Source organism: Bubalus kerabau, chromosome 21 (assembly GCF_029407905.1).
Source record: "Bubalus kerabau isolate K-KA32 ecotype Philippines breed swamp buffalo chromosome 21, PCC_UOA_SB_1v2, whole genome shotgun sequence".
Lineage (NCBI taxonomy): Eukaryota > Metazoa > Chordata > Mammalia > Artiodactyla > Bovidae > Bubalus > Bubalus kerabau.
The window spans coordinates 49657778-49779673 of record NC_073644.1 but is presented as its reverse complement, the minus strand read 5'-3'; the positions used below and the strand labels follow the sequence as shown (position 1 = coordinate 49779673).

The window sequence follows — 121896 nt, the reverse complement described above, 5'->3', positions numbered from 1 at the left end:
TAGATGGCCGCCCACCAGGTTCCCCCGTGGGTTTAAAAACATTTTAAAGGAAAAAAAGGTAAACAATAATTATTTATATAATAATTACACAGAGACCTACACAATTACCATGTAAAAACATCAGGAGGGAAAGGTTCCGGTCCTATGAGCGGTCAGAGAGGGATCTGAAAGAAAATGGCGCCGGCAGCTCAGGTGGTAAAGAACCCGCCCACATTGCTCGAGACCAGAGTTCGATCCCTGAGTTGGGAAGATTCCTTGGCGGAGCCATGACAACCCACTCCAGTATTCTGGCCTGGAGCATCCCTATGGATAGAGGAGCCTGCGGGGCTACCGTCCATAGGGGTCGCAGAGTCGGACATGACTGAACGACTAAGAACAGCACAAGCGCCATGTGGGTTTAAGAGGTCTTTCTGAAAGAATGATACTTAAACTGAGATCTGAACGATGAGGAATTAGGTGAAAAGTCAGACTGGAAAACTATTTTTGGTCCAGGGGTCAACATTAGGTGTCTGAAATGGGCTTCATCCACCTCTTCAAGGAAATCTGAATCCCAGATTTGGTCCAGCGAATTTCTGACCAGCTTGACTCAGCACCTTGTCTCATCCTTGGTCAGCACTTCAAGGGTGAGGTGAAACTTCCTTCATCTCTGCCTCTGGCATTTCATCTTTCCCACCTATCTGATTTCCCTGACCCCTCTCTATCAGGGCCCTTCTGGGCGCGCTCCTATTTCACTTCTCCAACTACCCTCCCCCAACTCGCTCAATTCTGCAATCCTTGACATTCAGTCGCCCTTCAAAGTCAGAAAGAACTAGCCATGTTAGCACTTTGAGGCAATTGGCAACCCAAAGAGGTCTTACCAACCCTGCACCATGAGATGGGAACAATAGTTTATCCAACATCCACGTTTAGGTTGTTCCGCCGCAACTAACCCAGGGGATGCCTTTATTTTGGGTGGACCTCTCTGTCCACAGCCACCGTGTAGAAGGGCCCCGTAAAAATTTTCCCGAAATGTTCCAGTCACGAGTCCCAGGCCACCTCCTCTTCTCCGTCACTCCCTTCGCCCAGGCCCTCCGGTAACGCTGCAGTCTCCACAGCGCTTCAGGAACTGGCGCCTGGCATCCACGCCGGGGACCGAGGGCAGAGAGCTGGACGGCGACCGGCCCGGCTTGGCCGGAAGGCGTGCGGGAAGGCGGGCAGGCCGCGGGAGAGGGCGGGGACCAGCGGGCGAGGACAGCGCGGCGCGGGGAGGGCCGGCGCGCGGGCGGAAGACGCGGGCGGAAGGCTGTGGGCTGGGTGGGCGGGGCCGCGCTCGCCGGGGGGCGGGGCTCCAGCGCTCATCACGTGACGGGCCCGGCGGCGGCAGCGGCGGCGGCGGCCGCGGCGTCTTTAGCGGCCCCCAGTGCAGGATGGTGCTGGAGGCGGCGGCGGCGGCCGTGGTGGCGGCGGCGTTGTTGGCGGCAGCGGGCGGGGGTGCTGTGGCGGCAGAGGCGGCGGCGCCCGCGGGTGGTATAAAATGGCGGATTTCGAGGAGTTGAGGGTAAGCGGGGGCGCGGGAGTGGAGAGCGGAGGCCGCGGGGGAGGGGAGGGGAGGGGAGGGGAGGGGAGGCGGGGAAACCGCAACGTCGCCGGCTGCCACCTTCTTGTTTCGCGGGGAGCGGTTGGCGGAGCCCGGAGCCCCGAGCCTGGCCGGCGTCCGAGCAGACGCCCGCGCGGCCGTGGGGGGAGCGCTCGGCAGCGGAGGACGCCCGGGCCGCGCAGGGGTGGCGGGCCCTGGGGCCCAGGGTGAGCCGACCCGTGGGGTCCGTCGGGGGTACGCACACCTGGCGCGAGGGGTCGCGGCCGCTCCCGCCAGGGGCTCGTGGGGACCCAACTTCCCTCATTTATTTTAAGGGATGAAGGCGGGAGTAGGGTTTGCTTTTCCACCTTCGCGAGGGGTGTACGTGTCTGGCGATTCCTTAGTCTCCGGGCCACTCACTTGAGTGGGAGGCTGTTTTCGGAAACGTGAAGTTGCTTTTAGAATTCTCTCTCTCCTTGGGGTGATGCTGCTGTTCAGGACGATCTGTCACGAGAAAGGCCCCTTCCTCCCACCAGTGCTCCTTGCACGTCTTGGAGAGGAGCGTCGTCTTTTGGGAATCCTGCCTTTCGTCATCGGCCTTAAACGTTGGTGTTTTTCTTAGTACTATGGGTAAGAACTCCGCAAACTCTGTGTTGTCATGAGAACAAGGTCATAACTTTATTGTTGATACGCTTGTATTGTAGAGTAGAGGTTTGAAATGGGCTGTGTTGCGGTTAGAATGGAAAATATATATATATATATATATTTTTTTTTTCCCGAAGCTGATAACCTTCAAAGCCCTGAGACAGAATTGTGATAAACGAGCCAGAATTTTTTTTTTTTGTTATGGACTGTTGAGTTACTGACGGCATAAATAAGATTCTTAAGGAGGGAAATCTGATTAAAAAATAAATAGTCTTCAAAGAAGTGATGAATAGAAACTTTAAACTGCGATCAGTTTGCACAACATAGACATGTGTTGTTAGCGTTACTTTTTCAGAATAAGAAAGTGGAATCTGGCAAAAGATTCAGTGTGTGTGTTTATTACGGAATTTGGGAGTGGGGTGTATTGGGGGAAGGGATGTTGGCGGGTTACCTGGCTGGTTTGGTGAACATCGGCAAAAGAACGTATTCATGGCTCTGATCTAAAGGTAAATTGTTTTGGTTTGAATAGTGCCTGGCATTTTCTCTCCAGCTGTTTCAAAAATTACTTAATTCCCAGTGAAAAGTATGTTAATACGTTTTATGCACTATGCTAGTTTATACAGAGAACCTGATACTAGGTAAAGGGTGTTCATATGGTTAAGTGTAAGGGTGAGTCTCAGCTGTAGAGCTAATAACACCTGTAGAGCTTTTGAAACAACAAGGCCTGAGCCTCATCTGTAAATTAATGCATTAGATGTAGAGTGGATTGAGGATACTGAAGTTTGTGGTTATTTGTATCTGCAATATTGTCTTAGTTTTTGTGTACTAATGGGTATATGTAACTTGTCCTCTTCTAAGCTTTTTTTGTTGTTGTTGATGAAAACTTTCCCAAGACTTGTGTTAGACTTTTACAAATGTTGGTCACAGCTTAATAAAAAGTGGAGAATTTATTGGTGAAAGGCAAAAAGGGCTTCCCTGGTGGCTCAGTGGTAAAGAACCCATCTGCAGTGCAGGAGATGCGGGTTCTATCCTTGGGTCAGGAAGATCCCTTGGAGAAGGAAATGGCAGCCCACTCCAGTATTCTTGCCTGGGAAATCCCATGGACACAGGAGCCTGGCAGACTCCAGTCCACGGGATTGCAAAAGAGTAGGACATGGCTTATCAACTGAACAACAGTGGAGGGCAGAAAAGGCAGTCAGTGCTTATAGGTTGCAGTTGAACCAGAAACTGGAAAGTGGTTGAAAACCAAGATTTTTCTCTTTCTGTCTTTATCTCCCCTTACCTCCCTCCACTCTCGTCTCCAGCCCTCAGCCCTCTCTTCTCTCCCATTTTATTTTGTGGGTCATCTTCATCATTTTTTTTTTCTGTAAATTAGTTGTCTTTGCTTCCTACACTTGCTAGAAGATGGCCCCTTCCCGACAGGTTGCCTTAGGAAACAGGAAAATTTTCAGAAGTGAGGAGGGTATGAGCTATGCAAACGCTGAGTTATCACCCCAGATTTTGCCATACTGCTTAATAGCATCGTTTGCACTTAAAGATGTGCTGTAGCTCTCCCGACTCCTCGTTGCAAACCTTGATGATGGTGGCAGATATCCATTATAATAAAGTGCTTATTATGTGCCTGGTTTTAGTTTCAGAACTTTACATACATACTTATTTAAATAGTTCTCACAAAAAGTGAGGCCCAGAGTGGTTGAATAACCAGACGGAAGTCGCACAGCTTGATACTGGGAAGACCTGGGATTTTTAACTTAGGTCTAACTTCAGAGTCAGCGCTCCTCAGAGTCTAAGCTGTACTGCTCTGTCCAGTTTCCTTCAGGTCCATGGGGTGTCCCCTACCTGTCCTCCTGCACTCTGTGAACTAAATTGAATGCTAAACAATGATACCCTGCTTATATGACATAATATTGAGGGGAAAACCAGACAACTGGCTAAAAATCGAATTAGAAAGGAGGAAAAGAGGAAGACACATTAAGTGTTTTCTAAATGGTTTCTGAATCAGAGTGTATTCTGAATCAGAGTATATTCTGATGATCAGAGGGATAGTGAAGTAAATTCACGGATGGGGAAAAATCACAGGCATTGGTTTGTTGCCTAAATTCTTGGCTATAGAGGAAATGGCCAGCAGACCTGAATGTTGCATGTTTGGCTCATAATGCCGCTCAGAAGATTTCCTTTATCTTTGTCCATTATGACTCAGGGCCACTTCCTAGAAGCCCATGTCACAAGAGCAGGTCACTGCTGGCTAATGCTGGTGTCTCCTGTACAGAAGGTCCAGAATTTGGGGAAGGAATTTTGGGAATTTAGACCTCACTGTGCTTCAGTGACTCCTGTACCTTTGCTTTTCTTGGGGGAGGGGCGTCATTTGATGGGGCCACTCCTGTAGACCCTTAAGAGGCTGCCTGACAATTTCAGTTTTTGAGACTGCCTTGTGGGCCAGTACTAGAACTCTTGTCCAGTCATGGCAGAGTGTGACATCCCTACATTTTGCCTCTTGCAGTTCAGAGGACCAGCAGAATACCAGCACACTCCCTTCAGTTCTTAGGGGAGAGAGGATCTGATTGGCTGAGCACTTAAGCCAGGAGATGAGGGTCACAGTGGGCTTCCCAGATGACTCAGTGGTAAAGAAGCCTGCCAATGCATGAGATGCCAGGTCAGTCCCTGGGTTGGAAGATCCCCTGGAGCAGGAAATGGCTACCCATTTCCAGTATTCTTGCCTGGCGAATCCCATGGACAGAGGTGCTTGGAGGGCTACGGTCTCTGTTCACAAGGAGTGAGACAGGACTGAGCAACTAAACAACAGCAACAAACAAAGATGATTACAATAATGCATCATGTGTTAGAAGCTTTCAAGGTGCTGTTGTTCAGTCGCTCAGTCGTGTCCGACTCTTTCAACCCCATGGACTGCAGCACGCCAGGCTTCCCTGTCCTTCACCATCTCCCAGAATTTGCTCAAATTCATGTCGGTGATGAATCGGTGATGCCATCTAGCCAGCCACTCCTCTGTTGTCCCCATCTCCTGCCTTCAGTCTTTCCCAGCAGCAAGGTCTTTTCCAGTGAGTTGGCTCTTTGCGTCACGTGGCCAAAATATTGGAGCTTCAGCTTCAGCATCAATCCTTCTAATGAATATTTAGGATTGATTTTCTTCAGAAATGACTAGTTTGATCTCCTTGCAGTCCAAGGGACTCTCGAGTCTTTTTCAACATCACAGTTCGAAAGCATCGGCACTCAGCCTTCTTTCTGGTCCAACTCTCACATCCATACGTGACTGTTGGAACAACTAGCTTTGACTGTATGGGCCTTGGTCAGCAAGGTAATAATGCCTCTGCGTTTTAATACACTATCTGGGTTTGTCACAGCTTTTCTTCCAAGGAGCAAGAGTCTTTTAATTTCATGGCTGCAGTCACCTTCTGCAGTGATTTTGGAGCCCAGGAAAATAAAGTCTGTCACTGTTTACATTATTTTCCCATCTATTTGCCATGATGTGATGGGACCGGATGCCATGATCTTCATTTTTTGAATGTTGAGTTTTAAGCCAGCTTTTTCACTCCTCTTTCACCTTCATGAAGAGGCACTTTGGTTCCTCTTTGTTTTCTGTCATAAGGGTGGTGTCATCTGCCTAGCTGAGGTTATTGATATTTCTTAATTCCAGCTTGTGCTTCATCCAGCCAGCATTTCGCATGATATACTCTGTATGTAAGTTAAATAAGCAGGGTGACAGTATACAGCCTTGATGTACTCCTTTCCCAATTTGGAACCAGTCTGTTCCATGTCTGGTTCTCACTGTTGCTTCTTGACCTGCATACTGGTTTCGCAGGAGGCAGTTAGGTGGTCTGGTATTACTATCTTTTAAGAATTTTCCACAATTTGCTGTGATCCACACAGTCAAAGACTTTAATATAGTCAATGAAGCAGACATAGATGTTCTTCTGGAATTCCCTTGCATTTCCCATGATCGATGGACGTTGTCAGTTTGATCTCTGGTTCCCCTGCTTTTTCTTAATCCAGCGTGAACATCTGGAAGTTCTCGGTTCACGTACTGTTGAAGCCTAGCTTGGAGAATTTTGAGCATTACTTTGCTAGCATGTGAAATGAGTGAAATTGTGTGGTAGTTGGAACATTCTTTGATATCGCCGTTCTTTGGGATTGGAATGAACACTGACCTTTTCCAGTCCTGTGGCCACTGCTGAGTTTTCCTAATTTGCTGGCATAATGAGTGCAGCGCTTTCACAGCATCATCTTCTAGAATTTGAAATAGCTCAACTGGAATTCTGTCACCTCCACTAGCTTTGTTTGTAGTGATGCTTCGTAAGGCCCACTTGACTTCACACTCCAGGATGTCTGGCTGTAGATGAGTGATCATACCATTGTGGTTATCTGGGTCATTAAGGTCAGTTCTGTGTATTTTTGCCATCTCTTCTTAATCTCTTCTGCTTCTGTTAGGTCCATACCATTTCTGTCCTTTATTGTACCCATCTTTGCATGAAATGTTCCCTTGGTATCTCTGATTTTCTTGAAGAGAGCTCTAGTCTTTCCCATTTTATTTTTTTCCTCTATTTCTATGCATTGATTGCTGAGGAAGGCTTACTTATCTTTCCTTGTTATTCTTTGGAACTCTGCATTTAGATGGGTACATTTTTCCTTTTTCCCTTTGCTTTTCTTTTCTCAGCTATTTGTAAGGCCTCCTCAGACAAGCATTTTGCCTTTTTGCATTTCTTTTTTCTTGGGGATGGTTTTGATCACTGCCTCCTCTACAATATCACCAACTTCCGTCCATAGTTCTTCAGGCACTCTATCAGATCTGATCCCTTGAATCTATTTGTCACTTCCACTGTATAATCGTAAGGGATTTGATTTAGGTCATACCTGAATGGACTAGTGGTTTTCCCTACTTTCTTCAATTTAAGTCTGAATTTGGCAATAAGGAGTTCATGATCTGAGCCACAGTCTGCTCCTGATCTTGTTTTTGTTGACTGTATAGAGCTTCTCCATTTTTGGCTGCAAAGAATATAATCAGTCTGATTTCAGTGTTGACCACCTGGTGATGTCCATGTGTAGAGTCTTCTCTTGTGTTGTTGGAAGACGGTGTTTGCTATGACCAGTGTGTTCTCTTGGCAAAACTCTGTTAACCTTTGCCCTTCATTTTGTACTCCAAGGCCAAACTTGCCTGTTAGACCAGGTATCTCCTGACTTCCTACTTTTGCATTCCATTCTCCTGTGATGAAAAGGATATCTTTTTTGAGTGTTAGTTCTAGGTCTTACAGGTCTGCATAGAACCATTCAAATTCAGCTTCTTTGGCAGTAGTGGTTGGGACATAGACTTGGATTACTGTGATGTTGAATGGTTAGGTCTTCATGCTATGCTATGCTGCTGCTAAGTCACCTCAGTCATGTCCGACTCTGTGCGACCCCATAGACGGCAGCCCACCAGGCTCCCCCGTCCCTGGGACTCTCCAGGCAAGAACACTGGAGTGGGTTGCCATTTCCTTCTCCAATGCATGAAGTGAAAAGTGAAAGTGAAGTCGCTCAGTCGTGTCCGACTCTCAGCGGCCCCATGGACCGCAGCCTAGCAGGCTCCTCCGTCCATGGGATTTTCCAGGCAAGAGTACTGGAGTGGGGTGCCATCGCCTTCTCCATTAGGTCTTCATAGAACCTTTCAACTTCAGCTTCTTCGGCATTAGCGGTTGGGGCGTGGTCTTGGATTACTGTGATGTTGAATGGTTTGCTTTGGAAACGAACAGAGATCATTCTGTTGTTTTTGAGGTAGCACCCAAGTACTGCATCGTACTCTTTTGTTGACTAGGAGGGCTACTTCATTTTTTCTAAGGGATTTTTGACAACAGTAGTAGATACGGTCATCTGAATTAAAATTGCTGATTACAGTCCATTTTAGTTCACTGATTACTATAATATTATGTTCACTCTTGCCATCTCCTGTTGGACCACTTCCAGTTTGCCTTGCCAACAAAGGTCCATCTAGTCAAAGCTGTGGGTTTTCCCGTAGTCATGTACGAATTTGAGAGTTGGACTGTAAAGAAAGCTGAGTGCTGAAGATTGATGCTTTTGAACTGTGGTGTTGGAGAAGGCTCTTGAGAGTCTCTTGGACAGCAGGGAGATCCAATCAGTCCATCCTAAAGGAGATCATTCTTGAATATTCATTGGAAGGACTGATGGTGCAGCTGAAACTCCAATACTTTGGCCACCTGATGCAAAGAACTGACTCACTGGAAAAGACCCTGATTTTGGGAACGATTGAAGGCGGGAGGAGAAGGGGACGACCGAGGATGAGGTGGTTGGATGGCATCACCGACTCGATGGACATGAGTTTGAGTAAGCTCCTGGAGTTGGTGATGGACAGGGAAGACTGGCCTGCTGCAGTCCGTGGTGTTGCAAAGAGTCGTACGCTACTGAGCGACTGAACTGAACTGAACTGAGTTTACCTTGATCATTGACCTAGCATTCCAGGTTCCTATGCAATGTTGTTCTTTACAGCGCTGGACTTTCTTTTCACCACCAGACACAGCCACAACTGGGCGTTGTTTCCACTTTGGCTCAGCCTCTTCATTCCTTCTGGAGCTGTTTCTTTGCTCTTCTCCAGTTTACTGGGCACCTACTGATCTGGGGAGTTCATCTTTCAGTGTCCTACTATCTTTATGCCTTTTCATACTGTTCATGGGCTTCTCAAGGCAAGAATGCTGACGTAGTTTACCGTTCCCTTCTCCAGTGGACCGTGTATTGTCAGTACTCTTCATCGTGACCTTTCCACCTTGGGTGGCCCTGCGTGGCATGGCTCATAGTTTGATTGAGTTAGACAAGGCTGTGGTCCATGTGATCAGTTTGGTTAGTTTCCTGTGATTGTGGTTTTCATTCTGCCCTCTGATGGATGAGAATAAAAGGCTTGTGCAGGCTTCTGATGAAAGGGACTGGCTGTGGGGGGAAATTGGGTCTTGCTCTGGTGGGTAAGGCCATGCTCAGTAAACCTTTAATCCAATTTTCTGTTAATGGGTGGGGCTGTGTTCCCTCCCTGTAGTTTGGCCTGAGGCCAAACTATGGTAGGGATAATGGTGATAATGACCATCTCCTTCAAAAAGACCTATGCCAGCACACTGCGGCTCCCAGGACTGTTGTAGTCCGTGCCCCTGACCCCGCGGCAGGCCACTGTCGACCCACGACTCCTCCGGGAATCGACCCATGACTCCCGGACACCTGTGGGGAAGTCTGGCTCAGTCTTTTGTGGGGTCACTGCTCCTTTCTCCTGGGTCCTGGTGGGCATGAGGTTTTTTTGTATCCTCCAGGAGTCTGTTTCCCAAGTCCTGTGGAAATTCTGTAATCAAATCCCACTGGCCTTCAAATTCAAATTCCCTGGGGGTTCTCAGTCCTTTTGCCCGAACCCCAGGCTAGGAAATCTGTTGTGGGCCCTAGAACTTTTGCAACAGCACGAGAAACTTCTTTGTTACGATTGTTCTCCAGTTTGTGGGTTGTCTGCTTGGCTTATCTGTGGCTGGTCTCATGGTGACCTCCTCCAGGAGGACTTCTGCCACTTGCCGCACCTCCCAGGTCTGCAGTCAGAGCCCCTGTCCCTGCGGTGGGTAGCTGCTGACCTGGGCTTCCACAGGAGACCCTCACACACTCAGAGGCAGGTCTGGCTCAGTCTCCTGTGTGTGTGTGGGGGGTCACTGCTCCTTTCCCTCCATTCTCCTGCGCACAGGGTTTTGTTTGCACCCTCCCAGCGTCTCTGGCGGGTCTGAGATTTGATTGTAAATGTGTCAGAGAAGGATTTATTCAGTTCAACTGTTGCTTGTTGAAAGTGTTTATGTTGTTAGGAGGTTGTGATTTATTAGGTTGGTGCAAAAGTAATTGTGGTTTTTCTTTGTTGAACTTTGACGTTTGATACTGGAATATGTTCTTGAATGTTGTGCTATACATCATTTTAATATGTATTTCTTGCTGTATTTTTTTTGCTAATGACTATTACTTGCTGTTTATTTTATATTTATTTAGACTATAGAAATAATGTTAGACAAAAAGCAAATTCGAACAGTTTTTGTTATTTGAATTCAAAATTGGTCATAAAGCATCAGAGGCAACTTGCAACATCAACAGCACACTGGGTCAGGCAACTCCCAGCAAGCGTACAGTGCGGTGCTTGTTCAGGAAGTTTGGCAAAGGAGAAGGGAGCCTTGAAAACGAGGAGGGCAGTGGCCGGTCGGCAGAAGTAGACAACGACCAACTGAGAGCAGTCCTTGAAGCTGATCCTCCTACAAGTATGCAAGAAGTTGCTGAAGAACTCAGCATCGACCGCTCTATGGTCGTTCAGCATTTGAAGCAAATTGGAGAGGTGATGAAGCTCCGTTAGTGGGTGCTGCACGAGCTGACCGCAAATCAAAAAAAATCATCGTTTTGAAAAATGTTGTCATCTGTTATTCTACTAAAGAGTAATGAAAGGTTTCTCAGTTGGATTGTGACGTGCAATGACGAGTGAATTTTATACAACAACTGGCAGCCAACTTAGTGGATGAACCGAGAAGCTCCATAGCACTTCCTAAAGCCAAACTTACATCAAAAGAAGGTCAGGGTCACTGTCTGGGGGTCTGCTGCCTGTCTGATCCATTGCAGCTTTCTCAATCCCTGCAGAACCATTACATCTGAGAAGTATGCTCAGCAAATCAGTGAGACACACTGAAAACTGCAGCGCCTGCAGCCGGCGTTGGGCAACAGAACCAGCCCAGTTTCCACGACAGCGCCCAACTGCGCGTCGTAAAACCAACGTTTAAGAGTTGAACGGATTGGGCTATGAAGATTTGCCTTATCTGCCATATTCACCTGACTACCTCTTGCCAACCGACTACCCTTTTGTACGCTTGTTGTCTTCAAGCATCTCGACAACTTTTTGCAGGGGAAAAGGCTTCTGCAACCAGCAGGAGGCAGAAAATGCTTTCCAAGAGTTCGTTGAATCCTGGAGCATGGATATTTATGCTGCAGAAATAAACAAACTTATTTCTCATTGGCAAACATTGATTGTTGGTTGTGATGATTCCTATTTTGATTAATAAAGATGTATTTGAGCCTAATGACTTAAAATTCATGGTCCAAAACCGGAGCTACTTTTGTGCCACCCTAATAGTTTGTGAATTAACTACCTAGTTGTGAATTAATCTGGAACATGCTCAGGCAGTCTGGTGGCCTGGACCGCTGCTGTCCTGCTTTCTTCCTCCAGAATAGCCTCCAGGAGGCAAGCGCAGTGGTGGAGGAGAGGCAGGATAGTTGTCGTCTGAAGTCCTTCACCTCTTCAGCCAGAGCACCTTTTCTCCCCTTGTCTTCTCCAGTTGTGTAATTTCAGTACGCTACTGGTGCGCTCCCTAAAAAGGTCCCTGCTACGATTTAACCTGGTCAGCGTACTCTTCGCACTTCTCCCAAGGTTGCGGGTGGAGTGGGATCTACTGTAGTAACTTTTTTTTTAAGGTTGTCTTATGTATTCCTCATCCCCTTCCTTTTGTGCACTGAGAGTTATCTTTTGTGTGTCAGAGAATGAGAGTGAACGTGTTTGCAAGAATCTAGTGAAAGAGCCAGTGATTATAACTTAATAGATATTAGTATACCAGACACAGAAGGTCTACTCAGAGGCTTAACTTAAGGCTTAAGTAATTCTATAACAGAAGATGTTCTGCCTAAAAGACTTGAGTGTTTGGTTCCTTACTTGCCATCCTGGTACCTTTGGGTGCTGTTGGATACAGAGGGAGAATGGAAAGGGGAAGGAGGGTGTTGAGGTTAGAGGTCCTCATCCCTCCAAGTTCCCATCTATTGGGCCAAGAAGTAGACTAATACATACAATAGATGTAACAGAATCCACCATGTAACTCAAAGAGGTTACTAGTGGACACAACTCAATTTCCAGGAGGGCTTCCATTTGAGATCATGTTGATGAAAGCAGATTCAAAACCAGATATTTAATTTAAAGTGAAATAGATAATTTTTCATAGTAAACCAAGGTATTCTTAGCTGTAGTAGACCTTTTTGTGTGTGTTTGCTCCTTAGGTCAGCACCATCTCTCTGGTATACATGAATATTTAATCTGATGAAGGTGACATTTTTCTAACCATTAGATCCTCCAGATGTTTGTCTTTTGTCAACGTTTGTGCCTTTGTTTTCCTGAAATGGATCTTAGCTATTAAAGCATTTTTTTCTTGCACTGTAATTGTCCTACCGTAAAACCCAGCCGTTAGTGCTTGTGGTCAGTTTGCAAAGTTGTGCACCCATCACCACTATTGCGTTTCAGGACATTTTCGTCACCCCAAAGAAACCCATGTCACTGTCAGTCCCTTCCTGCGTTCTCCTTCTCCCAGCCCTCAGCATCTACTGGTCCACTTTGGCTCTATGGATTGGCCTATTCTGGACATTTCCTAGTAACACAGTGTCACATGTGGCCTTTCTTGGAAAGAATCATGTGATTTCTTTGACTTAACATATAATCTTTCCAGGTTTGTTATTGTAGCATGTATCAGTACTTCTTTCTTTTTTATGGTTGAATAATATTCTGTTGTATGAAATATACCACATTTTGTTTGTTCTTTCATGAGTTTATGTACATTTGGGTGATTTCCACATTTTGATTAGTGTGAGCATTCATCTCTAAGTGTATAAGTCCTGTGTGGACATAATGTTTTTGATTTTCTTGGATAGACACCTAAGAACATAGTTGCTGGGTCATGTGGTAACTCTTAAGTTCTTAAGAAACTGTCCAACTCTTTTTCCAACTGCTACACCATTTTTCATTCCTACCAGAAATGTATATGTTATGATTTCTCCACATACTTGACCTCATGGATGTGAAGTGGTATCTTGTGGTTTTGGTTCACATTTTCCTGGTGACTCGATGTTGAGCATGTTTTCATGTGCTTATTGGCTACCTGTATATCTTCTTTGGAAAAAAATCTATCCAAGCCTTCTGCCCGTTTTTTAAATTGGGTTATTTGATTTTTTTATTGTTGTTTATGTTCTTTATATATTTGAGGTATAAGTTCTTTGTCAGATAATATGATTTTCAAGTATCTTTTTCCTTTTTGTGGACTATACTTCATTTTCTTTGTTACATACTTTGAAGCACAGATGTTTTGAATTTTATCTGTTTGTTCTTTGTTGCTTGTGCTTTTGATGTCAAATCTAAGAAGGCATTGCCTTATGGAGTGTCAAAGATTTATTCCTGTTTTCATCTAGAGTTTATAGTTTTAATTTTTACATGTAGATGGTTTATCCATTTTGAGGTAATTTTTGTTTATGGTGTGAGGTGGAGATAAAATTTCCTTTGCATGTGGATATCCAGTTTTCCCAGGACGATTTGTTAAAAATTCTTTCCCTTTTGAGTTGTCCTGATAGCTAGACTTTTTATTCAGGAATCTGAATTTAAGAAATTCACAATTGGAGTAAATGTGATATGAAATCAATTGGTGTCATAGTCTAAACTATCCTATATGAATGTTCATTTTGCATCCTCTAGTGGCATGCCAATTTCCCTAAATTTTTTTGAAACAAAGGTTTTTTTTTTAATGTGTGACTTCAGAGAATAATATTAACTTAACAGACATTTAGAGCTCTCCATATGATTATTCATATAAGTCAGTAAAAATCAGATCTAGATGAAGAGCTTTTTTTTTTTTTTTTGATTGGGGATGCATAGATTTCAACTGTATGACCTTAGACATTATTTGACTTTTTTCCTCCAGTTGGAAATGGTTTAATATTTTAAAATTTCTTATTTCTTTTTTTCATCTTTTTCTTTGATTCTTTTTTTAAATGAAAGGGCAGAAAATGTTTTTAAAAAAATTTCTTTCTTAAATCCTGATATTACTGCCTTTAATGAGGGTTCTCTTTAGGTTTTTTTTTAGGTTAATTCCAAAATCAAAAAAAAAAGCATATCTTTCTATGTCTTGACTTTTCTTTCAATTCTAAACAGTATCTGTTGCTTGACTCCCTAGTAGATAAGAAATTCAGGTCATTGTATTTTCTACCGGCCCCAGCACTTTGATTTCTAGGAGGTACAGTTTTGTTCCCTAATGCAGTTGATTATATTTTAAACTTTCTGTAATAGTTACATTTCTGTTTCTTTTGTTCTTTGCTTTTTAAAAAACTAATTGTAATCATGCTAATGAACTTTGCATTTCTTTTAATTGCATTATTTTATTATTTTTACTGTTTTTGGCTAAGCTGGGTCCTCATTGCTGTGCACGAGCTTTCTCTCATTGCAGGGAGTGGGGCTACTCTTCTCATTGCAGTGCGGTGCCTGCTCTTCGCATTGCAGTGGCTTCTCGTGGATCACAGGCTCTTGAGCGTGGGCTTCAGTAGTAACAACATGTGGGTTCAGGACTTGGGGCATTCGGGCTTAGTTGTATGGAAACTTCCTGGACCAGGGATTGAACTGGTGTCCCCTGCATTGGTTGGAGGGTTCTTAACGACTGGACCACCAGGGAAGTCCCAGATTTCTGTTTTTTGACCCATCAGTTTAGACACTCTTTCATTTCCAGTCGTAGAGAGGATTTAACACCCACCGTTTTCCTTTTGTTCTCCCTGCTTCCACCCTTGTCATGTATGGATGTGAGAGTTGGACCATAAAGACAGCTGAGCACTGAAGAATTGGTGCTTTTGAACTGTGATGTTGGAGAAGACTGTTGAGAGTCCCTTGGACTGCAAGGAGATCCAACCAGTCCATCCTGGGGGAGATCAGTCCTGAGTGTTCATTGGAAGGACTGATGTTGAAGCTGAAACTCCAATACTTCGGCCACCTGATGCGAAGAACCAACTCATTAGAAAAGACCCTGATGCTGGGAAAGATTGAAGGTGGGAGGAGAAGGGGACCATAGAGGATAAGGTGGTTGGATGGCATCACTGACTCAATAGACACGAGTTTGAGCGAGCTCCGGGAGATGGTGAAGGACAGGGAAGCCTGGTGTGCTGCAGTCTATGGGGTCACAAAGAGTTGGGCATGACTGTGTGACTGTACAACAGCTACCCTTCTTTCCCATTCTAGCCTTCATTTTCTATTACGTTGTCAAGATTTGTAACTTTTATATTATGGCTTATAACTTTTCTAAACTTCTCTGTGCTTCTACAGAAAGATTCTACAAATTGAATACTAATAACCAGCCTTGTGATTTGTGTGCAGATATAAGTAAGTAGTTATTGTAGAACCGAGTAGTGTGGAGCTTCTGTGTTGTTAAACCCGGGCTCCTTAAATTAGTAATATTACAACACCTGGCTTGATTGTGGATCGCTCCTGGAAATCACTGTTAAAACTTTTATATTGCAACCTGTTTTCATCCTGTAACCATTCAACTTTTCTTGAAGATGGGTTTTCTGGAGCTCTCAGCCTTTTATAATTTGGGCAGTTTGCTTTCTAGAGCTGCTTTCTAGATCTAGATCTTGCTTTCTGCATCTGTTATCCTGAGATTACATTGCACTCCTGGGTTTGGTTTGTTGTTTGCATCTCATGTCTTTCTCTTTTTTAAACTCCTTTTTTATTTTACTGGAATATAATCTTGAATAGTTGTTTTATTTTTTTAATTTTGTTGAAGTATAGTTGGTTTGTAATGTGTTAGCTTCTGCTCTACAGCAAGTGACTCGGTCACCTGTTTATATTTTCATGTTCTTTTCCATTCGGGTTTGTCAGAGGATGTTGAACATAGTTCCTGTGCTGTTTGTCCATGCTGTATATGCTGCCGAGCCCAGTATCCCAATCCCTGTCCCCGACTCAAGTAGTTGTTTTAGAAACGATACGCAGGTGATAAACTTTCTGATTTTTTGAACATTTAAAAAATGACTTGCTTTCGTTCCTAGTGGAAAATTTAGATACAGAATTGTAAGTTGGTAATACAGTTTTTCCTTCTGATCTTTGAAAGCTTTGCTTTTGGAATTTAAAACACCCAGTATTGCTGATGAGATCTGTTGCAAATCTGATGGTTATCCTTTTGTGGAAGCCTTGTTTACAGTCTTTATGGTTATCTCCTTATCTTTGGCTTGTGAACTGTGTTTAGTTGTGGGCCTTTTTCATTCCTTCTGGTGGAACCTTTTCCACCAGATATATTGTTTATACCAGGGAATGAACCTGGTGGTAAGGCTTTTCAGGTCTGGGGAATTATTTTTTGTTTTTTTTTTTATAATTTCTTTCCTCTTTTCTCTGAGACTCTTGACAGGTAAATGCTAGATTTCCTAAGTTGACGTTTTATTTGTTTACATTCTGGAAGATTTCCTTGACTTGTCTTAGAACTTGTCCATAAAATTTATTTTAGTGATTATATTTTTGATTTAGAAGAGCTTTATCCTATTTTTCTTTCTGCTCCCTCTTTATTTTTTAAAATAGCAACCTGTCCTTGATTTATGGGGGAAAAATATCTTGAACTCTCTTAGGATTCTAATTCCTTTAAAAAAGTCCTCTTGATTGTTTTCTGAATTGATAATGGGGAATATTCCCTGGTGGCTCAGATGGTAAAGCATCTGCCTACAATGTGGGAGACCCAGGTTCAGTCCCTGGGTTGGGAAGACCCTCTAGAGAAGGAAATTGCAACCCACTCCAGTACTCCTGCCTGGAAAATCCCATGGATGGAGGAGCCTGGTAAGCTGTAGTCCATGGGGCCACAAAGAGTCGGACACGACTGAGTGACTTCACTTTCATCAGTGATGTATGTATTGGTGTGTATCATGCTAATTAATAAGCTTAAATATTTAAATTATTTAATAGATTCAAAAGATTGTTTATACCAGGGAATGAATGAATGAATGAATGAAGTTGCTCAGTCGTGTCTGACACTTTGTGACCCCATGGACTGTAGCCAGCCAGGCTCCTCTGTCCATGGGATTTACCAGGCAAGAGTACTGGAGTAGGTTGCCATTTCCTTCTCCGGGGGATCTTCCCAACCCAGGGATCGAACCCAGGTCTCCTGCATTGCAGGCAGGCGCTTTACTGTCTGAGCAACCAGGGAAGGTCTTATACCAGGTAAGGTATAGGTAAATAAACATTCATGTGCACACCATCCTAGTTAAGAAATAGTTCATTAGACCAGCAGGGTGCCCTTCTCTGATTACATCCACATTATATAGATATAAAATTATATATATAAAAATCACAAATTTTATATATGCATATTTTTTATAATTTGTGTGTTTTAAAATTTAATACAAATTGAATAATGCTGTATGTATTTGGGATGTTTTGGTTTATCATTGTTTTTGAGTTTCCATTGTGTAAATGTAAATACTAGTTTATTGTTTCTTGTTGGAAAAATTTCCTTTTTCCCCCTCCTATAGCAGGCGCCTAAATCTCTCTTCTATATGTCTGAAATCCAAAAAGCTCTGAAAATGTGTGCGTGCACACACACACACACAAGTAACTTACTTTGTGAACAAAGTTAACTTGCATTGATACGATGCTATTTGTAATCTTTGTCGATCTCATTTAATGTGAATATTTAATACTATATGTTTTACTGTAGGAATTCTAGGAGTAGCATTGCATTGCTGGGAATTAAAGATACTTGCATCTTCAACAATACTGGATAATACTAGGTTATTTTATAAAGAGGATTGTATCAGTATTTACTTCCTCCAGTAATGTAGAGGTTTTCATTACTTAGCACTTTTATCAAACTTCAGAAGTTTTTGCTGGGGAGTATAAAATACCACCTTTTAGTTTTCAATTTTTTGATTTTTGCTAATGAGTTTGAGCATCTCTTACTGTGCTGATTAACATGTTCTTCCCTCATCTGAGATTCTATTCATGTCTTTTGCCCATGTTTGTACTAGGTTTTTTTAATATATATATTTTTATTGGGGTATAGTTGCTTTACAGTGTTGTGTTAGTTTCTGCTGTACAGCGATATGAATCGGCTCTGGGTACACATAGATTCCTCCCTCTTCAGCCTCCCTCCCTCTCCCCCATCCCACCCCTCTAAGTTGTCACAGACACAGGATTGAGTTCCTTGTTTTAAGCAACTTCCTACAAGTTATGTGTTTTACACATGGCAGTGTATATGCTTCAGCGCCGCTCTCTCAGTCTGTCCCGCCCTCTCCTTCCTCTGCTGTGTCCACAAGTCCGTTGTCTACATCGGTAACGTGTATTTTTCAACGCTCTCAGTCCATCAGACTCTCTCCTTTCCAGACTGTGTCCACAAGTCTGTTCTATACGTCTGTGTCTCTGTTTCTGCCCTGCAAATAGGTTCATCAGTACTGTTTTTTCTAGGTCCCTTATATATGCATTGATACACAGTATTTGTTTTTCTCCTTCTGACTTTCTTCATTCTGTATAATAGGCTCAAGGTTCATCCACATCAGTTCAGCTGACTCAAATTCGTTCCCTTTTATGGCTCAGTTTTTTAAAAAAATTTCCTCCTGATTTGTAGTAGTTCCACGATTGAATCTATCTATACTTTCTAGACTAGTTTCTTAGTCTGACAGCACCATCACATAGTTTTAATTACTGTAACTTTTTAACAGCTCCCATAAAAACAGACTTCTGCTATAGGGCATATGTAAGGAAGCAGAGCACAGCAAGAAATAGAACATGATTGGCGTCCATTCCCGTGAATCGTTTCCCAGTGACTAACCTCCTCTTCCTCAGAAGATACCTACTGGCCAGACTTGAACATCTTACACTAGTTTTGCTTGTTTTTTGAATCTTATTTAAATGGACCTGTATAGTGTAGTGTATATTTTTTGTGCCTCATTTTTTCTTCTCAGTTTTGTTTGCGAGATTCCTCTGTATTGTTGTATGCAGTTGTAGTTTTTTGTTAATTTCCTTCTGCTAGCAAAGTAATAGAGTTCCGGTTGCTTCTTGTCCTTTCTCATCCATCCTTTGAATTTTAGACATTTTGGTGGATGTTCAGTGGTTTTCATTTGAATTCCATAATGATTAACGATGTTAAGCCCTTTTTAATACACTTACTGGTCTTTTGTGAGGTGGCTTGCTAAGTCTTTTTCCATTTTTGTATTGGGCCATCTGTCTTTTTCATACTGATTTGTAGGAGTTTATTAACGTATCCCAGATACCAGGGCTTGTATGTTGTATTTTGCAAATATCTTCTCAGTTTTCCCAGCCCTATAAGTATATTCAAAGTTCTGTGTGATTTCTTAACTTCTCCATTGCCCCCTTTCCTTTGGCAGGTATCTCCAGGGGAAAAGAGGCATCAAATATTAGATTCCATATTCTAGGCTTCCCTTCTTTCCACAATCTTGGCCTTCCAGGTTCTTACTGCCTTTGTTGTGCTTCTTGCCTTCCAACAATTTATTTTTTCTTAAATTATGTTCAGTTTTAAAGTTTTCAGAGTTGGTGTGAAACCATCTAGTTAGTCATTGAGGGACACAGAAGTAGGCCAAGTCCTCCTGCCTTGTAGCTCCTCAAGAAACTTCTTGGTGGTTTGCTCCTCCATATAATTTTAGGATCAGTTTTTAAAGTTCTGTAGATACCTGCACAGCTGTTGGGGTTTTGATGGGAAATGCATTGAATTTGTAAACCAATTTGAAGGGAACTGACATTTTGTTATTGTTTCTTAAGCATGAACATGGCAATATTCATTCACTTAGGTCTTTTACAATCTAATTCAATAAAGTTTTAATAATTTTCTTCTAATAGTTTCAAAAAACGATTGCAAGTATTTTGTTAGATTTATTTCTAGGTACCTTATTTTTGTGTCAAATCAGTAACAGTATCTTTAAAAATTATATTTTCTACCTTGCTGGTGTAAAGAAGTACAATTTGACTTTGTATAACGGACTTGGTATTGTTCTAATTGTGATAAATTGTATATAGAATTCTTTTGGATTTTCTGCGTAGACAGATCTGTGAATAATGACCTCTTTGTTTCCTCCTTTCCAATTCTTATGCTTTTTTTTTCTTCTTTCTTTTTCTTGTCTTAATGTGCTGGCTAGGATCTCCAGTACAATGTTGAATAGAAGCGGTGATGGGGGCATCCTGATCTTGTTCCTGATTTTAAAGGGAATGCTTTCAGAGTTTCACAGTTAAGTATGATGCTTGCTGTAGGTTTATTGTAGATAATCTTTTCAGGTTAAGGATGTTCCTTCCTATTGCTAGTTTGCTAATTGAAAAGAAAAATGAATGGATGTTGAATTTTATCAAAAACTTTTTCTGCCTCTTTTGAGAGGGTCTTATGTTTTTCTTCTGTTAACCTATTAACGTGATGAAATACACTGATTTGTTTTCTAATATTTAAACCAAATTTGTTTTTCGAATATTAAGTCAACCCTGGTTTGTCCCTTTTTTCCATTATTGGACTCAGTTTGAATATAGTTAATGTACGATTTTGGCTTTAATAGTGAGTAATATTTCCTTACAATTAAGAAACTATATATACTTTTCCTTTTTCTTTTGGAGGAGTTTATGTGAGATTATAAAGATTTGTTTCTTGAGTGTTTGGTAGAACTTCCTTGTAGAATTGGGACACATCTTAATCACTGACTCAATTGCTTTGGTTACAGGATTGCTCATATTTTCAATTTTCAAACTGATTTTGGTAGGTTATACTTTAATAGAAAGTTGTCCATTTCATCCACATTCTTGAGTTTATGGCAATAAATTGTTAGTTTCTTATTTTGTAGTTAATGTCCTTTTAATCTTTTTTTTAGTGCTGCCTTTTTCTTGCTTAGTTTTAAAAGCTAAAAATGCCAATTTTTTTCAAAAAAACTTTTTCACATAATCAAATTTCTGTCTTTTATATGCTCTGTAACATATCCTTTCCCTACTTAATTTCTGTTATTTCTGTTTCTTTTCTTTATACTTCCTTTGGGTTTATTTCTGTTTTTCTAATTTCTTAAGTTGGATGACTTGCTTATTAATTTTCAGCATTTTAATAGACATTTAAGATCATGAATAGCTATGTATTTGCTTTCCCTGAATCACACAAGGGATGAATTCTTAATTTATGAGTTCTTTAAAAGTTTTATTTCCAGAGGACTTCCCTGGTGGTCCTGTGGCTAAGACTCCAAGCTCCCAATGCAGAGGGCCTTGGGTCTCTCCCTGGTCGGGTAACTAGATCCTGCATGCTCCAAGTAAAGATCCCATGTCCTGCAGCTAAGACTTGGTGCAAATAAATAAATAAAAATATTTTAAAAGTTTTATTTCTAAACATGCTGGCATTCTTTTAGTTAATTTGGTTATTGATTTGTGTTGTGGCTAGGCAGTGTGATCTATGTGGATACAGTCCTTGGAAATCTGTTGAGACTTTTTGTATTTGGAGAGTTTTTTTGTATTTGAAAAGAATGTATTTTCTAGTTGTTGGTGAAAAATTTTATGTGTCTAGTATTAGACTTGTTAATTCTATTGTTAGAATCTTATATCTTTGTTTTTTAAGAGTAGATGTTATTCTTCTGCTAGAATTATTTTTTCAATTTTTTTTGTAGTTTATATCAGCTTTTTAAAAGACATTTTAAAATTGTTATTAGTACATGAAAATTTGAATTTATCATATTGCTGTTGAAACTTTTACTCTCTGTAGTTCCTCTTTATATCTAATAATGCTTTTTCAGTTACATACTGTTGTTTGATATTAACATACCTATTATTTATTTATTTGTTTATTTTTAGGCCAGCTGATCCTGCCTGATTTTTTAAATTTCCCCTCCCCCTACATTTTTGTGTTCTTTTATTTTAGTTTTATCTCTTACGAATGTCATGGTATTGAATTAAAAAATTAATCTGCTGTAATAATGTTGGTCTTTGTACTTTAAATTTTTTATTAAGATAATTGTTAATTCACTGACAGTTGTCAGAAGGAACACAGAGGTAACAGAGACATCTGTGTCCTTTTTATCCAGGTACCCCGTTGATAATGCCTTGCTAAACTGTAGTACAACAGCACAGGCAGGCATTGACATTGACACAAGGTACAGACCGTTTCCATCACCACAAGCATCCCTCATATTACTGTTTTTATAGCCACACCTATTTCCTTTCCATCCCCTTAATCTCTAGTTCCTTTGCCTTTCCATACAAATTTTAGAATAACCTCTTGTATATCTATAAAACGCTTTGGTGAGACTCAGGTAGGAATTGTCTTAAATCTGTGACTTGACATAGGGAAAATCGATTTTGTTGTTTTGTTCCTTGTTCCAGTGCACAAGGAATCCATTTATTTAGCACTTTTTAGACTTCTTTCCGGAGAAGGCAATGGCACCCCACTCCAGTACTCTCGCCTGGAAAATCCCGTGGACGGAGCCTGGTAGGCTGCAGTCCATGGGGTCGCTAAGAGTCGGACACGACTGAGCAACTTCACTTTCACTTTTCACTTTCATGCATTGGAGAAGGAAATGGAAACCCACTCCAGTGTTATTGCCTGAAGAATCCCAGGGACGGCGGAGCCTGGTGGGCTGCCGTCTGTGGGGTCTCACAGAGTCGGACACGACTGAAGCAATTTAGCAGCAGACTTCTTTGATTAGTGTTTTGTAGTTTACAACATACAAGACCTGTATGTGTTTTGTTATATTTTTGACTATACATATTTTCATTTTCTTTGGAGTGATTATAAATAGTATTGTGTGTTTTACTTGTTTCCACATGTTCTTTGTTAGTATATAGAGGTGTGATTGTATTTGTGTGTTGGCTTTTGTATTCTGTGACCTTGCTGGACTCAATTATTAATTCTCTCTCTCTTTTAACAGTTAAAACTTTTTTTATTTGTTCGGCTGCATCAAGTCTTAGCAGTGGCACTGGGGATCTTTCGCAGTGGTGCACAGGCTCTCTAGTTGTAGCACATGTGGGCTCAGCAGCTGTAACCTGTGGGCTTGGTTGCTCCATGTCATGTGGGATCTTAATTCCCTGACCAGGTATCGAACCCATGTCCCTTGCATTGTAGGGTGGATTCTTTTTTTTTTTTTTTTTAAACTTTACAATATTGTATTGGTTTTGCCAAATATCGAAATGAATCTGCCACAGGTATACATGTGTTCCCCATCCTGAACCCTCCTCCCTCCTCCCTCCCCATACCATCCCTCTGGGTTGTCCCAGTGCACCAGCCCCAAGCATCCAGTATCGTGCATCAAACCTGGACTGGCGACTCGTTTCATACATGATAGTATACATGTTTCAATGCCATCCTCCCAAATCTTCCCACCCTCTCTCTCTCCCACAGAGTCCATAAGACTGTTCTATACATCAGTGTCTCTTCCGCTGTCTTGTTACCATCTTTCTAAATTCCATATATATGTGTTAGTATACTGTATTGGTGTTTTTCTTTCTAGTTTACTTCACTCTGTATAATAGGCTCCAGTTTCATCCATCTCATTAGAACTGATTCAAATGAATTCTTTTTAATGGCTGAGTAATACTCCATTGTGTATATGTACCACAGCTTTCTTATCCATTCATCTGCTGATGGACATTCTTAACCACTGGAACCACGAGAGAAATCCCCAGTTATTAATTCTAGTAATTGTTTTGCATACTCCTTGGGATCTGCCAGTACAGGCAGTTTTATTTTTTTCTTTGAATCGCTGTGTCTTTTCTTTTGTTGGTCTCATTCCACTAGCTAGAACTTCCAGCACATCCTTGCCTCATTCCCAGTCTTAGGGAGAAGCATTCATTTTTTTCCACCATGAGCTATAGTTTTTTTTGTAGGTGCTTATTGTCAAGGTGTGGTGGTTCTCCTGTATTCTTTTCTGAGAGTTTTTATCATGAGTGGTTGTTGAATTTGTCACATGCTTTTTTCTTCATTGATACACACACACACATATATGTATAATCATGTGATTTTACTTAAGCTGTTAGTATGGTGTACTTCTGTGATTTCAGACATTGAGCTGACTGTTTATTCCTGGAATAAACACTTTACTTGGTTTTAGTATTCTTTTTATATATTGCTGAAATCTGTTTGCTAATACTTGAAGATTTTAGCATCTACAGTTGTGAAGGATGTTGGTTTTATTTTCATTTTTTGTATTGATTTTGTTTGGTTTTGGTATCAGTCTATTATTAGCTTCAGTCTATTATTAGCTTCATAAAATAAATTTGGGAATCTCTGATATTGTTTTCCAGAAGAAATTATGTAGAATTGGTACTGATTCTTATTAAAATGTTGAGTAGAATTCTCTGGTAAAATGATCTGGGTGTGGTAATTTTTTTTCTAATTTTTTTTTAAATTAAGAGCTAAATTTCCTAATTAGATGGAGTAGTCAAATTATCTATTTCATATTGGGTGAATTTTGGTAGTTTGTATTTTTCAAGGAATTGATCCATTTCAACTCAGTTGACAAATTCATGTGTGTAGAGTTGTTCTTAGTATTCCCATATTTTTGATGCTGTGATTTCTGTAGTGATATCCGTTAATGGCTATTTTAATTGGGAAGTATTTCATTTTCATTTGTTGGGATTATTGATATATTTGTATTTATTTCTACACCTTCAGTTTGAGCACCTTTCTTTTTCTTTGTTTTGTTTCCTCATCTGTTTCCTTGCTGTCTTTTTTTTCTCTTTTTCATGTTTCTCCATTTTACTAGTTGTGAAATACATATTTTTTTTGCTTTCTCACAAACTCTTGGAGTTTTCTCTTGAAACTTTATATATAAATCTAAAATTACTGTATTTTTCTTCCTTTGCTGTAGAATGTTTTAAACTGCTTACCACCTCTACCAACTTTCAGGCATGCCATCTTGCCCAGCACTTTTGTCTTTTCTTAGCCTCACATATTTCATAGTATAATTTTATCCAGTAAATGTTTGTTTAGGTTATTTCCCTCCCTCCCCGGGTTTGTCAGTTTCTTTGCTTATTCTGCTTTCATAATACGCATTCCTTTAGATTACTCTGGTTCAGCCATGGTGGGCTTTTACTTTCTGTTCAACGTGTTGCTGCTGCTGCTAAGTCACTTCAGTCGTGTCCGACTCTGTGCGACCCCACGGACGGCAGCCCACCAGGCTCCCCCATCCCTGGGATTCTCCAGGCAAGAACACTGGAGTGGGTTGCCATTTCCTTCTCCAATGCATGAAAATGATGTATCTGTTTTTAATATGCTGTCTACGTTTGTCATAGCTTTTCTTCCAAGGAGTATGCTGCTTTTAATTTTGTGGCTGCAGTCACCGTCCATAGTGACTTTGGAGTTCAGGAAAATAAAGTTTGTCACTGTTTCTATTGTTTCCCATCTATTTGCCATGAAGTGATTGATGGGAGTGGATGCCATGATCTTAGTGTTTTGAATGTTGAGTCTTAAGCCAGCTTTTTCAGTCTCCTCTTTAACCTTCATCAAGAGGCTCTTTAGTTTCTCTTTGCTTTCTGCCATAAGGGTGGGTTATAAGCAGCGGAGACAACTCACAGCATCAGCAGTGCATTTGGCCCAGGAACTGCTAGCGAACATATGATGCAGTGATGATTCCGCAAGTTTCGCAAAGGAAACGAGAGCCTTAAGTTGAGGAGGGCAGTGGCTGGCCATTAGAAGTTGACAGTGACCAACTGAGAGCAGTCCTCAAAGCTGATCCTCTTAACAGCTACGCAGGAAGTTGCCGAAGAACTCAGCATCGACCATTCTCTGGTTGTTCAGCACTTGAAGCAAGCTGGAAAGGTGAAAAAGCTCATTAAGTGGGCTGTGGGCTGACCACAAATCAGAAAAAGTCATCATCTTGAAGCGTCATCTTCTCTTATCCTACTCAACAACAACGAACCATTTCTCGATTGGACTGTGACGTGCAACGCAAAGTGGATTTTGTACAACAACTGGTGATGTCCAGCTCAGTGGTTGGACCAAGAAGAAGCTCCAAAGCATTTCCTGAAGCCAAACTTGTACCAAAAAAAGGTCCTGGTCACTGTCTGGTGGTCTGCTGCCAGTCTGATCCTCTAGAGCTTTCTGAATCCCAGTGAAACCATTACATCTGAGAAGTGTGCTCAGCAAATTGTTGAAATGTGCCGAAAACTGCAGCTCCTGCATCCGGCGTTGGTCAAGAGATTGGGCCCATTCTTCCCCATGGCAGTGCACAACCAGCATTTCAGAACTTGAATGAACTGGGGACCAAGTTTTGCCTCATTCACCGTATTCACCTGCCCTCTCCGATCGACTATCACGTCTTCAAGCATCTCGACCACTTTTTGCAGGCAAAATGTTTGCACAACCAGCAGGAGGCAGAACATGGCTTCCAAGAGAGCATCTAATTCTGAAGCAGGGTTTTTTTGCTAGGAGAATAAACAGACATTTCTTGTACGCAAAATGTGTTGATTGTAACAGTTCCTATTTTGATTAATAAAGATGTGTTTGAGCCTAGTTATAATGATTTGAAATTCATAGTCCAAACCAATTTACTTTTGTATCAACCAGAGATCAAATTGCCAACATCTGCTGGATCATGGAAGAACCAAGAGGTTCCAGAAAAACATCTGTATCTGCTTTATTGACTATGCCAACGCCTTTGACTGTGTGGATCTTAATAAACTGTGGAAAATTCTGAAAGAGATGGGAATACCAGAACACCTGACCTGCCTCTTCAGAAATCTGTATGCAGGTCAGAAAGCAACAGTTAGAACTGGACATGGAACAACAGACTGGTTCCAAATAGGAAAAGGAGTACGTCAAGGCTGTATATTGTCACCCTGCTTATTTAACTTCTATGCAGAATACATCATGAGAAACGCTGGACTGGAAGAAACACAAGCTGGAATCAAGATTGCTGGCAGAAATATCAATAACCTCAGATATGCAGATGACACCACCCTTATGGCAGAAAGTGAAGAGGAACTCAAAAGCCTCTTGATGGAAGTGAAAGTGGAGAGTGAAAAAGTTGGCTTAAAGCTCAACATTCAGAAAACGAAGATCATGGCATCCGGTCCTGCCGGGGTCCAGCCCCGGCTGATCCAGGGTATTCGAAGCGGGGACGGCGTCGGCGACTTATTTAATTATTTATTCATCAAAGATATAAAGAGTAATAGAATAAGGATAGCTCAGTGAGAAAATTCAGTGGAGAAAAGCGGCTGAAATAAGGATAGCTCAGTAAGAAAATTCAGTGGAGAAAAGAAGCTGAGTGGCTTGGTTTACGCGGAAAATCAATATAACCCGTGACACCAGGTTAGCTCTGACCACGGAGGCCGCAGGCGCCCTCTCGAATAGCGGAAGGTGCCCCACCTTAGACACCTTCTCGAGTGGGTCTTAGAAGCCCAGGCAAATAAATGGTCGCAGAGGACATCCACGCTCCAGATGGACGCTCAGCCGGAAGTTAAAGGGAAGAATGACATGGGGAGACCAAGTTTCAGTGAACAAGGCCCACACTTTATTTTCCAAAGTAGTTTTTATACCTTAAGGTATGCATAGAGGATAATGGGGGAAGGGGTAGAGTCATGCAGCAAGCCAGGCTTTCTTCCTGCAAACTTATCATATGCAAAAGTTCAGGTGATTGACATCATCTTCTTGCCCGGAGGCCTGTTAACATTTTAAGAAACTTATTTTTCTCTAAAGGTGATTATTCCAAAGTCAGGCGCCAGCCTTCCAAAAAGCATTGGACAAAGCTGCATTTTACATTTCTATACACCCATTATATCAATCAATACACTGCCAAGGACACAGTAAGTAAGGAGTATGGAGACTTAGCAGCAAACATTGGCCCAACAAGTGAAAAACCCTTCACCAATACAATTTCTAATCAATCTTTTAACTACTCAAAGGAATCTGTGTTTAGGCAGTTTAGAACATCTCCTGCCTCTCACAGTTGGGAGGCTCTGAACAATCACATGTGGCCGGAAAAACCCATTCAGGCAGGCTAGAGGATTTCCAAAGGAGTTTGTAGGTTGAAACACTGTCACATCCAAGAATTATTAACTGGAGCTGTAAGCTAACTCTTTTTTCAGAGAGAGGTAGTGGGAGACAGCCCCCCGTAAAGTCAGAGGTGTAGGTGAAAGCACAAAGCAGAAAGTAGGCAGACTCTGGTTTTGGGGGTAGATGCTCGAGAATTTCCAGGGGGACTCCTGAGGCTCGATCCCGCCTTTGCGTATGCCGAGCCTCCTTCCTCATGACCTTTGTCATGGGCGGAGTGCCTCACGCTGGCTCCCGGCAGTGATAGAATTCCAGTTGAGCTATTCCAGATCCTCACTCAATATGCAATATGCCGGCTCCCAGCACGGTCCCATCACTTCATGGGAAATAGATGGGGAAACAGTGGAAACAGTGTCAGACTTTATTTTTTTGGGCTCCGAAATCACTGTAGATGGTGACTGCAGCCATGAAATTAAAAGAAGCTTACTCCTTGGAAGGAAAGTTAAGACCAACCTAGATAGCATATTCAAAAGCAGAGACATTACTTTGCCAACAAAGGTCCGTCTAGTCAAGGCTATGGTTTTTCCTGTGGTCATGTATGGGTGTGAGAGTTGGACTGTGAAGAAGGCTGAGCGCCGAAGAATTGATGCTTTTGAACTGTGGTGTTGGAGAAGACTCTTGAGAGTCCCTTGGACTGCAAGGAGATCCAACTAGTCCATTGTGAAGGAGATCAGCCCTGGGATTTCTTTGGAAGGCATGATGCTGAAGCTCAAACTCCAGTACTTTGGCCACCTCATGCGAAGAGTTGACTCATTGGAAAAGACTCTGATGCTGGGAGGGATTGGGGGCAGGAGGAGAAGGGGACGACAGAAGATGAGATGGCTGGATGGCATCACTGACTCGATGGATGTGAGTCTCAGTGACCTCCGGGAGTTTGTGATGGACAGGGAGGCCTGGCGTGCTGCGATTCATGGGGTCTCAAAGAGTCAGACATGACTGAGCGACTGAACTGAACTGAACTGGATAGCATTTATCTAGCTAATCACATGCATTTTTTTGAGCCAGTAAATCTTTTTGTATTGTTTTTCTTCTTACCTTATCCACTTTCAGAATACTAATGAGTTGGTTTCCCAGTGTTTTCTAAAGGAGATCAGTGAGTTTTTTTAAGTATCATTATGTACAAATGATTTTTCATATACTTGATGTTTGAATCTGATGCAGTGTTAGACTTTTTGCTGCTCACATCAGCTTGTCCTGGGCTGCTGAGTTGTTTTCTGTGTCCTTCTGACAAGATTTCAGTAGTCTTTGGTAATTTGTTTTCTGCATAGGATATTCTAGGCATGTCTTGTGTGCATTTTCAGACTTGCAGTTAGACATTTCCTCAAGGAGCCTGAGCTTTTTTTTTTTTTTTGGTGGGAAATGGTATTTAGATCACAATCTCTTTATCCTAGATCCAAACAAATGACTTTTTTTTTTTTTTTTTTTGTCTAATTGAATATAGAATACTTTCAGATTAATAGAAAACTTGAATAGTGCCATATACCCCACAACCAGTTTGCCCTTGTCAAGCAAACTTTTTATTACGGAAACTTTCTAGGTGACAAAAGTAGAGAATTCTCTGTGTATCCATACCTTGCAGTTATCAACTCGGGTCTTTTTTCATGTTGCCCAGTTGTGTCTGTTTGTGACCTTGTGGACTGCAGTATGCCAGGCCTCCCTGTCCCTCATTATCTCCCAGAGTTTGCCCAAGTTCGCGTCCATTGCATCGGTGATATCACCCAGCTATCGGATTCTCTGACGCCCTCTTCTCCTCCTGTCCTCAGTCTTTCCCAGCATCAGAGACTTTTCCAGTGAGTTGGCTGTTCATGTCAGGTGACCAGAATACTGGAGCTTCAGCATCAGTCCCTCCAATGAATATTCAGGGTTGATTTTCTTTAAGATGAACTGGTTTGATGTCTTTGCTGTCCAAGGGACTCTCAGGTGTCTTCTCCAGCAACACAGTTCGAAGACATCAGTTCTTTGGCACTCTGCCTTCTTTACGGCCCAGCTCTCACCACTGTATTTGAGCCCTGGGAGGACCAGAGCCTTAACTCTAGGCAGTGTGATGTCTCTTTTTCAGCACACTGTCTAGGTTTGTCACAGCTTTCCTGCCAAAAGCAATCGTGTATGTCCTCGTCTACTCTCCCCAAATGATTTTAACAGAAATTCCGTGTACTTTATAGAAGTTTTATCTGTAAATATTTCAGTATGTGAAATCATTCTAACCAAGTAATTTATTGAATTTATCTTAAACCATTTTTCCTAGATTAAATTATATTTGGGTACTTTGAGGCTTTTGTGTCTGTGCTCACAGGAAACATTACTGTGTTACCAGAAGATGCCTTATCTGTCTTCGGAGATGACAGAATGGGTGGTATCCTGGGTCCCTGTTTCATCAGCTTTTCTCTGAAATTTTGGTTGGATGTGTGGACTCACCTGCTGAAGTTTGAAATACAGTAATATTTTACAAGTTTGTGTTTTGTGTTCAGTAATTTTTTCCATGTTTGTTTTCTAGCGTGGATTTGATTTTCTGACTCTTAAGCTCTTGAATAGTTCAAGGAAGAAAATTCCATTTTTCCCTTGAAGAGGCAGAGGAATTTATTTACTAAGCTATCTTTTCTGGGCAGATAATTTTGGAAGTAGAACAGGACAAAGATAATACTCCTTGAATCAGATTGAGTAACATATTTTTCTAGAAAATAACTTTGTCTTTAAGTTAGACTATAACAGCATGTGCTGTTCTCTTAAAGAAATTTGCTTAGTATTTGTAGTCTTTATATTTCTCTTCTCATTCTTAGGACTGTATTTGTTTTCTTCCCCCTTTTTCCAGACTGAATATATAGACTTTTTGCATTTTGCTTTCTAAGTCATGTTTTCTTGTATCTTTTAATTTGTCACTCGTTTCTAGGGTGTGTTTGTTTTTGACTTTTTTTGCTTCTTGAACTGACTTCTTTATTTTAAATCTTGTACAAAAAGAAGGTGTTTAGGAGATCACTGTGTTGTAAAGAAGAGATCCACATCACATATCTCAAGTAAAATGGGATTTAATCATCGGGATTATGTGATCTCACAGGAGTAAGGCCCAGGAACTGAGGCCTCCTATGATTCTGGAATTGCATCTTACCTTTCTAATTTGCTGTTGTAGTTTTTCTTAAGGCATCAGCTTAATCCTGCCTTTGATGGATTGATGATGTATCTGATTTTTTTAATGCATCCCTGCTTATAAATGCAGGTGTAGATTGTTTTAATACTGTAGCTGGGAAAGGCGATACTAATAATGTGATTCGTCAGTTTGCCTCAGCAGCTCTTCTCCTTTCCCTGTAGTATATGTCACAGCAGGTGGAGGATCTACAGAGCTGTATTGCTCTTTACCGTGACATCTAACCCACTAGAGCTTCGCCAGATTCTGTGCTTTTTTTGGGCTCACATAGCACCGTCAATTTGCCTTCAGTCCTATATGTAATGTTTCAGTTGTATAAAGTTCCAGCTTTAAAATTTTTTTAATAATTTTGACAATGAAAAAGCTTGTTTTACATTTGTAGTCTTAATTGAATGTCAGTTAACCTAGATTAGCTTTATTGAATCAAATTAGCTCTTCCTTAGCAATCAGATTATCTTTTTTAAAAATCAGTCATGCGGGCATAGTTCATGAATTTTCTTAAAGTCAGTCCACAAACATTGATTGAGAAATTTCTCTGTAGCACGCACAGCAGTTGTAACTGAAGTATTAGAGGGCAGACTTGGAAGCAGGCAGGACGGACTGGATAAAATCCACTTGAAAAAGGAGTATTATTAAAAACACTGACATCAGAGGTTGGTGGAAAACAGTAGCTGAAACTCATTTTTGGTAGTATTCATAGCGGGCTCACCTTACCTGGTGACTGCTGAAATTGGTTGAAGACAGACATTTTTTTAAAAAGGCATAACTTGAAGAAGAAGCGGGATCCAGCAGTGTTTGCCAAGAAACACATGTTCATTGGAGTTGACTGATTAAGCTTCTTAGGGGATACCTTAATAGTAAATGCTAAATAAAGGGAGAGTTTTGTTGTTGTTTTAAACTAGGAATTACCAGAAAGATGGTGTGACTGCCAGTGTCCTGAGTTGTGACGCTGGGACCTTCAGCTACTGATTGCTGGTGTGAAGTTTTCCACAGGACACTGTGGACTCTCAAAGCCATCGTCTTCGAGCAGATGCCTGCAGTACGATATCTTGGCAGCATTTTGCAGGGCAAAGGCTGCCCTGTCTCCTGTTGTTGTTTCCTTGCTCCTCTCCAAACCTGGGGATTTCTGTTTTGCTTCACAATACTGTAATTCTGCATTCTATCTCCTTATTCTTTCTCATTTGTGTATTTACAATAGATGTTAGACCAAGTACATTAGCATTCTTTGCCAAATAAAGTTCCCATTGAAAATAAGTATTATGAGACCTCCCAGGAATTCTTTTTTGAAAGTCAAGCTTTAGAATGCCTTGTGGTCTATTTTGTCATTTCCGTAAAACAAGTTTCCTTAAAATGAAGAATTACCTGAAAATAAGGGTAAGGAGAGATGCTATGAATTCTGAGTTAGTTTGATTTCTTTATAAAGAATCACAGATATCTTAAGTTTGTAGGACTGTCATTGTTCATTGTTTTTGTTGTTAGTGTTCTAACAACTAGTTCAACTAACACTAGTGTTGTTAGATTTAATGTTATTTGTGCTACTGTAGTACAAGCAGATTTCAGTTGAAGTATTTTTTAAGATTGAGGACTTTGGGCAAGAGGCATTGCATTTCTTGCTTGGGAGGAAATTTCCTGAAAAGCTGTCATAGTCTTTATATGCCTGAAACTGTGACTCTTAACTGGTGTACCATGAGATAGGCCCCAGATTCTCTTGTTTTCCATCTTTGTTGTCCTAAGCATAGGGGATCAGTTCAGTTCAGTCACTCAGTCATGTCCAGCTCTTTGTGACCCCATGGACTGCAGCAGCCAGACTTCCCTGTCCATCACCAACTCCTGGAGCCTACTCAAACTCATGTCCATTGCGTTGGTGATGCCATCCAACCATCTCATCCTCTGTCGTCCCCTTCTCCTCCTTCCTTCAATCTTTCCCAGCATTAGGGTCTTTTCCAGTGAGTTGGTTCTTTGCATCAGGTGGCCAGAGCACAAGGGTAGGGTAAGATAAATAAAATCTTCCTTTTACCCATGGGGGAAGTGAACAAATTAAAATATAATGATCATGGTACCTGTGATACATGTTGCTGTTGGAGTGTGATTTAGATCCATAGTCCTCCACCTGTGGCTCCCTAAGCCCTTGAAGTGGGGTTAGTCCAAACTGAGATGCACTCAAATGTGAGACACACACTTGGTATTGAAAACTTAGTATGAAAAAAGATCTTGTTGACACTTAAAAAAAAAATTATGTTTAAATTGCAACCACTGTTTACATGTTGAAATAATGCTTTTGATGTATTGGATTAAATAAAGCATATTATCAAAGTAAATTTAAAACGTATTTTAATGTGGTCACCAGATAGTTTCAAATTATATATGTGGTTCCTATTTCTATTGAATTGCACTGATCAAGAGTGTAAAGTGTTTGCTGGGGTTACTATGTAATATTCTCCGACTGTACAGTCTGAAATTTGGAGACAGAGTATTTGAAGTAGAATTATGATACAGCATATACATTCAGATTACTTTGATATATTTAACTTTGTTTGCATTTTGGAAAACTGGCAAGTATTCCTAACAACTGTTTTAAATACCAAGAAGAGTTTTAGCAATTGTTCTTGGGCTATCAGTGACACTTAAAAGTGCAAAACAGAGGAATTATTATGAATCACTGCCAACTGTAGTATGGCCCCTGCATACTCCCCAGGTTGAATAGGCATCCCAGGCAGCTGTAGGGCCTGCAGTGCCGAGGAGGGGGGCTGGTCGGTTTCAGAAAGGGCTTTTGGACAACTCAGGTCTTCTCTTTCTGGTCAGATGGTGCTTGTACGGTACGGTCAGTACAGGTGAAACTGACCCAAGTGTGGTTTACCTCTAAGTTCAGAATCTGAAAATGACATAAATAGATGGATTTATGATGCAGTAAATGATAGGAAGAATTTACTAGGTTTGTTGAATAAATAACAAGGTGAAATGTGGAACAGCTATACATAGTCTTCATTTTACACCATAGAGTTCTTGTTTTACACGTGAGAATTTCAGTCATTTTAGGAGTTTGCTGAATAAAGAGGATGTGATTTTTATCTTTAGTATTTAAAAAAAATCCTAATTTTCTTAGTGATTAAGTGAAGTTGCTCAGTCGTGTCTGACTCTTTGCGACACCATGGACTGTAGCCTCCCACGCTCCTCCGTCCATAGAATTTTCAAGACAAGAGTATTGGAGTGGGTTGTCATTTCCTTCTCCAGGGGATCTTCCCGACCCAGGGATGGCTTTACCATCTAAGCCACCAGGGAAACCCTGTTGTCCCTTAATACTGGAGTTGGGGTGAAAAATTTATTGGATTTTGGATTATAGTTCTGTCTTGATTTTGTGGATTTTTCCTGCTTAGCATCAGAAACTTTAGAGGTACATTGTTGCAGAAACTTAAATTTTTTTGTTCAATTGGTGATAATACTGTAATAAACATTACACTATGTATTGTACACTGTGAAAAGGAGTATTTTCATTGGTTATAGATTTCATAGTCAGATAGTGAAGTGGTCAACAGAAACCAACAGACCATAGATTTCCAAAATTGAGAACAGCAAAACATAATTAAAACCACAATGTGAATGTAATTGCGGGGAAGGGTGGTGGTGGTAGAAACAGTTAACAATTGTAAGTGATATGTGAAAATGCTGATTACTAGCACATGCCAGTTGATATTAACAGAATGTTGGAAAAATCTGATTTTACAGTATATTTTAGATAGGGTTTTTATATGTTTGAGGCTGACTTTTGGCTTATATTCTTTTTTTTTTTTTTTTTTTTCCTTTCCTTTTAGAATATGGTTTCTAGTTTTAGGGTTTCTGAACTACAAGTGTTACTAGGCTTTGCCGGACGGAATAAAAGTGGACGTAAGCATGACCTCCTGATGAGGGCGTTGCATTTATTGAAGAGTGGCTGCAGCCCTGCGGTTCAGATTAAAATCCGAGAATTGTATAGACGCCGATACCCACGGACTCTCGAAGGCCTTTCTGATTTATCCGCAATCAAATCACCAGTTTTCAGTTTGGATGGTAGCTCCTCACCTGTAGAACCTGACTTGGCTGTGGCTGGAATCCACGCGTTGCCTTCCACTTCAGTTACACCTCATTCTCCGTCCTCTCCTGTTGGTTCTGTGCTGCTTCAAGATACTAAACCCGCGTTTGAGATGCAGCAGCCATCTCCCCCAATCCCTCCTGTCCATCCTGATGTGCAGTTAAAAAACTTACCCTTTTATGATGTCCTTGATGTTCTCATCAAGCCCACGAGTTTAGGTAAGTGTTAGAGAAATCTGTTTCTTCTGGACAAGAGAGTAAATAAAGCAAGAGGGCTTCGACTGAATTGCTGTTAATATTATAAAATCAACAAGGCATTAAAATGCCAGATGCTTAAATGTACAGGTAAAAAGAAATATGGGCAACCATGACAAATCTGGCATAAAACTTAATTCGTTGATCAAACTTCCTTCTTACAGCTTAGAACTCAAATTGCTTCAGGGTGTATACGAACAGACACAAATCTTATTTATTGCCTGTGATTCTGCCTTTTGATATTTTTGCTGTTTTTACAGAAACTTAGTTTCTGTTCAGCATAGCTTTTAGAACTGTTTTTGCAAGAAATCTTTTTTACTTAAATTTTTCCTAAAGTGACAGTTTGCCACATATTTTAGCTTTTTGTTTAATAACCAGTGACTGCTCAGAAAATATAATCAATTTTATATTATTAGACATTGATACATGTGACTCCAACACATTTTTACCTCAGTTGATGACTTCTATGCTGTAATGGCATAATTTCCTCCTGGCTAATGAAATTATTTACAGAGGTATTTGAATTTGTTGATAAATTGTTTGGGAAATGACATTTCATAGTTAGGCTGGGAGATGATTTTCCTGTCCATCCTAGGAAAAACGCTTTTTTGTTTCAAGTCATCTGAAAACTCTCTTAAATATATTAATATGCTTTTTTCATTTTGTATAGGATTATACTTGTACATCTCGGTTGAGCTAGAAGGAAGTTTTGAGGTTAATGGGGTCAACATGGCCTGATAGTGGTGGGCTCCTTACGTTGTTTTGTTTAGCACAGCTGAACCAGGCAGGTAGAATAATGTATTTTATCCCTTCATTACATTCATTCTGAAATAAGAATTCTATACTTGTTCATGTTTTACTGTTTTTACACAGTCTTGTGAGCAGAATTATTGCATCATAGAGTCAGGACTCTTGATAACATCGTGTTAGATTAGTCTCCAGTACAGCTGTGCCAGTTTGAACTCCACAAAACGAGAGACTGTCTCTCACTGCATTTTTTCTTCCAGTTTGTATCTTGTTTAGATTTTTCATTTTTCAAATTAATAACAGGAACAAACATTTAAAATATGTATTAGCTGTTTCTGTTATGGTTTTACTTTCATTTTTAACCAGGTTCGTTTATCTGGTTAAAATGTTTCCATAATTTATTTCTCCTTTTTTCATGGTTTTTGATTTGTATCAGTGTACATATGTAGCATCATGGTTCATTCACATGTTTCTTAGCAATCACTGCAAAATTATTTCTTTGTGTTTGGAGAAGGATTCAGACTAGTAGTGTGTGTAGGTGACCTTACCTCCAGGGACTCCTCAGAAATATGGTTAAAGGCAGGACTGAGAAGAAGAGGCCATCTGGGGTCCTGGTTCCAGTGGAAGGTTGAGTGCCTGGAAGGAAGACGACTGGAGATGGAGAAAAGACGCAGCAAGGTGTCTTCTCTGCCCCTGGCATCAGTGGGGCACCAGGCGGCGAACTCTGAAGAGGCTTCATGGAGTGCTTCCTGTTTCATGCTTTCCCTGTGTTCAGAAACAGAAATAGGAATTTTGTTAATTTTCCATGTTCTTTGTAAGTTTTTCTTTCATTAACCTTAGTAAGGTTAAAGGAAGGTAGTAGGCTTTTTATAAATTTACTAAAATTTTTGTATCTCATGTGACTTAATGATGTTAATAATACTGGAGGCATTTTGTGTTGAAGAGTGATTAAGAAGAAAACCAGCTTTTTGCTCATAGTTTACATTAGAATGTAAGAAATACATATAACCTTGGGACTTACAATCTTTTGCTCCTGAGCTAAAAAATTGTCGATGCATGTATTATTCAGGAGTCCTGCTTATCATTGTTTCTGTAAACTTTATAAACTGATTTCTTGCTTTAAAACAAGGCTTAAACATTTCCTTATCCTGCTTTCCCTAAGAAAGAAAAGAAAACTATTTTCTTTTTTTTTTTTTGAAAACTATTTTCTTAATGTATATTCTTAGATTGATAAAACAGTGATCTAAAAAAGGCTAGTTTCATACTGTCTAAAGCAATGCAGTGACATTCAGGAATTGCTTTTAAGTTTTAATGATTTGGTTATATAATGTTGAAAATACTTGTAAAAATAAAAATTTGGGGTAAATCCATTTATTTGAAACACTATTATGGAGAAACCTACTTATATTTGGGAAATGAGAAGTAGAAAGCCTTATGAATTGAAAGAGATCCAGAACCATATTTCAGAGCACATATTTTTGGCATCCTTCGGCCAGTCTGTGTATTCTTGATTTAATATATAGTTGATTAGATGATTTCTAAGCTATCAACACACTGTTGAGCAAGAATTAATTAACAACATGGGAAAGACTGGAAGAGCCCTCATAGGGAAAAAAAAAGCCAACCGAAAAGTCAAAAAATGTTCCAAAACCTCTTGGGAACGTTGAAACCAATAGCCCCTTAGTGAGGGATTCACTGTTACAGCAGGGTGCATCTGTAGATGCTAAACAAGACTGTCTGCACAAAAGAAGATACATTATTATATAGTTTTGCAATTTGGTATTATTTCTATTAAAATTATTTAAATAAAATTAACATTTAAAATGATAGACTATTGCATCTAGAAAGTGAGTGTATACAATAATACTATATGAATTTCTCTATAGCTGAGGTTTTACTATAACAAATGAATTATCCCCTAATCTGAAACCAAATTAATAAAATTTCTCTTCTCCCTTAAGTAGCTATTCTCATTTGCTTTTGCTTTCACTAGCAGTGTTTTTGTCTTTTTTTTCCTCTATTTTCTGTTTCTTTTGTTTGTTTTTTTTTTTTTTGATGATGAAGTCCTTTCTCGTTAAAAATTTGTGTATATTCAGTCTGTATAAAAGAATATATTAAAGACATTGTTATAAAGAATATCTATGAATGAAAACCTGTGAAACCACTACCCATTTTTTAGGAAAGGAACATTGCCAGTATCTTTGAAACCTTCTTGCCTTTTCCTCTTTGAGTTAAATCACTGTTCTGGATTTTGTGTTTCCTCTTGCTTGTTTTACCATATATGTGTGAGAAAAACTGATGTTCACTTAACCTGCTTTTGAAATGTATATGTGGTATACTGTGTATATATTCGTCTGTGACTAGCTCTTTTTGTTCATTCTTCTTTTTAAGCATCTACATGTTGATGTATTGAAGTGTTTAATATTTTATGAAATACCGTCAAAGTGTTGAGTCTTTGATTCTTTAAAGTTTCTTCACTTTGTTTTTCAGTTTACAAAAGTAATTTATGCTAGTAATTGATAACTTCAGACATGGAAGCATAACAGAAAGGAAGAGTCCCTCGTAGCCACAGTTATTACTCAGCTAGAGTCATTATCACTAATTAACTGTTTCTCTGGCATATTATGTCATCTTTTTTTCTCATTAAAAAAAATTCTCATTTTTCTTTATTAAAAAAAACCCTTTCTAACCACAGAGCCACTGTGCCACTTTTCTGGTGGAAGGAGAAGGGCATTATTCTACTTGAATCTACTGTGAAAAGCATCTTCTGGAGTTCTGTGCTATGACAGTCTTAACTGTATTTCTTTTTTTTTTCCCCATTTTAATTTTTTTAATATTATTTTTTTTAATTTTTTTTTTATTTTTAAACTTTACAATATTGTATTAGTTTTGCCAAATAATGAAATGAATCCACCACAGGTATACATGTGTTCCCCGTCCTGAACCCTCCTCCCTCCCCATACCATCCCTCTGTGTCGTCCCAGTGCACCAGCCCCAAGCATCCAGTATCGTGCATCGAACCTGGACTGACGACTTGACTGTATTTCTTAGAAATAAATTATGCATCTGTAGATTATAGTAGGTCTGTCTTCTTGTAGATGTGCCACAGCTGAACCAGTGTTCTGTTGATGTACGTTTTCAGTTGTTATTTATTCAGAAGTATTTAATGTATAACATGTCTTGGGCACTATTCTTGCAGTCTTACAGCCATTGCTGCTGGGAGCATTTTTGCATATGTTTCTGAATACTCGCACTGCATATTCACAAAGTGTAAATGCCTTGATGTGGATTTGTTGGGTCCGGGAGTATGATTATGTAATATTTTGATATTCAGCTTTTGTAGAGAAGTTTGGCAGTTGCTTCAAAAGCTTTGTACCAGTTTCTATTTCCAATGATGTATGAATGTGTTATTTTCCTTGTACTTTATCCGCATTGGTCTTTTAATCTTTGTAGTCTGGTAGGTACAGAGAAGGCAATGGCAACCCACTCCAGTACTCTTGCCTGGCAAATCCCATGGACGGAGGAGCCTGGTGGGCTGCAGTCCATGGGGTCGCTAAGAGTTGGACACGACTGAGCGACTTCACTTTTACTTTTCACTTTCATGCATTGGAGAAGGCAATGGCAACCCACTCCAGTGTTTTTGCCTGGAGAATCCCAGGGACGGGGGAGCCTGGTGGGCTGCTGTCTCTGGGGTTGCACAGAGTCGGACACGACTGAAGCGACTTAGCAGCAGCAGCAGTCTGGTAGGTGACAGAGTAATGAAGGTCAGTATCTTTTCATAGTATTAAATTTCTGAATATTAGGAAATACTCATTAAGCCTCTGGGTACAGTTAACAGTTAATGGACTTCCCTGATGGCTCAGTGGTAAAGAATCTACCTATAATGCAGGAGACGTGGCAGGAGCCGTTGGTTTGATCCCTGGATCGGAAAGATACCCTGGAGAAGGGAATTAAAACCCACTCTAATATTCTTGCTTGGGAAATCCCATGGACAGAGGAGCCTGGTAGACTACAGTCCATGAGGTTGCTAAACAGTTGGGCACAACTTGGCGAGTAAACAACAACAATAACAAAGTGATACACACATTAATGTAAAGCCATTAAAATGTAATCTCATAACAAGTACATGATGAGGGTTTAATTTGGATATGGTCATGTAGCCTGATTGTAGAGAAGTCAGAAGTATGGCGTGGGCTTTAGGAATTTTACTCTTTAGTTGGAGAGAGAATGTTAAGGTGAGGGAAAAGTAGCAAGCAATTTATATGCTTGTATGGTGAAACCCTATAATTTATGAACCTAAAGCTCAAATATTGTATTGGCCTAATGGATGGAAAAGTTAATCAAGACTTCTTGGAGTAAGAGTGATAACTTGAGGGAGATTTGAAGGATGAATGTGCCTGCTCTGAATCAGTGGAGTTTATAGGAGAGTAGACATCAAGAAAGGAGAGATTTGAGTAGTCAAAGGAGTAGAAATAAAAATGGCACAGTTCTGAGTCCTGACAGTGAAGAAACTGCTTTGAGTAGAGCAGGACTTCGGGAGACATTGAAAATGTAGGTTTGCTAGGAAAGACATTGTTACGGAGGTTCTTATAAATAAGGGACTTTGGACATGGTTCATTCAGAGATAAGATGATCTTAGCATTTTTCAGCAGGGGAACGATGATGAAAAAGTTTTACGAAGGATGACCAACTCTGCATTGATGTTCTGGTGAGGGACGGACAGAGAGGCACGGGTGCCCCTTCATTTGTACAGAGTGATTCTAGGTTTTGCTAGGATAGGATGGTGGTAGTGGAAATAGGGAGGAGGCAGTTGATAAGAAAATTAAAAAAGCAAAGCAAAACAACAGAACTTAATGAGTAACTGGTGACAGGGGTGAAGATGGAGGGCGAGAGGGAAGGAAAGGAGTGATTGCTGTGACTGAACAATCACTCATAATTCTGAATTAAAGCCACTGTTTCACAGGAAGCATGAACACTCAGCACTCTGCCCTCCCCAAATGATCTCTGTGGCCGATGTATTTATAGAATGAAAAGTATTTTAGTGTTAAACATCACTGATGATAATTAATATGATTGTTTTTGTAAAGATAAAATTATTTCAGTTGATTCAAGTTTGCTATATTCTGTTTAAATCTCATAAAATTTTGGTGTGTGCATAGGATTATTTTTAAACGTTCTCATAAAGCAATGTTTAGTGATAATTGTAACCGATTGATTATTGGAATTTAGATGCGTATTCAGTCAAGTGTTCATTGAAGGCATTCATTGTTTAAATGAGTACTAGAACATCATTGAATAATGGGTCAGTGTAAAACGATGAAAAGTTCTTTGTGAAGAAAATACACTTCAATTTTTAAAAACAACACTTCTGAAGAATGACTTCGTTAGATAATCTTTATGAACTGCATAATCTTCTGTATGTTCAAAATTACTTATGTCTTAATAACTCTCCCAACTTAGAAGTTTTCAAAGTTTTAAATTTTCTCTTAAATGAATGCTCTGTGTATGTAATTGAGTATAAAGTGTTGAAAACGAAACACAACAAAGAAAGAAACAAAAACTCCCGAGTCTTAACCAGAGTTTTCCTGGGGAGAGTTTTTTTACTTCCTCAGACTTTATTAGAAGATACTGTAGTCAAGGATGAAATGTAACAATTGTGAAGGGTTGTGTTATATTTTGATTATAATTAGAATATTACAATAAAGAATGATAAATGCTTAAAATTGAACCTGCTTTAGAGTGACCTTACTTTCATGACTCCAAGATGCATGTAGTTTAGTACTTCATTTTGGTGTATTTTAACAATAAAAATTTCAAAATTTGGCAGAGTCTTTATCAGAAGTGTCTGGTTATTGTAGGTTCTTCTATTATTGAATTTGTTATTGGAATATTACCTTTGTTTTTTTTCTCCCCAGTTCAAAGCAGTATTCAGCGGTTTCAAGAGAAGTTTTTTATTTTTGCTCTCACACCTCAGCAAGTTAGAGAGATATGCATATCCAGGTAAGAGGAGTTTGGAATGTGTTTTCTGAGATGTTTGTGTCGTAGTCTGCTCTGCCTGCTATAATAGAGTACCACAGATGGGGTGGCTTAAACAACAGAAATTTTTCTTCTCACATTTCAGGGGACTTGAAGTCCAAAACTGATTGACAGATTTGGTTTCTCCTGAGGCCGCTCTCCTTGGCTTGCATTGCAGGTGGCTGGCTTCTTCCTGTCACCTTCTTCTCACGGCCTTTCCTCCGTGTGCCTGTGTGTTTCTGGTGTGTCTTCCTCTTCTTATAAGGACGGTAGTTCTGGTGGATTAAGGCTCCACCATTGGGACCTCATTTAACCTTAATGACCTCTTTAAAGCCCCAACTTCTTAGTCACATTGGGAATTAGGGCTTTAGCATATGAATTTTGGGGGGACACAATTCTGTCCATAACAGTTAAGCCATTTCTCCTTAAGTAAGCATAGTATACTTTGACTAAAGTTAGGCAAATATTTAATAAATACTCTGGAACCAGACATCCTGGAGTGTGAAGTTAAGTGGGCCTTAGGAAGCATCATTACTAACAAAGCTAGTGGAGGTGATGAAATTCCAGTGAGCTATTTCAAATCCTAAAAGGTGATGCTGTTAAAGTGCCACACTCAGTATGCCAGCAAATTTGGAAAACTCAGTAGTAGCCACAGGATTGGAAAAAGTTTTCATTCCAATCCCAGAGAAAGGGCAATGCCAAAGAATGTACAAACTGCCGCACAGTTATTTCACATGCTCAGAATCCTTCAAGTGAGGCTGCAGCAGTATATGAAACGAGAACTTCCAGATGTACAAGCTGGATTTACAAAAAGCAGAGGAACCAAAGGTCAAATCGCCAACATCTGTTGGATCATAGAAAAAGCAGGAGAATTCTAGAAAAACATCTGCTTCATTGACTACACTAAAGCTTTTGACTGTGTAGATCAGAACAAACTGGGAAATTCTTAAAAGAGATGGGGATACCAGGCCACCTTACCTGCCTAAGAAGCAACAGTTAGAACCAGACGTGGAACAACAGATTTGTTCCAAATTGGGAAAGGAATATATCAAGGCTGTATATAGTCACCCTGCTTATTTAAGTTATATACAGAGTACATCATGTGAAATTCCAGGCTGGATGAAGCACAAGCTAGAATCAAGATTGCTAGGAGAAATATCAGTAACCTCAGATATGCTGATGACACCACCCTTATGGCAGAAAGTGTAGAGGAATTAAAGAGCCTCTTGATGAAAGTGAAAGAGGAGAGTGAAAAAGTTGGCTTAAAGCTCAGCATTCAGAAAACGAAGATCATGGCATGCGGTCCTATCACTTCATGGCAAACAGATGGGGAAACAATGGAAACAGTGACAGACTTTATTTTCTTGGGCTCCAGAATCACTGCAGATGGTGACTGCAGCCATGAAATTAAAAGTTGCTTGCTCCTTAGAAGAAAAGCAATGACAAACCTAGACAGCATATTAAAAAACAGAGACATTACTTTGCTGACAAAGGTCTGTCTAGTCAAAGCTATGGTTTTTCCAGTAGTTAAGTACATATGTGAGAGCTGGACAATAAAATAGGCTGAGCACCAAACAATAGATGCTTTTGAACTGTGGTGTTGGAGAAGACTCTTGAGAGTCCCTTAGACTGCAAGGAGATCCAACCAGTCCATCCTAGAGGAGATCAGTCCTGGGTGTTCATTGGAAGGACTGATGCTAAAGCTGAAACTCCAGTACTTTGGCCACCTCATGTGAAGAGCTGACTCATTGGGAAAGACCCTGATGCTGGGAAAGATTGGAAAAAGGGGGTGACAGAGGATGAGATGGTTGGATGGCATCGCTGACTTGGTGGACATGAGTTTGAGCGAGCTCTGGGAGATGGTGAAGGACAGGGAAGTCTGGTGTGCAGCTCTCCGTGGGGTCACAAAGAGTCGGACATGACTGAAGGACTTAACAACAACTAGAAAAACATTTTAATTTTTTAATAAAACCCCTTTGAATTTTTGTCACTTCTGGCAGTACATTTTTTTTATGAAAATTTTATTCCAAATATAGCAACATAAAAAAGAACTTGTGTTAACAGCCCTAAAGATAGAATGACATAAAGTTCATCATCCGGGGGCTTTTTTATATTGAATGTGGACATTAATATTTTTTCTGGGATAAGAACATAAACTAGAGGACCATTCTGAGCTGTATGGTTACCTGGGCCAAAAAAATTAGCAGAAATCTGAAAACAATTATGAAAAGTACTCTGAGCTTTGCCATTTCTAAAAATAGGATAAACTTAAACTCATTTATTAAGAGCAGTGAACTAAAAAGAGATCGGAAAGAAAAGGAAATCTGTACTATATACTTTTCCAATTAAATGGTGTTAAAATGGTGTCTTTGGTGTTAAAAGATTTAGCCTAAAAAAACTGAGGCTCCTGGAGGTTAAATGGTATTCTGGGATTGTAGAGTTAAAATTTAGAACCCAGAATTGAGCAAATTAGAGGTCTTTTTGCATCTTTTCAGCTCTTCATTAGAACGCTTATCTTCTGTGAGATGTTAATACAAGTTTTTTAAAAAATAAAGATCCTGCAGTTAAGTTTTGGAAATTCTGAATTCGAGGTAGTTTCAAAAGTTCTTAAAGCCAGACTTCAGTCTTTCTTATGTTAATGTACATTCTCAGTCTCCGAGGACGTGAATCAGAATTTATGGATTTCTCTTAAACATCCTAACATCTCGAAGATGCACACGATGTTATTAGGTGGAATAGTATGGGACACAACTTTAGATTTTTTCACTGATCACATCACTGCTCTCAGCAAAGCCTCAGAATAATTTTATACCTTGACTTGGTAAAATTTGAGCTCCCCAGAAGGGGACCAAATATTGAACAGTAAAAGAGAAAAAAAGGGACAGTACTAAAGATTGGTCCAAGAGACCTAGTATCCAAATAATAGGGGTTTTGGAAAATTTAGAGAAGGAAATTATCAAAGAAGTAAAATGAATGTACATGTTCACTAGGGGCAAGACATTGCAGGAAATTTTTATATTGGAAGTACTTTCAAGCTTGGGAGTACCAAAAAACCAACTAAGAAATGAAAAGGGTAAATTAAAAGTTAAAATTTTATATCCCAAGCCATATCATTATTATATGGTTTTGTTTGTATTCACTGATGATCCCTTGCTTGAGAACATTTACTAAGGGTTTATTAGCTACACAGCATTATATTATATGGCATGTCTCCTTTCCACAAGTTGCTTGCAGTCTATCTAGTTAATGAACTGGGTTATATACATAAAATGATCGTTGGCATTACAGGGTGTCACATGGACAGAAGACGAGTAAGAGCTGATTTTAGGTGGAGGAGATTACCACAAGCTTCTTTAGGGTGTTGTGTTGGCCTTTGACCTAGGGAGGTTATTTAGTCAATAGGTTTCAAGATACATTTTTAAGTGAACAAATCAAAGTGTGGAATTTGGATAACATGTACCATTAGTTAGCCTTAAAAGGGGCCTCTGGTTGCTCAGTTGGTAAAGAATCCGCCTACAATGCAGGAAACCTCAGTTAATTCCTGGGTGGGGAAGATTCCCTGGAGAAGGAAATGGCAACCCACTCCAGTATTCTTGCCTAGAGAATCCCATGCACAGAGGAGCCTGGGGAGCTACAGTCCATGGGGTCGCAGAGTCAGACACGACTAAGTGACTAAGCACACGCACTGTCTTAAAAAGGCGTGTGTGTAATTTGCTTAAGTGTATAGCATATGTCTGGACATATATGATAAGTTGCCTCTGGAGAGGGGAATCAGGTAGCCGTGATCCAAGCTGAGGGAGTTTTTTCACTTTATATCTTTTTTCTGTATCTTTGAAGTTTGAACTGTGTGAATGTTATTAATTAATTAGTCAGAAAATGAATGACTAAATAATTTCAATAAAAATTTTTAATCATGGATGTTCAATCATCTGTCTCCGGGATGGATGATAGTGATGGTATAGTATAAATGTACTTAAAGCCACGAAACTATACACTTTAAGATGGTTAACATGATAAAGCTCAGCTTTCTTTATAATTGAGGTCTCCACATAGCCTTAACTAGATGGACCTTTGTTGGCAAAGTATTATCTCTGGTTTTTAATATGCTGTTTAGGTTGGTCATAACTTTTCTTCCAAACCCCAGAAGTGGGAAGGATAAATTCTCTAAGGAGTTCTGATTCTACCCTTACAGTACTTTCTACCACTTACTTTGAAAAAGAGTGGTTCATTTGACTCTGTTAGCATATTACACATTGTGGATTTGGATAATTATGCTTCTTGTGGTATCGTGTAACTTCTATCCTTATGGTTCTCAAATTTCGCTGTGTATTAGAATCCAACTGGGGAGCTTTTAAGACTCCAGATACTTAGATTTCATTCATATCAATTAAATTTGAATCTCTGAAAATAGAAGCCATCAGCAGTAGTTTTTAAAGCTCCCCAGGCGTTTCCAGTTTGCAGCAAATTTGAAAACTGCTGTGCCTCCATCCAGTCCCCTTTGCCTATAATGGTGATAAGGTCTAAACCAGAGGCTTGAATACATTCAGGTTTGGGGTTTTTTTTTGTTGCATCTTGTGAAGACTGATAGTGACTTCAGCTCTGTTTTTGGCTGTAGCACTACTCCTTCCGTTGGGTACCACTGCCTCTGCAGTCGTGCTGTCTCCGTTTCTCATACTGCCATCTCTTGCATGTTCCCCAGATCAAGGTGTGATTCTCTCCTCACTGCTCTGTGATAGTATCCACGAATGTGCTTTTTTCTTTTCTTTCTTAAATTAGCTGGCTTCAAAGAGATTTTTGCTTAGTATATGTTTCCTCCTATTGCCTATTCCGTTAATGGTGTGGGATCTGCCTGAACAGAGGCCTCTTTATATTATCCCACATTGCATCTACCACATCCTTTCAATTTGCTACTCTGTTCATCCTTTTGTGTCTCTTTCAGGATTTAAAAGTTGAATCAACTCTACCTTTAGGAAGCTAGCATGGTCTTTAGAGTTCATACTGATTGAAATGTGAATTCTGGCTTGACCACTTATGTCTGTATACCCCTGGTTAGGTTACTAAAGCCTATTGAATCTTACTCAGCCTGTAAAGTTGAAGAAATAATCACTGTCTCACTTGGAAAAGGCAGTGGCACCCCACTCCAGTACTCTTGCCTGGAAAATCCCATGGATGGAGGAGCCTAGTAGGCTGTAGTCCATGGGGTCGCTAAAAATCGGACACTTACTGAGCGACTTCACTTTCACTTTTCACTTTCATGCATTGGAGAAGGAAATGGCAACCCACTCCAGTGTTCTTGCCTGGAGAATCCCAGGGACGGCAGAGCCTGGTGGGTTGCCATCTGTGGGGTCGCACAGAGTCAGACATGACTGAAGCGACTTAGCAGCAGCAGCAGCACTCAGTGATTGGTGGCCGAATTTTATAACTGGCTCTACCGCTGTTTATCCTGGTGCGTAGCATCACCATCTGTCCAGCTGCACCATTCTAAAACCTGGGCACCATGCTTAGTGCTCCCTGCTCCTTAGCCTGCCTCCTTGTATCCAGTCAGTCATTTAGTCCTATCAGTTTTTATCCCTAAATGTCATATTGTGTGGTATTTATATTTAAATAACTTTGAAGCATTCATTTTCTGCCTATACAAGTGTAATGATCTCCTAACTCTCCCAGCTGACCAACTGATCTTTCTAAAACCCATTCAGTCTTTTCTTCTTTGTGCTTAAAAACCCTAAAGTGTGTAAAAGTGTGTTAGTCGCTCAGTCGTGTCTGACTCTGTGACCCCATGGACTGTAGCCCGCCAGGCTCTTCTTTCCCTGGAATTCTCCAGGCAAGAGTACTGGAGTGGGTAGCCATTCCTTTCTCCAGGGAATCTTCCTGTCCTAGCAGTCAAACCCAGGTCTCCTGCATTGCAGGCAGATTCTTTACCATCTGAGCCAACAGGGAAGCCCTTAGTGATATCATCTGAAGTCCACACTCCATTGCTTGACGGTTCTCTGCCACACCTACTCTGCTCATCTTCGTTTTTAATTTTTTAAGTTGAAGTATAGTTGAGGAGAAGGAAATGGCAACCCACTCCAGTGTTCTTGCCTGGAGAATCCCAGGGACGGGGGAGCCTGGTGGGCTGCCGTCTATGGGGTCGCACAGAGTCGGACACGACTGAAGTGACTTAGCGGCAGCAGCAGCATAGTTGAGGAGAGTGAAAAAGTTGGCTTAAAGCTCAACATTCAGAAAATGAAGATCATGGCATCTGGTCCCATCACTTCATCGGAAATAAATGTGTAAACAGTGTCAGACTTTATTTTTTTGGGCTCCAAAATCACTGCAGATGGTGACTGCAGCCATGAAATTAAAAGACGCTTACTCCTTGAAAGGAAAGTTATGACCAACCTAGATAGCATATTCAAAAGCAGAGACATTACTTTGCCAACAAAGGTCCGTCTAGTCAAGGCTATGGTTTTTCCAGTGGTCATGTATGGATGTGAAAGTTGGATTGTGAAGAAAGCTGAGTGCCGAAGAATTGATGCTTTTGAACTGTGGTGTTGGAGAAGACTCTTGAGAGTCCCTTGGACTGCAAGGAGATCCAACCAGTCCATTCTGAAGGAGATCAACCCTGGGTGTTCTTTGGAAGGAATGATACTAAAGCTGAAGCTCCAGTACTTTGGCCACCTCATGCGAAGAGTTGACTCATTGGAAAAGACTCTGATGCTGGGAGGGATTGGGGGCAGGAGGAGATGGGGATGACAGAGGATGAGATGGCTGGATGGCATTACTGACTCAATGGACGTGAACTCCAGGAGTTGGTGATGGACAGGGAGGCCTGGCGTGCTGCGATTCATGGGATCGCAAACAGTCGGACACGACTGAGCGACTGAACTGAACTAAACTGAACTGGTGGTTGATTTACAGTGTTGTGTTTCAAGTGTGCAGCTAAGTGATTCATATATATAGATACCTTTTTCAGATTCTTTTCCATTGTAGGGTGTTATACCAGATATAGTTCCTTGTGCTATACTTTAAATCTTTGTTGTTTATCTATTTTATATATATATGGTGGTATATTTAATCCCATACTCCTGATTTATCCTTTCCCCTAGCTCCCTTTCCCTTTTGGTAACCATAAGTTTTTCTTTTCCTAAGTCTGTGTTTTCTGTTTTTTAAACAGGTTCGTTTATATCTCTTTTTGGATTCCACATATAAGTGATATATAATATTTGTCTTTTTCTAATTTACTTCACTTAGAAGTAAATGTTTCTTTACTTGGTCCACCCAGTGTTGCTGTAAATGGCATTATTTTATTCTTATTTGTGACTTATGTTCTATTGTATGTGCATATTTTTTATCCCTTCATCTGTTAATGGACACTTAGCTTATTTCCATGTCTTACTGTTGTAAATGATGCTGTGAATATTGGGGTGCATGTATTTTTTTGAATTACAGCTTTTGTCTCTTCTGGATATATACTTGAGGGTGGAATTGCTGGATCATGTGGTGACTCTAATTTTTTAAGGAACTTCCATATTGTTCTCCATAGTGGTTGCACCAGTTTGCATTCCCACCAGCAGCGTAGGAAGGTTCCTTTTCTTCCATACCCTCTCCAGCATATATTATTTGTGTACTCTTTGATTGTGGCCATTCTGACCCATGTGCGGTGATACCTCACTGTAGTGTTGGTTTGCATTTCTCTGATGATTAACAGTGTGGAGCATCTTTTCGTGTGCCTGATGGTCACTTGCATTTCTGTTTTGGGAAAATGGCTATTCAGTTCTGTTAATTGGGTTGTTTATTTTCTTGATGTTGTATGAGCATTTTCTTGATGTTGTATGAGCTGTTTATATAGGATGTTATATAAACAGTTGGAGGTTGATCCCTTATCTGATACATTATCTGCAAATCTTTTCTTCGATTCTATGGATTGTCTTTTTGTTTTGTAGTTGGTTTCCTTTGCTGTGCAAAAGCCTTTACATTTGATGAGGTCCCATTTGTTTATTTTTGCTTCCTTTTCCATGTTAGGAAAAGGTTCAGCTGTTTGGTCTTCAAATATGTTCCCAGGGCCTTCTCTCTTCTCCTTCTGGGGGCCCCTGTGAATTATTAGTGCATTTGATGTCCTAGAGGTCTCTCAAACTGTCCTTATTTCTTCTCATTCTTTTTTCTTTGTTCAGCAGCAGTGATTTCCACTACTCTCTTTCAGGTCACTGATCCATTCTTTTGTATCATTTAATCTGTTGTTGATTTCTTCTAATGTATTTTTCATTTCAGTTTTTATATTCTTCATCTCTGGTTGTTCTTTATATTTCCTAACTCTGAAAACTTCTAACTTTTCACTTTGTGTAGAAGTTAATTTCTCCCAAGTTCTTAGATCATCTTACGATCATTACCCCAGACTCTTTCTTGGGTAGATTTGCCTGTCTCTGCAGTTTTTTTCTGAAGTTTTATCTTGCTCCTTCATGTGGAAATTGCTCCTCTGCTGCTCATTTGGCCTAAGTTGCTACTTGTATTTTTTATGTTTGTGATAGGTTAGTTTTGTTTCTCAACTTTGGAGAAGTGGCCTCGGTAGGAAATACTCATTCATGTTTTTTTAAATCATCTCATCTCCCATCACTCTCCTCTAGCAGCTTGTACTCCAACTAGGCTTTCCCAGCTCTCCATCTTTGCGTATCCTCTTCCTCCTTGCTCTGCTTGGCAAACCTGAATCATGTTTTAAGGGCCAGTTCAAGTCTGACCTCTTCTGTGGTGCCTTTCCACATTTCCCCAAATGGATCCTCTGTCTCTCACTGTACCATTCTCATGAACTTATTTTCTGTTAAACATTTATTTGACTGCTTGAGTTTACAAACTTAATGAAACCAACATCTCTTTCTCATTTTTATATTCTCAAGGCCTGTTATATAGTGTGTGGCGTGTAGGAAACACCTTTATATCTAATGAATGAGTTCAACCTGTGAAAGTTCCCAGAGCAGTTACTGGCAGAAGATGTCAGAAGATGCTTAGTCATTACTTGTCATGTTTGTGAAGATATATAACACATTGTATTTCCCAGTTTATATTAATTTTCCTTAGTAGAATGAAGCATCAATCCTTAGTGAACTATCCAAACCTTTATAAATGTTCTCCCATCTATCTTTCTAGATTAGTCTTTTAAAAATTGTGTTCCCAACCTAACAAGCATTTGCCATGCTTTCCTTTTGTTTAGTATCACCCCACTAGTGAAGCTGCTGTTACTGATGGAAATATGTCTCTCTCAAGTGTAAATAGAACCAGTGCTGTCCAAAGGCTTTTCTAATTTGTTCAGACTAATTGTGGAAATTGTCTTGAACTTTCAAGACCAGGCTTCCCTGGTGGCTCAGAGGTTAAAGCGTCTGCCTGCAATGCGGGAGACCTGGGTTCGATCCCTGGGTCGGGGAGATTCCCTGGAGAAGGAAATGGCAACCCACTCCAGTGTTCTTGCCTGGAGAATCCCATGGACGGAGGAGCCTAGTAGGCTATAGTCCATGGGGTCACAAAGAGTCGGACATGACTGAGCGACTTCACTTGGTTCCCTTCAAGACAAAATAGAATTTCCCTCTTTTCTGTAATACTTATTTTACATAGTATGCTATAATACCATATTATTTTAGTTGTATATATTTGTTACCTACTAGCATATGAGACTTTTGAAAGCAAATATCATGTTTTATTTATCTTTGATGCTCCAGCACCCTGACTTTGCAGTGTTTTTTGATTTTAATGAGCAGAATGATACGGGTTACACATAAGAGGTCGGTGTTGTCTAGGATATTGTGAATAGACATTTGAGAAATGTGGATTACTACTGGCAGGAGAGACAGTTAACAGTAATAGCAACCAGCTGCCCACACGTGTTGAGCACTTGTTATATCCAGGCACTTCACATGTATTAACACGTTTGTCACCACAGCGTCATGAAGTGGATGCAGTCATTTCCCATCTTTAACAGATGGAAGCACAGAAAGCTGAAGTCATTTGCGCAAGGTCCCTTGGTTTGGACTGTAGCACTCAAGCTGGTGATTACTGTGCTTTATTGCCTTCCAGCGAACATAGAGAATTAGAAGCAGTATGCAGGCTAGCCCTGTGGGAGCAAGGTGGAGGGCTGCGTGTACTCTCCAGACAGGACTCAGCTCTCATGATCTTCTCTTTGACATAGTCCAAGATTTATGACAATGGCTGAGGGCAAGATTTCTTAAACTGTAAAGCGAATACATATCACTTTGGGACTCTTGTTAGAATTCCGATTCTGATTCTGTAGGTCTGAGGTGGGACCTGAGGCTCTGCATTTCTAACTAGGAAGCTCCCAAGAAGCTACAGTGCTGCTTCATTGTGGACTCCATTTTGACTGGCAAGGGTTTAGGAGTTTCAGTGTCAGAGATATTTTATATGGGACCGTGTTAGGTTTTCATCTAGAAATTCTAAGAGATTCTGTGTCCTTAATTGGGCGCATAGTTAGGAAGTTGCTGTGGCATAGAGGTTCTGAGACTCTGGACACCAGTTATTGATCCTAGATCTTATATTAGAATCCCCTGAGTAGTTGTAAAGACTGTTAATGCTCCGACTGTGCTTCAGAGCCAATAAGGATACCTGGTGAGTGGGCCTTTATGTTTAAAACATGTTTGCAAGTGACTGGAATACTCAGCAAAGGTTTCAGAACCACTGTGAGCAAATTAATTCATCAGAGTCTTAGAACCTAATGTGCTCCTTTTCCTGTTAACCAAATCTGTTGTCTGTTGAAATAAAAATTGTATTGTGAAAGTTCCCATGAATTGAAAATACTGTAAAATTGCTGTAAAGACAAGACTAAATGTTAAGCATATGCGGCCTGTCACCACAGTGTTGTGTTTTGATTAAACCTTCTGCCATTGGTTAGGCTAATGTTCATTTTTTAAGGACTACAAATAAAAATACCAACAATGCTTTTTTTCTGTTGAGCATATTTCTGTGAATTCTAGTTGTATTTTCATAATCCATTTGTTTTTCTCTTTTCAACAGGGATTTTTTGCCAGGTGGTAGGAGAGATTATACAGTACAAGTTCAGCTGAGGTGAGTTTGCAGTTTTTGTGTTCCTTTAATTTTATGCCTGCTAACTGTGTGCATATAGTCCTGAATTTGTAAAGTGTAAATTTGAGTACAATATTTAAGAGTTTTTTTTTTCTTTAATGCAGACTTTGCCTGGCAGAGACAAGTTGTCCTCAAGAAGATAACTATCCCAATAGTCTCTGTATAAAAGTGAATGGGAAGCTGTTTCCTTTGCCTGTAAGTTGCTTTTTATTCACCAGGCTTTTGCTTGTGAGTTTATTATAATTACTAACAAGGCTTAAAAATCGTGACTACTTTGTGCCAATGAACAGTCCCAGCATTAAATACTGTTTTCCATTAGAGAGATTCATGGCTTCTTGGGGAAGTGGCAGATTCCAGGTCTGGGGGAGATGGAAAAGATGAGCTTGAAGCATCTTGTGCCAGGAAGTAAGGAAGCTGTGAGAGATTCTTAAGATGATATCAAAAGGCATAGTAGCAGGGCAGGACCTGTAGGGAAGGACATGAAGGCAGCATGTTGTAGTGGCTGTCTGAATGAGCTGGGCCTTGGCCTTGGATGAGATGGTGAAAGTTGGAGGCTGCTGATTACAACTGGACATGGTGATTGAGGATTCCAAGCTTGAGCCTTGATGGTGCACACCCTTGAGAGACGGATGCAGTGGTGTTTGATTGACAGCCTGTTGAGAGAGAGGGAGAGACACACACTCTTTCTCTCTGTAGAGCCTGTTTCTCTCTCTGTCTCTGTCTGTATAGCCTGTTTCTGACCTGATAGATGTCAAATCTTAAAATAACAATTGTTGAATAGGAGTATGTATCTGGCTCCACTGAGGGTTGAGCTAAACTGCTAATTTGCTACAGCTGTGTGGCAGTAAAGCTGTATTCTCAATAGTAGTAGAGCATGGCCTGTTTTTCAGAGTGGTTATGTATCTTAACTGAAGAAGTGCTGTGAGAACAGTGATTCTACCATGAAGGTAAGCTGCCATATTCAGCAAAGCAGAGACCATTTGACATGGAGATGAGGTGCCTGTTTAGCATTCCTGCTGAGTGCAAGATTTGGCTCTGAAATAAGTATATGAGCAACAGCTGTGAGCAGCTGAGCAAGCCAGACAACAAAGTCTATAAATCTCAGCTCTGCCAGGGCCAAGTGGTTGTAGTTGAACCCCAAAGTGACAAGGCTCGTGGCCAAGGCTGACCCCTGTATTCGAAGATCTGACTTATTGGTTGTCCGGAGTCTCATTTCTGTCATATATAGCCTGTGGATTTAAAGACCTGAGAAATAGCCCTTTTCATGTATTTTATAGGGCTTGAACAGTACTGTACCACTGCCTGACTCTTTTTGAAAGAGGTCTATAAGGCTGAAATCTTGTGGGGATTAAAGGGGAAATTTCAGAGGCTGAGTAGATACGGTTGGGAAGGCATGCTTACATGCTCTTGTGTGTGTTCAGAACCTAGGGGGCACATTTTGCCTCTTGGGTTTCTGGCTGTAAGTAACAGGAGATCTCAGGAGCTGTCTTTCATCTGGATGAATCATATAAAGATCTAAACCAGGAGAAGAAGCAGCCTCACTTGGAACTGAAGGATGCCACTGGGTGGCCACATGTGTGGCAGAGGAAACCTAGGATTTTGGAATGATAGCACATTTTCCATGGCTTTTCATATCCAATTCTCTTTGTGTTGGATGGGCTAAGATTTCTTTTGACCTTTAACTTTTATTGCTGTTTTACTCTCTCACTCTCCTTAAAGAAATATCTGACTGTGATAATCTTCTTGGTGTCTGTAGACCCACCTGGAAGATCTGTCCAGTATTAAATGATTGTGCTAGTTTTGGGGAGTTACGTCTCTGAAACATGTGAGGCTGTACTTAAACTCTGGTGTTGCTGCAGAAAATATGATGGTTACAGATGTGTACACACACATTCCACAAAATTTTCCAAGTGGACCAGTCAGCGCCATGCTGTGGTATAATATTCCTTCTTTAAGGTGTGCAGCACCACTGTGGATAGCTCTGAATTTGTCAGTCTTTCAGGACTGGTGAGAGAGGAAAAACTCAGGTAGTTGAGCATGTTCTCTGGGACACTGTTGCTAAGTCACTTCTGGTTTCTCTCCAGAAGCACTAACTAACCCTTGCATACTTACACTAGGGCTGTTGGTGAACACACTGACTACTGTGTGATGAGCCCCATACTCACCTCTGGAGCCAGGGTCCTGCAGTGGCTCCAGGGGCACTTGTGGGAGAGATGAGGAAATGGAGCATAGGACAAAGGAGGTCAAAACAGATTTCAGAAGGAGAAGGCGATGGAGTGGTGGTAGGGGCAAGGGGGAGCTTGCCTGACCCTAGTAGGGCCGTCCCAAAGATCAGATGCCAGTCTTTCCCAAAGAGGTTCTTCATCTTTAGCCTTGTGAATTCCTGTGGGACAGCTGACATAAATGTGCATGGAACTGATGTAGAACTGCTGAGACCTCCCCTTGATCCATGATTGGGATATTGTAATATCTCCCAGTATTGGGGTATTGATTGGGATAATATAATATGGGCATTGACTGGTGTATTTATGAGAATCATGTGAGTATACTGCCATCTTAGGAGAAGAATTGAGCTCTTTACCACCATGGAGATCTTCAGGAACTTTGTTCCAATGGTAAGAAGCATCAACAAGCCACAGAGAAGTTTGACATGTGATCCTTGCCCATGATCCTGATTTATTACACAACAGATCTTGGAGGAATAAGCTTTGACAGTCATGGGATTTCCCATTTGGGCTCTGAATAAATTTGAATTTGTGTCCTGGAACAAGTCCCTGTCTGTATGACTAATTGCAGTATGCAGTCATCATGGATCCATAATGGTTGGATACTCTACCTCATGAACAGAGAGTGAACTGAATAGAAAATGGTGTTCCCTTGATAATAGCAAGGTATCCCTGGATAATAAGGGTCAAATAGTGATGAAAGCAGTTTATATGTTGTTTTTACCCAGATCAAGATGATGGCTTTTAAAAGATACTTTAATCCATTGATTTTCCAGCCTCTTGATAACAGGGATGACAGTAAGCAGCTCGTAGCAGGGCTTGTAGAACGACATGTGTAGTGAGGACAGACACAAGTGAAGCCACCTCCAGGAATGTCCCCATAGCGCCATCTTTGACCCAGATGCTGCCGTTGTACAGACTGACCACATGATGAGAAAGTTATGTGTTTTTAAGGGCAGGAGAGAGGGGGAAAAACAGACCCTCTTTGCCTGGAGAGTTTTGAAAGGCTGAATTATTTTTCCTTTTAGACATATTTTGAGAAATGGATGTAAACCTGTGGAGCTGTGAGGTTAGGGGGCTGTGTGGGGGTTGACATGGGGGAATATTTCTTGTAGAGATTCCAAAAAATGGAGAGGATGTGTGTTACAGTACAGCTGGCAAAACTCTCCTAAGTGTTTCCTCTCATTGCAGCGGGAGACATGTCAGTACCAGCGCCATTATCTTAATGTACTCTCTTTCTGAGTTTGTGGATTTCCTTTTCCTGTTACCTAATTTTTTCCTGCATATATTAATTACGCCGATGGTCTGCCTCACAGTAAATCTGGCGTAAAGTGCAATCAGTATTTTCTTTTGTTAAAACACACACACATGCTCCAGTGTGACGAGATTCCCTTGACCTAAGATGGGATAATATTGGCATCTAAAATATAATACTTAAGTAGGCTCAAAATTATCAAACATAAGTGAGTTTATAATTACGCTAAAATAAACCATTGGAGGTTGCATCAACTCATTGCTCTAAAAATTGATAGAGAGAATCATTGATTTTGGAGTAACCAAATGTTGATGTGGTCAAATTGTTTATGGGAAGGTTTAATACAAGCAAAGGAAAGAATGGATTTAAAAAACCTTTTTTTTTGGTAATCCATGAATCAAATAATGGATCTAGGTAACCATGACCAATGGATACTGAAACCACTAGGTCAAAGCTAGATGGGAACAACCAGGCTGACATAAGCTGAACTGATCAACCTTCACATCACTGACAGTGGAGCAAACAGGCATTCTGTGCCTCGTGACATGGCACAGTAGGAAGCACGTAGCATTCTCGATGAAGTTTTTGTCTCCGAAAATTTAAACCTGAATCTAGTCAAGCCTGTGCAACTCATTACTATCTTAAAGCATGGAGTGTCACATCTTCAAACTGTGAGGAAGCAGTCCGCCTAATCCAGAAGATGAGAATATTCTTCAGATCAAGAGCCCTGGGGTCCCCCACAGAACAACGGCGTCAGAAACAGAGTGGGAGTTTTGGGGCAGGGGGTGAGAGAGGATGAAAAGCATTCTTTAATATAGAATAAAGGAGACTTCAGAGACAGCTGAGCACACTGTGAGGCTCTAGTTTGGATTCTGATTCAGACTGTAAAGGGACATCTTCTATGTCAAACTATGTATGCCTAAAATAATGTGTCTGGGATGCTTTATATAATGGGCAAAGACTACTTACAGGTAACCTATTGAATTGGGTGATAGTTTGTTTAGACTTTTTTCTCTAGTTTTGTATACATTTGAAAGTTTCAGTAATAAAAGAAAAAGACATCGTCGAGGCAGTTGAGAAATTGCAGTATAAACTAGATATTAGACAATTTTAAAAATCATGGTTAATATTGTTAGGTTATGATACTGTTCTTATTTCCTGAGGTCTTTTAAAGATGCATATAAAAGTATGGGTCAAGTCACATGTCTAGAAGTTGCATTCAAAAAATACTTAGGCAGAAATAAAGGTGTATATGTGTGGAGTCCCCTTCATGGATCATAGCCTTGTGGCAAAGGGGTTTGCGTAACTCAGTGTAGCTGTGAGCCATAGCAGGCAGGGCCACTCAAGAGGGGCGGTTCATAGTGGAGAGTTCTGACAAAATATGATCTTTGGGAGAAGGGAATGGCAAAACACTTCAGTATTCTTACCACAAGAACAATACAAAAAGGCAAAAGATAACCACACCAGAAGATGAGTCCCCCTCCCAGGTCTAGGTGTCCAGCATGCTACTGGGAAAGGGCCGAGGACAGTTACTAACAGCTCAAGAAAGAATGAAGAAGCTGGGCCGAAGCGGAAACGACATCCAGCTGTGGATGTGTTTGGTGGTGAAAGTAAAGCCTGATGCTGTGAAGAACAGTATTGCAAAGAACCTGGAATGTTAGGTCCATGAATCAAGGTAAATCGGACGTGGTCAAGCAGGAGATGGCAAGAGTGAACATCAGCATCTCAGGATTCAGTGAACTGAGATGGACAGGAATGAGCGTGACCATTATGTCTACTACTGTGGGCAAGAATCCCTTAGAAGAAATGTAGTAGCAATGTTTCGTGCAGTGATGGGCACAATAAAGGGCAGAAGTGGTCAGGACCTAATAGAGACAGAAGAGATTAAGAAAAGGTGGCAAGAATACACAGAAGAGCTATATAAAAAAATGTCTTAATGACTTGGACAACCACATTGGTGTGGTCACTCATCCAGAACTAGGCATCCTGGAGTGTGAAGTCAAGTGGGCCTTAGGAAGCATCACTTCGAAGAAAGCTAGTGGAAGTGAGGGAATTTCAGCTGAGCTATTTCAAATGCTAAAAGATGATGCTGTTCAAGTGCTGCACTCAGTATGTCAACAAATTTGGAAAACTCAGCAGTGGTCACAAAAAAAGATCAGTTTTCATTCCAGTCCCTAAAAAGGGCAGTAACAAAGAATGCTCAGACTACTAGACAGTTGTACTCATTTTGCATGCTAGTAAAAATTATTTTCAAAATCCTTCAAGCTAGACTTCAGCAGGATGTGAACTGAGAACTTCCAGATGTACAAACTGGGTTTAGAAAAGGCAGAGGAAGTGAAGTGAAGTCACTCAGTCGTGTATGACTCTTAGCGACCCCATGGACTGTAGCCCACCAGGCTCCTCCACCCATAGGATTCTCCAGGCAAGAGTACTGGAGTGGGTTGCCATTTCCTTCTCTCCAGGGGATCTTCCCGACCCAGGGATCGAACCCAGGTCTCCCGCATTGTAGGCAGACGCTTTACCGTCTGAGCTTCCAGGGAAGCCCTAAAGACAGAGGAACTAGCAGTCAAACCCAATGTTCAGTGGATCATAGAGAAAGCAAGGAAATTCCAGAAAAACATCTGCTTTGTTGACTACACAAAAACCTTTGACTGTGTGGATCACAACAAACTGTGGAAAATTCTTAAAGAGATGGGAATACCAGACCACTTTCTCCTGAGAAATGTGTATGCAGGTCAAGAGAGCATTTTTATCCCTCACAGGATTTTAATAATTCCTTTGAAATTCCCCAGTTTGTACTTTTTTAAAAAAATTTTCAGAGTTCGTTTTCCCTCTTTGTCACCCCTGGTATTTGAATGAATGAAAGTTCCTAAAATGAATCAGTATAAAGAGATTCAACTTTATTGTTTAAAAGAAAGGAAAAAAAAATCATAGCCAGTATGGCAAGATCTCAGCACCTCTGATTTTACTGGAACATGGAATTTTTGTTGTTACATTTTTCTGGATTTGTAAAATATTTTATAACATTTTTAAAAGGTTATTTTCCTCTTCTGGGTTTCCTCACCTTAGGGTGAGGACTGTGTGATTTCCAGGATAAAATAAAAGAATTTAGTGTGACTGAAATTAGGCAAGATACTGTACTTGTCTTGGAGAAAACGTTTGCACCTCTGCTCAGAATTTTAAATCGCTTTTCTTTTCTGTGGTTACAGGGCTATGCACCACCACCTAAAAATGGAATTGAGCAGAAGCGCCCTGGACGCCCTTTGAATATCACGTCTTTAGTTAGGTTATCCTCAGCTGTGCCAAACCAGATTTCCATTTCTTGGGCATCAGAAATTGGAAAGGTAAAGATTCTTTTCTCTGGGGAACATGAAAGTGATTCCTCTAGGTGGTATTGATTCGCTTTGCTTTTTCTTAGGCTACTAGTTCCATCTCGTTCACTTTTCTGTTTATAACCCCCAAAAGCCATACTTTTCAATTCGGGCTAGAGATGTGAGATTCTTAAAAGTTAAAACTAAGGTTTCTTCAGTATCATCTCTCTGTCTCCTTCCAAAGGAGATAAGTACTCTAACGGTATTTCTTAAAGTTAGTGGTTAATCACAGTTGTGTTTATGTGTGTGTTTTAAGTGGTATTTTTAAAAAGTGGGAATTTGGGCTACTGTTACATATTTATGAAGAGGGATGAAGAAAGCTTTATTAGGCTTTGGGGGAAATGGTTAAATGTACTCCTGTTGTGATTAGACATAATTTACTCCAGCCTTTATATGAACAGCTGATACTTAAATAATGTGAATATCTCATAATATTTACTTAGATTTATATTTATTAGAAAACATTTACTTAGATTGGTATTAATTTCTCCATACTTTTAGATTGATGAACTTGGTTTTCTGCAGATTCTTAAGTATTAAAAAGCTTTTCGTCAATTATGAAATACTGGTTAATACAACAGGGATTTCCATTTTAGAACTGCTTATTTATATAACTGAAGTAATAGAAATGGAAGAGATTTCAATTAATTTCTGATCATCAGCTTTAATGTTGCTGTTTCATAGAAATAAACGATAGTATTCCTCCTTATGGATGGAGAAGTTGAATCATGTTTGTAGCCAGAATTAATTTGGTTGTATCACAAAGGTAATTGCCGAGCTGGACATAATGAATATTTTTGTATTAATCTTTGGACTGTACAACTGTGATTACTAGGACCTCTAATGATTGTTCTCTTGAGCTCTCATTTCTGAATTTTTACTATAACTTGTTTATCATAAGACACTGATCCCTAATATTTTTTATGTGCATGAACTTAAATGTACAGTGATGTAGCACTGGATAAAGATTCAGGAAATCTTGGCTTAGTCTCAGGTTGGCAAATTGTTTGATTTTGGCAAAATTGCTTAATTCTCTGGGGCCTGCTTATTATAAACAATAAGTAAAATCTTGAGAATGGGTATTATATACAAATATAAGAGACATTGTTAACTGAGCAAGTACTAATGCTTTAAAGTTTAGTGAGATAATAAAGTTTTTTGAGAGAAATTTGAGCAGAAAAGCAGTATATCTTTTTGAAATGATTATGACCTTACAGATTTTGTTTTTGAATAAATGATTGCAGATATTGAATGCTTAGCAGTTTTTTTTTTTTTTTAAACCCCTTATAATGGCTGCCCTGGTAGCTCAGCTGGTAAAGAATCTACATTTCAATTCCGGAGACCTCGACTTGATTCTTGGGTTGGGAAGATCCTCTGGAGAAGGGATAAACTACCCACTCCAGTATTCTTGGGCTTCTCTGGTGGCTCAGATGGTAAAGAATCTGCCTGCAATGTGGGAGGCCTGGGTTTGATCCCTTGGTTGGGAAGATCCCCTGGAGAAGGGAAAGGCTACCCACTCTAGTATTTTGACTTGGATATTTCCATGGACAGAGGAGCCTGGCAGGCTACAGTCTGTGGGGTCACAAAAAGTCAGACATGACTGAGCGACTTTCACTTAATGGAAATAATATTCTTTTCTTGCAGTTGTAATCAGTAAATTTGTATACTCTTTTGGATATTCAGATATTTGGAAGGACTGTAGCAGGATGTTAAAAATGATATTTAAAGTATCTGATTTGGCAGCTATTAAAAGTATTTTGTTTATTGTAGAATCAATTGAATGAATACGTGTAGTGAATTGGTAAGGTGGGTTTTAAGTATTTAAGTAAAATTATATATCATCTCTTCATTGCTTTATAGATAGCTCATGAAAGTTCCTTTGTGCCAAGTCTAAGAGGGTATGGAATTGGATACTATTATTTTCTCACCTTGTATTTTTTATTTTTATTATTTCTTCATGTGTCTTATTTACTACAGTAGTTGCCTCTTCCCGGTAAAATGTCCATTTGCAAATAGCAATTGTCACATTTTTTTCTCCAAAAAAAAGCTGATTTGGGGTTCATGTGAATGATTTGCCTAAGGTTATGTAGCAGGTGTCTGCCAAAATTAGAACTGTGGAACTCTGGATTAGAAGTTTGTTTGTTTGTGTTTTTTTTTTAATTTTATTTTATTTTTAAACTTTACAATATTGTATTAGTTTTGCCAAATATCGAAATGAATCCGCCACAGGTATACCTGTGTTCCCCATCCTGAACCCTCCTCCCTCCTCATACCCTCCCTCTGGGTCGTCCCAGTGCACCAGCCCCAAGCATCCAGTATCGTGCATCGAACCTGGACTGGCGACTCGTTTCATACATGATATTATACATGTTTCATTGCCATTCTCCCAAATCTCCCCACCCTCTCCCTCTCCCACAGAGTCCACAAGACTGATCTATACATCAGTGTCTCTTTTGCTGTCTCGTACACAGGGTTATTGTTACCATCTTTCTAAATTCCATGTATATGCGTTAGTATACTGTATTGGTGTTTTTCTTTCTGGCTTACTTCACTCTGTATAATAGGCTCCAGTTTTTAGACCACAGGTGTTTGAACTTTGTTTCTGTAGTGGAACTCATTTTTCATGAATGTATTTTCCCTATTACATAAAAAACAGAAAATTCTAGTTAGAAGTGTTCATAGGAGGGTGTATTCTCACTTATACCATGATGGCTCCTGAGGTACCAGTTTTGCTAAGTTGGAAACACAGTTTGAAAACCACTGATCTGAGCATTTTATTTTTCATGTAGATGTTTTAAAGTGGTGGGTGATTGAGAAATATCTTTCATAGGGTGAAGCATTCATCTTCCCTGAAGTAACTGAGTTGATTTTGTTCCCTTCCCAGTCACTGACTTTGCTGTATAAGTTATTTTGCATGTTATTTTTAGAAACCAGAGTTTCTTAGACAAGTGTTTTATATAAATAACTATTATCTCTCATCTTTAATACAGATTATCTTTCTTTGTAGAATTACTCCATGTCTGTATATCTTGTACGACAACTCACATCAGCCATGTTATTACAGAGATTAAAAATGAAAGGTATTAGAAACCCTGATCATTCCAGAGCACTAAGTAAGTATTATTTGTAAGGCTGAGCATATGAGATGGTTTTAAATGGAAATTTTAAAAGCTTCACATATACATCAATACAGAAACAATTTGGGAATAATTACTAAAAACCAAAAATGAATTATGAGTTAAAAATACTCTTGAAGAATGGAGCTGTATAAATTGAAAAACCCTTCTCTTAGAAACTGCTCCCAAGAGGATGAAGTTTGAATCTCAATTGATACTGATATTTTGCCTTTTCATAAGAAGTTAATTTAGGTAAATGTCTGGTTGTTGGCAGTTTTGATGCCTGTGTTGGGAATAGGAATGCAGGTCCTCAAGTCCTCCAGTGTGTAGTGTGCTATACACTTAAAAAACTTCTAACTTAAAAGGTCTTTTTGCAAAAGAAATGTTGATATCCATCAGAAATAATATTTATCTTCTGAGATGTTTTATTTTGTACTTTGATACTTTCATGCTGTATAATAATAAATAGAGGAAAAAATGTGTAACCCAAGCTGTAGATAATTCAGTAACTGATGGTAATTGAACAAGACTTTTTTTTCTGGGAAAGGGAATATTTTTACCCCCATTACCTCCCATATCACTGAATGAACCAGAAAGGAGAGAGAATCTGTGGGTTGGACAGGGAGCCAAGCAGGGCTGTTGAAATGGTATTTTGTTTCTTACACGCAAGCCATTTCTCATCACACACAGCACAGTGTTGATCTTCCTGTCTAGAGCTGAAAGCCAGGGGAATTCTTCCACAATTTTTCTTACCTGACGATGGTTCCAGTCTTCCAGTTGCAGTCTGGTTCTCCCTGTCATGGTGTTGAGAATTAGGCCTCTGAAGGCAGTTTATGTATTTATTAGTTTCTGTCGACAGTAACTTCTATGTATTATGTGGTGAAGAAGATGGCACGTGATCCTACATCCATAGTAGTTTTCAGTAGTCAAAGAAAGTATAAAAATATTTTACCTTTTTTATAAAGTATAAGAACAATTATTGGAAATTACATGTAATCCCTAATTAAAATAGTCATGCATGTGTTTTAGAAAAGTATTGAAGCTTAGAGTTCAGCTGCCTTCCATAATTGTATTGTTCTTAAGCCTGAAACAGCTCTCTGTTTTAAAAACTCTTCCTTACCCACAATTTTACTTTTAAAAATAAGTCTTAAAAATTTGATTAAGCATGTCATTTAGAGTTTGTAATTCTTTAACCTAATACTGGAAGTATGGCTGTGTTTTCAATACATTAATACTTAACATTTTATTTTGTTTTTGTAGTTTCTTGATCTATTTGAAGTGTTTGGGAAATTTTAAATAAGATGGCGTATATTTCTATAATTCCGTTCATAAGTCACAATTTTGTAAACCTTGTGTCTGTTGTCGATTTTCCCTCCAGTTAAAGAGAAGCTCACCGCGGACCCTGACAGTGAGGTCGCCACCACCAGCCTTCGGGTGTCCTTGACGTGCCCTGTAAGTGCCGCAGCGAAACACTCTGAGGCGTTTTGCTTTTTTATAAGTTACTAACTTTCCTATAAGTAAGTATGGGAATGAATGATACAGTATAAAATTTTGAACTTTTTTCATTTTCCCATTCAGGAATCTTCATAGATAAGCATTACAATATCAAAGAATGCAAGGGTTCTCAGGCAGTGACTAAACAGAAAGAGACGTAAAAGGATATTATAACGAAGAGGAAAGAGAGCTTTAGGTTCACAGTAGTCTGTCGCTGCTAATTATAGATAATCCACCTCTAATACTGAACATAGAGAGAGAGTTGGCTCCTTTTATCAGCATATAAACTGTGTTGAAAAATAGCAACAAAATTATTAGAACCTAATGCTAATTGATCAGAGAAGGCAGTGGCAACCCCCTCCAGTGTTCTTGTCTGGAGAATCCCAGAGACGGTGGAGCCTGGTGGGCTGCCACCTATGGGGTTGCACATGACATGACTGAAGCAACTTAGCAGCAGCAGCAGCAGTGCTAATTGATGGGAGAAATCAGGAATAGTGGATGAAGGCTTCTTGATTAAAATCACTGCTTTTGGGAATGACAAGTCCTGGGATTAGGAATTTATGATATGGTTCAGTGGGGGAGGGTTGGGTTTGGTGACTAGCTACCATTGTGTACAGTTTTTTAAATGGAAAGAGAATTGTGTCAGAGAAAGGGATACTTTGTTGAGCTCCTATTATGTGCTCTTAGACTGTCTTAGCTAGCAAGCCTGTATGAAGTTGTTCCCATTTTGCCGATGAGGAGCCTGAGACTGAAAGAGGTTGCTAACCCAGGTCACACACTTAGGTTATAGTAGAAGAAGAATAGAGAGTTTGGTCTTCTGACCATATTCCAATTTTCTTAACAAGGTACCATATTGCCACATGGGGCCAAAAATATGAATATCCTGATTATAAATCTACCTCTCTGTTTTTCTGGAAAGCAGTATTTGCAGGTATCTTTGTTTCTAAAGCTTTATGTATTAACTTTTACTTGAACTTACCTTTATCGAAAAGGGATAGAATTACATGAAATTGGGATTGCTTCCAAATTGGGAACCTGTGGTTATGAGCAGGGTGAAGGTCAGCAGGAGGACTTTAATGAGGTGGCAGCAGAGGCCCTCGAGGGCATGTGTTTAGACCCGGGGTCTTCCCTGGTCACTGGGCATCAGTTCATTTGAGTGTCCTTACAGTACCTTTTTCTCCTGCTCATGTTAAAATTAATACTAAATTGAAACACGTAAAATTTCCGTTTTGTTAGTCAGAAACAGTTTGGATATTAGAAATTTCTTAGTGGTTTAACCCTAGTGTATTTGGCAGATACTCATTGCTGGCTATATTTTAAGCACAGCCACTGTTTGGGAATGGAACTTGTGTTACATTTATGTTTTATTATGTCAAACTGTTATCAGGAAGAAAGCACTTCTCTTTACAACTAAGAAGTTGTACAGTTACACAGTGCCGTATTCTGTAAGGTTTTTTTTTGAACCTTTTGTTGGTGTGTGTTTTTCCTCTTTTCTTCAAACACTGTGCTGTTCTACATGACAACAACTAAAACAACCAAACTGTTGAATTCTTGGACATTCAAAACAGTGGAAGTGGCATATTGAAGTGGTTTGGATTTCTCCTATATAAGAATAGGTTCCTTTCAGATGTGTCAGTTTTAAGAAAACTGACAGTTTTAAGAAAATTAACAGTTTTCTTATTTGAAGAAATAACAAGATCCTGTTTAAAGTTCATTAATGTTTTCTTTCTCTGCTTACAAGTGAAAACAGATCTGTTTTGAGACTGCCTTTTGAGCTTTTCCTCAATATTCATTCTACCTGATTTTTTTCATAACATTTTCTAAGAAAACCGTGAATGGTACTCTTCAGATTGCCTTAGTGCTAACATACTTTGCGTTGATAGCTGTAGGATGTGGTGTATGTTATTAGAAAATCAAGCATAGGTGTTTTGAGCAAACTTAGCAGATAGATGATGGAACTTAGATTATGAAAGTAGTTTTGGAGGCAGAGACACTATAGCAGAATGGAAATAAGACAGGAACTAGGATGGTGATGGGAACTGGAGAGGAGAAAAAGGATTATAGGCAGTTGGGAGGATAAGCCTAAAAAACCCTGGGTTTATGAGGCAAAAATTAGAGAAAATGATAGCTTAAGGAGGTGGGAGAAATGTTCTGTTTTCATGGTATGTGAAATGTTTTGTTTTGTAAAGTGATTTAGAGTAGACATGCATGTGGATAGTGAGAGTGCAGTCCACGACCTCTGTCCTTGGGACCCAAGGGAGGTATGTTTTCAGCACTGGTTGTTGAAGAGGGATCTGATTGAGTGTGTATAATTAACTTTTTGAACACAGGATCTGAATTTTACACAGAATTGAGATTGGGATAAAAACTGACCTTGTCCAGTCCTGTGGCCACTGCTGAGTTTTTCAAATATGCTGACATGTTGAGTGCAGCACTTTAACAGCATGATCTTTTAAGCATTTTAAATAGCTCAGCTGGAATTCCCTCACCTCCACTAGCTTAGTTCATAGTAATGCTTCCTAAGGCCCACTTGACTTCACACTGCAGGATATCTGGCTCTAGGTGAGTGACCACACCATTGTGGTTATTCCTGTCACTAAGACCTTTTTTGTACAGTTCTTCTGTGTATTCTTGCCACCTCCTCTTAATCTCTTCTGCCTCTGTTAGGTCCTTACCCTTTCTGTCCTTTATCGTGCCCATCCTTGCATGAAGTGTTCTCTTGATCTCTCTAATTTTCTTGAAGAGATCTCTAGTCTTTCCCATTCTGTTGTTTTCTTCTACTTCTTTGCATTGTTCATTGAAGAAAGTCTTATCTCTCCTTGCTGTTCTCTGGAACTCTGTGTTCAGTTTGGTGTACATTGTTCCCTTTCTCCCTTGCCTTTGGCTTCTCTTCTTGCCTCGGCTATTTGAAAAGCCTCCTTGTATAACTACTTTGCCTTCTTGGATTTCTTTTTCTTGGGGATGGTTTTGGTCACCACCACCTGTACAGAGTTATGAACCTCTGTCCATACTTCTTCAGGCACTCTGTCTACCAGATCTAATCCCTTGCAGCTATTCGTCACGTCCACTGTCTAATCATAATTAATTATTATTTGGGTCATATCTGAATGGCCTAGTGGCTTTCCTTACTTTCTTCAATTTAAACCTGAATTTTGCAGTAAGGAACTCATGATCAGAGCCACAGGCAGATCCAGGTCTTGTTTTTGCTGACTGTATAGAGCTTCTCCATCTTCAGCTGCAAAGAATATAATCAGTCTGATTTTGATATTGACCATCTGGTGATGTCCATGTGTTGAGTCTCTGTGTTGTTGAAAAGGGTGTTTGCTATGACCAGTGCGTTTGCTTGGCAGAATTCTGTTTTAGCTTTTGCCCCGCTTCGTTTTGTATTCCAAGGCCAAACTTGCATATTACTCCAGTTATCTCTTGACTTCCTACTTTTTCAGTTCAATCCTTTATGATGAATAGGACATCTTTTTTTGGATCACTACCTTGTTGGGGTGACGGGTCTTCTGTAACTCAATGAAGCTATGAGCCATGCTGTGTAGGGCCACCCAGGACAGTTGGGTCATATTAGAGAGTTGTGACAAAACGCGATTCACTGGAGGAGGGAAGGACAAACCACTCCAGTATACTAGCTATGAGAACCCATGAACTGTATAAAAGGGCAAAAAGATAGGACACTGAAAGATGAGCCCCTGTCCCCGCCAAAGTCAGAAGGTCTCCAGCATGCTACTGCGAAAGAGCAGAGGACAGCTATTAACAGCGCCAGAAAGAAGGAAACTGCTGAGCCAGAGCAGAAACCACACTCAGTTGCGGGTGTGTCTGATGACGAATGTAAAATCCAGTGCTGTAAGGAACAGTTTTGCACAGAAACCTGGAATGTTAGGTCCATGAATCAAGGTAAATTGGATGTGGTCAACCAGGAGATGGCAAGAGTAAATATCGACATCTTAGGAATCAGTGAACTAAAATGAATGGGAATGGGTGATTTTAATTCAGATGACCATTATATCCACTACTATTGGCAAGAATCCTTCAGAAGAAATGGAGTAGCCCTCGTAGTCAACAAGAGAGTCCGAAATGTACTTCTTTTAAGGTGCAACCTTAAAAACAAGAGAACAGTCTTGGTTCGTTTCCAAGGCACACCGTTTAGTATCACAGTAATCCAAGTCTGTGCCCCAAACACCAGTGCTGAACAAGCTGAAGTTGATCAGTTCTATGAAGACCTAGAACTAACACCAGTACTCTTTAAAAAAAATGATATAATGAAGGGATGCTCTTAGGAATGCAAGTGTAAGTTGTTATTAGAAAATCTATTGAAATATTCAAGTCTATAGCAATAATTGAAAAAGAAAAAAAATCCTCCAGTTACCCCATTAGGTGCTGAGTAGGTCAGCATCCTTTCCTCACAGAACAAAACCTCTTAGCAAAATATGAAAACGTAGATAATTAAAACTAAAAATTACCACCATGTATGATATAAAACTAGGGATGTCTTCATGAAAGTGAAGAACATTTGAATTTGTGTTATAGCTCTGCCAGCTGTATCTTAGTGAGTGTATTGTTTTTAGTATCTTGTAACCTCAACATCGTCATTTCAAAAATAGAAATAGAGGTACTAGTCTTTTGGAGTCATGGAATTATTATGAGAATTACATGAAATTTATGTAAAAGTCTGTAACATGCTGTAAGGTTCTACATTACGTAAGAGGTTATTTGTTATTAAAGGAAGGGGAAATAATGAAAGCATGTATCATAGAAAATTGCCTCACATTTTTTTCTCACCTTTTTCCATCTTAAATATTCCCTAACATTATACAGAAAAACCTGAATGAACTTATTGGGCAGCCCAGTAGTTAAATTGTTCTACCCATTTGCATGAATCACTATAACTTCTAAAATCTCTTAGAATCCTAGTTAGACACTTAAGAGATAGATAGTATGGACTCTTAAGCTAGATCATCTGGGTTCAAATATTGACTCTTGATTTTGTAATGTTAGTCAAGTTAACTTAGTTTCTTTGTGCCTGTTTCCTCATGTATAAAATGAGGATGATAATATAGATCAACTGGGTAGTGTAGTTGTTAGGTTAAAAGGTAGTGTCACTAAGATTAAGGTAGAGGTTATTCATTGTGCTACTTGGCATACAGGACTGCTATAATGATGAGTTGGCTAAATTATTTTCTTTTTATATTATAAAATAACCCAATGTTAATTTTAGAGGAAAGAAATTACAGGTAAACCAAAAAGAAAAAAGGAGAATATCCTAAAGATCCTCCCCCTCTCCCTCAGGGAGGATTAATGGTGTTATAATTTTCTGTGATTTCTTCTAGACTTTATAGTGCATATGAAGAAGTCCTTTCTTTTTCCTTTTCTTTGTCTTTGCCATTTATCCAGTCTCTCTCCATTCCTTCTACCATCTGGTTGACAAATATTGAGCATACGTTGCGTCCTTGGTACTATGTTATAACACTTAGATTACAGTAGTTAACAGTGACATAGACCTTTTCCTTGTGGGGCTTAGCATATAGTCGAGAAATAGATTTTCTATCAGAATAAGAGAACTGATTATAAACTGAGAATTTTTTGTAAAGGAAATATATAGGGAAGTTTGACAGGCTTTACAGCAAAACTTGGTCTGATCTAATCTGGATGTCATGTGTGTCTTGATGTTCGTATTCCTCTACCAATTGGCCATTTAAGTTTAATAGCAAAAGACTGGTTAATGATAACAATACATTGTAACACCTTCAAAAGGAAAGGAGAATGTTTTTGTGCACCATATGCTTTGTGTGTGGCAGTTTAAGTTATTAGGTTTTAAAATCAGTACTTTTTAATGAAAACAACTTGACCAAAAATCTGTCACATAATTTGAGACCCATTTAAAAAAATTTAATGAGGAAAAAAAAAAAAAAGAACTAGGTTTTATCAGTATACTGACACTTCAACATATGTGATTATAGGAAAGTAAAAAGCTTTCTTTCTTAAGTGAAAAATACATTTGCAGTCATATCACATATATGAGGCTGATTAATATAGGTAACCAAAGATTAATAACCAAGTAGAAAATCAAGAAGGTTTTGAATAAGTAGTTCTTGGAAACCCAAATGACCCTTAGAAGCTATAAAAAGCTCAGCTTCACCTAGAAGTGTATTACAAAACTATAATGGGGTGTTTTTCACCTGTCAGATTGGCAGAGGTTAAAGGATTCAAGAACTGCTATATTGATAAGGTTGAGGGGAACCAAGCACATTAATACATGTGTATGTGTAAATCAATAGGTAATTTCTGTGAAAGTTAGTTTGTTATTGGGACAAAAATCACAGATACGCTTGGACTCAAAATTTTTCCTTCTAGGAATTTATCCCGTAGCGATCTATTGCAGCATCATCTGTAGTGATAAAGGATTAGAAAAAGTTTGAATATAAGTACAGAATTGTGTGAATTGCATGCCACCATTTCTGTGAAAATATTTTTTAAAAGACACACTTGATTATGCATAGACCATCTGTGAAAGGACATGCGAGAGATGGATAGCAGTGGTTCCCTTTAAATAGGGGAAGAGATGAAAAAGAAACGTGTTTCCATGTTTTAAAAAATTTATTTTTAATTGAAGGATAAAGCTTTAAATGTTTTCATTTTATATGTATCTTTTTCTACCTGTGATTTTATAAGTTTTACTTTCTTTCAGAAAGTGAAATGGTCTTTTAAAAATTTTAGCTCAAGCAGTGAATACAAATAAAGTATATTGGAGTCTTGATGGAAATAAATTCTGGTTTGAATTTCTTTTTCACTTTGTTAGTCTTGTATGACTTCTTCAGATTTTTATGACTTTTGAGGCTTTGTTCTCCTTTCTGAAATGACTTTCCACGTTGTCTTCCCTGTCGTCCAGTTAGGGAAAATGAGGTTGACAATCCCATGCCGTGCGGTGACTTGTACACACCTACAGTGTTTTGATGCTGCCCTTTATCTGCAAATGAATGAGAAGAAACCCACCTGGATTTGTCCTGTGTGTGACAAAAAAGCTGCCTATGAAAGTCTAATTTTAGATGGGTAAGTATATCCCAACATAATACTTAATTATACTCAATCTTATTTTTAAACTGTAGTTAGTGGCCCTTCTGTCTTTACAATATTATGGTGTTGGGGGCAAGAGGGTGAGTAGTTTCCTTTTCTTTTTGCTTTCCATGATCATATTTCATTACCTATAGGAAAGAGGGTAAAATCCACTTAGTGATATCATTTTGCTTATCTAGAACTAGAAGAGCAGTGAAGTCTTTGCAAAAACATACTAATTAAGTGGTAGGGTAAATAGAGTTGTGTTATGCAGCTGGTAAGTTTAAAATGGGAATTCACTTCTAGGTTTTTCTGACTCTGGAGCCCAAACTCTTAAGCAGTATTGCTCATATTGTATATGTTGAAATTAAGGAAAATAATACAACCTAATTGTTAATAAGTAATGTATATATACACTATCATTTTCATTCAATATAGAGTGAAAAATAACCTTGATCTTTAAAGATAATTCTGCAGCACGATTTTTTAAGTTTGAAAAGAGTATTATTGTAGAGAGGAATGAAACAGTAAAGAGTGATGGGACTTTTTCTCTCTGTAAACTTTTACTTTTTAACTTGCTTTGAAATAATTTCAAACTTTACAAGAATTTGTTAACAGTAGCGTGTACTGTGTCAGTTGTTAACAGTCTGCCATATTGTTTTATCACATTCCCTCCTAATTTGTATGTGTTTTTGTGCATGTATATCTGTGTGTAGAGAGAAAAAGATGATTGTCACTATTCTCAGAAACTTTTTGAACCATTTGAGATAAGTTACGTGTTTCATGCCCTTTTGGCCATTCGTATTTTAGGGTGTGCTTCCTGAATACTTGACATTGTGTTGTGGGTATACTGCTTATCATTAGTGTATTTTAGAGAGTTCCAGAGATTTTATTTGAACAAACACTAGTTTTTTTGTCAGAAACTTCAAGATGTCATTTTCCCTCCTTTCATTCATGCAGTTCTTTATTCTGTTATGCATTCCTTCATGAATTCTTTCAGCATAATACATATTAAATACTAGCCATGTGTCAGGTCTAAAATGGAGACAATAAAGAATTGTGAAGTAAATGTTAAGTGCTGTGAAAGTAAAGAATGAAACTATGTGAAGAGAACTGGGGGTGGGGAAGAAACTGATGGTAGGGAGTATGTATTCGCATTACTACCCCCTACCTGATTGTTGGTCGGTAGTCTCACCAACACTTAATGAATATTATCTCTTCATAGGCTTAGGACACTGCCTCCATCATTTGAAACATTTTTATACACAAGTGTCATTTCTGTGCTATTATTTGTGCCGTTGATCAAAGTATTGATCTCTGTAAAACTTTTAATTATTGGATTTTTGTTATGTATTAATATCTCTTTGGCCATATGAATCAGAATTTTCTTGACCATCATTGGAGTTGGCCATATTCACCTGAATGAAAGTATTCTTAAATTACACAAATCTTGTTTTGATTTTGATTGAAATTTTGTTTTTCATATAATTGGGGAAATACATATTTAAAGTTTTACATTTCTAAGGAAGGTAGTGTTTTCCTTCATTCATTTTTATCAGTTTTATTGTGGTAGAAGAACTATCCCTGTTTAAAGTGTGCAATTTGATACATTCTGACCCAGTATATACCTGAAATATCATTAAAATATGATAAATATATCTGTCACACCTGAAGTTTTCTCAATTCTTTTGGGACTCCATGGCCTGTAGCTCACCAGGCTTCTCTCTCCATGGATTTCTAGGGAAAATTATTGGAATGAGTTGCCATTTCTTTCTCAGGAGATCTTCTGTACCCATGGATCAAACCTGTGGCTCCTGTATTTGCAGGTGGATTCTTTAGCACTGAGCCACCTGGGAAGCAAGGTGGCTGGAGAAGAAAATGGCAGCCCACTCCAGTATTCTTGCCTGGAGAACCCCACGGACAGTATGAAAAGGCTAAAAGATAGGATGCCGGAAGATGAGCCCCCTCCAGGTCAGAAGATGTCCAGTATGCTACTGGGGAAGAGTGGAGGGCAGTTACTAATAGCTCCAGTGAGAATGAAGCAGCTGGGCCAAAGCAGAAATAACACTCAGCTGCGGATATGTCTGGTGGTAAAAGCAAAGTCCGATGCTATAAAGAACAATATTGCAGAGGAACCTGGAATGTTAGTTCCATGAATCAAGGTAAATTGTATATGGTCCAGGAGAAGATGGTAAGATTGAACATTGACATTTTAGGAATATGAATTTTCAGCTGACTATTATATCTACTACTGTGGGCAAGAATCTGTAGAAGAAGTGGAGTAGCCCTCATAGTCAACAAAAGAATCTGAAATGCAATATTTGGGGTACAGTCTCAAAAAGGACTGAATGATCTCGGTTCGTTTCCAAGGCAGACCCTTCATCATCACAGTAATCCAAGTCTGTGCACTAAATACTTAACACCAAAGAAACTGAAGTTGTCTAGTTCTATGAAGACCTATAAACTTTATTAGAACTAATAGTAAAAAAAGATATGCTTTTCATCGTAAGGAATTGGAATGCAGAAATAGAAAGTTAAAAGATAGCCGAACTAGCAGGCAGCTTTGGCCTTGGAGTACAAAATGAAGTATGTCCGTGGAATTCTCTAGGCAAGAAATTCTGGAATGGGTAGCCATTCCCTTCTCCAGGGGATCTACCTGACCCAGGGATCAAACCCAGGTCTCCTGCATTATGGGCAGATTCTTTACCACTTGAGCCACCAGGGAAGCCCCTAATGAAGCAGGACAAAGGCCAACAAAGTTTTGTTAAGAGAACACACTGATTGTGGCAGACACCCTTTTCCAACAACCCAAGAGATGACTCTACACATGGACATCACCAGATGGTCAATACCAAAATCATATTGATTGTTCTTTGCAGCCAAAGATGAAGAAGCTCAATACAGTCAGCAAAAACAAGACCTGAAGTGGACTGGCTCAGATTATGAGCTCTTTATTGAAAAATTCAGGCTTAAATTGAAGTTGGGAAAACCACTAGGCCATTCAGTTATGACCTAAATCAAATCCCTTATGATTATATAGTGGATGTGACAAATAGATTTGAGAGATTAGGTCTGGTAGACAGAGTGCCTGAAGAACTATGGATGGAAGTTCATAACACTGTACAGGAGGCAGTGACCAAAACCATCCCCAAGAGAAATAAATGAAAGAAGGCAAAGTGGTTGTCCAAGGAGGCTTTACAAATAACCTAAGGAAAGAAGTTAAAGGCAAGGGAGAAAGGGAAAGATAGACCCAGCTGAGCACAGAGTTCCAGAGAATAGCAAGGAGAGATCAGAAGGCCTTCTTAAATGAACAATGCAAAAAAAATAGAGGAAAACAACAGAATGGGAAAGACTAGAGATCTCTTCAAGAAAATTGGAGAGATCAAGAGAACATTTCATGCAAGGATGGGCATGAGAAAGGACAGAAAGGGTAAGCACCTGACAGGCAGAAAAGATTAAGAGGAGGTGGCAGGAATATACAGAAGAACTATGCAAAAAAGGTCCTAATGACCCAGATAACCATGATGGTGCAATCACTCACCTAGAGCTGGACATCTTTGAGTGTACAATCAAGTGGGCCTTAAGAAACATTACTATGAAGAAAGCTACTAGAGGTGAGGGAAATCCAATTGAGCTTTTTAAAATGCTAAAAGGTGATGCTAGTAAAGTGCTGCACCATTATGTCAGCAAACTTGGAAAACTCATCAGTGGCCACGGGATTGAAAGTTTAATTTTCATTCCAATCCCAAAAATGATCAATGCTGAAGAATGTTCATACCACTATACAGTTGCTCTCATTTCACATGCTAGCAAGGTTATGCTCAAAATCCTTCAGTCTAGGCTTCAGCTGTACTTGAACTGAGAACTCCCAGATGTACAAGCTGGGTTTTGAAGAGGCAGAGGAACTAGCGATCAAAATGCCAACATTTGTTGGATTATGGAGAAAGCAAACATGTTTAGTTCTTGATAAACATCCACTTCTTCATTGACTATGCTAAAGCCTTTGTGTGGATCACAAAAAAAACTATGGAAAATTCTTAAAGAGGTGGAAGTACCAGACCGCCTTACCTGTCTGCTGAGAAACCTGTGTGTGGGTCAAGAAGCAACAGTTACAACAACATACTGTTTCAAAATTGGGAAAGGAGTACAACAAGACTATATGTTGTTACCCATTTTATTTAACTTATACGCATAGTACATCATGTGAAATGCCAGGCTGGATGAATCACAAACTGGAATCAGGACTGCTGGGAGAAATATCAGTAACCTCAGATATGCAGATGATAGCACTCTAATAGTGAACCAGTAACTAAAGAGCCTCTTGATGAAGGTGAAAGAGGAGAGTGGAAAAGCTGGTTTGAAACTTAGCATTCAAAAAACTAAGATTGTGGTATCTGGTCTCATCACTTCATGGCAAATAGAAGTGGGAAGAATGGAAGCAGTGACAAATATTATTTTCTTGAGCTCCAAAATCACTCTGGATATTAACTGTAACCATGAAATTAAAAGAGTCTTGTTCCTTGGAAGGAAAACTGTGACAAACCTAGCCAGCATATTATTAATAAAAAGCAGAGACATCACTTTGCTGACAAAGGTCTGTACAATCAAAGGTGTGGTTTTTCCAGTAGCTACCTACAGATGTGAAAGTTGGACCATAATGTAGGCTGAGCACCAAAGAATTGATGCTTTTGAGTTGTGTTGGAGAAGACTCTTGAGAGTCCTTTGTACTGCAAGGAGATCAATCCAATCAATCTTGAAGGAAATCAACCCTGGATATTTATTGAAAGGACTGTTGCTGAGGCTTTAGTATTCACTGTTGAAGCTCGGACTTCAATTCTTTGGTCACCTGATGCAAAGCACCAACTCATTGGAAAAGACCCTGATGCTGGGAAAGATTAAAGGGGAAAGGAATAGGGGGTGGCAGAGAATGAGATGGTTAGATAGCATCACCAACTCAGTCACGAATTTGAGCAAACTCCGGGAAATAGTTGAGGACAGAAGAGCCTGATGTGCTACATACAGTCCTTGTGGTCACGGAGAGTCAGACTCAACTTAGCAACTGAACAATAACAGCAGTTTTCTCATGTATCTTTTTCATCTCTTCCTTTCTCTATTTCCTCAAATACTAATATGCTTCCTGTTTCTATAGATTGTTCTGGATTTTCTAGAGTTGTGCATGAATGGCATCATAGAGTGCATTCCTTTGTCTGACTTATTTTTATTCAGTGCCGTTGAAGTCTGTCCACATTGCTGTAGGTACCAGTAGTTCGTTTTTATTGCTGAGTAGCATCCATTGCACAGATAGCCCACAGTTTTATCAGTTCACTTGTTGATGGGTTGTTTCTGGCTTGGAGTCTTGCAAATAAACCTGCTAACAACATTCATGTCCAAGTCTTCGTTCTGATGTTTTAATTTTTCTTGGGTAAGTACTCAGAGTGGAATCCCTGGTCACATGCTAGGCATATGCTTAATTTTTCAGTAAATTACCAAACTGTTTTCCAATGTGATGTACTATTTTGTATTCCCAATAGCAGTGTATGAGAGTTCTAGTTACTCCACAGTCTGATCAACATTTGGTATTGTTAGTTTTTTAAACTTCAGACAATCTACTGATACATGGTTGTACTCCATTGTGGATTTAATTTAATGCAAAGAAGGGATTTGCATTTCCCTTATTTCTATACTGAACATCTTTTTGTGTGTCGATTTGCCATCTCTGTGTTATCTTTGGTAAAGTGACTGCTTAAATTTTCACTCACTTTTCAGTTGGGTTCTTTGTTTTCATATTACTGAGTTTTGATAATTCTGTACATATAGTGGATGTACGACCTGTTATCAGATAATGTAATTTTACAATGTTTTGTGCCTTATCCTCCTTTTACTCTCTTAACAGTGTCTTCCAAAGAGCAATAGTTCTTGGATTAAGGCCAGTTTATCAGGGTTTTCTTTTATGTCCTATGCCTTTGATATCATACTAAGATATTTTGCCCTAACCCAGGGTCACAAAGATTTTCTCCTTGCTTCCTTTAGAAGTCTTTTCATTGCATTTTACACTTAGATGTCTTGTCTGTTTCAAGTTAATTTTTGTATATGGTGTGAGATAAAAATCAAGGTTTTAGCTTCATTTTTCTTTCCGGCATATGGTCATGCAGTTGTTCTGCCACACTTGTTGAAGAGATTGGCTTTTACTCACTGCATCATCTTCGCATTATTTTTTCAAAAATCAGTTTGCCATATGTGTGTGGGTTCATCTTTGAATTTTATTTTGTTGACTTGTATATGTTTATGTCAATATTGCACAGTCTTGAAATCAGAGTAATAGACTTCTAATTTCTTTCTTTCTTAAAATTATTTTGGCAATTATAGATCTTTTGCATTTCATTGCACATTTTAGAGTGAGCTTGTCAATTAGGGAAAAAACCTGTTTTTTTTTTACTTGTATAATGTTGAATCTGTAGATCAATTAAGGGTGACTTCACAATATTGAGTCTTTTAATCTATGAACATGGTATATATCTGTTGATTAATTCAGTTCAGTTGCTCAGTCATGTCCAACTCTTTGCGACCCCATGAACTGCGGCACGCCAGGCCTCCATGTCTATTACCAACTCCCGGAGTCCACCCAAACCCATGTCCATTGAGTCGGTGATGCCATCCAACCATCTCATCCTCTGTCGTCCCCTTCTCCTCCTGCCCTCAATCTTTCCCAGCATTAGGGTCTTTCCAAATGAGTCATCTCTTCACATCAGGTGGCCAAAGTATTGGAGTTATAGCTTCAACATCGGTCCTTCCAGTGAACACCCAGGACTGATATTCTTTAGGATGGACTGGTTGGAACTCCTTGCATTCCAAGGGACTCTCAAGAGTCTTCTCCAACATGACAGATCACAAGCATCAATTCTTTGGCACTCAGTTTCTTTATAGTCCAACTCTCACATCCATACATGACCACTGGAAAAACTATAGTCTTTACTAGACGGACCTTTGTTGGCAAAGTAATGTCTCTGCTTTTGAATATGCTGTCTAGGTTGGTCATAACTTTCCTTCCAAGGAGTAAACGTCTTTTAATTTCATGGCTGCAGTCACCATCTGCCGTGATTTTGGAGCCCCCCAAAATAAAGTCTGACATTGTTTCCACTGTTTCCCCATCTGTTTGTTATGAAGTGATGGGACCGGATGCCATGATCTTAGTTTTCTGAATGTTGAGCTTTGCTGCTGCTGCTAAGTCACTTCAGTCGTTTCCAACTGTGCGACCCCATAGATAGCAGCCCACCAGGCTCCCCCGTCCCTGGGATTCTCCAGGCAAGAACACTGGAGTGGGTTGCCATTTCCTTCTCCAGTGCATTTAAGCCAACTTTTTCACTCTCCTCTTTCACTTTCATCAAGAGGCTCTTTAGTTCTTCATTTTCAGCCATAAGGGTGGTGTCATCTGCATATCTGAGATTATTAATATTTCTCCTGGCAATCCAGCTTGTCCTTCCTCCAGTCCAGTTTTTCTCATGATGTACTCTGCATATAAGTTAAATAAGCAGGGTGACGATATACAGCCTTGATGTACTTCTTTTCCTATTTGGAACCAGTCTGTTGTTCCATGTCCAGTTCTAACTGTTGCTTCCTGACCTGCATACAGATTTCTCAAGAAGCAGTTCAGGTGGTCTGGTATTCCCATCTCTTTCAGAATTTTCCACAGTAATGTGATCCACACAGTCAAAGGCTTTGGCATAGTCAATAAAGCAGATATAGATGTTTTTCTGGAACTCTCTTGCTTTTTCGATGATCCAATGGATTTTGGCAATTTGATCTCTGGTTCTTCTGCCTTTTCTAAAACCGGTTCATGTATTGCTGAAGCCTGGCTTGGAGAATTTTGAGCATTACGTTACTAGTGTGTGAGATGAGTGCAATTGTGCGGTAGTTTGAGCGTTCTTTGGCATTGCCTTTGTTTGGGATTGGAATGAAAACTGACCTTTTCCAGTCCTGTGGCCACTGCTGAGTTTTCCAAATTTGCTGGCATATTGAGTTGCAGCACTTTCATAGCATCATCTTTCAGGATTTGAAAGAGCTCAACTGGGATTCCATCACCTCCACTAGCTTTGTTCGTAGTGATGCTTTCTAAGGCCCACTTGACTTCACATTCCAGGATGTCTGGCTCTAGGTGAGTGATCACACCATCGTGATTATCTGGGTCGTGAAGATTTTTTTTGTACAGTTCTTCTGTGTATTCTTGCCACCTCTTCTTAATATCTTCTGCATCTGTCAAGTCCCTACCATTTCTGCACATATTGAGCCCATCTTTGCATGACGTGTTCCCTTGGTATCTCTAATTTTCTTGAAGAGATATCTATTCTTTCTCATTCTGTTGTTTTCCTCTATTTCTTTGCATTGATCACTGAGGAAGGCTTTCTTAGCTCTCCTTGCTATTCTTTGGAACTCTGCATTCAAATGGGTATATCTGTCCTTTTCTCTTTTGCTTTTTACTTCCCTTCTTTTCACAGCTATTTGTAAGGCCTCTTCAGACAGCCATTTTGCTTTTTTGCATTTCTTTTCCATGGGGATGGTCTTGATCCCTGTCTCCTGTACAGTGTCACAAACCTCCATCCATAGTTCATCAGGACTCTGTCAGATCTAGTCTCTTAAATCTATTTCTCACTTCTACTGTATAGTCATAAGGGATTTGATTTAGGTCATACCTGAATGGTCTAGTGGTTTTCTCCACTTTCTTCAATTTCAGTCTGAATTTGGCAATAAGGTGTTCATGATCTGAGCCACAGTCAGCTCCCGGTCTTGTTTTTGCTGACTGTATAGAGCTTCTCCACCTTTGGCTGCAAAGAATATAATCAATCTGATTTTGGTGTCAACCATCTGATGATGTCCACATGTAGAGTCTTCTCTTGTGTTGTTAGAAGAGGGTGTTTGCTATGACTAGTGTGCTGTCTTGGCAGAACTCTATTAGCCTTTGCCCTGCTTCATTCCGTATTCCAAGGCCAAATTTGCCTGTTACTTCAGGTGTTTCTTGACTTCCTACTTCTGCATTCCAATCCCCTTTAATGAAAAGGACATCTTTTTTGGGTGTTAGTTCTAGAAGGTCTTGTAGGTCTTCATAGAACTGTTCAACTTCAGCTTCTTCAGTGTTATTGGTCGGGGCATAGACTTGGATTACTGTGATTTTCCTTGGAAACTAACAGAGATAATTCTGTCGTTTTTGAGATTGCATCCAAGTACTGCATTTCGGACCCTTTTGTTGACCATGATGGCTACTCCATTTCTTCTAAAGGATTCCTGCCCGCTGTAGTAGATATAATGGTCATCTGAGTTAAATTCACCCATTCCAGTCTATCTTAGTTCGCTCATTCCTAGAATGTCGATGTTCACTCTTGTCATCTCCTGTTTGACCACTTCCAATTTGCCTTGATTCATGGACCTAACATTCCAGGTTCCTATGCAGTATTGCTCTTTACAGCATTGGACCTTGCTTCTATCACCAGTCCCATCCACAGCTGGGTGTTGTTTTTGCTTTGGCGCCGTCCCTTCATTCTTTCTGGAGTTATTTCTCCACTGATCTCCAGTAGCATTTTGGGCACCTACCAATCTGGGGAATTTATCTTTCAGCATCCTATCTTTTTGCCTTTTCATACTGTTCATTAATTAGGTCTCAGTAATACTTGGTAGTTGATTGGTCTTGTGTGCCTTATGTCAGATTTATCCCATTATTTCATGTTTGATGTGGTATTAGTTTTTATATTAATTTCTGCTTGTTATATGGAAATTTAGTTGATTTTTGTCTATCTTGAAACTCGGCTCAATGCATTTTGTAGTTCTAGTTGCATTACGGAGAACATAGAATGTTCTGTATAGAAAAGTTAATAATTTGTGAATAAAGGCAGTTTTTACTTGCTTTTTAATTTAGATGCCTTTTATATTTTTGTCTTGCTGTCTTAAACTGACTACTCTGTTTGCATGATGATTTGCATTGATTGATTTTCAAATATTAAACTAACCTTTCATTCTAACCCCACTTGGTCATGATTTGCTATGTTTTATATTTATTGTTGGGTTTGTTTTGCTAAATTCATGAGAGAGAGTGGTCTGTTTTCCTGTATTGTCTGTTTTTACTATCAGAGTAATGCTGGCCTTATGGGGTTTCCCAGGCGGTGCAGTGTTAAAGAACCCGCCTGCCAGTGCAGGGGACACAAGAGATGTGGGTTCGATCCCTGGGTAGGAAAGATGCCCTGGAGGAGGAAATGGCAACCCAGTCCAGTATTCTTGCCTGGGAAATCCCATGGACAGAGGAGCCTGGTGGGCCCCAGTTCATGGGGTTGCAAAGTCAGACTCAACTGGGCAACTGAGCACCCACACAATGCTGGCATTATAGGTGAGCTGGAAAGTCATACTGTGTCTCCTCAGATATTTGGTAGAATTTCCTACTGAAGACATTTGGGCCTAGAATTGTCTTTGTGGTAAAGTTTTTTACAAATTCAGTTTCTTTAACAGACACAGGTTCCTTCTGTTATCTATTGCTTTTTGAGTAAGTCTAAGTCTGACTAGAAGTTTGTCAGTTTTTATTGATCTTAAAGTACCTGCATTTGGTTTCTTTGTTTTTTCTCTATTTTGTTTATGTTCTTTGTTATTTTCCTTCTCTGGTTTATTGCCACTTTAATTTACTTTTTTCTAGTTCTGTTTAGTTAGAAGGTGAGATTCTTGATTTGCATCCTTTTTTAATGGAAAATTGTACGGCTTTAACTACCTTCTACAGATTTTAGTATATTTTCATTTCCATTCAGTACAAAATACTTCCTGAGTGTTTTAATATTATCTTTGAGTCATGAGTTGTTCTGTGTAATTTCCATATATTTTTCTGAAGTTGTTTTCCAATTTCATTTTGATCCTGTAACATAATTTATATGCTGAGTTATTTTAAATTTATTAAGACTTCGATGTCCCTATTTCTGCCTCCTTTCCCCATCCCTGTGATCCTTTTTTCTTGATAATCTTATATGTTATATTTTGGACAGTAATTTTTGTGTTTGGTTCATGCGTTATGTTGAGGGTTGTTTGTTTATTGCAAGTCCCAGCAAGAATGTTCCAGTTGTGTCTGTTTTTGTTTAACCACTGATTTTTAGACTGATACTCAGTAAGTCACTTAACTCTTCTGTTGCCTGTTAAGGAGATAAAGCCTAGGAGGAAGGAGGTGATAATAGTTGTTGTAAAGTGTGAAGTATTAAAACACCAAACAAACAAAAAATACAAAATACCTTTTGTCTCCAAGGTAAAATGTATTACTTTGTTATTTCACCTTTGAGCAAAGCCATTCAATTATGTTTCTGTTCTTCTTACTTGGTTCATAGGCTTTTTATGGAAATTCTCAATGACTGTACTGATGTGGACGAGATCAAATTCCAAGAAGATGGTTCTTGGTGTCCAATGAGACCGAAGAAAGAAGCTATGAAAGTATCCACCCAACCATGTCCAAAAATAGAAAGTATGTGCAGAATGGCCGCAGAGAGCAAAGCAGTGAGACTCGTGTGTTGTTATCTGTAGCATTAACCTTGGCCGTTAGAACGATTGTTGGGAGTTCAGGGTGCTCAGTTTACCTTTTGATTGTTACACATCTAATTTCTCCCAAATGATTTTTCATAAGACATGTGCAGAGGTTTATACCACATTATAATCAGTCTTTTCATAGTATATTTTTCATATATAAAGTAAATAACCATGTAAATTGTCTTATTATTTTTATTGAAGTATAATTGCTGTACAATATTATGAAAGTTAAAGGTGTACAATATAGTGACTCATAATTTTTAAAGGTTATACTCCATTTATAGTTAATTGTAAAATATTGGCTATATTCCCTGTGTTGTACAACATATCCTTGTAGCTTATCCTGAACCTAATAGCTTGTACCTCCCGCTTCCCCACCCCTCTAATGCCCCTCTTCTCTTCCCTCTTCCCACTTGTCACCACTAATCTGTTCTCTATATCTGCGAGTGTGCTGCTGCTTTGTTACATTCACTAGTTATATTTTTTAGATTCCACATATAGGTGATTTCAGATAGTATTTGTCTTTCTCTGATTTTTTTCACTTAGCATCATGCTGTCCAAGTTCATCCATGTTGGTGCAAGTGGCAGAATTTTTGTTTGTTTTTAATGTCCATGTGCGTGTCTGTAGGTACACACCATATCTTCCTTATCCATTCATCTGTTGATGGACACTTAGGTTGCTTCCCTATCTTGGCAGTTGTAAATAATGCTCTTATGAGCATGCATCTTTTTGAGTTAGTGTTTTTGTTTTGTTTTTCAGTATATACCTGGGATGGAATTGCTGGGTCATAGGGTAGTTCTGCATTTAGTGTTTTGAGAAACTGCCGTATTGTTTCCCACTGTGGTTGCACCAGTTTACATTCCCACCAGCAGTCATCTGGAGTTACCTTTTCTCCACATCCTCACCAATACATTGCTTGGAGTTTTTAGAATCATCTTAATATGCTGTGCTTGTTAAAACGTGCAAATTTATGTGACATTTCTATGGATAGTTTTTCAGAATTGTTTTTAGAGTATCTGTTGGAGGAACCCCAAGTAGACATGTGGGTAGAGAGGCTGCATTTTCCATTAATGGAGGGTGGGGAAAGATGGTCATACGTTAGTTGGTTTGAAAAAAAAAAAGGTGAGTTCAGAGCTCATTGCTTTGTGGGAAGAAATATGAGCCTGAGTTACACTTAGCTCAGCCTTCAGCTCCCTGTGATGTCTGTGCTGAGTGGGGAAATTCAGGGCCATCTGAGAAATTGAAACCTGTAGGTGAACCTAGTTTCTTTTTATCTGATATAGTCCACTCACTGAGTTTTGTGCTGACTGTGTTTCACATCTGGCAACGTAATGAATAGTAGGTGTTCAGAGTAGGAGGAGAGGAAAAAGTAAAGGATTTTATGTCAGTATTAATCATTCTCCTGTGTTGTTACTAAACCTGTGGGAATGATTAAGGTTTTCCTCATATGTGAGAAAAATAGTGATTTAATTAGTTGCTACTGCTTTTCCATGATCAAGTAGCATGCATTTTCTACTGAGTAGATTGTAGAGCATATTTTCTTTGAAATAGTGAGTTAACATATCGTGTAAGACTATGGAAGTGGGCAGAAAGGAGAACCTAAGTAGGTAATTGGTAAGAAAAACTTTGAATGTCTGGGTAACTTGTTAAAGTGAGATAGTTAGGCTTTTTTTCAACTGATACTATCAAAGTGAGCATTTTATCCAGTTCTGGCTTGTGGTGAAGAGCTTATGTATTCTTTGATACAAGCACCACTGCTTTGTTAGAATGGAAGTGTTTGATTCTGACTTCATACTACCATGTCTGTGAGAATACACAGCCAGTAAAGCCACATACTCTTGTCCACGGCCAGAGACCAGCCCCTTAACTCCAGATGTCTGTCTATAATGTGAGTCCTCACCGGGGGAGATAGTGTGAGGAGCAGGATCTACACAGATCTACTGGCAGTACTGGGGAGATAACTCGGCAGGTGCCGTCTGAAAGAGGTTTTGGTCTTCTCACAAGGCATTGTGCTCCCTCTGTCTCCTAGGTAAGCAGTCGTTTCATAGATGAATGTCTGAAGTTAGAGAGTTAGTCTCTGTCCATGGGACGAGTATGGACTCTATGGGCTGTGTATTCTCTAGGATGTGCTGCACAGTTTAAAACTTATGGTTAGAGCTTGTGTTACACCTCTCACTTTTTTTCCCCCCTGTTCCCTCCATGTAGCTTCAACTGTCCTCAGTAAGCCGTGTGCAGTGACTGTAGCCAATGAGCCAAGCAAGAAGAAAGTGGATGTCATTGACCTAACAGTAGAAAGCTCTTCTGATGAAGAGGAAGGCCCTCCTGCCAAAAGGAAATGCATCTTTATGTCAGAAACACAAAGCAGCCCAACCAAAGGGTTTGTGAATTTATAGTTCACTATTGTTTATTACACTTGGAACTAACTGTTCCTGGGTTAGGTTTGTAAATGGCTCTTGGAGAGTGGCATAACCATAGAGGGCCACTTTAATTTGTGTTCTGTTCAGTTGAAATATTTTCAAATGAGCATGTTGTTCATGGGAAAGCAGATTTTGATGAAGAAGATATTCCCATCTTTGGGAAGTGAGGGTTGAAATCTTCTCATGTCTAAATATTTCATATTGAACACTTTCTGTTATTTTCTTGACTCTTTGTAAGGAGTAAATTTGGCATCACAGACCACCGTGAGGAAGTGGAGTGTGTGGAGTGTGTAATTGGCAATCTGACCAGTGTGGATTCTACTTTTGACACCATTGCTTACTCGTTCTGTGATCTTGGATGAAATACTTAACTTGTTAGAGCCTCCTTTTCCTGTTCTGTAAAATGGGGTTAAATAATGCCTACCTCATAAGGTTATATTCAGGTTTCAATACAATAATGCAAGAGCTCAGCCTGATTCAGGCCCATGGTAATTTTCTCAGTAAAAAATGATTGCCTTCCCTTCTCACCCTCTCCAAAGCACAGTGTGGGCAAGTAAATGTGGTCTAGCATTTGTTTCTAAGGCATCTAAATGACAGGTTTAAGTAATTAGCAATAGATACTTCTGAGAGATTTTAGAACCTGCAAGAAAGTAGCAGAGGGTTCTCTCGACATCCCATGAGCATATTATTCCAAACTTGGGTGTGCCAGTCTTGTCTTTTGACCTCTCATTGCACTTCTTTTCTCTAATGGCTTTATTGGAGTATAATTTAGATACCATAAAATCCCACATCTGAAGTCTTGAGTTGCACAGTTCATTGGTTTTATTAAATTCATAGTTACGCAGTTATCATCACAACTCAGTTGTAGAATATTCTCAACACCCAGTAAACGTCTGTCATGTTCCTTTGAGTTAATCCCCATGCACACTCCAGTTGGCAACCATTGCTCTCCTTTTTATTGCTATAAATTGGCCTTCTCTAGGCATTTTATATAAGTCGAGTTATATTCTCGGTGCACTTTTGAAACATTGCTTTTTTGCAGTTAACTTTTGAAACCAGGAGAATTAAAGCTTTCTGTGCTGCCTTCTTCACTGTTAAAATACTTGTATTTCCAGATGTGATTTCCACATCACAGTGAGAGTGCATTTTTTTTCTTAGTGGAACTGAAAATGAAATAAGTATTTCAACTGGAATTTTTTTTCTGGGATGCTGATCATTTATGGTTTCTTTCAGACAATTTGGTTGGCACTTCTAGAATTTAAATGATAAAAAATGAAAATAGAGTTTTGAAATGTGTACTGGCTTAGATGTGATATTTCCAGAGTTTACTCTCTAATAAAATGCTTTAGAGCACGCTGGGGAAACGTAGGTTGCACAACATATAATCAGATGGATATATGTATAGTTAGATGGATTCACACCAGGTTGAAGGGTTACTGTTATCTTGGAGGGTGTCTCTGGTGGCTCACTGTAAGGGTCATCTGAGATGACCTCACCATGCTGAGCACTTGGGACAGTTCACACCTGTGATCAGCTACCACAGAGATAGATGTTGAGTCTCATCTAGGTTAAAAAGAAAAACCTAACATTTAGAGTATAAGGTGGAAATTTGTGACTAAACCAGCAACACGTGAAAATTTTGGTTTAAATTGTTTGTAAAGTGCAGCTACCCCATTCATTCTAAGAAGCTGGCATAATTCTTAATACCCAAACTTGACTTAGACATTAACAGCCAAATTGGAAAACTGTTATAAAACAGGCTTACATTAGGAAGATCAATGAAAATTCTGAATTTGATCTTAGTAAATTATTTAATAATATGTTAAAATGGCATCCTTTAATACCAAGTAGAGTTTATCCAAGAATGCTTTATAATTAGGAAATACATTGATAAAATGGATCTTGTCATAGACAGCTAGTCAGCTCTCCACATCTGTGGATTCTGGCAATTGTGGATTATCAGAAATGGCTAGAGGAAAATTTTTTTTTTAAAGTTTCCAAAAGCAGGAACTATTTCACATAGCATTTGCATTGTATTAGGTCTTATAAGGTATACATCCATGAAGTCACTCAGTTGTGTCCGACTCTTTGCGACCTCACGGACTGTAGCCTACCAGGCTCCTCTATCCATGGGATTTTCCAGGCAACAGTACTGGAGTGGATTGCCATTTCCCTCTCCAAAGGATCTTCCCAACCCAGGGATCAAACCCGGGTCTCCTGCATCATAGACAGACGCTTTACCGTCTGAGCCACCAGGGAAGTCCTATAAGGTATAAGGTAATCTAGAGATGAATTTTATGGTATTTGAGGTAAGGGACTTCAGGATCTGTGAGTTTTGGTATCCTTTTGGGGAGAGGGTCCTTGGACCCAGTCCGCTGTGAATACTGAGGGACAGCTGTATATCATCATCTTAATAGATGATGGCCGTCTGTAAATTAACAGCCATTTAGCTAGAAGCTCTCTGAAGTGTCACAATTCACTTAATGGTTTACCACTTGAGCAGATTTGTTCTTAGATTGCATTAATAAAAGAAGCAGTATCCAGGATACATACCCATGCCAGTTCATTCCGTTTTAGGCTAAATGACTTTCACTTAGACCATTTTAGTCAGGGCTTTCATCAAGAAGGGTATTAATGAGAGCAGCCAGAGGAGGGAAAGAGGATGGTGAGTAGCCTGATGGATGAGTGGGTCAAAGGACTGAAGCTGTGAAGCCAGGAAAAGAGAAAATGTGATATTTACCTTGTAGGTCTTGAACGGGAGTCATTGATGAACTGGGTTAAGTTTATTCTTTGTTATAGCATTTGGCAGATACAAATCCAGTAGAGGAATGATACATGAACACTTTCCATTGGAGTTTTCTGAACACTAAGAACATTGATGTTTTTCTGTGTTAAGGTAGAGTGGATGCCACCTGTGCAGGCGTCACACTGGTGACCATACTGTGATTATTTCATCTGTGTAGTCCTGTCCAACTCTTAGTTGTTTGTTTGTTTGTTTGTTTGTTTTCTGGTTTTGTGTCTGGTCATTCTTCTCATGTCCTTCCTTTTGTGTCAGCATCTGGAAATTTTCCCTGAGGTGAGAATTTATCATAGGGCTTCTTAGTGTTAGTAAGCAAATGGGGAATAGAGGGAAAATAAGACTTTTAGAAAACCTCTGGTGTTTTTCTAAATTAACAGATAATTTTAAAATATTATGCATCTACTCCATGCCTTGAAAATTGAATGATTGCTTTGTCATTAATAAAGAGGTATTCTCAAGACAGGAAGCAAAGATTAGAGATACATTAAGACTGTGGTTTTGGAGAAGACTCTTTAGAGTCCCTTGGACTGCAAGGAGAGCCAACCAGTCCATCCTAAAGGAGATCCGTCCTGGGTGTTCATTGGAAGGACTAATGTTGAAGCTGAAACTCCAATAATTTGGCCACCTGATGCAAAGAGTTGACTCATTGGAAAAGACCCTGATGCTGGAAGGGATTGGGGGCAGGAGGAGAAGGGGACGACAGAGAATGAGATGGTTGGATGGCATCCCTGACTCGATGGACATGAGTTTGGGTGAACTCCGGCAGCTGGTGATGGACAGGGAGGCCTGGCATGATGCAGTTCATGGGGTCACAGAGTCAGACACGGCTGAGTAACTGAACTGAACTGAACTATCATTAGAAATTGGTAGCGGAATTGAATCTTTGGAAATATGTTTATGATCATAAAGTGGGAACACCTGGTGAATTTCAGTTTTATAGATAAAAATTCAAGTTACTGAATTTTCAGACATCTAAGTCTGGGCCAAGTATGATGAATTTAGTGATCTGGTACTCTAGAATACTAATATTTGCTGTCTAGCAGTATGCCAGCAATTTTCTTTTGTGCTGTGAAATAATGTTGTTGTTCAGTCACTAATTCGTGTCTGACTCTTCGCAACCCTGTGGACTGCAGCATGCTAGGCTTCCTTGTCCTTCAGTATCTCCTGGAGTTTGCTCAAACTCATGTCCATTGAGTAGATCATACTCTTCGCATCAGGTGCCCAAAATACTGGCGCTTCAGCATCAGTCCTTCCAATGAATATTCAGGGTTGATCTCATTTAGGATTGACTGGTTTGATCTCCTTGCAGTCCAAGGGACTCTCAAGAGTCTTCTCCAGCACCATAGTTCTTAAGCATCAATTCTTTGGCACTCAGCCTTCTTTATGGTCCAACTGTCACATCCGTACATGACTGCTGGAAAAACCGTAGCTTTGATTGTACCGACCTTTGTTGGCAAAGTGATGCCTCTTCTTTTTATTAATAATGTGCTGTCCGGTATCACTGACAGAGATAGAGCTGACTTGGACAAGGATAGTGACTTTCTATTTAAATATGATGAACCAAAGGTGACAGTAAACAACCTGTAATGTTTCCTGTGTATTAACCCTGTGACTTTGGGAATTCTGTAAGCTCAGTTTTCTCATCTGTAAAATAGAAATGATAATAATGTGCAACTCATTAAGTTATTGTGAGGATTGAATGAAATAATGGCAATGACAGTACTCAGTAAAGCATTGGAAAAGTGACATATTTTGGCCATTGTTGTTATTCATCTTATATTTGACAAACCGCCCAATAACTCTTTTTTGTTACATGAAAACAAAAAACAGACAAAAAATAATATGCTGTCTAGGTTTGTCATAGCTTTCCTTCCAGGGAGCAAGCATCTTTTAATTTCATGGCTGCAGTCACTGTCTGCAGTGATTTTGGAACCCAAGAAAATAAAATCTTTCACTGTTTCCACATCTGTTTGCCATGAAGTGATGGGACCAGATGCCATGATCTTAGTTTTTTGTAAGTCGAGCTTTAAGCCAACCTTTTCCTGATATTATGTATAAAGCTATAAAAACTTATATGTATACATAGTACATAATGTACATATAGGCCTGTGTGTGTATTTGCCAATCCTATGAGGAGGGAGTAACAAAATGTTTTTAGTATTTATAGCGTCACATACTTAAACCCATAATTCCACCAGACATAGCCATTTAGATTTCACCGTGGTTCCTATTATTCCATATCTATAAATACATCTATTTTTGCACAGGCATTAGAGTTGTTTACCTTTCCGAATGTGATCTTTGTGATGCTTCTGATTGAGATAAAAATCTGCTGCTGCTACTGCTGCTAAGTCACCTCAGTTGTGTCCGACTCTGTGTGACCCCATAGACGGCAGCCCACCAGGCTCCCCCGTCCCTGGGATTCTCCAGCCGAGAACACTGGAGTGGGTTGCCATTTCCTTCTCTAGTGCAGGAAAGTGAAAAGTGACGGTGAAGTCACTCAGTTGTGTCCGACTCTTAGCGACCCCATGGACTGCAGCCCACCAGGCTCCTCCGTCCATGGGATTTTCCAGGCAAGAGTACTGGAGTGGGGTGCCAAAATCCGCTACCAGTAGGTAATTTGATAATCCTAACAAATGGCGAATTTTACCCATTCTATATAAAGTTGAATTTGTGTTAATGTTACAAAGTTCAGGTAATCGGATTTAACTTACCCTGAATTGTTTAATTTTTCAGATATTTGCTGAGATTGTAGATGTTGATTAATAATTTGTACTGTCACTGGATTGTGGCATTTTTACCTGTTGTGTAGCATTTTATATTGGTGAAACAAGGAATAGTTAATCACCCAGAGTTTTACGTTATGAGAACAGAAGATGTGCAGTGGTTAAGGGTTACTATGGTGACGAGTGCACTGGGACATTGACCTCAGTTCTGTGCAGGTGTAAGTAAAGGGCCAGGGAGGGAAAGTGAGTGTTGTTTTCTATGAATCTGATCCAGATTGAAAGGTCAGTTGAGGATGAAGAGAAAAGCCAGTGTGAGATAATCAGAGCCACTTTTTACGCCCCCTTGTGAGTACAAACATATGCCAGTCTCTATTTCCTTCTTATTTCCCATGACCCCATGCCCCAGTTTCTGATACACATTCCTGTGTGGGAGGTAGGATCATGTGTAATTTGGAAACACTTCTGGTGATTTCCTGTTCTACTTTCATCCTTGTAGAGGACCGGTGTCTTCAGACTTCCAGAAGCAGATGTGCTTTAATATAACATGCATACTTGAGCTCATCTCAGGTTCTCTCTTCCCCTCTCCAGAGTCTACCTTTGTGGTTTTAGATGGCCAGGTAACACTGGCATCCAAGAAACCTCCTGATTGTAACTGAGGCAGGTTGCTCTTTTTGTTGGTCTTCACGTACGTCTGGAAAATGTGTTTTGAAATACTTAGCTTATGTTGTTGTCTCAAGCATACCGTATTTCCCGTGATTCCCAAATAGATCAGTCTCCGTTCACTTGCTTTCCTGAGACTAGCATTTGCCAACACAGCCACGTATATCCTCTCAAGATGACTTTGTTTTCCTCCTTTCCAGTGACATCTGTTTTTTTTGAAAAATAGTACAGAATAACAGGGCTTCCCAGGTGGCTCAGTGGTAAGAATCCTGCCAGTGCAGAGGCTGCAGGAGATGCTGGTTTGATCCCTGGGTTGGGGAGATCTCCTGGAAGAGGAAACGGCAACCCACTCCAGAATTCATGCCTGGGAAATCCTGTGGACCAGAGGAGCTTGGTGGGCTCCAGTCCATGGGGTCTCAGAGTCAGACATGGCCTAGTGACTGATCATGCACATGCACGCGCTGTTTCTGTCAGTTGCGCGTCATCTTTGTAGTGACCCCTTCCGGCTATGGAGATTGTGCCTGTCTCGTTGAGCTCACAGAAGTTTTATTTTTTGAAATGTACAGTGGTGGGACCCATCTATGCATCTTTACTGGAAGCTGGGGCATCTTCACCTTTGGTGTTTCTGGTTTAAATTACTTGTACTCTGTGCTTTGAAACCACTTTAATGGATGCTTTACTAAGTAGCCCCTGAAGGGCTACCCTGACCAAGGAGCTGTGAGTCTTTAGTCTCTTGGAGACAACAGCTGAGGTTTTAAGCTTGTAGTCAGGAACTTCCTCACGTAGTCTGGCATATGTGGTTTTGTCAGGCAAGACTAGGTTATTGAGCTGTCCCATATTTTGCCTTTGGCCTTGCCCCCAGACTTGTTCACTGGGTGTTTGTCTTTCTTGGCTGGCTTTCTGGCATCTACTTTTTCTTGTCATCCTTGGGTAGCATCTCAGAGATTGGAGAGCAGCTGCTACCCCTGCAGCTTCACTAAGATGTTGGACAAAAAGATGGTCACCATCAGCCAGAGGGTCCATGACGTTGCTTAGTTTCCTCTCTCTCTCTTTCTCTCTCTCTCTCTATATATATATTTAAGATGTTTTCTTGAGGACTTCTAATCATTAACTCTGGACTAAGATATAATGACTATTAAGTGGGAAGAATGCAAAATCATTTCTCTTTTTTCCTGAACTACTGCAAAAATATGTTTAACCATACTGCTTCTTGAAATTATAAAATAATTATAGTATATATATACAGTGTATATACATATATGTATAAATACCAATAATAAATTATCTTAAGTATATTTAATTTGTGTTTTTAGTGCATGAACAGTGAATTTCAAAGTCATAGCTCTCCTACAAGAGTAGATGGTATCATGGTAGCTAGTGTTTTTATTTCTGAATGTTATGTCTTAAATCCTGAATGTTTTACTCTTAATTTAATTTCTTTTCTGATTGCTACTGGTTTTTTATCAGACTGGCTGGCTTTAGGACTGTCTTTACTCAGGTGATCCCCAGATAAGAGGGCCAATAATTAACACAATTCATGTTACATAATGGAAGGAATTATGTTTGAGCTATAGTAAGTAAGTAGCTTTAGTCATAAAGGTACCCTGATTTAAATCAAATTTTAGGAGTCTTCTATTTTTTTTCTAAATTTCTTTATATATAACTTACTAATATCACATGCATGTTACACATACATTAATAAAAGCAGTGTGTAGCGTATAGTCCTATTTGTGGTTCAGAGTTCTGTGTTTTGCTCCAGCAGTGTTCTTTATGTTTTAGTGCCACCTTGCTCTTATGTCACAGCTGCTATTGAGAGGCAACATATGTTCATGTTAAAGTGAAGACTGTTATGAAAGAGGAGAGTGAGTGGCGTTCTGTGTAGTGAGTAGCTGCTATATAGTTGTTCTGAAGCTTAGTGAACTTACGATTGAGAATGCCCCGTAGTACAGCTCTTCTCTCCTGTGAACTAACAGCCAGATTGTTTGTAATTTCCCATGCTATTTAAAACAGGGTTCTCATGTATCAGCCATCTTCTGTAAGGGTGCCCAGTGTGACTTCGGTTGATCCTGCTGCTATTCCGCCTTCATTAACAGACTACTCAGTACCATTCCACCACACGCCAATCTCAAGCATGTCCTCAGATCTGCCAGGTATGTGAAGAGTTGTTTTGTTTTTTATCAATTTTTTTTTTTTTACCATTTATTTTTTATCTTAATCTGTGAAGCAAATATAATTTAAGTATCTTAAATAAAAATGCAAAGGAAATTGCTAAGGAAAGGGTTCCTGTAAAGGTGATACCTGTTTTAAATATTAATCACATTCAGTTGCTATCATTTTAACTACCGAGCAATCTATAGATTTTGTTGGGAGGAAATAGAATAGTAGGGTAGTGGGAAAATTTGACGGAATTTATTCTCCCGCATAGAGGATGTACCACAGGGAGACTTTTTCTTGGTTTATTTTTCATGGAAGCTTCACAGGTTAGGGAGAATGTTTTCTCATACTTTTCTTTTCTAAAAGCGCATCACTTCTTGGTAGCCCATCACGACTTCAGAATACAGTTGAGAACTGTGAGGTCAGGTTGCCTGCCAGCTTTACCCTGTAAAAATCGGACCTGCCTGCTCTTTTTCCACAACACTCCTGAGTGTTTAGGGTTATCTTTTTAAAAAAACATTTTTTTTTTTAAATTGGAGGATAATTGGTTTACAATGTTGTGTCGGTTTAGGAATATCTTTTATATGATATTAACAGTTAAAAACGTCATGGCTGCCTGAGCTACCGTAGTATCAAGTTTTTTCATAGATCAAATTGGCACAAGTTTAGAACCAGTGACTTTATGACTTCCCTTCTCTCTGAAGGGTCCTTTTATTGAAATTCAGTTACCTCCTCCTGTTATTAATTTTCTTTTCTGGATTTAGGAAGTTAATTTTGACCTGTGATTTATCCTTCTTAGCCCTCTTAATAAGGTCTTTATTTTAAGCACAATATATATTCTATTGGGTGAAATTTGTGTTGTTGGAACAGTTGATAGTTGTGTAATCTAGTCAGGTGTAATTTTGTTCAGAGTTTATTCAATTTGAATACAATTTAATGGAATAGAGTAGACTAAAAATAGTATCCATCAAAAAAAATGTTAAAAGCTTTTTGGTTCTTAAATATATCTCCTCCACATGTTCTTTGGGAATTGGTTATTTTAAAAAAACTGTTTGTAAACCCAGCCAGCACCAGTTACAGAGTCATTGCTGATACAAAGCTTGATCTTGAGTTACAGGTGAAGTTTCATGGTCCATAAGAAAGAGGGAAAGTCAGAGTCTTAATTCCTAACTGCCATGTTTTATTTTAACTGTGGCTAGTTTTAAATGAAGTTGAAAGGTTTCCACATGTCATCTTACTATGTGTTACAAATAAGCATTCCAGAAGAATTCATTTCCTAAAGATCTTGAATTAAAAATTAATCCTGAGAAAAAAGATAATGAACATTCTCTGTTTACTAAGTGACTTTGGCCATTTAGCAATAGAATAGATACAATGTACAAATCACTTGCTCTGTTAGTTTTTGAATTGTGTGAGTTTGGATGAATTTTTAATTTCAGAGAATTTATATTTCAAAATTTGGGCATAAAGTCAGACTATTTACTTTATAAAATGTACAGATTTGAGAAAAATGCGATAAAATATGTTAATTGAAGCTGGTAAGAACTAAGACTATTATCCAGGACTGGTATTTAGCCATTATAAGCTAGTATAGTGATACTGCTTATTAAAATGAACGGAATAGAATAGGATCTATTGTACTTTAGAAGAGTTACCAGTTTACCGTCATTTATGAATTATGTAGTAGTTACTTGATCTAAATAGTTTAGTTTTTATTTGGGTTTTACTGTTAACATGCTCTTTTGTAATTAGTAATTACTTTGGAAATTTTTTTGTGCATAATTTTTATGTAATTAGTCATACTGTACAGAGTTTTGATATTTATAAATTTAATACTTTATAATAAAATATTAAATAGAATACCAAGAATTGAGAGATGACAAACTCTTAATACATTTCTTAACATTCCTTTTAAACATCATAAACATGAATCTTCTGAATCTGCAGGAGAACAAAGAAGAAATGATATTAATAATGAACTGCAGCTTGGAACATCTTCTGATACTGTGCAACAGTGAATGCAAAAATAAAACATAATTTGTATTTGTGGAATGGAAAACAGCTTGATTATTTCACGAAAAAATATGACTGCCTTATTATTGCTAGTGCCATATTGTCAGGTGCGAATGGTGCTCAAAAGTTGTATCATTAAAATTTGAAAGTGCTAAACATTTACATATTTAATCATGTAGCAGTTATGTTTTGTTAAACTTCATGGCTCAAGTAAGTAAAATGTGTTGTTATTAATAAGACATACAGAGTCAGTTTCACATGAAGACGCATTTAAAATCTAAAAACTACAGATCTATCAGTATTGAGAAAAGCATTTAGAATGTACCATCATAATTTTTAAAACTATCTGCTTTTTTAGTTAAAGATAATTATGAAATACTTAAGAGTGAAAACACAACATACCATTGCAGTTCAAACTTATGGTGAAATAAGAATAGCATTTTACTGAACTTTTATAAAGTATTAAGGCAATAATGTTTTAATCACTATTCATGAAGCTTCATCTGTTTCATGTAAGAGTTTTCATAGTGTATACTTACAAAGTAGAATTATAAGACATTGTTGATAATATTTTTTTAATAGAAGGAATAACGTCTGAAATACTGTTCAAGCTTCAGTGTTACTGTTGGAGAGAAAATGGTTTCAGTGAGAAATATTTACATTGAAATATTATTGACTTTTATGTAGACAGCATCTGTATAATACAGCTAGGGAGATACAGTGGGTTTCAACCAAAATTTCAGAAAAATTTCTAGATACTTTTATTATGGCATTGTATGTTATCATATTCAGTTATCCTTGGATGAGATGTCAAAAGATACAGATCAGTAGACTGTTAGCACACATGAAATAATCATCCAATAGTAGAAATGCTGAATATATAAAACTTGCAGATGATATTATAAGGGCTAGACAGAATTTGAATTACTGTTCAGCTGCCGCAGAGAGAGGATTTACTCAGCGGTATTATTACTGTGAACAGAAACTCACTTACTGAAGTACATCACCTCCTTAGTATCACTTTAATGGGGAACTCTTTGGAAAAATTGGTTATGATTCCCTTTGTCCAGTGTTGGCTCAAATCTTGTATCTTATAGCTAGTAATAGCCATAAGAAATGACAAATCATGTCAGCAGTTCTCAAAAATCTTTTAGAAGTTGAATGACTTCTTTCAAATGATTGGTGCTACAGCTTGTATTATTCAATAAGTATTATCATTTTACCCTTATTTAGAGATTATAAGGGAATAAACTTAATTAAACATTTATCAGTTATATTAACACCGGTTAAATATAATTTCCCACTAATATTCTCTGTTTAGACTAACAGTCCAGTATCATAGTACACTCTATTATGATTATTGTACTTGAGGTGACCTTGAATACCAGGATATAAAAATTCATAGAATAAATAGAAATTGCCCTTAGTAATCATATACCTAATATATGATTTTTTTTTTTAATGTTTTAGAATTTAGTCAAACAGAGGTCTAGGGGAACTGACCTTGAAGTTTATTGCTAGACTTTTCAGACATGAAGATTTTATTATTTATTGTTATAACTTTAATATTTCAAAACAGTATTACTGGGCAACCTTTTGTTACTTTTCTATTTCTATATAATTGGAGGATCCCAAATCTTTAGAAAACTGCATTAGCTTATAACCCAGCACACGTTGGCAAGCTTTAGCTTGTTAGTAAGCAGCGGCTACGAAGTGCTTGCTTTATGCAGCGTGTTCAACTGTGTACTGCTCCTTTTGTCATGGGAACTGGGGGACAGAGAGCTGTCCGTGAAATAGACATTTATTTGTTTAAGAAGTGATATTTTAGATGAAGCTTAATGTGTATTTCTAAAAAATAAATGTGAAGTGTCTTAAGAGACTAAGCATGTTTTTTTTAATGTCTCAATCCAGATAATCATCTCTTCATTTTATTGCTTCTCATTCTGCTAAGTGAAAATTTGCTTTGACTAGTTCTATTTAAATTTTGGACTCCTCTACCCCTTTTAAACCTCTGGGGATGGTTTTTCCAGTTGTTTTGTCAAGACATATGTACATTTTTGGGTTTTATGCATATAAATATCCTGAAATATCCTGATTGTGGTATAGACCTTCCCTACAGCAGAATGGTAAGGACTTAACCCAAATGTTCTATGACTTAAATAAAAACTGATTTGGGGAAATAATTCTTGTCTCCAAAATATGAGACAACTATTAACAGAACATTTTTGTTTTAGGTTTGGATTTTCTTTCCCTTATTCCAGTTGATCCCCAGGTATGTATCCTGAATTTAAGCAACTAATTTGTATTGGATTGTTGGTTGTGTCACTAACTAAAAATGACCAGTTGCATAAAATCAGGACAGTCAACTCTCAGTTACTTAAATTGATGGAAGGAAAGTACTTCTATAAATACCTCACAATTTTACTTGGAGGCATGACGTTGTTTTTCAGTTTAAGATATTTTGACCTTTACTACTAGCATTTTAAATTATTTTTTGTTTAGTTTAATATAATCATTTGGCATTTCTTAACAAGCATTTGAGTGATTAAAATGAGGGGAAGCAGTGCTGGATGACTGGAAATGGTGAAACTTTATAGAGATAATTTGTAAAATACTTGTTCTGTACATAGAAGATGGCTAAGCTGATTAAACAGATTGAATCATTAGCTTGATTCTTCCTAGTTTTTAAAGGCAGTCAAATTCAGACTTTGAAGAAGCCCTCACCTAAAATTGCTATAAACCAACCATTCGTGTTTTCTCTGTCGGAGATAAGAAACTAGTATTCCAGTATCCCACCATGAAGACCTTGCAGTGAGCACAGCCTCCACTGATAGGCTAACAGCAGAGGAGGAAAAGGCACAAGGAAAGCTGATGGGGAAAGCAGACAGAGAAAGAGACCTGGAGAAGTGCTGAGAGTAGGGATGGATAGAGGAAGAACCATGGATCACTGCTCTTGTAGTCTGCTCAGAATCAGCTAACCACAGGTTGTGTATCAGCTTCCTGGTTTAATACTCTGTTTGATCACACAAGCAGTACTGGAAGTTTGGGCCCAAGGTGACAAGCACAAAAAGAGAAGTTTCTTTTCACCCTAAATTGACTTTGCTACATCAGTAGATTCTATAGCAAAATATCTATGTATTTTTCTAGGAGATAGATTCTTCAGGATTAAAGTATTACTGACTTTTATGTCAGCCATCCTTTTTTAAAAAATCATCTTGGAACCTTGAGGATTTTGATTTTATAGGGCCATTCAGCATGCTTGGTGTCAGGCTAACTTGTTGATAAAAAATACCTAGAATTGATAATATTGATGAGCTGTCCTTACTGATCTTTCATGTAGTCAATCTAAACACAAACTTAGGACCTCTCCTCTTGCAGTGTGTACTGGGCCTCGCTTATCATACTAAAGTTAGTGCAGTTGTTTCTCACATGAAACAGTCTATGGTGATATAAAATAAAGCTTTTAGCTCTGGTCTCTCTTCCTCCTGGTCAGTATCAGCGTACTTAAACCCAGGTTGAAATTTGGGGATCAGCAACTAAGATTTAAACCAACATTTATAAACACTTGCAGGGGGCTGTCAAGCAGGCATCTCGAGAGGCAATTAGATTTCCTTTAAGATTTATTCCAAAATTTTGTTTGTTTTTTATTCCAAAATACAGGAGATCTCATTCTGAGCATCCTGGGGTAGTTAGCTACCGTGTAGTCTCTATATTAGAGTGTATGCTGTCTTCTAATCACACAAGTACTGTTACATGTATGTAGATAGGAATCAGATGTTGTTTTTCCGCTGATCAGTCTTAACATTGTTCCTTAAGGGTCTAATTAATAATAACTTTTGAAAGAATTATTGAATTTTGTGTTAGCACTTTTGCTTAAAGCCATTAAAGATAAGTTTATTAGCCTTTTACAGTGTGCTTTAAATTTGGTGTAAATACATTTAGTGAGCAAATTCAAGACTAAGTATGATTCATAATTGTGGGGCTAGTATTCAGTATTAACTATAGTTATTATTGACATTTTTGTACTACTACCTGCATATTTGGTCAACAGATTCTGTTTTGAGACAGTCAAGAATATGCTGCACTCATCAAATAATGTAAAATGTTAAATTCGTACCACCTTCTATCCAAAGATGTGAAGTTTTGAGAAATTTTTAAATCCCACCGAGATTTAAATATGTGGCTTTCACTTATGCATATCTAACAGTGTGTAGTCTCTTTATTTACAATCAATGAAGCCTCTTCCTCATCCGCATCATTGTTTGTTTCAAGCAGTACTGTCCTCCTATGTTTTTGGATAGTCTCACCTCACCCTTAACAGCAAGCAGTACGTCTGTCACCACCACCAGCCCCCATGAAAGCAGTACTCATGTTAGTTCATCCAGCAGCAGGAGTGAGACAGGGGTCATAACCAGCAGTGGAAGTAACATTCCTGACATCATCTCACTGGACTAAAGAAGGACTCACTCGATTCTAGGAATCATTCATCAGAACTGCTCTTTCTTGGATCTCTGGTCCGTGGAAGCTATTTTTTTGCTAATGATTGCTTTGATATTTATTGAAATGTCAGATGGATTCGTTTGCCTTCTGAGAGATGAACACAGATGACTGCAACAAGAACCACATGACATGCACGGATATTTCTTACTCTTGGTGTACTCTGGAGCATCAGATACATTCAGCTGTAACTATATCCTCCTCAGAGATGGATTTCAAGTTCATGTTACTGGATAGATTCTACAAATAAGTTAAATTTTTTTGTTGTAATACACAGCAATAAAATTATGTAAATATTCAAGTATACTTTTTTCTAATTAAAAAAAGATGTAATCAGTGATTCTAAAATGACAACTTTTTGTTTAACCTGATGTGAAGGAAAAAATACATGGAAAGAAGTTACATTTGCCAAATGAGTCCTTTCCATGGATTTGTTCTGTTTTGTTGAAGTAATGAAGTCTAGATAAGTGGCCAAAGCTTGGGTTCCACTGTTCTCTGTTTCCATCCAAGAAACATGGCCTGTATGTTCCCCCTGGCGGTTGTTTCTACTCTGGTGTTCTGTGCCCGTGAGTACAGAGTGGAGTTCTGGGATTTGGCTGCTCCTTAATAGTGAGTATGTTGAAGAACACTATACAGAGTCTGCCCTGATGTAATGTGTGCTGTTTTTGAACATTGAACTTTCTCATTCTAGAGATGTCTGTAAATTAGGGACTTACCTTCTCAACGAAGTTCTCTGTGACTGTTGACTGAAATGTGTCTGGATTGAGGTGTGGCTGGAATGTTAAGATTGTGTTCACACTGTCCAGAAATATTGAGAGCATGGAGGCAGTGGAAGAAAGATTTAGGGGCAGTGGGAATAGCAAAGTTTAATTTCTTCCTAAGAACTTCTTTTGCTCGTTTATTCTATAGGATAATGTTCAAATCTGCAATGAGTAATACTGACAAAGTATGTCATAGATCTCATTTTTCTCATAGCAGTGATTTTTAAATTTAAAAGAACAAACAATAGCAAAGGGATGGAGGTGGCATCAGATTTCCTTTTTTTTAAAAAAGGAGATGTTTGCTGAAACCACAGAAGATAAAAACAGAATTAGAAGTGTTTGAGTATAAGAAAAGTTTGAAGAGAGGATGGGCCTGAAACCCACTTTGAAAACCACTCTCTTACTATGTGTTTGATTTGAAGTCTCTCAGGAAGCTGAATTTTACCCTTAGAGAAACATTTTTATCCAGATTTTATACTTTGCTTTCATTTGGCTGCACAGTTTTGATTTCTCAAGGAGTTAATACTTTCTGAATGTTTAGCTTTCTCTCCCTAAGCTGTATCTAAGTAAACCTTTGTTTAAAAATCATTAATCTGGCTGATTTCTCAGACTGAAATACCCAGATGAAGAGTCCACCAGTTTCGTGTAGGACAGGGAACAGTCAGGGCTGGTGCAACTCCAGGGAGCTGCCTTGTCGCTGCTTGGTTTTTCATACCTTCTCAAGTTCTCCTGACCTTTGTGCTGTTTTTGTACTCATTTAATTTCCTGTGATTTTCTACATCATCCCTTCTTTGGCTGTATTATCCCCTTAATGTATTATCCCTTTTGGAGAGTTAAAAACATGGAAAACAAGCCTGAATCTTCTGCAGTTGTTACGTCATAGTTGCCAGTTTTCAATTCTTAGGACATGTTGTAGTCCTTTGGTTCATACACAGAATTTCTTCCTGGTAAACTTTTATATTGCTGCTCTAAATGTGGATGCAAGTTCTGTTAACTCTGTAATCAGACAGAAAAAGTAACCTGATTTGTGTGATATAATTTGTTAATAAAGAAATGCTGTATATTTGTTATCATTTTGTTACCCATTAGATTCTAGATTCTCAGAGACCCCCCCCCCCAACTTAACCAACAGAGTTTTATAAGGTAAATGAAAAAAATAATAGAAATTAGTTCATTTACTTGATTCTTGTAACTGATAACCGCTGTGCTTTTATAGTTGTACTTTGTTTTCTTTTCACTATTTTATGTGAACAGTTGTATTGTTCATTTTTGGTGCTTTACACTAAATTACATAAATTTTTAATTTATCTCATACAGGCGACTAACATTTTTAAAAATATACTTTTAAGTTTATAATCTTAAAATTGAGACTTTTATGTATGTATCTCTGAAGGTGAGTACCTTTTGGTATGCTTTTGGCTCTATGACAACAGCATGCTTACTAAGCCATTGTCCTTTTTTGAGTATGGCCACCAAATACTTTTACTGGGACCCTGCCTTTGTTGCAGTGTCTTTTACTAGCCAAGATACCTGCTCAACCAAGTATAATTCAGTTTCAGAGGAGGTCATCTCTACTTGTACTTGGGTGGCAGCCAACCATCTGCCGTCTGATGATGTGTAAGAAAAGGAACTGCAGTTACCAGCCTCTTAGAAACACTTAGCCAGCCTGTGTTTTTATCTTTGTTCACACAGAAATGTTAGAAGAGTTTCCTTGCTCTGGTAACTTATGACAATATAATTGGTACTGAATGTAGCTTCACGCCTAGGGTCTGCTTACATCGACTAACTTTTTGATTCTTAGGTAAGCCGCTTTAGGACTTTGTTTCCATTTCTGCCCAGAAGGTATAAATTCTTTCCGCATCTGTTGTGGGATGAGTATAAAGGCCACACGAAACCGTAGAGTCCAGAAAGCTAGAATGGAAATACCATGATTTAGTGAACGATTGTGAGTATACATAAGGAGATCCATAACTCTGGGTATAAAGCAAATTTCCCTGGGGTAGAATTTTAAAAGGATTTGAAGAAAGGTTGGATTATAGAGGAAAGATATTCAACAGACTGTTGTGATTTAGGATTCAGACCTTTCAGCCATTCTTCCTTCAGAGCAATCCTGAACATCTGTCATCTAGTAACCAAGGTGTCTGCTTTTCTTCTGCCAAAAAAGTGTTTATTACATTTCGTCTTTTTAAGTAAAGTTGAATTTTATAAAGTACTAGTTCTCAACTCTGTCTTTCATTCCTCTCTAGCCCCCAAAGGGTGTGAAAAAAGTCCCCCACCCCCACCCCAAATAAACACTTTTTATTTTCCTAATCTTTTTCATCGTGGAAAACGTAGAGCAGTGTGCCATTTAAAACTTGGGTGTGACGTTGTATTTTGTGACCCTGGGTCTAGGTCTGTGTGTTGTGGGAGCGTGGAGTTGTCATTTAGATTGGTAATTCATGACAGAACCTGATTCACCATCTTTTCTGCTACATTTCTACATGAATATGGTGGAACTTACAGAAAAGAAATTAAATAAGTTCTCTGCTTTTTAAAGAATGACTGGTTTGTAAGCCCCCACTTTTTTGTTAGGAACCACACTCCAATTCCTAGCAGAAACCACTAAATCTATATAAAAATGCCCATTCTGCTTTAATGCTTGTCTGATTTAATATTTTTTTTTTGTTTATGTTGGTAATACATGCTTATTGTGGGAAGTCCAGACAATACAGAAAAGGTAGAAAGGGCACTTAAATATTTTTGAATGTTTCTTGCTGGTCTCTCTGCTACATGTTTGATTTTACATAGTTTTATTCCTTCTCAGTGTAATTTGTATCGATTGTTTTTTCTCAGTCTACAGGCATTATTCCATGTTACTAAAAACTGCGTTGTATGGATGTGCCATGCTTTCTGTTGCTTTTCCCTGTTGGCATTTTAGTTGTATCTCATGACGCTGTGTTACAGTGCGTGTCTTTGTGGATAAATTATTTCCTTAGGATAAATTCCTAGAGGTGAGCTTGAGTCAAGGATGTAAATACTTCTGTAACTTTTGGTGCACAGCACTTTTCCAAATGGTTTTGCTAACCATGTGGTATGAGAAGAACTATCTAACCATATTTTCCAAGAATATATACCATTACCTGTATGCAGGCATCTGCATTAAGGCCTTCCACCTCTGACCTTGGTGAGCTGGGGTAACTGATTTGGAGATAATTGGCAGAAATTTTCCTGGGATGTCTCAGTTTCAAATATATCTCTCTCATATGTTCCAGAAACACCTGTGTATAAGGATATCCAAATGATTTTTCACACATTTTTACTTGCATTACAAAGTAGCCCGTGTTACACTACGTTTTCCATTTTTAGTTAGAAAGTCTTGACTTTCTGAAACCATCTTTGCCTGGGGCCAGCCCTTAGTAGCCAGCTCTCTCTTTTTTTCCTCTTCTCTTAGGCTCCATTTTGGCCTTTCTGAGTTCCCCAAAGCCAGTAGGATCTTCTGAGCCAAAGGCAGTGCAACTCAAACTGGAAAAGTGGTAAGGCTAAAGCGACACAAAAGCAGAGCCAAGCTTTGCTTTCTCATTTTTTTCGTGTGTGTTTCCCACCCCATCTTGGTGTTCTCAAGGTAGCTCTGGGATAAGAAAAACAGACTGCAGTCGTCTTTTGCTCAAGGTATTACTTTCTTGATTGGCATACCACGTTGTTTCCTGAACTGTTTTCTTTTTGAATGGATTTTAAAACTGCTTTTATGTTTTCAAAGCTCAAGTTGTTTACATGAAGAGTGTTATGTTATAAAATATCCCTCGTATTTTGGCCTTCATTAAACCATTCAACAAGATTTCAGTGTGTTTTGAAAGTGTATGTGGACTAGACTGGTATAACAGATCTGGTCCCATTCTTCAGAGGGCTTACAACAAATTTTCAAAAATCAGGAATTCTTACCTACTAAGAGATGTGCTAAGCAACCTACAACATATCACATTCCTTACTGCAGTCTTTTAAAGGAAAGTAGTGTTGTCTTTATGTTGCAAATGAAGAAACAGATAAATTTTGCAGTTGGACTTGGGTGTCTGAAACATACCTATTCAAAAGCCTTATGACTGAAGTGACACTAATTAGGTAGGCTATTTGGGAGGCTGGTGTGGTAACCTAGACATAAAATTATGAGACCTGATTTCAGGTGATGGCTGCAGGAATAAGGAAGGAGTGGATGATGGAGCCATTTCAAAGGAAGACTCAAGATTAAGTGAATGTAGGAATAAGAGCTGAGTCCATTTCTCAAGGTAGAATGGGCAACAGTCATTAAGGGGAGACAATGGTGAGTTTGATGATTAAGATGAGATTTCAGAAAGGAAGTTTTCAAGAGGCGTATTTTTGTTCTGCAGTGTTAAGAAGTGCAGACTTCCCTTGCCTCCATTTTTACCGTCACTGGTCTCCCTTGTGTATGTGTTCCAGTCTCTCCCGATTGCCTGCCCGCCTTTGTGCTTGCGCATGCCCAGTTGCTCAGGTGTGACCAACTCTTTGCGACCTTTTGGACTGTAGCCTGTGTTTCCTGCATCGCAGGTGGATTCTGTACCTGCTGAGCCATGGGGAAGCCCTCTGTCCACCCTCTCTCCTCCCTTAACCATGCTTGGCTGCAAGTTGATCTTTTTTTTGAATTTGCACTTAACTGCCTTGTCATAACGAATTTGGCTGCCTCCTAAAGGCTTGCCATAGCCTGCAGCTCTCACCAGTGTGGGCTGTGTCCACTTTCCACTATCTCAGGAGGTGGTGGCAGCTGCCCTTCCTTTGTCTTGTAATTTCTAAATAATTTCTCAAGGCTTCTGACAAAAATCTGCCCTTTTGTTGCCTGTGTTGGGAAGTTACACTGTCAGTTACTTCTGCTTTTACCATCGATCACTCCCATTGATTTGCTGAAGGCCTCACTTCCTGACAGTGTACTTGGCCATCTCTGATTCTGTCGTATTCTCAGTGACTTCATGTTCTGACGGATGACCCATCCAGCACTGGCTGGTGAGATTTTTGGTTATCTTGCCTCCAACATTTTCTTCCATTGAAACTCCCTATTTAACCCTCTCTATTTTCTTTGTACTTCTTACCTAACGTCATTATCACATCCTTCAGCATGTCCTCAGACCCCTTTCTCAGTCACCTGCCAGTCCTTTGACTTGACACTGCATGGTTCTTTCCCCATTCTCATCAATTAATGCAAATATTTCCATTCCTTTTTTCTTTTTTAATTGAAGTATAGTTGATGTACAAAATTGTGTTAATTTTAGATGTACTACATGATTTGATGTTTGCATGTATTCTCGCCATGATAAATCTAGTAACCATTTGTCTCCATATGAAGTTATAATAATGTATTATGCTGTATGTTTTCATTCCTGTGGCTTATTTTAAAACTGGAGGTTTATATCTCTTAGTTCCCTTTACCCATTTCTTCCCCTCTCCAGCTCCTCCCTCCTGGCAGCCACTCATTTATTCTGTGTATGAGTCTTTTTGTTTCATTTGATTAGATTCCACGTAGGAGCAAGATCATGTGGTATTTGTCTTTCTCTGATATAGTTCGCCTAGCATAATACCCTCTAGATCCATGCATGTTATTGGAAATGGCAAGACTTCTTTTTTGTTGTTAATGGCTGTGTTGCGTATGTATGCACTTCTTTGCCCATTCATCTGTGGGCACTTAAGGTGCTTCCATATACATTGGCTATTGTAAAATACTGTTGCAGTGAGTATTGATGTACACATGTCTCTTTGAAGTCACTTGACATCATGTAAATACCCAGAAGTGGAATTGCTAGATCGTATAGTAATTCTACTTAATTTTTTGAGAATCCTTCGTACTGTTCTCCGTTCTAGCTGCACCAGTTTACTCCTGCCAACAGTGCACAAGGGTTTCCTTTCCTCCACATCCTCGCTAACATTTACTTGTCTTTTGTGCGTGTGTTTGATGACAGCCTACCACTCCTTTTCAGAACACACCTTTCTTAGCAGGTGATCTTGTTTCCAAATTCAATCAGAAGATTGAGGACTTCAGCATGGTTTCTTTACCTCCGTGCTCACCTTCATCCTTTATTCCAGCCTCAGAGGACAAGTTGGGCCAAAGGCCAGTCCAGCCCCGTGAACCTTCGACGCCTGTGTCCTCTGTTGTCCTCAGGACCTCCCTCCATGAGACTTCCCCTATGTCTTCCACCTTTTGGCTGCTGCTTTTGGCTTATAAAAGTCTCATGTCATTAAATATTTGAGAGGCTGTTTATGCCAGGCACTGTATCAGGCACTTGGAACACACGACAGAGACTTACCTTCACCAAAGTTGTCATCCAGTAGATGGGGCTTCCCTGGTGGCTCAGCTGGTAAAGAATCCGCCTGCAATGCGGGAGACCTGGGTTTGATCCCTGGGTTGGCAAGATCCCCTAGAGAAGGGAGTGGCTACCCACTCGAGTATTCTGGCCTGGAGAATTCCATGGACTCTCTAGTCCATGGGGTCACAGAGTCAGACATGACTGAGCGGTTAATACTAACTACTAACTAAGGCCATATAGATGAGTGAATAGGGAGATCATAGTGCAGTGGTTAAGGGTGGAGTCAGGGTGCTACAAGAGCATACAGATAAAGAGACGGCTGAAAATGTCCAAAATAGCCAGAAGTTTGCTAAGGAATATTAAGAGAAGTATGTAAGAAATCATGAAAAATCATGTAGAATATCAATAGCAAGAAGTTACTGAAGACTTTTCATGGTGATTCACAGTAAGGAGCATTGGTCAAGTTTCATATGATAATTTCCATTCTACGAATGTGGAAACAGATTCTGAGAGGGTAAGTGACTTGTAGCATATAAGCGGGGAGTCAGGCTTCATACTCAGTTTTTAACCATCTTCTCATAGGGGCCTTCCTTGACTATTCTGTCTAAAAAGTGTTTCCTAAATAACCTGACCACATCACTGTATCCTATATGGCAGATAGCACAACCTGTGTTTATTTTATGTATTAGTTCACTGTGTATTTGTTTTCTCTGCTAGATTGTAAGCTCCATGAGGGCAGGATATTTCAATTGCATCCCAGAGCCAAACATGGTGTGGCACATAGTAGGTGCTCAATAAATGCTTGTGAATGAAGAAATGGTGGGTCGTCATTTGTGTTTGACTTACACTGACTGTTGAAATCACTTGACATCTGACCAACTGGTATTCACAAGGGAGGGAAACAAGAGAAGGCAGACGGATGAAAGAAGCTGGGGATTTTGGAGGAAGTCAGCTCACTAACCTAATAGACTCCAAACTCTTAAAGGGGCGAGGGCCAGGAATGGGAGATGGGTAGGGAAATGCCCAGTAGCGACAAGAATGTGCCAGTAGGTGTTTCATTAAACCTGAAGGCCTAGGACCCATTGTAGACTCAGCCTACTGTGTACGTAAGGCTGGGGAAATTCTGCCTGTAATCTCTATATCCTAGGGGCCAAGTTACCTGGGTCAGCTATACTACTATGAATATTGCAGTACAATTGTATTGGTATCTAGGAATACCAGACACCTTACCTGCCTCCTGTGAAACCTGTATGCAGGTCAAGAAGCAGCGAAACTATGGACTGGTTCCAAATTGGGAAAGGAACACGTCAAGGCTGTGTTTTGTCACCCTGCTTATTTATCTTATATGTAGAGTACATCATGGGAAATGCCAGGCTGGATGAAGCACAAGCTGGAATCAAGATTGCTGGGAAAAATATCAATAACCTCAGACAACATATTAAAAAGCAGAAACATAAGTTTGCTGACAAAGGTCTGTATAATCAAGAGGTATGGTTTTCCAGTAGTCATGTATGGATGTGAGAGCTGGACCATAAAGAAGGCTGAGTGCCAAAGAATTGATGCCTTTGAACTGTGGTGTTGGAGAAGACTCTTGAGAGTCCCTTGGACTGCAAGGAGCTCAAACCAGTCAGTCCTAAAGGAAATCAATTTTAAATATTCATCGGAAGGACTGATGTTGAAGCTGAGGTTCCAATACTTTGACCACCCGATGCAAAGAGCTGATTTGTTAGAGAAAACCCTGACGCTGGGGAAGGTTGATGGCAGGAGGAGACAGGATGACAGCATGAGATGGCTGGATGGCATCCCTGACTTGATGGACATGGAATTTGAGCCAGCTCTGGGAGATGGTGAAGGACAGAGAAGCTTGGCTTGCTGCAGTTACGGGGTCGCAAGGAGTCGGACACAACTGAGCGACTGAACAACAAAATTAAAAGAGAACTTTAATTTTTTAAAATGTGTGGAATATGAACTAATACTGGTTTCTTAATGGTTTATGTAATGATTTGGGGAAACCACATGTTTTCAGAGCTGATTAGCTGTCTCTCCATAGCATTTACGTGTTGGGGATACAAAAGCCCAGTGTTTTAATTCTTGAGGAAAACCTTGTTTTGTCTCAGCAGTTGATGACATAGTTCAGCCGCGGGCAGTCACGGCAGCGTGTGTCTTCTCTCACTGGAGCTGCTGTAACTGCAGGAAGCATCTTACTGTTTTCATTCCTGTCTCCCTGTCCTATTTCTCGAAGTAACAAGTTTTGTTTTGTTTTTTTTTTTTTTAAGTTAGTTTGTTTATTTTTGGCTGTGCTGGGTTTGTTGCTCCACGGGCTTTTCTCTGCTTACGGGGAGCAGGGGCTGCTCTTCGATAGGGATGCGTGGACCTCTCGTTGCAGTGGCTTCTGTTGCTGTGGAGCACAGACAGTTGGGCACGCAGGCTGCGGTAGTTGCAGCATAGTTGCGGTTCCCTGACTCCAGGGCACGGGCTCAGTACTTGGGGCACAGGGCCTAAGTCGCTCCACAGCTTGTGGGTTCTTCTCAGACCAGGGGTCAAACCCTTGCTCCTGTAGTGGCAGGCAGATGCTTTACCGCTGAACCACAAGGGAGGCCCCACAAGTTCATTTTCTTAAGACACAGTTCAGATCATATAACCGCTCTGCTCAAAATCCTTAATGTTTTCCTGGCTCGCTCTGGGTAAATCGAATGTTTTTACCATGACGTACAAGGCCCTACATCAGTGATTCTAAAACTTTGAAATGTGACCATAGTAATATATTTTAAGTTATATCTCAAAATACACACTATATTTTAAAAACAAAATTTTAGGAATCATTGTTGGTCCTCACATATTTAAAAAGCATGTATGACTTCATTAACATTTAAAGTATGATAACCTCAGATATGCAGATGCAACCACCCTTATGGCAGAAAGTGAAGAGGAACTCAAAAGCCTCTTCATGAAAGTGAAAGAGGAGAGTGAAAAAGTTGGCTTAAAGCTCAACATTCAGAAAACGAAGATCATGGCATCCGGTCCCATCACTTCATGGGAAATAGATGGGGAAACAGTGGAAACAGTGTCAGACTTTATTTTTCTGGGCTCCAAAATCACTGCAGATGGTGACTGCAGCCATGAAATTAAAAGACGCTTACTTCTTGGAAGGAAAGTTATGACCAACCTAAATAGCATATTCAAAAGCAGAGACATTACTTTGCCAACAAAGGTCCGTCTAGTCAAGGCTGTGGTTTTTCCTGTGGTCATGTATGGATGTGAGAGTTGGACTGTGAAGAAGGCTGAGCGCCGAAGAATTGATGCTTTTGAACTGTGGTGTTGGAGAAGACTCTTGAGAGTCCCTTGGACTGCAAGGAGATCCAACCAGTCCATTGTGAAGGAGATCAGCCCTGGGATTTCTTTGGAAGGAATGATGCTAAAGCTGAAACTCCAGTACTTTGGCCATCTCATGCGAAGTGTTGACTCATTGGAAAAGACTCTGATGCTGGGAGGGATTGGGGGCAAGAGGAGAAGGGAACGACAGAGGATGAGGTGGCTGGATGGCATCACTGACTCGAAGGACGTGAGTCTGAGTGAACTCCGGGAGTTGGTGATGGACAGGGAGGCCTGGTGTGCTGCGATTCATGGGGTCGCAAAGAGTTGGACATGACTGAGCGACTGAACTGAACTGAATGAATTATCTAGTAATTCAGTATATTTTTTATTTCTAAAAATTCATTTATGGTCTATAGTATATTCCAAGTTGCTAATTTAGTCTTTTAATATATGGAATAAAATTATAACAACTGATTCACTGTCCTTATTGGCAAATTCTAACATCTGGGTCCATTCTGGTTTGTTGATAAGTCTTCTCATTATTGATTGTGTTTTTCTGCTGCTTATATGCTTATATGCCTTATACTAAACAAAGGTAATCTTTGTTTAGATGCCAGGCATTGTAAATTTTATGTTGTGCTGAATATATTTGTGTTTGTATGAATGAATTGAGCATTGTTTTGGGATGCAGTTATGTTACTTGGAAATAGTTGATTCTGTCATGTCTTGCTTTTATAGTTTTTTAGGAGCCTCCAGAACAGTCATCTCTCTTAAGGCTAGCTATTCCACAATAATGAGGCAAGACCCTCCTGGTTATTATATGCAGTGCCTCTTGAACTGTGAGGTTTTACACTGTGGCTATTGGGAATAGGCACCATTTCTGGTCCTATGTGCTTGACATTATTCCCTCTAATTCTTTTGTGTTTTTCCCCCATCCTCATATAATTTACTACGTGCATTTATTGAAGCCACTGTGATGAATTCTGGAGGGAATCCCTCTCTGTTTAGCTCCTTGTCTCTGTTTTCTGTCCTGCAAATTCTCACCACCCTGGTCTCTCTGGGTTCTCAGCTCCATTTTCTAAATTCAGAGGATCTGCTGGCCTTTGCCTGGGTTCTCTACTGTGCTGCAGCTTGGAAACTCGCGAGGTCATGAGCTGGGGCAGTGGTAGGGCTCAACTCTTGTTTCTGCTTTCTCAAGAATCACTGTCCCTGATATCCAGCATCAAAGAAACAGTTGTTCCATATACGTTGAGAATATTTTGATTGTTGCAGGCAGAAGGATAAATCCAATCTCTTCTTGCATGGAAGGGAAGTCACTAACTTTTTATGTTTCAAATTTCTCTCCTGGAATGTAGTGATTAAAAGTCCATGATGGAAAAATGAGGTATAACACTCTTGTTTAAGCCATTGTCATAAATACATTCACATTGCTAACAATGTTAAGAAATATGATACAGTCATATCGTTTAAGTCATTTTCCACTTCAAAATATTGTTGATCATCTTTCTGAAAAACAAACTTCGCATAATTGAAACTCATAGTAATGACATGTTTACCAACAGATTATATGTCTCTGCATTTAGCTTGATAAGCTACAAACTGTGTTAATATAAAACTCAGATAATATAGCAGTAACCCTCCTAATAGAAGTTGACCTTCATATGCTAGAAAATCAAATGGAACAACATTTTACAAAAGGTTAAATGACCTGTTCTTCCATTTCGTATATTCATCACGTGCTCTTTACTCTTTTTCCTGTGCTCTTTGTCTCAGTTGGCTGTAGTGTTTATTGAGACATTTCTAGTTCTTGCAGAATGTTCATGGGTCTGCTCACTTAGGAATCTATTTTGGTAGTTATTTATAATATCAATTTTTGAAAATACTGACTTTGACCCTCTACATTGCTTCCCTGACACATTAAATTGAAGTGGCTAGTTCTTGCAGAGTCCATAGCTATTTTTCTATTCTATTATCTATTTCTATTATTTTAAAATTCTGAGTGTGACCCATTCATTACATTGGTTTCCTAACACATTAAATTGTGTCAGCCAACAGTTTGAAAAGTTGTCTGATAACACTAGATTTTGTCCAACTGGATCAAACAGGCACCTATTTTTGAAGCTAGCCAGGCTCCTGCTAAAACAGCTAAGAGTCTTAGATTAAAAAAAAAATTTTTTTTTTTTTTAAAGAAGCTTTGAAGCATTGATTAGCTAGTATAAAATCAAGGAATTCTCAAGGAAGAAGTAAAATGGGGTATCTAGAGAGTAAAACAAAACTCTGCTGCAGTTGGCTTCAGCAGTTATTTGTTGACCAGAGCAACCTGACTTTGGTCTTCACAGGTATCTGGGGCATGATTATAGCAAGCAAATCTCAAAGGTCCTAAGTTATCTACTGTGTGATCTTCTCCCCATAGAACCAGAGCCCAAAGGGCTGTACCCTTAGTATAAAGATGAAGTAGAAGTAATCCCAGTCTACGAGGGAATCACAAGGAATCTGAGCTTTTAGCTAAGGAGGAAAATTAGCACAAGGCTTCACATTCACACAGTCTTGTAGCTTGAATGCATAGTATTAGATATTTTGACTAAAACTTCAACCTGAGAATTTAGTTAGTGACCCTCCATAATGGTAGTGCCCCATAGTACCTGGGAGATGTAAATACAGATTCACTCTGGAAGAACGTACATTCACCCCGGAAGGAAATTCCAAACAAAATGAGCTGCTTGAAGTAAAACAAAAAAACTTCAGTTTACAATGATCAGGAGGAAGAAACAATGAAACTACAACAACCTTCAGGGACTTTAGATAATGAAATTATCAGGGACAGACTGTAAAATGATCATCTTGTTCAGTGAAAGACAAGACTGAAAAATACATGCAAGGAATGAATTATATATCCAATTAAATACTAAAAGATAACACAGAACTTGTAGAGGTAAAAATGATTGAAAACTATGTACAGATTAGACACAGATCTGAAAATAAATGAACAATATAAATGTTTTACAAACTTTAATGTGCATGCAAATCATATGGTTTATTTTAGTTTGCTTGATCATTCGTGTCCGACTCTTTGCAGCCCCATAGACTGCAGCCCGCCAGGCTTCCCTGTCCTTCACTTAGCTTCTGGAGTTTGTTGAAACCCATGTCCATTGAGTCAGTGATGCCCTCTGGCTATCTCATCCTCTGTCACCCTGTTCTCCTGCCTTCAATCTTTCACAGCATCAGGATCTTTTCCAATGGGTTGGCTCTTCGCATCAGGTGGCCAAAGTATTGGAATTTCGGCTTCAGCATCAGTCCTTCAGTGAATATTCAGGACTGATTTCCTTTAGGATGGACTGGTTGGATCTCCTTACAGTCCAAGGGACTCTCAAGAGTCTTCTTCAAGACCACAGTTCAAAAGCATCAATTCTTCAGTGCTCAGCTTTCTTTATGGTGCAGCTCTCACATCCATACATGACTACTGGAAAAACCACTTGGGGATGATATTAAAAAGCAAGTTCTGATTCTGTATGTGTAAAGTGGTTCTTGAAATTATTATGCAGTCCTAAAAGGCTCAGAGGTGAGAAGACTTCTTCAGATTCAAGGACCACACTTCAAATACCAAGACATTTCAGGATACGTCAGAAGAAGTCAGTAAAAATGCAGCTCAGAAGTATAATGAGATGAAAAATACAAAGAGTTGAGTGCTGGCAGGGGCTCAGTGCTAAAGCATGGGGCTAAGAGATTGGATATGGGAAGAGGACCACTGTTGGCTGTGTGGATACATCAGAGGAGATGTGAATGAGGGGAATTGAGGCACCAGTGTTGAGTGGGATGCAAGTGGTGAGCACCCTCCACGGGCATTGGGAGGGACTTGCACCAGAGTGAGCACGCCCTAGACTCTCAGCATACACCCCAGCTGTGGCCGCCTTACTCCACTGCAGCCTGAGTGAGTGGGTGTGCCCCAATTGGCGGTTGCTTTTGCTCCCTTTCGCCCGGGTGGGGAACAGACCCCTGAGGGTGCTACACAAGCAAAGTTGGGGCCAAAATCCAAGCTGAGCCCAGGGGCAGTGTGACATGAAGGGGAACTGAAATCGCTCCATGCAGCTGTGCAAGCCATGGATTAAATCCCTGCGATCAGCTCAGTAAATCGTGCGTCTTTGGAATATCTGAATAGCCAGTGAGTGTTCCTACAACTGAGACCCGTCTAGCTTTAGCAGCAGTGGACTTTGGAGGCAAGTACATGTGGGATTTGGGCCAGGTCACAGTCTGAGCTGGCCCCACAGTGCCCACGGCAGGTCTAGAAACCTACCTAGTGATAACGAAAAGCCACCTCGGGAGGCAGGGGCTGTGGCTCACTGTGGAAGTAAGGACACTGACAGGAGGCCTCAGGAAGATGCTAATATTATTTTTGTGTGTGTGTTTCATTTTGTTCGGTTGTCAGTGGTGTGTTTTGTTATTTTTAACCTTTTCTATGTTTAAATATATTTTTATCCTATTTTTACTTTTTCTGTTTTTTTATTTGCTTGATAATTTTTACATGTTTTATATTTTCATTGTTTTTCTTAGTCTCCTTTCTGTTTTTGTTTTGTTTTTCTTTTTTGTTAATTTAGTCCTTATTGTTTTCATTTCTGAGTTGGACTGTAAAGAAAGCTGAGTGCCAAAAAATTGATGCTTTTGAGCTGTGGTGTTGGAAAAGACACTTGAGAGTCCCTTGGACTGCAAGGACATCAAACCAGTCAATCCTAAAGGAAATCAGTCCTGAATATTTATTGGAAGGACTGATGCTGAAGCTGAAGTTCCAATACTCTGGCCACCTAATGCAAAGAGCCGACTCATTAGAAAAGATCCTGATACTGGGAAAGATTGAAGGTGGGAGGAGAAGGGGACGACAGAGGATGAGATGGTTGGATAGTTGGCATCACCGACTCAATGGACATGAGTTTGAGCAAGCTCTGGGAGCTGGTGATGGACAGGGAAGTTTGGAGTATTGCAGTCCATGGGGTCACAAAGAAACATGACTGAGCATCTGAACTGACTGACTGACAAAAAGAAATAAAATTGTTGTTTGTAGTGATGTGGATGGATCTAGAGACCATCATACAAAGTAAGTCAGAGAAAAATATTAATGTATACCTGTGGAGTCTAGAGAAATGGTATGCTGCTAAGTCACTTCAGTCGTGTCTGACTCTGCAACCCCACAGATGGCAGCCCACCAGGCTCCCCCGTCCCTGGGGTTCTCCAGGCAAGAACACGAGTGGGTTGCCATTTCCTTCTCCAATGCGTGAAAGTGAAAAGTGAAAGTGAAGTCGCTCAGTCGTGTCCAACCCTCAGCGACCCCATGGACTGCAGCCTACCAGGCTCCTCCATCCATGGGATTTTCCAGGCAAGAGTACTGGAGTGGGGTGCCATTGCCTTCTCCAAGAGAAATGGTATAGATGATGTTATTTGCAAAACAGAAATAGACAGGCATAGAGAACAAATGTATGGAAACCCAGTGGGAAAGGTGGAATGAATTGGGAGATTGGATTGACATACACTATATTATGTATAAAATAGATAACCTAGACAACCCACTGTATAGCATAGGGAACTCTACTCAATACTCTGTGGCGACCTAAATGGGAAGGAAATCTTAAGAAGAGTGGGTATGTGTATACATAAGGCTGATTCACTTCATTGTACAGCAGAAACTGACATAGCAGTGTAAAGCAACTATAATTTAAAAATAAAATGCAAGGGGAATAAAGATACTAGAGACTTGAGGGTCACTTCAAGAGCCGAGGCAGGTTATATATCAATGTGAGGTGTTGCATACTTTCATACCTAACATTTTCTCTTAAATCTGAAGATGTTATATTCTCCCATTTTACAAGACCCAGAGTGTATGTTGGTAGAATGTTGTGTACAACTTGTACACGCACAAGTTGTGGTGCTTGTCCTTTCAGAAAGACTTAATGATGTTTGGGACATTTCCCCAAAGGGCAAGGGCCAGCAGAGGCTGCTGTGCAGTTTAAGACTAGAAATATCAGGACTATTTTGCCTTGAAATATTAGGTTGAGAAAAAGTGGGCACAGAATCTGAAGGCATTTGAAGAGCGTAAACACAGTTTTATTCATCAAAACCCAACATCCTTCTTTCAGGCTCCTCTTAAAGCTTGAAAGAAGGCACATTTAAGGCGAATAAAATATTATTACTTTCCTTTGGCATGACACTTTGTGTTTCCAAATGTTTGATTATTTTACTTTTTTTCTCAGATAATCCACATACCATCTGTGTGATGAATATAATTATTCCTGTTCTATAAGTTGAGAATATCAAGGCTCTGAGAGGTGATTTGCCCGAATCTCTTCAGGGAATGAACCATGTATCCTCTTAGTGTCTTTTCTAAAGTTTTTTAAAAATGGAAAGAAAAAAAGATCATCAATAAATGTGTATAAAATTGAAAAACAGAGATGAGGTTATGAGACATGGATGATAGAGAAGGTCTAATATATTTCCAATTGATGTCCCAAAAGAAAGGAAGAGAAACAGTGGGAAAGAGACAGTATTCAAAAAGATCATGGCTGAAAATTTTTCAAAACTGATGAACGATATCATCTTACAGATTCAGGGGGGGATAAATTCCAAAGAGAAATAAGAATTCACACCTTGACATATCAGGGTAAGACTTTAAAACACCAAAGATAAAGAGGAAACTATTAAAGAGAAAATGGATATTTTCAAAGGTTTGACAGTTAAGCTGACAATGATCCCTCATCAGCAATGATGCAAGCCAAAAATTGACACTTCAATGTAGAAAGATAACCTAGAACTCTGTACCAAGCGGAAATCTCTTTCACGTATGAGAGAATAATATATTTTCACTTGAAGACAGAAATTTGTCCCCAGTAAACCTTCACTAGAAGATGATATAAATCAGGATAGAAGGAAGAAAACCCATATGGAAGAGCTCAGATGTGAAATAAAGGCCACAGAAAGTGATTAGCAGATACTGTCTAATAAATTAACAACTCAATGTAAAATTTTTAAAAAGGCAAAAAAGAATGAAAAATCACATGAGGGACTTTCCTAGTGGTCCAGTGGTTAAGAATCCACCTTGCCATGCAGGCAACATGGGTTTGATCCCTGGTTAGGAAACTAAGATACTGCGTGACAGAGAACAACTAAGCCCACACACCACAATTAGAGTGTCTGTACACAGCAGTGAGAGATACTGTGTGCTAGAGAGTCCATACACGGCCGTGAAAGGTTCTATGAGCTGCAACTAGAGAGTCCATACACGGCAGTGAGAGATCCTGTGTGCTGCGACTAGAGAGTCTACACAGCAGTGAGAGATCCCGTGTGCTGTGACTAGAGAGTGCGTACACTGCAGTGAGAGATCTGTGTACTTCCAACTAGAGAGTCCATACACGGCCGTGAAAGATCCTGTGTGCTACAAACTAGAGAGAGTGTACACTGCAGTGAAAGATGCTGTGTGCTGCGACTAAGACCCAAAGCAGCCAAATAAATAAAAAATCGGTAGTGACAAATGAGTGAGAATGAAGTGATGAATAGGCTTTTTATTGGTAAAGAAGAGGGTCAAGATGTTAATTTACTTTAGATTGCATGTTGTTAATTTTGGAGTACCTGCTAAAAAGAGTCAGACTGAACAACTTTCAAACTGGTTGGGGAATAAATGGGATGTAAAAAATAATCCAAATGATAATCAAAACATCAAAATTGTGGGATAAGTGGAAAGCAAAAAAACAGTTGATATAAATCCATATATCTCAACAATTACATGAAGTGAAAATGGACTAACTGCTTTAGGTGTATGACAAAGATGGTCAGATATCAAATAATATACTGTTTACAAAAGACATTTGAAACAGGAGTGCAAAAATGCTGGATCTTTAAAAGATATATCTTTATATCTTTTATATCTTTATATCTTTATATCTTTATATCTAAAAGATATATCTTTAAAAGATAGAGCAAACTTTGACTTGGGGAATTTTGAGGTAGTTTTATTAATACCAAGCAAAACAGCTACCAAATTATTAGATAATACAGTTTTAAATGTGCCTATCAACATAGCCAAAATACATTGTGTAGAAAATGTAAGAACTGCATGGAGAGTAAAAAAAAACAAACAAACTGGTCATTACATGAAATAGTAACATCTCTCTTTGTAAGGAATAGAACAAATGTTTAAAAATTAGAAATGTACAGAACTAAACATTAACAAACATCATTTAATGAACATACGTAGACTAATATATCAAACAACTGCAGAATATACCTTTTTTTATAGCACAGATAGGACATTTCATACAAATTTCAAACAGTTCAAATATAGAAGTATGTTCTCTAATGTTAGTTGCTCAGTCATGTCCAACTGTTTGCGACCTCATGGGCAGAAAGTAGCCCATCAGTCTCCTCTGTCTGTGGAATTCTCAAGGCGGGAATACTGGAGTGGGTTGCCATTCCCTTCTCCAGGGAATCTTCCTGACCCCCGGATGGAACCCAGGTCTCTTGCGTTGCAGGCAGATTCTTTACCAACTGAGCCACCAGGGAAGCCCATTGTGTTCACTAACCACAATACAATTAAGCTAGAAATCAGTGCAAAAAATTGCACGTCTAGAAATTTGTGACCCCATGGAATTCTCCAGGCCAGAATACCGGAGTGAGTAGCCATTCCCTTCTCCAGGGGATCTTCCCAATCCAGGGATTGAACTCATGTCTACCGCATTGCAGGCAGATTGTTTACTAGCTGAGCCGCAAGGGAAGCCTAAGTAACTCCTGAATTCAAGAAGAAAATGTATGACTTTGTATACAAAACAGAAGCAAGATTTGCAGAAGTAGAAAACAAATTTATGGTTTTTAAAGGGGGGAGAGAGGGGAGGAGGGACAAATTAGGAATATAGGATTAATAGATACAAGCTGTTATATGTAAAATAGATAAGCAATACAGATTTACTGTATAGCACGGAATTATGTCCAAAATCCAAAACCTATAGTGAAATATAATCTGCAAAAAAACTCACTATGTTGTATGCCTGAAACTAACACGATACTGTAAATCAGCTATACTTCAATTTTTTTTTAAAAGAAACTGTTGGAGATTAGAAAGTATTTAGAATTGAATGCAAATAAAAACAATATATCTAAACTTTTGGGATGCATCTAGAGCAATACTTAGAAGTTTATAGCCTCAAATATGTATATTAGGAAAGTCAGGTTGAAAAGGGATGAGGCAAGCATTCTTACTGAGTTAGAACAAGACTGGCATAAGTCAAAAAACAGGAGGAAAAAATAAGAGTAGAAATAAATAAAATAGAAGATCCCAATGGAAAGATCAGTATGTTTTCCTCCTACTCCGCACAGCCTTCTTCACCTTATTAACTATTACCCTTCAGATTGCCGTTTGGCCATCTTCTGATCTAGAGCAATGGTTCTCCAAGTGTGCATTCTGGGAACTTGTCAGAAACACAGATTTTTTTTATTCAGACTTACTGGGGGTGGAACATAGCCATCTGGGTTGTGAGGCTCTTTGAACATGGATCAGGAACCCTCCAGGGAATTCTGATACCTGTTTGAGAACCACTGTTCAAACTTGAGTTTGTATCAGAATCCCCTCTGGGCTGATTTAGTGGAAAGTTTAACAAGTTCCAAGGGGACGTTAATTCTCTTCTTTTAGAAACCACTGTTTTAGGGGCTTTATAAACAGGCCCAGGAGATTCTGGTTGGCTTGGGTTTGGCAATGTGACAAACTTCTGTGTGTTCCTAATATGCAGCCACTTCTCCAGGAAAACTTACCCAACAATCTTCGCCCTCCCAAGCTTTGGGTCCATCTCTCCAAGGAGCTCTCGTACCCAGTGCTCCGCTCCACTGTAGCAATTATTTTGTGGCGCAGCACTATCTACTTGTCTGTCTCTCTCAGCAGAAGATAAAACTCTTGTAGGCAAAGACCTTACCTCCTTTGCTCTTTTACCCTTAATGTTTTGATGGGTATTCAGTAAATGTTTCGGAGAAGGAAATGGCAACCCACTCCAGTATTCTTGCCTGGAGAATCCCAGGGACAGAGGAGCCTAGTGGGCTGCCGTCTTCGGGGTCGCACAGAGTCGGACACGACTGAAGTGACAGCAGCAGCGGCAGTAAATATTTGTTGGTTAATTGATACTTGAAATACCTCTGACTTAGTGGTACTTACCAGCTGGGCTTCCCTTATAGCTCAGTTGGTAAAGAACCCGCTTGCGATGCAGGAGACCCTGGTTTGATTCCTGGGTCAGAAAGATCCACTGGAAAAGGGATAGGCTACCCACTCCAGTATTTTTGGGCTTCCCTGGTGGCTCAACTGGTAAAGAATCCACCTGTAATGCGGGAAACCTGGGTTTGATCCCTGGGCTGGGAAGACCCCCCTGGAGAAGGGAAAGGCTACCCACTCCAGTATTCTGGCCTGGAGAATTCCATGTACTGTATAGTCCATGGGCTCACAAAGAGTTTGACATGACAGAGCGACGTTGACTTCACTTCCCCAGTTGGGTGGTGCTATTCTTCTTTGACCCTCAGAGAAGCGCAGAGAAAGGCATGTGTTCTGTAGTTTGGGATGAGGTTTCTGGAGGGAGAAGAATCAGTAGGGGAGCTAAATCAGACATTCCCCTTCACTTGGACTTGAGCAGTCTGGTAGGACCCTGTCGAAGTGGCTGTGTGGACTGCTTGAATTCGAGTCCTGCCTCCTCTCTCTGCGATTTACTAGTGTGATCTTGGCGAAGTTACTTAACTACTGTATATTTCCGTTTTCTCTTGTGTAATATGAGGATAATAAAAGTACTTTGGGGTTTGTCATTTTTGAGAATTAAAATATATGTGAAGCTATCAGAGCAGTATTTAGCACCTACTAAGCATGAGAAACGCTGGACTGGAAGAAACACAAGCTGGAATCAAGATTTCTGGGAGAAATATTAATAACCTCAGATATGCAGATGACACCAC

General features: G+C 39.4%; 1 protein-coding gene and 1 pseudogene across 10 annotated transcripts; one reads left to right on the top strand and one right to left on the bottom strand.

Annotated features, from left to right (window-relative positions):
• The first annotated feature begins 1354 nt into the window (after positions 1-1354).
• PIAS2 (protein inhibitor of activated STAT 2) lies at positions 1355-106230 on the top strand. 10 transcript variants are annotated; one of them, XR_008706602.1, is made up of 15 exons: positions 1355-1537; positions 34924-35398; positions 42097-42181; positions 53189-53239; positions 53362-53452; positions 59947-60081; positions 63116-63221; positions 64603-64676; positions 71611-71771; positions 83117-83250; positions 85519-85690; positions 93927-94066; positions 96018-96190; positions 98318-98355; positions 104772-106230. XR_008706602.1 is itself a non-coding variant. In XM_055559322.1 (15 exons), exons 3-15 carry the CDS (start codon positions 34927-34929, stop codon positions 100536-100538), a joined length of 1842 nt encoding a protein of 613 aa, XP_055415297.1. In that variant the 5' UTR covers positions 1361-1537; positions 20111-20199; positions 34924-34926; the 3' UTR covers positions 100539-102402. The 10 variants fall into 10 exon arrangements, 8 of the variants coding, with proteins under 8 accessions (XP_055415300.1, XP_055415302.1, XP_055415296.1 ...); XR_008706601.1 differs by lacking the exon at positions 104772-106230 and adding an exon at positions 100654-102402; XM_055559322.1 differs by lacking the exons at positions 96018-96190; positions 104772-106230 and adding exons at positions 20111-20199; positions 100356-102402 and having other exon boundaries at positions 1361-1537.
• On the bottom strand, positions 92496-92853 carry LOC129636053 (40S ribosomal protein S25-like; annotated as a pseudogene).
• Positions 106231-121896: the final 15666 nt, after the last annotated feature.

What these genes read in the sequence shown, in the direction of transcription:
- PIAS2 (XM_055559320.1), top strand. Translation starts at nt 1,514, where the DNA reads ATGGCGGATTTCGAGGAGTTGAGG. An exon ending in AGAGAGATATGCATATCCAG is followed by an intron (nt 42,182 to 53,188) that starts GTAAGAGGAGTT and finishes TCTTTTCAACAG; the next exon opens with GGATTTTTTGCCAGGTGGTA. An exon ending in ACAGTACAAGTTCAGCTGAG is followed by an intron (nt 53,240 to 53,361) that starts GTGAGTTTGCAG and finishes TCTTTAATGCAG; the next exon opens with ACTTTGCCTGGCAGAGACAA.